Genomic DNA, 144179 nt, shown 5'->3' on the forward strand with positions numbered 1-144179 from the left:
ATTTACTAGAATGTTACCTGGGTTCCAGCACCTAAGTTACAGAGAAAGGTTGAACAAGTTAGGTCTTTATTCTTTGTGCAGAGGAGATTTACTAGAATGTTACCTGGGTTCCAGCAACTAAGTTAAAGAGAAAGGTTGAGCAAGTTAGGTCTTTATTCTTTGAACAGAGGAGATTTACTAGAAAGTTACCTGGGTTCCAGCACCTAAGTTACAGAGAAAGGTTGAACAAGTTAGGTCTTTATTCTTTGTGCAGAGGAGATTTACCACAATGTTATCTGGGTTACACAACTTGAGTTACAGAGAAAGGTTGAACAAGTTTGGTCTTTATTCTTTGGACAGAGGAGATTTACTAGAATGTTACCTGGGTTCCAGCACCTAAGTTACAGAGAAAGGTTGAACAAGTTTGGTCTTTATTCTTTGGACAGAGGAGATTTACTAGAATGTTACCGGGGTTTCAGCACCTAAGTTACAGAGAAAGGTTGAACATGTTAGGTCTTTATTCTTTGTACAGAGGAGATTTACTAGAATTTTACCTGGGTTCCAGCACCTAAGTTACAGAGAAAGGTTGAACAAGTTAGGTCTTTATTCTTTGTGCAGAGATTTACTAGAATGTTACCTGGGTTCCAGCAACTAAGTTAAAGAGAAAGGTTGAGCACGTTAGGTCTTTATTCTTTGAACAGAGGAGATTTACTAGAAAGTTACCTGGGTTTCAGCACCCAAGTTACAGGCAAAGGTTGAAAAAGTTAGGGCTTTATTCTTTGTATAGAGGAGATTTACTACAATGTTACCTGGGTTTCAGCACGTGAGTTACAGAGAAAGGTTGAACAAGTTTGGACTTTATTCTTTGGACAGAGGAGATTTACTAGAATGTTACCTGGGTTTCAGCACCTAAGTTACAGAGAAAGGTTGAGCAAGTTCGGTCTTTATTCTTTGTACAGAGGAGATTTACTAGAATGTTACCTGTGTTCCAGCACCTAAGTTACAGAGAAAGGTTGAACAAGTTAGGTCTTTATTCTTTGGACAGAGGAGATTTGCTAGAATGTTACCTGAATTCCAGCACCTAAGTTACAAGGAAATGTTGAACAAGTTAGGTCTTTATTCTTTGTAGAGATGGGATATACTAGAATGTTACCTGTGTTTCAGCACCCAAGTTACAGGCAAAGGTTGAACAAGTTAGGTCTTTATTCTTTGTACAGATGATATTTACTAGAATGTTACCTGGGTTTCAACACCTAAGTTACAGGGATAGGTTGAACATATTAGGTCTTTATTCTTTGTACAGATGAGATTTACTAGAATGTTACCTGGGTTTCAGCACCTAAGTTACAGGGATGGGTTGAACATGTTAGGTCTTTATTCTTTGTACAGAGGAGATTTACTAGAATGTTTCCTGGGTTTCAGCACCTAGGTTACAGGGAAAGGATGAACAAGTTAGGTCTGTATTCTTTGTACAGATAAGATTTACCAGAATGTTACCTAGGTTTCAGCATCCAAGTTACAGGCAAAGGTTGAACAAGTTCGGTTTCTATTCCTTGTACAGAGGAGATTTACTAGAATGTTACCTGGGTTTCAGCACCTAAGTTAAAGAGAAAGGTTGAGCAAGTTAGGTCTTTATTCTTTGTACAGAGGAGATTTACTAGAAAGTTACCTGGGTTTCAGCACCCAAGTTACAGGCAAAGGTTGAAAAAGTTAGGGCTTTATTCTTTGTACAGAGGAGATTTACTACAATGTTACCTGGGTTTCAGCACGTGAGTTACAGAGAAAGGTTGAGCAAGTTAGGTCTTTATTCTTTGTACAAAGGAGATTTACTAGAATGTTACCTGGGTTCCAGCACCTAAGTTACAGAGAAAGGTTGAACAAGTTTGGTCTTTATTCTTTGGACAGAGGAGATTTACTAGAATGTTACCGGGGTTTCAGCACCTAAGTTACAGAGAAAGGTTGAGCAAGTTAGGTCTTTATTCTTTGTACAGAGGAGATTTACTAGAATGTTACCTGGGTTCCAGCACCTAAGTTACAGAGAAAGGTTGAACAAGTTAGGTCTTTATTCTTTGTACAGAGGAGATTTACTAGAATGTTACCTAGGTTTCAGCATCCAAGTTACAGGCAAAGGTTGAACAAGTTCGGTTTGTATTCTTTGTACAGAGGAGATTTACTAGAATGTTACCTGGGTTTCAGCACCTAAGTTACACGGAAAGGTTGAACAAGTTAGGTCTTTATTCTTTGGACAGAGGAGATTAACTAGATTGTTACCTGGGTTTCAGCACCCAAGTTACAGGCAAAGCTTGAAAAAGTTAGAGCTTTATTCTTTGAACAGTGGAGATTTACTTGAATGTTACCTGGGTTTCAGCACATAAGTTACAGGGATAGGTTGAACATGTTAGGTCTTTATTCTTTGTACAGAGGAGATTTACTAGAATGTTACCTGGGTTTCAGCACCTAAGTTAAAGAGAAAGGTTGAGCAAGTTAGGTCTTTATTCTTTGTACAGAGGAGATTTACAAGAAAGTTACCTGGGTTTCAGCACCCAAGTTACAGGCAAAGGTTGAAAAAGTTATGGCTTTATTCTTTGTACAGAGGAGATTTACTACAGTGTTATCTGGGTTACACAAAGTGAGTTACAGAGAAAGGTTGAACAAGTTAGGTCTTTATTCTTTGTACAGAGGAGATTTACTAGAATGTTACCTGGGTTCCAGCACCTAAGTTACAGAGGAAGGTTGAACAAGTTAGGTCTTTATTCTTTGTGCAGAGGAGATTTACTAGAATGTTACCTGGGTTCCAGCACCTAAGTTACAGGGAAAGGTTGAACAAGATAGGTCTTTATTCTTTGTACAGAGGAGATTTACTAGGATGTTACCTAGGTTTCAGCATCCAAGTTACAGGCAAAGGTTGAACAAGTTCGGTTTGTATTCTTTGTACAGAGGAGATTTACTAGAATGTTACCTGGGTTTCAGCAACTAAGTTAAAGAGAAAGGTTGAGCAAGTTAGGTCTTTATTCTTTGTACAGAGGAGATTTACTAGAAAGTTACCTGGGTTTCAGCACCCAAGTTACAGGGAAAGGTTGAAAAAGTTAGGGCTTTATTCTTAGTACAGATGAGATTTACTACAATGTTACCTGGGTTTCAGCACGTGAGTTACAGAGAAAGGTTGAACAAGTTTGGTCTTTATTCTTTGGACAGAGGAGATTTACTAGAATGTTACCTGGGTTTCAGCACCTAAGTTACAGAGAAAGGTTGAGCAAGTTAGGTCTGTATTCTTTGTACAGAGGAGATTTACTAGAATGTTACCTGGGTTCCAGCACCTAAGTTACAGAGAAAGGTTGAGCAAGTTAGGTCTTTATTCTTTGTACAGAGGAGATTTACTAGAATGTTACCTAGGTTTCAGCTCCCAAGTTACAGGCAAAGGTTGAACAAGTTAGGTTTGTATTCTTTGTACAGAGGAGATTTACTAGAATGTTACCTAGGTTTCAGCATCCAAGTTACAGGCAAAGGTTGAACAAGTTCGGTTTGTATTCTTTGTACAGAGGAGATTTACTAGAATGTTACCTGGGTTTCAGCACCTAAGTTACAGGGAAAGGTTGAGCAAGTTAGGTCTTTATTCTTTGTACAGAGGAGATTTACTAGAAAGTTACCTGGGTTTCAGCACCCAAGTTACAGGCAAAGCTTGAAAAAGTTAGGGCTTTATTCTTTGTACAGAAGGGATTTACTAGAATGTTACCTGGGTTTCAGCACCTAAGTTACACGGAAAGCTTGAACAAGTTAGGTCTTTATTCTTTGGACAGAGGAGATTAACTAGATTGTTACCTGGGTTTCAACACCCAAGTTACAGGCAAAGCTTGAAAAAGTTAGGGCTTTATTCTTTGAACAGTGGAGATTTACTTGAATGTTACCTGGGTTTCAGCACATAAGTTACAGGGATAGGTTGAACATGTTAGGTCTTTATTCTTTGTACAGAGGAGATTTACTAGAATGTTACCTGGGTTTCAGCACCTAGGTTACAGGGAAAGGTTCAACAAGTTAGGTCTGTATTCTTTGTACAGATGAGATTTACCAGAATGTTACCTAGGTTTCAGCTCCCAAGTTACAGGCAAAGGTTGAACAAGTTAGATTTGTATTCTTTGTACAGAGGAGATTTACTAGAATGTTACCTGGGTTTCAGCACCTAAGTTAAAGAGAAAGGTTGAGCAAGTTAGGTCTGTATTCTTTGTACAGAGGAGATTTACAAGAAAGTTACCTGGGTTTCAGGACCCAAGTTACAGGCAAAGGTTGAAAAAGTTATGACTTTATTCTTTGAACAGAGGAGATTTACTACAATGTTATCTGGGTTACACAACGTGAGTTACAGAGAAAGGTTGAACAAGTTTGGTCTTTATTCTTTGGACAGAGGAGATTTACTAGAATGTTACCTGGGTTCCAGCACCTAAGTTACAGAGAAAGGTTGAATAAGTTAGGACTTTATTCTTTGTACAGAGGAGATTTACTAGAATGTTGCCTGGGTTTCAGCACCTAAGTTACAGGGAAAGGTTGAACAAGTTAGGTCATTATTCTTTGGACAGAGGAGATTAACTAGATTGTTACCTGGGTTTCAGCACCCAAGTTACAGGCAAAGCTTGAAAAAGTTAGGGCTTTCTACTTTGAACAGTGGAGATTTACTAGAATGTTACCTGGGTTTCAGCACATAAGTTACAGGGAAAGGTTGAACAAATTAGGTCTTTATTCTTTGTACAGAGGAGAATTACAAGAATGTTACCTGGGTTTCAGCACCTAAGTTAAAGAGAAAGGTTGAGCAAGTTAGGTCTTTATTCTTTGTACAGAGGAGATTTACTAGAAAGTTACCTGGGTTTCAGCACCCAAGTTACAGGGAAAGGTTGAAAAAGTTAGGGCTTTATTCTTAGTACAGATGAGATTTACTACAATGTTACCTGGGTTTCAGCACGTGAGTTACAGAGAAAGGTTGAACAAGTTTGGTCTTTATTCTTTGGACAGAGGAGATTTACTAGAATGTTACCTGGATTTCAGCACCTAAGTTACAGAGAAAGGTTGAGCAAGTTAGGTCTGTATTCTTTGTACAGAGGAGATTTACTAGAATGTTACCTGGGTTCCAGCACCTAAGTTACAGAGAAAGGTTGAACAAGTTTGGTCTTTATTCTTTGGACAGAGGAGATTTACTAGAAAGTTACCGGGGTTTCAGCACCTAAGTTACAGAGAAAGGTTGAGCAAGTTAGGTCTTTATTCTTTGTACAGAGGAGATTTACTAGAATGTTACCTAGGTTTCAGCTCCCAAGTTACAGGCAAAGGTTGAACAAGTTAGGTTTGTATTCTTTGTACAGAGGAGATTTACTAGAATGTTACCTAGGTTTCAGCATCCAAGTTACAGGCAAAGGTTGAACAAGTTCGGTTTGTATTCTTTGTACAGAGGAGATTTACTAGAATGTTACCTGGGTTTCAGCACCTAAGTTACAGGGAAAGGTTGAGCAAGTTAGGTCTTTATTCTTTGTACAGAGGAGATTTACTAGAAAGTTACCTGGGTTTCAGCACCCAAGTTACAGGCAAAGCTTGAAAAAGTTAGGGCTTTATTCTTTGTACAGAAGGGATTTACTAGAATGTTACCTGGGTTTCAGCACCTAAGTTACACGGAAAGCTTGAACAAGTTAGGTCTTTATTCTTTGGACAGAGGAGATTAACTAGATTGTTACCTGGGTTTCAACACCCAAGTTACAGGCAAAGCTTGAAAAAGTTAGGGCTTTATTCTTTGAACAGTGGAGATTTACTTGAATGTTACCTGGGTTTCAGCACATAAGTTACAGGGATAGGTTGAACATGTTAGGTCTTTATTCTTTGTACAGAGGAGATTTACTAGAATGTTACCTGGGTTTCAGCACCTAGGTTACAGGGAAAGGTTCAACAAGTTAGGTCTGTATTCTTTGTACAGATGAGATTTACCAGAATGTTACCTAGGTTTCAGCTCCCAAGTTACAGGCAAAGGTTGAACAAGTTAGATTTGTATTCTTTGTACAGAGGAGATTTACTAGAATGTTACCTGGGTTTCAGCACCTAAGTTAAAGAGAAAGGTTGAGCAAGTTAGGTCTGTATTCTTTGTACAGAGGAGATTTACAAGAAAGTTACCTGGGTTTCAGGACCCAAGTTACAGGCAAAGGTTGAAAAAGTTATGACTTTATTCTTTGAACAGAGGAGATTTACTACAATGTTATCTGGGTTACACAACGTGAGTTACAGAGAAAGGTTGAACAAGTTTGGTCTTTATTCTTTGGACAGAGGAGATTTACTAGAATGTTACCTGGGTTCCAGCACCTAAGTTACAGAGAAAGGTTGAATAAGTTAGGACTTTATTCTTTGTACAGAGGAGATTTACTAGAATGTTGCCTGGGTTTCAGCACCTAAGTTACAGGGAAAGGTTGAACAAGTTAGGTCATTATTCTTTGGACAGAGGAGATTAACTAGATTGTTACCTGGGTTTCAGCACCCAAGTTACAGGCAAAGCTTGAAAAAGTTAGGGCTTTCTACTTTGAACAGTGGAGATTTACTAGAATGTTACCTGGGTTTCAGCACATAAGTTACAGGGAAAGGTTGAACAAATTAGGTCTTTATTCTTTGTACAGAGGAGAATTACAAGAATGTTACCTGGGTTTCAGCACCTAAGTTACAGGGAAAGGTTGAACAAGTTAGGTCTTTATTCCTTGTACAGAGGAGATTTACTAGAATGTTACCTGGGTTTCAGCACCCAATTACAGGCAAAGGTTGAACAAGTTAAGTATTTATTCTTCGTACAGATGAGATTTACTAGAATGTTACCAGGGTTTCAGCACCTAAGTTACAGGGAAAGCATGAACAAGTTAGGTCTTTATTCTTTGGACAGAGGAGATTCACTAGAATGTTACCTGGGTTTCAGCACCCAATTACAGGCAAAGGTTGAACAAGTTAAGTCTTTATTCTTTATACACATGAGATTTACTAGAATGTTACCTGGGTTTCAGCACCTAAGTTACAGGGAAAGGTTGAACAAGTTAGGTCTTTATTCTTTGGACAGAGGAGATTAACTAGATTGTTACCTGGGTTTCAGCACCCAAGTTACAGGCAAAGGTTGAAATAGTTATGGCTTTATTCTTTGAACAGTGGAGATTTACTAGAATGTTACCTGGGTTTCAGCACCTAAGTTAAAGAGAAAGGTTGAGCAAGTTAGGTCTTTATTCTTTGTACACAGGAGATTTACTAGTATGTTGCCTGGGTTTCAGCACCTAATTTACAGGGAAAGGTTGAACAAGTTATGTCTTTAATCTTTGGACAGAGGAGATTTACTAGAATGTTACCTGGATTCCAGCACCTAAGTTACAGGGAAAGGTTGAACAAGTTAGGTCTTTATTCTTTGTACACAGGAGATTTACTAGAATGTTACCTGGGTTTCAGCACCTAAGTTACAGGGAAAGGTTCAACATGTTAGGTCTTTATTCTTTGTACAGAGGAGATTTACTAGAATGTTACCTAGGTTTCAGCACCTAAGTTACAGAGAAAGGATGAACAAGTTAGGTTTTTATTGTTGTACAGAAGAGATTTACTAGAATGTTACCTGGGTTTCAAGACCTAAGTTACAGGGAAAGGTTGAACAAGTTAGGTCTTTATTCTTTGGACAGAGGAGATTTGCTAGAATGTTACCTGAATTCCAGCACCTAAGTTACAAGGAAATGTTGAACAAGTTAGGTCTTTATTCTTTGTAGAGAGGGGATATACTAGAATGTTACCTGGGTTTCAGCACCCAAGTTACAGGCAAAGGTTGAACAAGTTAGGTCTTTATTCTTTATACAGATGATATTTACTAGAATGTTACCTGGGTTTCAGCACCTAAGTTACAGGGATAGGTTGAACATATTAGGTCTTTATTCTTTGTACAGATGAGATTTACTAGAATGTAACCTGGGTTTCAGCACCTAGGTTACAGGGAAAGGATGAACAAGTTAGGTCTGTATTCTTTGTACAGATGAGATTTACCAGAATGTTACCTAGGTTTCAGCATCCAAGTTACAGGCAAAGGTTGAACAAGTTCGGTTTGTATTCTTTGTAGAGAGGAGATTTACTAGAATGTTACCTGGGTTTCAGCACCTAAGTTAAAGAGAAAGGTTCAGCAAGTTAGGTCTTTATTCTTTGTACAGAGCAGATTTACTAGAATGTTACCTGGGTTTCAGCACCTAAGTTAAAGAGAAAGGTTGAGCAAGTTAGGTCTTTATTCTTAGTACAGAGGAGATTTACTAGAAAGTTACCTGGGTTTCAGCACCCAAGTTAAAGGCAAAGGTTGAAAAAGTTAGGGCTTTATTCTTTGTACAGAGGAGATTTACTACAATGTTACCTGGGTTTCAGCACGTGAGTTACAGAGAAAGGTTGAGCAAGTTAGGTCTTTATTCTTTGTACAGAGGAGATTTACTAGAATGTTACCTGGGTTCCAGCACCTAAGTTACAGAGAAAGGTTGAACAAGTTTGGTCTTTATTCTTTGGACAGATGATATTTACTAGAATGTTACCTGGGTTTCAACACCTAAGTTACAGGGATGGGTTGAACATGTTAGGTCTTTATTCTTTGTACAGAGGAGATTTACTAGAATGTTTCCTGGGTTTCAGCACCTAGGTTACAGGGAAAGGATGAACAAGTTAGGTCTGTATTCTTTGTACAGATGAGATTTACCAGAATGATACCTAGGTTTCAGCATCCAAGTTACAGGCAAAGGTTGAACAAGTTCGGTTTCTATTCCTTGTACAGAGGAGATTTACTAGAATGTTACCTGGGTTTCAGCACCTAAGTTAAAGAGAAAGGTTCAGGAAGTTAGGTCTTTATTCTTTGTACAGAGGAGATTTACTAGAATGTTACCTGGGTTTCAGCACCTAAGTTAAAGAGAAAGGTTGAGCAAGTTAGGTCTTTATTCTTTGTACAGAGGAGATTTACTAGAAAGTTACCTGGGTTTCAGCACCCAAGTTACAGGCAAAGGTTGAAAAAGTTAGGGCTTTATTCTTTGTACAGAGGAGATTTACTACAATGTTACCTGGGTTTCAGCACGTGAGTTACAGAGAAAGGTTGAGCAAGTTAGGTCTTTATTCTTTGTACAAAGGAGATTTACTAGAATGTTACCTGGGTTCCAGCACCTAAGTTACAGAGAAAGGTTGAACAAGTTTGGTCTTTATTCTTTGGACAGAGGAGATTAACTAGATTGTTACCTGGGTTTCAGCACCCAAGTTACAGGCAAAGCTTGAAAAAGTTAGAGCTTTATTCTTTGAACAGTGGAGATTTACTTGAATGTTACCTGGGTTTCAGCACATAAGTTACAGGGATAGGTTGAACATGTTAGGTCTTTATTCTTTGTACAGAGGAGATTTACTAGAATGTTACCTGGGTTTCAGCACCTAAGTTAAAGAGAAAGGTTCAGCAAGTTAGGTCTTTATTCTTTGTACAGAGGAGATTTACAAGAAAGTTACCTGGGTTTCAGCACCCAAGTTACAGGCAAAGGTTGAAAAAGTTATGGCTTTATTCTTTGTACAGAGGAGATTTACTACAGTGTTATCTGGGTTACACAAAGTGAGTTACAGAGAAAGGTTGAACAAGTTAGGTCTTTATTCTTTGTACAGAGGAGATTTACTAGAATGTTACCTGGGTTCCAGCACCTAAGTTACAGAGAAAGGTTGAACAAGTTAGGTCTTTATTCTTTGTGCAGAGGAGATTTACTAGAATGTTACCTGGGTTCCAGCACCTAAGTTACAGGGAAAGGTTGAACAAGATAGGTCTTTATTCTTTGTACAGAGGAGATTTACTAGAATGTTACCTAGGTTTCAGCATCCAAGTTACAGGCAAAGGTTGAACAAGTTCGGTTTGTATTCTTTGTACAGAGGAGATTTACTAGAATGTTACCTGGGTTTCAGCAACTAAGTTAAAGAGAAAGGTTGAGCAAGTTAGGTCTTTATTCTTTGTACAGAGGAGATTTACTAGAAAGTTACCTGGGTTTCAGCACCCAAGTTACAGGGAAAGGTTGAAAAAGTTAGGTTTGTATTCTTTGTACAGAGGAGATTTACTAGAATGTTACCTAGGTTTCAGCATCCAAGTTACAGGCAAAGGTTGAACAAGTTCGGTTTGTATTCTTTGTACAGAGGAGATTTACTAGAATGTTACCTGGGTTTCAGCACCTAAGTTACAGGGAAAGGTTGAACAAGTTAGGTCTTTATTCTTTGTACAGAGGAGATTTACTAGAAAGTTACCTGGGTTTCAGCACCCAAGTTACAGGCAAAGCTTGAAAAAGTTAGGGCTTTATTCTTTGTACAGAAGGGATTTACTAGAATGTTACCTGGGTTTCAGCACCTAAGTTACACGGAAAGCTTGAACAAGTTAGGTCTTTATTCTTTGGACAGAGGAGATTAACTAGATTGTTACCTGGGTTTCAACACCCAAGTTACAGGCAAAGCTTGAAAAAGTTAGGGCTTTATTCTTTGAACAGTGGAGATTTACTTGAATGTTACCTGGGTTTCAGCACATAAGTTACAGGGATAGGTTGAACATGTTAGGTCTTTATTCTTTGTACAGAGGAGATTTACTAGAATGTTACCTGGGTTTCAGCACCTAGGTTACAGGGAAAGGTTCAACAAGTTAGGTCTGTATTCTTTGTACAGATGAGATTTACCAGAATGTTACCTAGGTTTCAGCTCCCAAGTTACAGGCAAAGGTTGAACAAGTTAGATTTGTATTCTTTGTACAGAGGAGATTTACTAGAATGTTACCTGGGTTTCAGCACCTAAGTTAAAGAGAAAGGTTGAGCAAGTTAGGTCTGTATTCTTTGTACAGAGGAGATTTACAAGAAAGTTACCTGGGTTTCAGGACCCAAGTTACAGGCAAAGGTTGAAAAAGTTATGACTTTATTCTTTGAACAGAGGAGATTTACTACAATGTTATCTGGGTTACACAACGTGAGTTACAGAGAAAGGTTGAACAAGTTTGGTCTTTATTCTTTGGACAGAGGAGATTTACTAGAATGTTACCTGGGTTCCAGCACCTAAGTTACAGAGAAAGGTTGAATAAGTTAGGACTTTATTCTTTGTACAGAGGAGATTTACTAGAATGTTGCCTGGGTTTCAGCACCTAAGTTACAGGGAAAGGTTGAACAAGTTAGGTCATTATTCTTTGGACAGAGGAGATTAACTAGATTGTTACCTGGGTTTCAGCACCCAAGTTACAGGCAAAGCTTGAAAAAGTTAGGGCTTTCTACTTTGAACAGTGGAGATTTACTAGAATGTTACCTGGGTTTCAGCACATAAGTTACAGGGAAAGGTTGAACAAATTAGGTCTTTATTCTTTGTACAGAGGAGAATTACAAGAATGTTACCTGGGTTTCAGCACCTAAGTTACAGCGAAAGGTTGAACAAGTTAGGTCTTTATTCCTTGTACAGAGGAGATTTACTAGAATGTTACCTGGGTTTCAGCACCCAATTACAGGCAAAGGTTGAACAAGTTAAGTATTTATTCTTCGTACAGATGAGATTTACTAGAATGTTACCAGGGTTTCAGCACCTAAGTTACAGGGAAAGCATGAACAAGTTAGGTCTTTATTCTTTGGACAGAGGAGATTCACTAGAATGTTACCTGGGTTTCAGCACCCAATTACAGGCAAAGGTTGAACAAGTTAAGTATTTATTCTTCGTACAGAGGAGATTTACTAGAATGTTACCTGGGTTTCAGCACCTAAGTTACAGGGAAAGGTTGAACAAGTTAGGTCTTTATTCTTTGGACAGAGGAGATTAACTAGATTGTTACCTGGGTTTCAGCACCCAAGTTACAGGCAAAGGTTGAAATAGTTATGGCTTTATTCTTTGAACAGTGGAGATTTACTAGAATGTTACCTGGGTTTCAGCACCTAAGTTAAAGAGAAAGGTTGAGCAAGTTAGGTCTTTATTCTTTGTACACAGGAGATTTACTAGTATGTTGCCTGGGTTTCAGCACCTAATTTACAGGGAAAGGTTGAACAAGTTATGTCTTTAATCTTTGGACAGAGGAGATTTACTAGAATGTTACCTGGATTCCAGCACCTAAGTTACAGGGAAAGGTTGAACAAGTTAGGTCTTTATTCTTTGTACACAGGAGATTTACTAGAATGTTACCTGGGTTTCAGCACCTAAGTTACAGGGAAAGGTTCAACATGTTAGGTCTTTATTCTTTGTACAGAGGAGATTTACTAGAATGTTACCTAGGTTTCAGCACCTAAGTTACAGAGAAAGGATGAACAAGTTAGGTTTTTATTGTTGTACAGAAGAGATTTACTAGAATGTTACCTGGGTTTCAAGACCTAAGTTACAGGGAAAGGTTGAACAAGTTAGGTCTTTATTCTTTGGACAGAGGAGATTTGCTAGAATGTTACCTGAATTCCAGCACCTAAGTTACAAGGAAATGTTGAACAAGTTAGGTCTTTATTCTTTGTAGAGAGGGGATATACTAGAATGTTACCTGGGTTTCAGCACCCAAGTTACAGGCAAAGGTTGAACAAGTTAGGTCTTTATTCTTTATACAGATGATATTTACTAGAATGTTACCTGGGTTTCAGCACCTAAGTTACAGGGATAGGTTGAACATATTAGGTCTTTATTCTTTGTACAGATGAGATTTACTAGAATGTAACCTGGGTTTCAGCACCTAGGTTACAGGGAAAGGATGAACAAGTTAGGTCTGTATTCTTTGTACAGATGAGATTTACCAGAATGTTACCTAGGTTTCAGCATCCAAGTTACAGGCAAAGGTTGAACAAGTTCGGTTTGTATTCTTTGTAGAGAGGAGATTTACTAGAATGTTACCTGGGTTTCAGCACCTAAGTTAAAGAGAAAGGTTCAGCAAGTTAGGTCTTTATTCTTTGTACAGAGCAGATTTACTAGAATGTTACCTGGGTTTCAGCACCTAAGTTAAAGAGAAAGGTTGAGCAAGTTAGGTCTTTATTCTTAGTACAGAGGAGATTTACTAGAAAGTTACCTGGGTTTCAGCACCCAAGTTAAAGGCAAAGGTTGAAAAAGTTAGGGCTTTATTCTTTGTACAGAGGAGATTTACTACAATGTTACCTGGGTTTCAGCACGTGAGTTACAGAGAAAGGTTGAGCAAGTTAGGTCTTTATTCTTTGTACAGAGGAGATTTACTAGAATGTTACCTGGGTTCCAGCACCTAAGTTACAGAGAAAGGTTGAACAAGTTTGGTCTTTATTCTTTGGACAGATGATATTTACTAGAATGTTACCTGGGTTTCAACACCTAAGTTACAGGGATAGGTTGAACATATTAGGTCTTTATTCTTTGTACAGATGAGATTTAGTAGAATGTTACCTGGGTTTCAGCACCTAAGTTACAGGGATGGGTTGAACATGTTAGGTCTTTATTCTTTGTACAGAGGAGATTTACTAGAATGTTTCCTGGGTTTCAGCACCTAGGTTACAGGGAAAGGATGAACAAGTTAGGTCTGTATTCTTTGTACAGATGAGATTTACCAGAATGTTACCTAGGTTTCAGCATCCAAGTTACAGGCAAAGGTTGAACAAGTTCGGTTTCTATTCCTTGTACAGAGGAGATTTACTAGAATGTTACCTGGGTTTCAGCACCTAAGTTAAAGAGAAAGGTTCAGGAAGTTAGGTCTTTATTCTTTGTACAGAGGAGATTTACTAGAATGTTACCTGGGTTTCAGCACCTAAGTTAAAGAGAAAGGTTGAGCAAGTTAGGTCTTTATTCTTTGTACAGAGGAGATTTACTAGAAAGTTACCTGGGTTTCAGCACCCAAGTTACAGGCAAAGGTTGAAAAAGTTAGGGCTTTATTCTTTGTACAGAGGAGATTTACTACAATGTTACCTGGGTTTCAGCACGTGAGTTACAGAGAAAGGTTGAGCAAGTTAGGTCTTTATTCTTTGTACAAAGGAGATTTACTAGAATGTTACCTGGGTTCCAGCACCTAAGTTACAGAGAAAGGTTGAACAAGTTTGGTCTTTATTCTTTGGACAGAGGAGATTTACTAGAATGTTACCGGGGTTTCAGCACCTAAGTTACAGAGAAAGGTTGAGCAAGTTAGGTCTTTATTCTTTGTACAGAGGAGATTTACTAGAATGTTACCTGGGTTCCAGCACCTAAGTTACAGAGAAAGGTTGAACAAGTTAGGTCTTTATTCTTTGTACAGAGGAGATTTACTAGAATGTTACCTAGGTTTCAGCATCCAAGTTACAGGCAAAGGTTGAACAAGTTCGGTTTCTATTCTTTGTACAGAGGAGATTTACTAGAATGTTACCTGGGTTTCAGCACCTAAGTTAAAGAGAAAGGTTCAGGAAGTTAGGTCTTTATTCTTTGGACAGAGGAGATTAACTAGATTGTTACCTGGGTTTCAGCACCCAAGTTACAGGCAAAGCTTGAAAAAGTTAGAGCTTTATTCTTTGAACAGTGGAGATTTACTTGAATGTTACCTGGGTTTCAGCACATAAGTTACAGGGATAGGTTGAACATGTTAGGTCTTTATTCTTTGTACAGAGGAGATTTACTAGAATGTTACCTGGGTTTCAGCACCTAAGTTAAAGAGAAAGGTTGAGCAAGTTAGGTCTTTATTCTTTGTACAGAGGAGATTTACAAGAAAGTTACCTGGGTTTCAGCACCCAAGTTACAGGCGAAGGTTGAAAAAGTTATGGCTTTATTCTTTGTACAGAGGAGATTTACTACAGTGTTATCTGGGTTACACAACGTGAGTTACAGAGAAAGGTTGAACAAGTTAGGTCTTTATTCTTTGTACAGAGGAGATTTACTAGAATGTTACCTGGGTTCCAGCACCTAAGTTACAGAGAAAGGTTGAATAAGTTAGGTCTTTATTCTTTGTGCAGAGGAGATTTACTAGAATGTTACCTGGGTTCCAGCACCTAAGTTACAGGGAAAGGTTGAACAAGATAGGTCTTTATTCTTTGTACAGAGGAGATTTACTAGAATGTTACCTAGGTTTCAGCATCCAAGTTACAGGCAAAGGTTGAACAAGTTCGGTTTGTATTCTTTGTACAGAGGAGATTTACTAGAATGTTACCTGGGTTTCAGCAACTAAGTTAAAGAGAAAGGTTGAGCAAGTTAGTTCTTTATTCTTTGTACAGAGGAGATTTACTAGAAAGTTACCTGGGTTTCAGCACCCAAGTTACAGGGAAAGGTTGAAAAAGTTAGGGCTTTATTCTTAGTACAGATGAGATTTACTACAATGTTACCTGGGTTTCAGCACGTGAGTTACAGAGAAAGGTTGAACAAGTTTGGTCTTTATTCTTTGGACAGAGGAGATTTACTAGAATGTTACCTGGGTTTCAGCACCTAAGTTACAGAGAAAGGTTGAGCAAGTTAGGTCTGTATTCTTTGTACAGAGGAGATTTACTAGAATGTTACCTGGGTTCCAGCACCTAAGTTACAGAGAAAGGTTGAACAAGTTTGGTCTTTATTCTTTGGACAGAGGAGATTTACTAGAAAGTTACCGGGGTTTCAGCACCTAAGTTACAGAGAAAGGTTGAGCAAGTTAGGTCTTTATTCTTTGTACAGAGGAGATTTACTAGAATGTTACCTAGGTTTCAGCTCCCAAGTTACAGGCAAAGGTTGAACAAGTTAGGTTTGTATTCTTTGTACAGAGGAGATTTACTAGAATGTTACCTGGGTTCCAGCACCTAAGTTACAGAGAAAGGTTGAACAAGTTTGGTCTTTATTCTTTGGACAGATGATATTTACTAGAATGTTACCTGGGTTTCAACACCTAAGTTACAGGGATAGGTTGAACATATTAGGTCTTTATTCTTTCTACAGATGAGATTTACTAGAATGTTACCTGGGTTTCAGCACCTAAGTTACAGGGATGGGTTGAACATGTTAGGTCTTTATTCTTTGTACAGAGGAGATTTACTAGAATGTTTCCTGGGTTTCAGCACCTAGGTTACAGGGAAAGGATGAACAAGTTAGGTCTGTATTCTTTGTACAGATGAGATTTACCAGAATGTTACCTAGGTTTCAGCATCCAACTTACAGGCAAAGGTTGAACAAGTTCGGTTTCTATTCCTTGTACAGAGGAGATTTACTAGAATGTTACCTGGGTTTCAGCACCTAAGTTAAAGAGAAAGGTTCAGGAAGTTAGGTCTTTATTCTTTGTACAGAGGAGATTTACTAGAATGTTACCTGGGTTTCAGCACCTAAGTTAAAGAGAAAGGTTGAGCAAGTTAGGTCTTTATTCTTTGTACAGAGGAGATTTACTAGAAAGTTACCTGGGTTTCAGCACCCAAGTTACAGGCAAAGGTTGAAAAAGTTAGGGCTTTATTCTTTGTACAGAGGAGATTTACTACAATGTTACCTGGGTTTCAGCACGTGAGTTACAGAGAAAGGTTGAGCAAGTTAGGTCTTTATTCTTTGTACAAAGGAGATTTACTAGAATGTTACCTGGGTTCCAGCACCTAAGTTACAGAGAAAGGTTGAACAAGTTTGGTCTTTATTCTTTGGACAGAGGAGATTTACTAGAATGTTACCGGGGTTTCAGCACCTAAGTTACAGAGAAAGGTTGAGCAAGTTAGGTCTTTATTCTTTGTACAGAGGAGATTTACTAGAATGTTACCTGGGTTCCAGCACCTAAGTTACAGAGAAAGGTTGAACAAGTTAGGTCTTTATTCTTTGTACAGAGGAGATTTACTAGAATGTTACCTAGGTTTCAGCATCCAAGTTACAGGCAAAGGTTGAACAAGTTCGGTTTCTATTCTTTGTACAGAGGAGATTTACTAGAATGTTACCTGGGTTTCAGCACCTAAGTTAAAGAGAAAGGTTCAGGAAGTTAGGTCTTTATTCTTTGGACAGAGGAGATTAACTAGATTGTTACCTGGGTTTCAGCACCCAAGTTACAGGCAAAGCTTGAAAAAGTTAGAGCTTTATTCTTTGAACAGTGGAGATTTACTTGAATGTTACCTGGGTTTCAGCACATAAGTTACAGGGATAGGTTGAACATGTTAGGTCTTTATTCTTTGTACAGAGGAGATTTACTAGAATGTTACCTGGGTTTCAGCACCTAAGTTAAAGAGAAAGGTTGAGCAAGTTAGGTCTTTATTCTTTGTACAGAGGAGATTTACAAGAAAGTTACCTGGGTTTCAGCACCCAAGTTACAGGCAAAGGTTGAAAAAGTTATGGCTTTATTCTTTGTACAGAGGAGATTTACTACAGTGTTATCTGGGTTACACAACGTGAGTTACAGAGAAAGGTTGAACAAGTTAGGTCTTTATTCTTTGTACAGAGGAGATTTACTAGAATGTTACCTGGGTTCCAGCACCTAAGTTACAGAGAAAGGTTGAACAAGTTAGGTCTTTATTCTTTGTGCAGAGGAGATTTACTAGAATGTTACCTGGGTTCCAGCACCTAAGTTACAGGGAAAGGTTGAACAAGATAGGTCTTTATTCTTTGTACAGAGGAGATTTACTAGAATGTTACCTGGGTTTCAGCAACTAAGTTAAAGAGAAAGGTTGAGCAAGTTAGTTCTTTATTCTTTGTACAGAGGAGATTTACTAGAAAGTTACCTGGGTTTCAGCACCCAAGTTACAGGGAAAGGTTGAAAAAGTTAGGGCTTTATTCTTAGTACAGATGAGATTTACTACAATGTTACCTGGGTTTCAGCACGTGAGTTACAGAGAAAGGTTGAACAAGTTTGGTCTTTATTCTTTGGACAGAGGAGATTTACTAGAATGTTACCTGGGTTTCAGCACCTAAGTTACAGAGAAAGGTTGAGCAAGTTAGGTCTGTATTCTTTGTAGAGAGGAGATTTACTAGAATGTTACCTGGGTTCCAGCACCTAAGTTACAGAGAAAGGTTGAACAAGTTTGGTCTTTATTCTTTGGACAGAGGAGATTTACTAGAAAGTTACCGGGGTTTCAGCACCTAAGTTACAGAGAAAGGTTGAGCAAGTTAGGTCTTTATTCTTTGTACAGAGGAGATTTACTAGAATGTTACCTAGGTTTCAGCTCCCAAGTTACAGGCAAAGGTTGAACAAGTTAGGTTTGTATTCTTTGTACAGAGGAGATTTACTAGAATGTTACCTGGGTTTCAGCATCCAAGTTACAGGCAAAGGTTGAACAAGTTCGGTTTGTATTCTTTGTACAGAGGAGATTTACTAGAATGTTACCTGGGTTTCAGCACCTAAGTTACAGGGAAAGGTTGAGCAAGTTAGGTCTTTATTCTTTGTACAGAGGAGATTTACTAGAAAGTTACCTGGGTTTCAGCACCCAAGTTACAGGCAAAGCTTGAAAAAGTTAGGGCTTTATTCTTTGTACAGAAGGGATTTACTAGAATGTTACCTGGGTTTCAGCACCTAAGTTACACGGAAAGCTTGAACAAGTTAGGTCTTTATTCTTTGCACAGAGGAGATTAACTAGATTGTTACCTGGGTTTCAACACCCAAGTTACAGGCAAAGCTTGAAAAAGTTAGGGCTTTATTCTTTGAACAGTGGAGATTTACTTGAATGTTACCTGGGTTTCAGCACATAAGTTACAGGGATAGGTTGAACATGTTAGGTCTTTATTCTTTGTACAGAGGAGATTTACTAGAATGTTACCTGGGTTTCAGCACCTAGGTTACAGGGAAAGGTTCAACAAGTTAGGTCTGTATTCTTTGTACAGGTGAGATTTACCAGAATGTTACCTAGGTTTCAGCTCCCAAGTTACAGGCAAAGGTTGAACAAGTTAGATTTGTATTCTTTGTACAGAGGAGATTTACTAGAATGTTACCTGGGTTTCAGCACCTAAGTTAAAGAGAAAGGTTGAGCAAGTTAGGTCTGTATTCTTTGTACAGAGGAGATTTACAAGAAAGTTACCTGGGTTTCAGGACCCAAGTTACAGGCAAAGGTTGAAAAAGTTATGACTTTATTCTTTGAACAGAGGAGATTTACTAGAATGTTACCTGGGTTTCAGCACCCAAGTTACAGGGAAAGGTTGAACAAGTTAGGTCTTTATTCCTTGTACAGAGGAGATTTACTAGAATGTTACCTGGGTTTCAGCACCCAATTACAGGCAAAGGTTGAACAAGTTAAGTATTTATTCTTCGTACAGATGAGATTTACTAGAATGTTACCAGGGTTTCAGCACCTAAGTTACAGGGAAAGCATGAACAAGTTAGGTCTTTATTCTTTGGACAGAGGAGATTCACTAGAATGTTACCTGGGTTTCAGCACCTAAGTTACAGGGAAAGGTTGAACAAGTTAGGTCTTTATTCTTTGGACAGAGGAGATTAACTAGATTGTTACCTGGGTTTCAGCACCCAAGTTACAGGCAAAGGTTGAAATAGTTATGGCTTTATTCTTTGAACAGTGGAGATTTACTAGAATGTTACCTGGGTTTCAGCACCTAAGTTAAAGAGAAAGGTTGAGCAAGTTAGGTCTTTATTCTTTGTACACAGGAGATTTACTAGTATGTTGCCTGGGTTTCAGCACCTAATTTACAGGGAAAGGTTGAACAAGTTATGTCTTTAATCTTTGGACAGAGGAGATTTACTAGAATGTTACCTGGATTCCAGCACCTAAGTTACAGGGAAAGGTTGAACAAGTTAGGTCTTTATTCTTTGTACACAGGAGATTTACTAGAATGTTACCTGGGTTTCAGCACCTAAGTTACAGGGAAAGGTTCAACATGTTAGGTCTTTATTCTTTGTACAGAGGAGATTTACTAGAATGTTACCTAGGTTTCAGCACCTAAGTTACAGAGAAAGGATGAACAAGTTAGGTTTTTATTGTTGTACAGAAGAGATTTACTAGAATGTTACCTGGGTTTCAAGACTTAAGTTACAGGGAAAGGTTGAACAAGTTAGGTCTTTATTCTTTGGACAGAGGAGATTTGCTAGAATGTTACCTGAATTCCAGCACCTAAGTTACAAGGAAATGTTGAACAAGTTAGGTCTTTATTCTTTGTAGAGAGGGGATATACTAGAATGTTACCTGGGTTTCAGCACCCAAGTTACAGGCAAAGGTTGAACAAGTTAGGTCTTTATTCTTTATACAGATGATATTTACTAGAATGTTACCTGGGTTTCAGCACCTAAGTTACAGGGATAGGTTGAACATATTAGGTCTTTATTCTTTGTACAGATGAGATTTACTAGAATGTAACCTGGGTTTCAGCACCTAGGTTACAGGGAAAGGATGAACAAGTTAGGTCTGTATTCTTTGTACAGATGAGATTTACCAGAATGTTACCTAGGTTTCAGCATCCAAGTTACAGGCAAAGGTTGAACAAGTTCGGTTTGTATTCTTTGTAGAGAGGAGATTTACTAGAATGTTACCTGGGTTTCAGCACCTAAGTTAAAGAGAAAGGTTCAGCAAGTTAGGTCTTTATTCTTTGTACAGAGCAGATTTACTAGAATGTTACCTGGGTTTCAGCACCTAAGTTAAAGAGAAAGGTTGAGCAAGTTAGGTCTTTATTCTTAGTACAGAGGAGATTTACTAGAAAGTTACCTGGGTTTCAGCACCCAAGTTAAAGGCAAAGGTTGAAAAAGTTAGGGCTTTATTCTTTGTACAGAGGAGATTTACTACAATGTTACCTGGGTTTCAGCACGTGAGTTACAGAGAAAGGTTGAGCAAGTTAGGTCTTTATTCTTTGTACAGAGGAGATTTACTAGAATGTTACCTGGGTTCCAGCACCTAAGTTACAGAGAAAGGTTGAACAAGTTTGGTCTTTATTCTTTGGACAGATGATATTTACTAGAATGTTACCTGGGTTTCAACACCTAAGTTACAGGGATAGGTTGAACATATTAGGTCTTTATTCTTTGTACAGATGAGATTTAGTAGAATGTTACCTGGGTTTCAGCACCTAAGTTACAGGGATGGGTTGAACATGTTAGGTCTTTATTCTTTGTACAGAGGAGATTTACTAGAATGTTACCTGGGTTTCAGCACCTAAGTTACAGGGATGGGTTGAACATGTTAGGTCTTTATTCTTTGTACAGAGGAGATTTACTAGAATGTTTCCTGGGTTTCAGCACCTAGGTTACAGGGAAAGGATGAACAAGTTAGGTCTGTATTCTTTGTACAGATGAGATTTACCAGAATGTTACCTAGGTTTCAGCATCCAAGTTACAGGCAAAGGTTGAACAAGTTCGGTTTCTATTCCTTGTACAGAGGAGATTTACTAGAATGTTACCTGGGTTTCAGCACCTAAGTTAAAGAGAAAGGTTCAGGAAGTTAGGTCTTTATTCTTTGTACAGAGGAGATTTACTAGAATGTTACCTGGGTTTCAGCACCTAAGTTAAAGAGAAAGGTTGAGCAAGTTAGGTCTTTATTCTTTGTACAGAGGAGATTTACTAGAAAGTTACCTGGGTTTCAGCACCCAAGTTACAGGCAAAGGTTGAAAAAGTTAGGGCTTTATTCTTTGTACAGAGGAGATTTACTACAATGTTACCTGGGTTTCAGCACGTGAGTTACAGAGAAAGGTTGAGCAAGTTAGGTCTTTATTCTTTGTACAAAGGAGATTTACTAGAATGTTACCTGGGTTCCAGCACCTAAGTTACAGAGAAAGGTTGAACAAGTTTGGTCTTTATTCTTTGGACAGAGGAGATTTACTAGAATGTTACCGGGGTTTCAGCACCTAAGTTACAGAGAAAGGTTGAGCAAGTTAGGTCTTTATTCTTTGTACAGAGGAGATTTACTAGAATGTTACCTGGGTTCCAGCACCTAAGTTACAGAGAAAGGTTGAACAAGTTAGGTCTTTATTCTTTGTACAGAGGAGATTTACTAGAATGTTACCTAGGTTTCAGCATCCAAGTTACAGGCAAAGGTTGAACAAGTTCGGTTTCTATTCTTTGTACAGAGGAGATTTACTAGAATGTTACCTGGGTTTCAGCACCTAAGTTAAAGAGAAAGGTTCAGGAAGTTAGGTCTTTATTCTTTGGACAGAGGAGATTAACTAGATTGTTACCTGGGTTTCAGCACCCAAGTTACAGGCAAAGCTTGAAAAAGTTAGAGCTTTATTCTTTGAACAGTGGAGATTTACTTGAATGTTACCTGGGTTTCAGCACATAAGTTACAGGGATAGGTTGAACATGTTAGGTCTTTATTCTTTGTACAGAGGAGATTTACTAGAATGTTACCTGGGTTTCAGCACCTAAGTTAAAGAGAAAGGTTGAGCAAGTTAGGTCTTTATTCTTTGTACAGAGGAGATTTACAAGAAAGTTACCTGGGTTTCAGCACCCAAGTTACAGGCAAAGGTTGAAAAAGTTATGGCTTTATTCTTTGTACAGAGGAGATTTACTACAGTGTTATCTGGGTTACACAACGTGAGTTACAGAGAAAGGTTGAACAAGTTAGGTCTTTATTCTTTGTACAGAGGAGATTTACTAGAATGTTACCTGGGTTCCAGCACCTAAGTTACAGAGAAAGGTTGAATAAGTTAGGTCTTTATTCTTTGTGCAGAGGAGATTTACTAGAATGTTACCTGGGTTCCAGCACCTAAGTTACAGGGAAAGGTTGAACAAGATAGGTCTTTATTCTTTGTACAGAGGAGATTTACTAGAATGTTACCTAGGTTTCAGCATCCAAGTTACAGGCAAAGGTTGAACAAGTTCGGTTTGTATTCTTTGTACAGAGGAGATTTACTAGAATGTTACCTGGGTTTCAGCAACTAAGTTAAAGAGAAAGGTTGAGCAAGTTAGTTCTTTATTCTTTGTACAGAGGAGATTTACTAGAAAGTTACCTGGGTTTCAGCACCCAAGTTACAGGGAAAGGTTGAAAAAGTTAGGGCTTTATTCTTAGTACAGATGAGATTTACTACAATGTTACCTGGGTTTCAGCACGTGAGTTACAGAGAAAGGTTGAACAAGTTTGGTCTTTATTCTTTGGACAGAGGAGATTTACTAGAATGTTACCTGGGTTTCAGCACCTAAGTTACAGAGAAAGGTTGAGCAAGTTAGGTCTGTATTCTTTGTACAGAGGAGATTTACTAGAATGTTACCTGGGTTCCAGCACCTAAGTTACAGAGAAAGGTTGAACAAGTTTGGTCTTTATTCTTTGGACAGAGGAGATTTACTAGAAAGTTACCGGGGTTTCAGCACCTAAGTTACAGAGAAAGGTTGAGCAAGTTAGGTCTTTATTCTTTGTACAGAGGAGATTTACTAGAATGTTACCTCGGTTTCAGCTCCCAAGTTACAGGCAAAGGTTGAACAAGTTAGGTTTGTATTCTTTGTACAGAGGAGATTTACTAGAATGTTACCTGGGTTCCAGCACCTAAGTTACAGAGAAAGGTTGAACAAGTTTGGTCTTTATTCTTTGGACAGATGATATTTACTAGAATGTTACCTGGGTTTCAACACCTAAGTTACAGGGATAGGTTGAACATATTAGGTCTTTATTCTTTGTACAGATGAGATTTACTAGAATGTTACCTGGGTTTCAGCACCTAAGTTACAGGGATGGGTTGAACATGTTAGGTCTTTATTCTTTGTACAGAGGAGATTTACTAGAATGTTTCCTGGGTTTCAGCACCTAGGTTACAGGGAAAGGATGAACAAGTTAGGTCTGTATTCTTTGTACAGATGAGATTTACCAGAATGTTACCTAGGTTTCAGCATCCAAGTTACAGGCAAAGGTTGAACAAGTTCGGTTTCTATTCCTTGTACAGAGGAGATTTACTAGAATGTTACCTGGGTTTCAGCACCTAAGTTAAAGAGAAAGGTTCAGGAAGTTAGGTCTTTATTCTTTGTACAGAGGAGATTTACTAGAATGTTACCTGGGTTTCAGCACCTAAGTTAAAGAGAAAGGTTGAGCAAGTTAGGTCTTTATTCTTTGTACAGAGGAGATTTACTAGAAAGTTACCTGGGTTTCAGCACCCAAGTTACAGGCAAAGGTTGAAAAAGTTAGGGCTTTATTCTTTGTACAGAGGAGATTTACTACAATGTTACCTGGGTTTCAGCACGTGAGTTACAGAGAAAGGTTGAGCAAGTTAGGTCTTTATTCTTTGTACAAAGGAGATTTACTAGAATGTTACCTGGGTTCCAGCACCTAAGTTACAGAGAAAGGTTGAACAAGTTTGGTCTTTATTCTTTGGACAGAGGAGATTTACTAGAATGTTACCGGGGTTTCAGCACCTAAGTTACAGAGAAAGGTTGAGCAAGTTAGGTCTTTATTCTTTGTACAGAGGAGATTTACTAGAATGTTACCTGGGTTCCAGCACCTAAGTTACAGAGAAAGGTTGAACAAGTTAGGTCTTTATTCTTTGTACAGAGGAGATTTACTAGAATGTTACCTAGGTTTCTGCATCCAAGTTACAGGCAAAGGTTGAACAAGTTCGGTTTCTATACTTTGTACAGAGGAGATTTACTAGAATGTTACCTGGGTTTCAGCACCTAAGTTAAAGAGAAAGGTTCAGGAAGTTAGGTCTTTATTCTTTGGACAGAGGAGATTAACTAGATTGTTACCTGGGTTTCAGCACCCAAGTTACAGGCAAAGCTTGAAAAAGTTAGAGCTTTATTCTTTGAACAGTGGAGATTTACTTGAATGTTACCTGGGTTTCAGCACATAAGTTACAGGGATAGGTTGAACATGTTAGGTCTTTATTCTTTGTACAGAGGAGATTTACTAGAATGTTACCTGGGTTTCAGCACCTAAGTTAAAGAGAAAGGTTGAGCAAGTTAGGTCTTTATTCTTTGTACAGAGGAGATTTACAAGAAAGTTACCTGGGTTTCAGCACCCAAGTTACAGGCAAAGGTTGAAAAAGTTATGGCTTTATTCTTTGTACAGAGGAGATTTACTACAGTGTTATCTGGGTTACACAACGTGAGTTACAGAGAAAGGTTGAACAAGTTAGGTCTTTATTCTTTGTACAGAGGAGATTTACTAGAATGTTACCTGGGTTCCAGCACCTAAGTTACAGAGAAAGGTTGAACAAGTTAGGTCTTTATTCTTTGTGCAGAGGAGATTTACTAGAATGTTACCTGGGTTCCAGCACCTAAGTTACAGGGAAAGGTTGAACAAGATAGGTCTTTATTCTTTGGACAGAGGAGATTTACTAGAATGTTACCGGGGTTTCAGCAACTAAGTTAAAGAGAAAGGTTGAGCAAGTTAGTTCTTTATTCTTTGTACAGAGGAGATTTACTAGAAAGTTACCTGGGTTTCAGCACCCAAGTTACAGGGAAAGGTTGAAAAAGTTAGGGCTTTATTCTTAGTACAGATGAGATTTACTACAATGTTACCTGGGTTTCAGCACGTGAGTTACAGAGAAAGGTTGAACAAGTTTGGTCTTTATTCTTTGGACAGAGGAGATTTACTAGAATGTTACCTGGGTTTCAGCACCTAAGTTACAGAGAAAGGTTGAGCAAGTTAGGTCTGTATTCTTTGTACAGAGGAGATTTACTAGAATGTTACCTGGGTTCCAGCACCTAAGTTACAGAGAAAGGTTGAACAAGTTTGGTCTTTATTCTTTGGACAGAGGAGATTTACTAGAAAGTTACCGGGGTTTCAGCACCTAAGTTACAGAGAAAGGTTGAGCAAGTTAGGTCTTTATTCTTTGTACAGAGGAGATTTACTAGAATGTTACCTAGGTTTCAGCTCCCAAGTTACAGGCAAAGGTTGAACAAGTTAGGTTTGTATTCTTTGTACAGAGGAGATTTACTAGAATGTTACCTAGGTTTCAGCATCCAAGTTACAGGCAAAGGTTGAACAAGTTCGGTTTGTATTCTTTGTACAGAGGAGATTTACTAGAATGTTACCTGGGTTTCAGCACCTAAGTTACAGGGAAAGGTTGAGCAAGTTAGGTCTTTATTCTTTGTACAGAGGAGATTTACTAGAAAGTTACCTGGGTTTCAGCACCCAAGTTACAGGCAAAGCTTGAAAAAGTTAGGGCTTTATTCTTTGTACAGAAGGGATTTACTAGAATGTTACCTGGGTTTCAGCACCTAAGTTACACGGAAAGCTTGAACAAGTTAGGTCTTTATTCTTTGCACAGAGGAGATTAACTAGATTGTTACCTGGGTTTCAACACCCAAGTTACAGGCAAAGCTTGAAAAAGTTAGGGCTTTATTCTTTGAACAGTGGAGATTTACTTGAATGTTACCTGGGTTTCAGCACATAAGTTACAGGGATAGGTTGAACATGTTAGGTCTTTATTCTTTGTACAGAGGAGATTTACTAGAATGTTACCTGGGTTTCAGCACCTAGGTTACAGGGAAAGGTTCAACAAGTTAGGTCTGTATTCTTTGTACAGGTGAGATTTACCAGAATGTTACCTAGGTTTCAGCTCCCAAGTTACAGGCAAAGGTTGAACAAGTTAGATTTGTATTCTTTGTACAGAGGAGATTTACTAGAATGTTACCTGGGTTTCAGCACCTAAGTTAAAGAGAAAGGTTGAGCAAGTTAGGTCTGTATTCTTTGTACAGAGGAGATTTACAAGAAAGTTACCTGGGTTTCAGGACCCAAGTTACAGGCAAAGGTTGAAAAAGTTATGACTTTATTCTTTGAACAGAGGAGATTTACTACAATGTTATCTGGGTTACACAACGTGAGTTACAGAGAAAGGTTGAACAAGTTTGGTCTTTATTCTTTGGACAGAGGAGATTTACTAGAATGTTACCTGGGTTCCAGCACCTAAGTTACAGAGAAAGGTTGAATAAGTTAGGACTTTATACTTTGTACAGAGGAGATTTACTAGAATGTTGCCTGGGTTTCAGCACCTAAGTTACAGGGAAAGGTTGAACAAGTTAGGTCATTATTCTTTGGACAGAGGAGATTAACTAGATTGTTACCTGGGTTTCAGCACCCAAGTTACAGGCAAAGCTTGAAAAAGTTAGGGCTTTCTACTTTGAACAGTGGAGATTTACTAGAATGTTACCTGGGTTTCAGCACATAAGTTACAGGGAAAGGTTGAACAAATTAGGTCTTTATTCTTTGTACAGAGGAGAATTACAAGAATGTTACCTGGGTTTCAGCACCTAAGTTACAGGGAAAGGTTGAACAAGTTAGGTCTTTATTCCTTGTACAGAGGAGATTTACTAGAATGTTACCTGGGTTTCAGCACCCAATTACAGGCAAAGGTTGAACAAGTTAAGTATTTATTCTTCGTACAGATGAGATTTACTAGAATGTTACCAGGGTTTCAGCACCTAAGTTACAGGGAAAGCATGAACAAGTTAGGTCATTATTCTTTGGACAGAGGAGATTCACTAGAATGTTACCTGGGTTTCAGCACCCAATTACAGGCAAAGGTTGAACAAGTTAAGTCTTTATTCTTTATACACATGAGATTTACTAGAATGTTACCTGGGTTTCAGCACCTAAGTTACAGGGAAAGGTTGAACAAGTTAGGTCTTTATTCTTTGTACAGAGGAGATTAACTAGATTGTTACCTGGGTTTCAGCACCCAAGTTACAGGCAAAGGTTGAAATAGTTATGGCTTTATTCTTTGAACAGTGGAGATTTACTAGAATGTTACCTGGGTTTCAGCACCTAAGTTAAAGAGAAAGGTTGAGCAAGTTAGGTCTTTATTCTTTGTACACAGGAGATTTACTAGTATGTTGCCTGGGTTTCAGCACCTAATTTACAGGGAAAGGTTGAACAAGTTATGTCTTTAATCTTTGGACAGAGGAGATTTACTAGAATGTTACCTGGATTCCAGCACCTAAGTTACAGGGAAAGGTTGAACAAGTTAGGTCTTTATTCTTTGTACACAGGAGATTTACTAGAATGTTACCTGGGTTTCAGCACCTAAGTTACAGGGAAAGGTTCAACATGTTAGGTCTTTATTCTTTGTACAGAGGAGATTTACTAGAATGTTACCTAGGTTTCAGCACCTAAGTTACAGAGAAAGGATGAACAAGTTAGGTTTTTATTGTTGTACAGAAGAGATTTACTAGAATGTTACCTGGGTTTCAAGACCTAAGTTACAGGGAAAGGTTGAACAAGTTAGGTCTTTATTCTTTGGACAGAGGAGATTTGCTAGAATGTTACCTGAATTCCAGCACCTAAGTTACAAGGAAATGTTGAACAAGTTAGGTCTTTATTCTTTGTAGAGAGGGGATATACTAGAATGTTACCTGGGTTTCAGCACCCAAGTTACAGGCAAAGGTTGAACAAGTTAGGTCTTTATTCTTTATACAGATGATATTTACTAGAATGTTACCTGGGTTTCAGCACCTAAGTTACAGGGATAGGTTGAACATATTAGGTCTTTATTCTTTGTACAGATGAGATTTACTAGAATGTAACCTGGGTTTCAGCACCTAGGTTACAGGGAAAGGATGAACAAGTTAGGTCTGTATTCTTTGTACAGATGAGATTTACCAGAATGTTACCTAGGTTTCAGCATCCAAGTTACAGGCAAAGGTTGAACAAGTTCGGTTTGTATTCTTTGTAGAGAGGAGATTTACTAGAATGTTACCTGGGTTTCAGCACCTAAGTTAAAGAGAAAGGTTCAGCAAGTTAGGTCTTTATTCTTTGTACAGAGCAGATTTACTAGAATGTTACCTGGGTTTCAGCACCTAAGTTAAAGAGAAAGGTTGAGCAAGTTAGGTCTTTATTCTTAGTACAGAGGAGATTTACTAGAAAGTTACCTGGGTTTCAGCACCCAAGTTACAGGCAAAGGTTGAAAAAGTTAGGGCTTTATTCTTTGTACAGAGGAGATTTACTACAATGTTACCTGGGTTTCAGCACGTGAGTTACAGAGAAAGGTTGAGCAAGTTAGGTCTTTATTCTTTGTACAGAGGAGATTTACTAGAATGTTACCTGGGTTCCAGCACCTAAGTTACAGAGAAAGGTTGAACAAGTTTGGTCTTTATTCTTTGGACAGAGGAGATTTACTAGAATGTTACCGGGGTTTCAGCACCTAAGTTACAGAGAAAGGTTGAGCAAGTTAGGTCTTTATTCTTTGTACAGAGGAGATTTACTAGAATGTTACCTGGGTTCCAGCACCTAAGTTACAGAGAAAAGTTGAACAAGTTAGGTCTTTATTCTTTGTGCAGAGGAGATTTACTAGAATGTTACCTGGGTTCCAGCACCTAAGTTACAGGGAAAGGTTGAACAAGATAGGTCTTTATTCTTTGTACAGAGGAGATTTACTAGAATGTTACCTAGGTTTCAGCATCCAAGTTACAGGCAAAGGTTGAACAAGTTCGGTTTGTATTCTTTGTACAGAGGAGATTTACTAGAATGTTACCTGGGTTTCAGCAACTACGTTAAAGAGAAAGGTTGAGCAAGTTAGGTCTTTATTCTTTGTACAGAGGAGATTTACTGGAAAGTTACCTGGGTTTCAGCACCCAAGTTACAGGCAAAGGTTGAAAAAGTTAGGGCTTTATTCTTTATACAGAGGAGATTTACTACGAAGTTACCTGGGATTCAGCACCCAAGTTACAGGCAGAGGTTGAAAAAGATAGGGCTTTATTCTTTGTACAGAGGAGATTTACTACAATGTTACCTGGGTTTCAGCACGTGAGTTACAGAGAAAGGTTGAACAAGTTTGGTCTTTATTCTTTGGACAGAGGATATTTACTAGAATGTTACCTGGGTTTCAGCACCTAAGTTACAGAGAAAGGTTGAGCAAGTTAGGTCTGTATTCTTTGTACAGAGGAGATTTACTAGAATGTTACCTGGGTTCCAGCACCTAAGTTACAGAGAAAAGTTGAACAAGTTAGGTCTTTATTCTTTGTGCAGAGGAGATTTACTAGAATGTTACCTGGGTTCCAGCACCTAAGTTACAGGGAAAGGTTGAACAAGATAGGTCTTTATTCTTTGTACAGAGGAGATTTACTAGAATGTTACCTAGGTTTCAGCATCCAAGTTACAGGCAAAGGTTGAACAAGTTCGGTTTGTATTCTTTGTACAGAGGAGATTTACTAGAATGTTACCTGGGTTTCAGCAACTAAGTTAAAGAGAAAGGTTGAGCAAGTTAGGTCTTTATTCTTTGTACAGAGGAGATTTACTAGAAAGTTACCTGGGTTTCAGCACCCAAGTTACAGGCAAAGGTTGAAAAAGTTAGGGCTTTATTCTTTGTACAGAGGAGATTTACTACGAAGTTACCTGGGATTCAGCACCCAAGTTACAGGCAAAGGTTGAAAAAGTTAGGGCTTTATTCTTTGTACAAAGGAGATTTACTACAATGTTACCTGGGTTTCAGCACGTGAGTTACAGAGAAAGGTTGAACAAGTTTGGTCTTTATTCTTTGGACAGAGGAGATTTACTAGAATGTTACCTGGGTTTCAGCACCTAAGTTACAGAGAAAGGTTGAGCAAGTTAGGTCTGTATTCTTTGTACAGAGGAGATTTACTAGAATGTTACCTGGGTTTCAGCACCTAAGTTAAAGAGAAAGGTTGAGCAAGTTAGGTCTTTATTCTTTGTACAGAGGAGATTTACTAGAAAGTTACCTGGGTTTCAGCACCCAAGTTACAGGCAAAGGTTGAAAAAGTTAGGGCTTTATTCTTTGTACAGAGGAGATTTACTACAATGTTACCTGGGTTTCAGCACGTGAGTTACAGAGAAAGGTTGAGCAAGTTAGGTCTTTATTCTTTGTACAAAGGAGATTTACTAGAATGTTACCTGGGTTCCAGCACCTAAGTTACAGAGAAAGGTTGAACAAGTTTGGTCTTTATTCGTTGGACAGAGGAGATTTACTAGAATGTTACCGGGGTTTCAGCACCTAAGGTACAGAGAAAGGTTGAGCAAGTTAGGTCTTTATTCTTTGTACAGAGGAGATTTACTAGAATGTTACCTGGGTTCCAGCACCTAAGTTACAGAGAAAGGTTGAACAAGTTAGGTCTTTATTCTTTGTACAGAGGAGATTTACTAGAATGTTACCTAGGTTTCAGCATCCAAGTTACAGGCAAAGGTTGAACAAGTTCGGTTTGTATTCTTTGTACAGAGGAGATTTACTGGAATGTTACCTGGGTTTCAGCACCTAAGTTACAAGGAAAGGTTGAACAAGTTAGGTCTTTATTCTTTGGACAGAGGAGATTAACTAGATTGTTACCTGGGTTTCAGCACCCAAGTTACAGGCAAAGCTTGAAAAAGTTAGAGCTTTATTCTTTGAACAGTGGAGATTTACTTGAATGTTACCTGGGTTTCAGCACATAAGTTACAGCGATAGGTTGAACATGTTAGGTCTTTATTCTTTGTACATAGGAGATTTACTAGAATGTTACCTGGGTTTCAGCACCTAAGTTAAAGAGAAAGGTTGAGCAAGTTAGGTCTTTATTCTTTGTACAGAGGAGATTTACAAGAAAGTTACCTGGGTTTCAGCACCCAAGTTACAGGCAAAGGTTGAAAAAGTTATGGCTTTATTCTTTGTACAGAGGAGATTTACTACAGTGTTATCTGGGTTACACAACGTGAGTTACAGAGAAAGGTTGAACAAGTTAGGTCTTTATTCTTTGTACAGAGGAGATTTACTAGAATGTTACCTGGGTTCCAGCACCTAAGTTACAGAGAAAGGTTGAACAAGTTAGGTCTTTATTCTTTGTGCAGAGGAGATTTACTAGAATGTTACCTGGGTTCCAGCACCTAAGTTACAGGGAAAGGTTGAACAAGATAGGTCTTTATTCTTTGTACAGAGGAGATTTACTAGAACGTTACCTAGGTTTCAGCATCCAAGTTACAGGCAAAGGTTGAACAAGTTCGGTTTGTATTCTTTGTACAGAGGAGATTTACTAGAATGTTACCTGGGTTTCAGCAACTAAGTTAAAGAGAAAGGTTGAGCAAGTTAGTTCTTTATTCTTTGTACAGAGGAGATTTACTAGAAAGTTACCTGGGTTTCAGCACCCAAGTTACAGAGAAAGGTTGAGCAAGTTAGGTCTGTATTCTTTGTACAGAGGAGATTTACTAGAATGTTACCTGGGTTCCAGCACCTAAGTTACAGAGAAAGGTTGAACAAGTTTGGTCTTTATTCTTTGGACAGAGGAGATTTACTAGAAAGTTACCGGGGTTTCAGCACCTAAGTTACAGAGAAAGGTTGAGCAAGTTAGGTCTTTATTCTTTGTACAGAGGAGATTTACTAGAATGTTACCTAGGTTTCAGCTCCCAAGTTACAGGCAAAGGTTGAACAAGTTAGGTTTGTATTCTTTGTACAGAGGAGATTTACTAGAATGTTACCTAGGTTTCAGCATCCAAGTTACAGGCAAAGGTTGAACAAGTTCGGTTTGTATTCTTTGTACAGAGGAGATTTACTAGAATGTTACCTGGGTTTCAGCACCTAAGTTACAGGGAAAGGTTGAGCAAGTTAGGTCTTTATTCTTTGTACAGAGGAGATTTACTAGAAACTTACCTGGGTTTCAGCACCCAAGTTACAGGCAAAGCTTGAAAAAGTTAGGGCTTTATTCTTTGTACAGAAGGGATTTACTAGAATGTTACCTGGGTTTCAGCACCTAAGTTACACGGAAAGCTTGAACAAGTTAGGTCTTTATTCTTTGGACAGAGGAGATTAACTAGATTGTTACCTGGGTTTCAACACCCAAGTTACAGGCAAAGCTTGAAAAAGTTAGGGCTTTATTCTTTGAACAGTGGAGATTTACTTGAATGTTACCTGGGTTTCAGCACCTAAACTACAGGGATAGGTTGAACATGTTAGGACTTTATTCGTTGTACACAGGAGATATACTAGAATCTTACCTGGGTTTCAGCACCTAAACTACAGGGATAGGTTGAACATGTTAGGACTTTATTCGTTGTACACAGGAGATATACTAGAATGTTACCTAGGTTTCAGCGGCTAAGTTACAGAGAAAGGATGAACAAGTTAGGTTTTTATTGTTGTACAGAAGAGATTTACTAGAATGTTACCTGGGTTTCAACACCTAAGTTACAGGGAAAGCTTGAACAAGTTAGGTCTTTATTCTTTGTACAGATGAGATTTACTAGAATGTTACCTGGGTTTCAGCACCTAAGTTACAGGGAAAGCTTGAACAAGTTAGGTCTTTATTCTTTGGACAGAGGAGATTTACTAGAATGTTACCTGGGTTTCAGCACCTAAGTTACAGGGATAGGTTGAACATATTAGGTCTTTATTCTTTGTACAGATGAGATTTACTAGAATGTTACCTGGGTTTCAGCACCTAAGTTACAGGGGTAGGTTGAACATGTTAGGTCTTTATTCTTTGTAGAGAGGGGATATACTAGAATGTTACCTGGGTTTCAGCACCCAAGTTACAGGCAAAGGTTGAACAAGTTAGGTCTTTATTCTTTGTACAGAGGAGATTTACTAGAATGTTACCTGGGTTTCAGCACCTAAGTTACAGGAAAAGGTTGAACAAATTAGGTCTTTATTCTTTGTACAGAGGAGATTTACAAGAATGTTACCTGGGTTTCAGCACCTAAACTACAGGGATAGGTTGAACATGTTAGGACTTTATTCGTTGTACACAGGAGATATACTAGAATCTTACCTGGGTTTCAGCACCTAAACTACAGGGATAGGTTGAACATGTTAGGACTTTATTCGTTGTACACAGGAGATATACTAGAATGTTACCTAGGTTTCAGCGGCTAAGTTACAGAGAAAGGATGAACAAGTTAGGTTTTTATTGTTGTACAGAAGAGATTTACTAGAATGTTACCTGGGTTTCAACACCTAAGTTACAGGGAAAGCTTGAACAAGTTAGGTCTTTATTCTTTGTACAGATGAGATTTACTAGAATGTTACCTGGGTTTCAGCACCTAAGTTACAGGGAAAGCTTGAACAAGTTAGGTCTTTATTCTTTGGACAGAGGAGATTTACTAGAATGTTACCTGGGTTCCAGCACCTAAGTTACAGAGAAAAGTTGAACAAGTTAGGTCTTTATTCTTTGTGCAGAGGAGATTTACTAGAATGTTACCTGGGTTCCAGCACCTAAGTTACAGGGAAAGGTTGAACAAGATAGGTCTTTATTCTTTGTACAGAGGAGATTTACTAGAATGTTACCTAGGTTTCAGCATCCAAGTTACAGGCAAAGGTTGAACAAGTTCGGTTTGTATTCTTTGTACAGAGGAGATTTACTAGAATGTTACCTGGGTTTCAGCAACTAAGTTAAAGAGAAAGGTTGAGCAAGTTAGGTCTTTATTCTTTGTACAGAGGAGATTTACTGGAAAGTTACCTGGGTTTCAGCACCCAAGTTACAGGCAAAGGTTGAAAAAGTTAGGGCTTTATTCTTTATACAGAGGAGATTTACTACGAAGTTACCTGGGATTCAGCACCCAAGTTACAGGCAGAGGTTGAAAAAGATAGGGCTTTATTCTTTGTACAGAGGAGATTTACTACAATGTTACCTGGGTTTCAGCACGTGAGTTACAGAGAAAGGTTGAACAAGTTTGGTCTTTATTCTTTGGACAGAGGATATTTACTAGAATGTTACCTGGGTTTCAGCACCTAAGTTACAGAGAAAGGTTGAGCAAGTTAGGTCTGTATTCTTTGTACAGAGGAGATTTACTAGAATGTTACCTGGGTTCCAGCACCTAAGTTACAGAGAAAAGTTGAACAAGTTAGGTCTTTATTCTTTGTGCAGAGGAGATTTACTAGAATGTTACCTGGGTTCCAGCACCTAAGTTACAGGGAAAGGTTGAACAAGATAGGTCTTTATTCTTTGTACAGAGGAGATTTACTAGAATGTTACCTAGGTTTCAGCATCCAAGTTACAGGCAAAGGTTGAACAAGTTCGGTTTGTATTCTTTGTACAGAGGAGATTTACTAGAATGTTACCTGGGTTTCAGCAACTAAGTTAAAGAGAAAGGTTGAGCAAGTTAGGTCTTTATTCTTTGTACAGAGGAGATTTACTAGAAAGTTACCTGGGTTTCAGCACCCAAGTTACAGGCAAAGGTTGAAAAAGTTAGGGCTTTATTCTTTGTACAGAGGAGATTTACTACGAAGTTACCTGGGATTCAGCACCCAAGTTACAGGCAAAGGTTGAAAAAGTTAGGGCTTTATTCTTTGTACAAAGGAGATTTACTACAATGTTACCTGGGTTTCAGCACGTGAGTTACAGAGAAAGGTTGAACAAGTTTGGTCTTTATTCTTTGGACAGAGGAGATTTACTAGAATGTTACCTGGGTTTCAGCACCTAAGTTACAGAGAAAGGTTGAGCAAGTTAGGTCTGTATTCTTTGTACAGAGGAGATTTACTAGAATGTTACCTGGGTTTCAGCACCTAAGTTAAAGAGAAAGGTTGAGCAAGTTAGGTCTTTATTCCTTGTACAGAGGAGATTTACTAGAAAGTTACCTGGGTTTCAGCACCCAAGTTACAGGCAAAGGTTGAAAAAGTTAGGGCTTTATTCTTTGTACAGAGGAGATTTACTACAATGTTACCTGGGTTTCAGCACGTGAGTTACAGAGAAAGGTTGAGCAAGTTAGGTCTTTATTCTTTGTACAAAGGAGATTTACTAGAATGTTACCTGGGTTCCAGCACCTAAGTTACAGAGAAAGGTTGAACAAGTTTGGTCTTTATTCTTTGGACAGAGGAGATTTACTAGAATGTTACCGGGGTTTCAGCACCTAAGTTACAGAGAAAGGTTGAGCAAGTTAGGTCTTTATTCTTTGTACAGAGGAGATTTACTAGAATGTTACCTGGGTTCCAGCACCTAAGTTACAGAGAAAGGTTGAACAAGTTAGGTCTTTATTCTTTGTACAGAGGAGATTTACTAGAATGTTACCTAGGTTTCAGCATCCAAGTTACAGGCAAAGGTTGAACAAGTTCGGTTTGTATTCTTTGTACAGAGGAGATTTACTGGAATGTTACCTGGGTTTCAGCACCTAAGTTACACGGAAAGGTTGAACAAGTTAGGTCTTTATTCTTTGGACAGAGGAGATTAACTAGATTGTTACCTGGGTTTAAGCACCCAAGTTACAGGCAAAGCTTGAAAAAGTTAGAGCTTTATTCTTTGAACAGTGGAGATTTACTTGAATGTTACCTGGGTTTCAGCACATAAGTTACAGGGATAGGTTGAACATGTTAGGTCTTTATTCTTTGTACAGAGGAGATTTACTAGAATGTTACCTGGGTTTCAGCACCTAAGTTAAAGAGAAAGGTTGAGCAAGTTAGGTCTTTATTCTTTGTACAGAGGAGATTTACAAGAAAGTTACCTGGGTTTCAGCACCCAAGTTACAGGCAAAGGTTGAAAAAGTTATGGCTTTATTCTTTGTACAGAGGAGATTTACTACAGTGTTATCTGGGTTACACAACGTGAGTTACAGAGAAAGGTTGAACAAGTTAGGTCTTTATTCTTTGTACAGAGGAGATTTACTAGAATGTTACCTGGGTTCCAGCACCTAAGTTACAGAGAAAGGTTGAACAAGTTAGGTCTTTATTCTTTGTGCAGAGGAGATTTACTAGAATGTTACCTGGGTTCCAGCACCTAAGTTACAGGGAAAGGTTGAACAAGATAGGTCTTTATTCTTTGTACAGAGGAGATTTACTAGAATGTTACCTAGGTTTCAGCATCCAAGTTACAGGCAAAGGTTGAACAAGTTCGGTTTGTATTCTTTGTACAGAGGAGATTTACTAGAATGTTACCTGGGTTTCAGCAACTAAGTTAAAGAGAAAGGTTGAGCAAGTTAGTTCTTTATTCTTTGTACAGAGGAGATTTACTAGAAAGTTACCTGGGTTTCAGCACCCAAGTTACAGGGAAAGGTTGAAAAAGTTAGGGCTTTATTCTTAGTACAGATGAGATTTACTACAATGTTACCTGGGTTTCAGCACGTGAGTTACAGAGAAAGGTTGAACAAGTTTGGTCTTTATTCTTTGGACAGAGGAGATTTACTAGAATGTTACCTGGGTTTCAGCACCTAAGTTACAGAGAAAGGTTGAGCAAGTTAGGTCTGTATTCTTTGTACAGAGGAGATTTACTAGAATGTTACCTGGGTTGCAGCACCTAAGTTACAGAGAAAGGTTGAACAAGTTTGGTCTTTATTCTTTGGACAGAGGAGATTTACTAGAAAGTTACCGGGGTTTCAGCACCTAAGTTACAGAGAAAGGTTGAGCAAGTTAGGTCTTTATTCTTTGTACAGAGGAGATTTACTAGAATGTTACCTAGGTTTCAGCTCCCAAGTTACAGGCAAAGGTTGAACAAGTTAGGTTTGTATTCTTTGTACAGAGGAGATTTACTAGAATGTTACCTAGGTTTCAGCATCCAAGTTACAGGCAAAGGTTGAACAAGTTCGGTTTGTATTCTTTGTACAGAGGAGATTTACTAGAATGTTACCTGGGTTTCAGCACCTAAGTTACAGGGAAAGGTTGAGCAAGTTAGGTCTTTATTCTTTGTACAGAGGAGATTTACTAGAAACTTACCTGGGTTTCAGCACCCAAGTTACAGGCAAAGCTTGAAAAAGTTAGGGCTTTATTCTTTGTACAGAAGGGATTTACTAGAATGTTACCTGGGTTTCAGCACCTAAGTTACACGGAAAGCTTGAACAAGTTAGGTCTTTATTCTTTGGACAGAGGAGATTAACTAGATTGTTACCTGGGTTTCAACACCCAAGTTACAGGCAAAGCTTGAAAAAGTTAGGGCTTTATTCTTTGAACAGTGGAGATTTACTTGAATGTTACCTGGGTTTCAGCACATAAGTTACAGGGATAGGTTGAACATGTTAGGTCTTTATTCTTTGTACAGAGGAGATTTACTAGAATGTTACCTGGGTTTCAGCACCTAGGTTACAGGGAAAGGTTCAACAAGTTAGGTCTGTATTCTTTGTACAGATGAGATTTACCAGAATGTTACCTAGGTTTCAGCTCCCAAGTTACAGGCAAAGGTTGAACAAGTTAGATTTGTATTCTTTGTACAGAGGAGATTTACTAGAATGTTACCTGGGTTTCAGCACCTAAGTTAAAGAGAAAGGTTGAGCAAGTTAGGTCTGTATTCTTTGTACAGCGGAGATTTACAAGAAAGTTACCTGGGTTTCAGGACCCAAGTTACAGGCAAAGGTTGAAAAAGTTATGACTTTATTCTTTGAACAAAGGAGATTTACTACAATGTTATCTGGGTTACACAACGTGAGTTACAGAGAAAGGTTGAACAAGTTTGGTCTTTATTCTTTGGACAGAGGAGATTTACTAGAATGTTACCTGGGTTCCAGCACCTAAGTTACAGAGATAGGTTGAATAAGTTAGGACTTTATACTTTGTACAGAGGAGATTTACTAGAATGTTGCCTGGGTTTCAGCACCTAAGTTACAGGGAAAGGTTGAACAAGTTAGGTCATTATTCTTTGGACAGAGGAGATTTACTAGAAAGTTACCTGGGTTTCAGCACCCAAGTTACAGGGAAAGGTTGAAAAAGTTAGGGCTTTATTCTTAGTACAGATGAGATTTACTACAATGTTACCTGGGTTTCAGCACGTGAGTTACAGAGAAAGGTTGAACAAGTTTGGTCTTTATTCTTTGGACAGAGGAGATTTACTAGAATGTTACCTGGGTTTCAGCACCTAAGTTACAGAGAAAGGTTGAGCAAGTTAGGTCTGTATTCTTTGTACAGAGGAGATTTACTAGAATGTTACCTGGGTTCCAGCACCTAAGTTACAGAGAAAGGTTGAACAAGTTTGGTCTTTATTCTTTGGACAGAGGAGATTTACTAGAAAGTTACCGGGGTTTCAGCACCTAAGTTACAGAGAAAGGTTGAGCAAGTTAGGTCTTTATTCTTTGTACAGAGGAGATTTACTAGAATGTTACCTAGGTTTCAGCTCCCAAGTTACAGGCAAAGGTTGAACAAGTTAGGTTTGTATTCTTTGTACAGAGGAGATTTACTAGAATGTTACCTAGGTTTCAGCATCCAAGTTACAGGCAAAGGTTGAACAAGTTCGGTTTGTATTCTTTGTACAGAGGAGATTTACTAGAATGTTACCTGGGTTTCAGCACCTAAGTTACAGGGAAAGGTTGAGCAAGTTAGGTCTTTATTCTTTGTACAGAGGAGATTTACTAGAAAGTTACCTGGGTTTCAGCACCCAAGTTACAGGCAAAGCTTGAAAAAGTTAGGGCTTTATTCTTTGTACAGAAGGGATTTACTAGAATGTTACCTGGGTTTCAGCACCTAAGTTACACGGAAAGCTTGAACAAGTTAGGTCTTTATTCTTTGGACAGAGGAGATTAACTAGATTGTTACCTGGGTTTCAACACCCAAGTTACAGGCAAAGCTTGAAAAAGTTAGGGCTTTATTCTTTGAACAGTGGAGATTTACTTGAATGTTACCTGGGTTTCAGCACATAAGTTACAGGGATAGGTTGAACATGTTAGGTCTTTATTCTTTGTACAGAGGAGATTTACTAGAATGTTACCTGGGTTTCAGCACCTAGGTTACAGGGAAAGGTTCAACAAGTTAGGTCTGTATTCTTTGTACAGATGAGATTTACCAGAATGTTACCTAGGTTTCAGCTCCCAAGTTACAGGCAAAGGTTGAACAAGTTAGATTTGTATTCTTTGTACAGAGGAGATTTACTAGAATGTTACCTGGGTTTCAGCACCTAAGTTAAAGAGAAAGGTTGAGCAAGTTAGGTCTGTATTCTTTGTACAGCGGAGATTTACAAGAAAGTTACCTGGGTTTCAGGACCCAAGTTACAGGCAAAGGTTGAAAAAGTTATGACTTTATTCTTTGAACAGAGGAGATTTACTACAATGTTATCTGGGTTACACAACGTGAGTTACAGAGAAAGGTTGAACAAGTTTGGTCTTTATTCTTTGGACAGAGGAGATTTACTAGAATGTTACCTGGGTTCCAGCACCTAAGTTACAGAGATAGGTTGAATAAGTTAGGACTTTATACTTTGTACAGAGGAGATTTACTAGAATGTTGCCTGGGTTTCAGCACCTAAGTTACAGGGAAAGGTTGAACAAGTTAGGTCATTATTCTTTGGACAGAGGAGATTTACTAGAAAGTTACCTGGGTTTCAGCACCCAAGTTACAGGGAAAGGTTGAAAAAGTTAGGGCTTTATTCTTAGTACAGATGAGATTTACTACAATGTTACCTGGGTTTCAGCACGTGAGTTACAGAGAAAGGTTGAACAAGTTTGGTCTTTATTCTTTGGACAGAGGAGATTTACTAGAATGTTACCTGGGTTTCAGCACCTAAGTTACAGAGAAAGGTTGAGCAAGTTAGGTCTGTATTCTTTGTACAGAGGAGATTTACTAGAATGTTACCTGGGTTCCAGCACCTAAGTTACAGAGAAAGGTTGAACAAGTTTGGTCTTTATTCTTTGGACAGAGGAGATTTACTAGAAAGTTACCGGGGTTTCAGCACCTAAGTTACAGAGAAAGGTTGAGCAAGTTAGGTCTTTATTCTTTGTACAGAGGAGATTTACTAGAATGTTACCTAGGTTTCAGCTCCCAAGTTACAGGCAAAGGTTGAACAAGTTAGGTTTGTATTCTTTGTACAGAGGAGATTTACTAGAATGTTACCTAGGTTTCAACATCCAAGTTACAGGCAAAGGTTGAACAAGTTCGGTTTGTATTCTTTGTACAGAGGAGATTTACTAGAATGTTACCTGGGTTTCAGCACCTAAGTTACAGGGAAAGGTTGAGCAAGTTAGGTCTTTATTCTTTGTACAGAGGAGATTTACTAGAAAGTTACCTGGGTTTCAGCACCCAAGTTACAGGCAAAGCTTGAAAAAGTTAGGGCTTTATTCTTTGTACAGAAGGGATTTACTAGAATGTTACCTGGGTTTCAGCACCTAAGTTACACGGAAAGCTTGAACAAGTTAGGTCTTTATTCTTTGGACAGAGGAGATTAACTAGATTGTTACCTGGGTTTCAACACCCAAGTTACAGGCAAAGCTTGAAAAAGTTAGGGCTTTATTCTTTGAACAGTGGAGATTTACTTGAATGTTACCTGGGTTTCAGCACATAAGTTACAGGGATAGGTTGAACATGTTAGGTCTTTATTCTTTGTACAGAGGAGATTTACTAGAATGTTACCTGGGTTTCAGCACCTAGGTTACAGGGAAAGGTTCAACAAGTTAGGTCTGTATTCTTTGTACAGATGAGATTTACCAGAATGTTACCTAGGTTTCAGCTCCCAAGTTACAGGCAAAGGTTGAACAAGTTAGATTTGTATTCTTTGTACAGAGGAGATTTACTAGAATGTTACCTGGGTTTCAGCACCTAAGTTAAAGAGAAAGGTTGAGCAAGTTAGGTCTGTATTCTTTGTACAGCGGAGATTTACAAGAAAGTTACCTGGGTTTCAGGACCCAAGTTACAGGCAAAGGTTGAAAAAGTTATGACTTTATTCTTTGAACAGAGGAGATTTACTACAATGTTATCTGGGTTACACAACGTGAGTTACAGAGAAAGGTTGAACAAGTTTGGTCTTTATTCTTTGGACAGAGGAGATTTACTAGAATGTTACCTGGGTTCCAGCACCTAAGTTACAGAGATAGGTTGAATAAGTTAGGACTTTATACTTTGTACAGAGGAGATTTACTAGAATGTTGCCTGGGTTTCAGCACCTAAGTTACAGGGAAAGGTTGAACAAGTTAGGTCATTATTCTTTGGACAGAGGAGATTAACTAGATTGTTACCTGGGTTTCAGCACCCAAGTTACAGGCAAAGCTTGAAAAAGTTAGGGCTTTCTACTTTGAACAGTGGAGATTTACTAGAATGTTACCTGGGTTTCAGCACATAAGTTACAGGGAAAGGTTGAACATATTAGGTCTTTATTCTTTGTACAGATGAGATTTACTAGAATGTTACCTGGGTTTCAGCACCTAAGTTACAGGGGTAGGTTGAACATGTTAGGTCTTTATTCTTTGTAGAGAGGGGATATACTAGAATGTTACCTGGGTTTCAGCACCCAAGTTACAGGCAAAGGTTGAACAAGTTAGGTCTTTATTCTTTGTACAGAGGAGATTTACTAGAATGTTACCTGGGTTTCAGCACCTAAGTTACAGGGAAAGGTTGAACAAATTAGGTCTTTATTCTTTGTACAGAGGAGATTTACAAGAATGTTACCTGGGTTTCAGCACCTAAACTACAGGGATAGGTTGAACATGTTAGGACTTTATTCGTTGTACACAGGAGATATACTAGAATCTTACCTGGGTTTCAGCACCTAAACTACAGGGATAGGTTGAACATGTTAGGACTTTATTCGTTGTACACAGGAGATATACTAGAATGTTACCTAGGTTTCAGCGGCTAAGTTACAGAGAAAGGATGAACAAGTTAGGTTTTTATTGTTGTACAGAAGAGATTTACTAGAATGTTACCTGGGTTTCAACACCTAAGTTACAGGGAAAGCTTGAACAAGTTAGGTCTTTATTCTTTGTACAGATGAGATTTACTAGAATGTTACCTGGGTTTCAGCACCTAAGTTACAGGGAAAGCTTGAACAAGTTAGGTCTTTATTCTTTGGACAGAGGAGATTAACTAGATTGTTACCTAGGTTTCAGCACCTAAGTAACAGAGAAAGGATGAACAAGTTAGGTTTTTATTGTTGTACAGAAGAGATTTTCTAGAATGTTACCTGGGTTTCAACACCGAAGTTACAGGGAAAGGCTGAACAAGTTAGGACTTTATTCCTTGTACAGAGGAGATTTACTAGAATGTTACCTGGGTATCAGCACCCAATTACAGGCAAAGGTTGAACAAGTTAAGTCTTTATTCTTTGTACACATGATATTTACTAGAATGTTACCTGGGTTTCAGCACCTAAGTTACAGGGAAACGTTGAACAAGTTAGGTCTTTATTCTTTGGACAGAGGAGATTAGCTAGATTGTTACGTGGGTTTCAGCACCCAAGTTACAGGCAAAGGTTGAAATAGTTAGGGCTTTATTCTTTGAACAGTGGAGATTTACTAGAATGTTACCTGGGTTTCAGCACCTAAGTTACAGGGATAGGTTGAACATGTTAGGTCTTTATTCTTTGCACAGAGGAGATTTACTAGAATGTTACCTCGGTTTCAGCACCCAAGTTACACGCAAAGGTTGAACAAGTTAGGTCTTTATTCTTTGTACAGATGAGATTTACTAGAATGTTACCTGGGTTTCAGCACCTAAGTTACAGGGATAGGTTGCACATTTTAGGTCTTTATTCTTTGTACAGATGAGATTTACTACAATGTTACCTGGGTTTCAGCACCTGAGTTACAGAGAAAGGTTGAACAAGTTTGGTCTTTATTCTTTGTACAGAGGAGATTTACTAGAATGTTGCCTGGGTTTCAGCACCTAAGTTACAGGGAAAGGTTGAACAAGTTAGGTCTTTATTCTTTGTACAGAGGAGATTTACTAGAATGTTACCTGGGTTTCAGCACCTAAGTTACATGGAAAGGTTGAACAAATTAGGTCTTTATTCTTTGTACAGAGGAGATTTACTAGAATGTTACCTGGGTTTCAGCACCTAAGTTACAGGGAAAGGTTGAACAAATTAGGTCTATATTCTTTGTACAGAGGAGATTTACAAGAATGTTACCTGGGTTTCAGCACCTAAGTTACAGGGATAGGTTGAACAAGTTAGGGCTTTATTCTTTGTAGAGAGGGGATATACTAGAATGTTACCTGGGTTTCAGCACCCAAGTTACAGGCAAAGGTTGAACAAGTTAGGTCTTTATTCTTTGTGCAGATGAGATATACTAGAAAGTTACCTGGGTTTCAGCACCCAAGTTACAGGCAAAGGTTGAAAAAGTTAGGGCTTTATTCTATGTACAGAGGAGATTTACTACAATGTTACCTGGGTTCCAGCACCTAAGTTACAGAGAAAGGTTGAACAAGTTAGGTCTTTATTCTTTGTACAGAGGAGATTTACTAGAATGTTTCCTGGGTTTCAGCACCTAAGTTACAGGGAAAGGTTGAACAAATTAGGTCTTTATTCTTTGTACTAGGAGATTTACAACAATGTTACCTGGGTTTCGGCACCTAAGTTACAGTGATAGGTTGAACATGTTAGGACTTTGTTCTTTGTACAGAGGAGATTTACTAGAAAGTTACCTGGGTTTCAGCACCCAAGTCACAGGCAAAGGTTGAAAAAGTTAGGGCTTTATTCTTTGTACAGAGGAGATTTACTACAATGTTACCTGGGTTTCTGCACGTGAGTGACAGAGAAAGGTTGAACAAGTTTGGTCTTTATTCCTTGTACAGAGGAGATTTACTAGAATGTTACCTGGGTTTCAGCACCCAATTACAGGCAAAGCTTGAAAAAGTTAGGGCTTTATTCTTTGAACAGTGGAGATTTACTAGAATGTTACCTGGGTTTCAGCACCTAAGTTACACGGATAGGTTGAACATATTAGGTCTTTATTCTTTGTACAGATGAGATTTACTAGAATGTTACCTGGGTTTCAGCACCTAAGTTACAGGGAAAGGTTGAACAAATTAGGTCTTTATTCTTTGTACAGAGGAGATTTACAAGAATGTTACCTGGGTTTCAGCACCTAAGTTACAGGGATAGGCTGAACATGTTAGGTCTTTATTCTTTGTACAGAGGAGATTTACTAGAATGTTACCTGGGTTTCAGCACCTAAGTTACAGGGAAAGGTTGAACAAATTAGGTCTTTATTCTTTGTACAGAGGAGATTTACTAGAATGTTACCTGGGTTTCAGGACCGACGTTACAGGGATAGGTTGAACATGTTAGGTCTTTATTCTTTGTACAGAGGAGATTTACTAGAATGTTACCTGGGTTTCAGCACCTAAGTTACAGGGAAAGGTTGAACAAATTAGGTCTATATTCTTTGTACAGAGGAGATTTACAAGAATGTTACCTGGGTTTCAGCACCTAAGTTACAGGGATAGGTTGAACATATTAGGTCTTTATTCTTTGTACAGATGAGATTTACTAGAATGTTACCTGGGTTTCAGCACCTAAGTTACAGGGTTAGGTTGAACATGTTAGGTCTTTATTCTTTGGAGAGAGGGGATATACTAGAATGTTACCTGGGTTTCAGCACCCAAGTTACAGGCAAAGGTTGAACAAGTTAGGTCGTTATTCTTTGTACAGAGGAGATTTACTAGAATGTTACCTGGGTTTCAGCACCTAAGTTACAGGGAAAGGTTGAACAAATTAGGTCTTTATTCTTTGTACAGAGGAGATTTACAAGAATGTTACCTGGGTTTCAGCACCTAAACTACAGGGATAGGTTGAACATGTTAGGACTTTATTCGTTGTACACAGGAGATATACTAGAATGTTACCTGGGTTTCAGCACCTAAACTACAGGGATAGGTTGAACATGTTAGGACTTTATTCGTTGTACACAGGAGATATACTAGAATGTTACCTAGGTTTCAGCGGCTAAGTTACAGAGAAAGGATGAACAAGTTAGGTTTTTATTGTTGTACAGAAGAGATTTACTAGAATGTTACCTGGGTTTCAGGACCGACGTTACAGGGATAGGTTGAACATGTTAGGTCTTTATTCTTTGTACAGAGGAGATTTACTAGAATGTTACCTGGGTTTCAGCACCTACGTTACAGGGAAAGGTTGAACAAATTAGGTCTATATTCTTTGTACAGAGGAGATTTACAAGAATGTTACCTGGGTTTCAGCACCTAAGTTACAGGGATAGGTTGAACATATTAGGTCTTTATTCTTTGTACAGATGAGATTTACTAGAATGTTACCTGGGTTTCAGCACCTAAGTTACAGGGTTAGGTTGAACATGTTAGGTCTTTATTCTTTGGAGAGAGGGGATATACTAGAATGTTACCTGGGTTTCAGCACCCAAGTTACAGGCAAAGGTTGAACAAGTTTGGTCGTTATTCTTTGTACAGAGGAGATTTACTAGAATGTTACCTGGGTTTCAGCACCTAAGTTACAGGGAAAGGTTGAACAAATTAGGTCTTTATTCTTTGTACAGAGGAGATTTACAAGAATGTTACCTGGGTTTCAGCACCTAAACTACAGGGATAGGTTGAACATGTTAGGACTTTATTCGTTGTACACAGGAGATATACTAGAATCTTACCTGGGTTTCAGCACCTAAACTACAGGGATAGGTTGAACATGTTAGGACTTTATTCGTTGTACACAGGAGATATACTAGAATGTTACCTAGGTTTCAGCGGCTAAGTTACAGAGAAAGGATGAACAAGTTAGGTTTTTATTGTTGTACAGAAGAGATTTACTAGAATGTTACCTGGGTTTCAACACCTAAGTTACAGGGAAAGCTTGAACAAGTTAGGTCTTTATTCTTTGTACAGATGAGATTTACTAGAATGCTACCTGGGTTTCAGCACCTATGTTACAGGGAAAGCTTGAACAAGTTAGGTCTTTATTCTTTGGACAGAGGAGATTAACTAGATTGTTACCTAGGTTTCAGCACCTAAGTAACAGAGAAAGGATGAACAAGTTAGGTTTTTATTGTTGTACAGAAGAGATTTTCTAGAATGTTACCTGGGTTTCAACACCTAAGTTACAGGGAAAGGCTGAACAAGTTAGGACTTTATTCCTTGTACAGAGGAGATTTACTAGAATGTTACCCGAGTATCAGCACCCAATCACAGGCAAAGGTTGAACAAGTTAAGTCTTTATTCTTTGTACACAAGATATTTACTAGAATGTTACCTGGGTTTCAGCACCTAAGTTACAGGGAAACGTTGAACAAGTTAGGTCTTTATTCTTTGGACAGAGGAGATTAGCTAGATTGTTACCTGGGTTTCAGCACCCAAGTTACAGGCAAAGGTTGAAATAGTTAGGGCTTTATTCTTTGAACAGTGGAGATTTACTAGAATGTTACCTGGGTTTCAGCACCTACGTTACAGGGATAGGTTGAACATGTTAGGTCTTTATTCTTTGCACAGAGGAGATTTACTAGAATGTTACCTCGGTTTCAGCAGCCAAGTTACACGCAAAGGTTGAACAAGTTAGGTCTATATTCTTTGTACAGATGAGATTTACTAGAATGTTACCTGGGTTTCAGCACCTAAGTTACAGGGATAGGTTGCACATTTTAGGTCTTTATTCTTTGTACAGATGAGATTTACTACAATGTTACCTGGGTTTCAGCACCTGAGTTAAAGAGAAAGGTTGAACAAGTTTGGTCTTTATTCTTTGGACAGAGGAGATTTACTAGAATGTTACCTGGATTTCAGCACGTACGTTACAGGGAAAGGTTGAACAAATTAGGTCTTTATTCTTTGTACAGAGGAGATTTACAAGAATGTTACCTGGGTTTCAGCACCTAAGTTACAGGGATAGGTTGAACATGTTAGGTCTTTATTCTTTGTACAGAGGAGATTTACTAGAATGTTACCTGGGTTTCAGCACCTAAGTTACATGGAAAGGTTGAACAAATTAGGTCTTTATTCTTTGTACAGAGGAGATTTACTAGAATGTTACCTGGGTTTCAGCACCTAAGTTACAGGGATAGGTTGAACAAGTTAGGGCTTTATTCTTTGTAGAGAGGGGATATACTAGAATGTTACCTGGGTTTCAGCACCCAAGTTACAGGCAAAGGTTGAAAAAGTTAGGGCTTTATTCTATGTACAGAGGAGATTTACTACAATGTTACCTGGGTTTCAGCACGTGAGTTACAGAGAAAGGTTGAACAAGTTTGGTCTTTATTCTTTGGACAGAGGAGATTTACGAGAATGTTACCTGGGTTCCAGCACCTAAGTTACAGAGAAAGGTTGAACAAGTTAGGTCTTTATTCTTTGTACAGAGGAGATTTACTAGAATGTTTCCTGGGTTTCAGCACCTAAGTTACAGGGAAAGGTTGAACAAATTAGGTCTTTATTCTTTGTACTAGGAGATTTACAACAATGTTACCTGGGTTTCGGCACCTAAGTTACAGTGATAGGTTGAACATGTTAGGACTTTGTTCTTTGTACAGAGGAGATTTACTAGAAAGTTACCTGGGTTTCAGCACCCAAGTTACAGGCAAAGGTTGAAAAAGTTAGGGCATTATTCTTTGTACAGAGGAGATTTACTACAATGTTACCTGGGTTTCAGCACGTGAGTGACAGAGAAAGGTTGAACAAGTTTGGTCTTTATTCCTTGTACAGAGGAGATTTACTAGAATGTTACCTGGGTTTCAGCACCCAATTACAGGCAAAGCTTGAAAAAGTTAGGGCTTTATTCTTTGAACAGTGGAGATTTACTAGAATGTTACCTGGGTTTCAGCACCTAAGTTACACGGATAGGTTGAACATATTAGGTCTTTATTCTTTGTACAGATGAGATTTACTAGAATGTTACCTGGGTTTCAGCACCAAAGTTACAGGGAAAGGTTGAACAAATTAGGTCTTTATTCTTTGTACAGAGGAGATTTACAAGAATGTTACCTGGGTTTCAGCACCTAAGTTACAGGGATAGGCTGAACATGTTAGGTCTTTATTCTTTATACAGAGGAGATTTACTAGAATGTTACCTGGGTTTCAGCACCTAAGTTACAGGGAAAGGTTGAACAAATTAGGTCTTTATTCTTTGTACAGAGGAGATTTACTAGAATGTTACCTGGGTTTCAGGACCGACGTTACAGGGATAGGTTGAACATGTTAGGTCTTTATTCTTTGTACAGAGGAGATTTACTAGAATGTTACCTGGGTTTCAGCACCTAAGTTACAGGGAAAGGTTGAACAAATTAGGTCTATATTCTTTGTACAGAGGAGATTTACAAGAATGTTACCTGGGTTTCAGCACCTAAGTTACAGGGATAGGTTGAACATATTAGGTCTTTATTCTTTGTACAGATGAGATTTACTAGAATGTTACCTGGGTTTCAGCACCTAAGTTACAGGGTTAGGTTGAACATGTTAGGTCTTTATTCTTTGGAGAGAGGGGATATACTAGAATGTTACCTGGGTTTCAGCACCCAAGTTACAGGCAAAGGTTGAACAAGTTAGGTCGTTATTCTTTGTACAGAGGAGATTTACTAGAATGTTACCTGGGTTTCAGCACCTAAGTTACAGGGAAAGGTTGAACAAATTAGGTCTTTATTCTTTGTACAGAGGAGATTTACAAGAATGTTACCTGGGTTTCAGCACCTAAACTACAGGGATAGGTTGAACATGTTAGGACTTTATTCGTTGTACACAGGAGATATACTAGAATGTTACCTAGGTTTCAGCGGCTAAGTTACAGAGAAAGGATGAACAAGTTAGGTTTTTATTGTTGTACAGAAGAGATTTACTAAAATGTTACCTGGGTTTCAGGACCGACGTTACAGGGATAGGTTGAACATGTTAGGTCTTTATTCTTTGTACAGAGGAGATTTACTAGAATGTTACCTGGGTTTCAGCACCTAAGTTACAGGGAAAGGTTGAACAAATTAGGTCTATATTCTTTGTACAGAGGAGATTTACAAGAATGTTACCTGGGTTTCAGCACCTAAGTTACAGGGATAGGTTGAACATATTAGGTCTTTATTCTTTGTACAGATGAGATTTACTAGAATGTTACCTGGGTTTCAGCACCTAAGTTACAGGGTTAGGTTGAACATGTTAGGTCTTTATTCTTTGGAGAGAGGGGATATACTAGAATGTTACCTGGGTTTCAGCACCCAAGTTACAGGCAAAGGTTGAACAAGTTAGGTCATTATTCTTTGTACAGAGGAGATTTACTAGAATGTTACCTGGGTTTCAGCACCTAAGTTACAGGGAAAGGTTGAACAAATTAGGTCTTTATTCTTTGTACAGAGGAGATTTACAAGAATGTTACCTGGGTTTCAGCACCTAAACTACAGGGATAGGTTGAACATGTTAGGACTTTATTCGTTGTACACAGGAGATATACTAGAATGTTACCTGGGTTTCAGCACCTAAGTTACAGGGATAGGTTGAACATATTAGGTCTTTATTCTTTGTACAGATGAGATTTACTAGAATGTTACCTGGGTTTCAGCACCTAAGTTACAGGGTTAGGTTGAACATGTTAGGTCTTTATTCTTTGGAGAGAGGGGATATACTAGAATGTTACCTGGGTTTCAGCACCCAAGTTACAGGCAAAGGTTGAACAAGTTAGGTCGTTATTCTTTGTACAGAGGAGATTTACTAGAATGTTACCTGGGTTTCAGCACCTAAGTTACAGGGAAAGGTTGAACAAATTAGGTCTTTATTCTTTGTACAGAGGAGATTTACAAGAATGTTACCTGGGTTTCAGCACCTAAACTACAGGGATAGGTTGAACATGTTAGGACTTTATTCGTTGTACACAGGAGATATACTAGAATGTTACCTGGGTTTCAGCACCTAAACTACAGGGATAGGTTGAACATGTTAGGACTTTATTCGTTGTACACAGGAGATATACTAGAATGTTACCTAGGTTTCAGCGGCTAAGTTACAGAGAAAGGATGAACAAGTTAGGTTTTTATTGTTGTACAGAAGAGATTTACTAGAATGTTACCTGGGTTTCAGGACCGACGTTACAGGGATAGGTTGAACATGTTAGGTCTTTATTCTTTGTACAGAGGAGATTTACTAGAATGTTACCTGGGTTTCAGCACCTAAGTTACAGGGAAAGGTTGAACAAATTAGGTCTATATTCTTTGTACAGAGGAGATTTACAAGAATGTTACCTGGGTTTCAGCACCTAAGTTACAGGGATAGGTTGAACATATTAGGTCTTTATTCTTTGTACAGATGAGATTTACTAGAATGTTACCTGGGTTTCAGCACCTAAGTTACAGGGTTAGGTTGAACATGTTAGGTCTTTATTCTTTGGAGAGAGGGGATATACTAGAATGTTACCTGGGTTTCAGCACCCAAGTTACAGGCAAAGGTTGAACAAGTTAGGTCGTTATTCTTTGTACAGAGGAGATTTACTAGAATGTTACCTGGGTTTCAGCACCTAAGTTACAGGGAAAGGTTGAACAAATTAGGTCTTTATTCTTTGTACAGAGGAGATTTACAAGAATGTTACCTGGGTTTCAGCACCTAAACTACAGGGATAGGTTGAACATGTTAGGACTTTATTCGTTGTACACAGGAGATATACTAGAATGTTACCTGGGTTTCAGCACCTAAACTACAGGGATAGGTTGAACATGTTAGGACTTTATTCGTTGTACACAGGAGATATACTAGAATGTTACCTAGGTTTCAGCGGCTAAGTTACAGAGAAAGGATGAACAAGTTAGGTTTTTATTGTTGTACAGAAGAGATTTACTAGAATGTTACCTGGGTTTCAACACCTAAGTTACAGGGAAAGCTTGAACAAGTTAGGTCTTTATTCTTTGTACAGATGAGATTTACTAGAATGTTACCTGGGTTTCAGCACCTAAGTTACAGGGAAAGCTTGAACAAGTTAGGTCTTTATTCTTTGGACAGAGGAGATTAACTAGATTGTTACCTAGGTTTCAGCACCTAAGTAACAGAGAAAGGATGAACAAGTTAGGTTTTTATTGTTGTACAGAAGAGATTTTCTAGAATGTTACCTGGGTTTCAACACCTAAGTTACAGGGAAAGGCTGAACAAGTTAGGACTTTATTCCTTGTACAGAGGAGATTTACTAGAATGTTACCCGAGTATCAGCACCCAATTACAGGAAAAGGTTGAACAAGTTAAGTCTTTATTCTTTGTACACATGATATTTACTAGAATGTTACCTGGGTTTCAGCACCTAAGTTACAGGGAAACGTTGAACAAGTTAGGTCTTTATTCTTTGGACAGAGGAGATTAGCTAGATTGTTACCTGGGTTTCAGCACCCAAGTTACAGGCAAAGGTTGAAATAGTTAGGGCTTTATTCTTTGAACAGTGGAGATTTACTAGAATGTTACCTGGGTTTCAGCACCTAAGTTACAGGGATAGGTTGAACATGTTAGGTCTTTATTCTTTGCACAGAGGAGATTTACTAGAATGTTACCTCGGTTTCAGCACCCAAGTTACACGCAAAGGTTGAACAAGTTAGGTCTTTATTCTTTGTACACAGGAGTTTTACTAGTATGTTCCCTAGGTTTCAACACCTAACGTACAGGGATAGGTTGAACATGTTAGGTTTGAACAGTGGAGATTTACTAGAATGTTACCTGGGTTTCAGCATCTAAGTTACAGGGATAGGTTGAACATGTTAGGTCTTTATTCTTTGTACAGAGGAGATTTACTAGAATGTTACCTAGGTTTCAGCACCTAAGTAACAGAGAAAGGATGAACAAGTTTGGTTTTTATTGTTGTACAGAAGAGATTTACTAGAATGTTACCTGAATTCCAGCACCTAAGTTACAGGGAAAGGTTGAATAAGTTAGGTCTTTATTCTTTGGACAGAGGAGATTTGCTAGAATGTTACCTGAATTCCAGCACCTAAGTTACAGGGAATGGTTGAACAAGTTAGGTCTTTATTCTTTGTACACAGGAGATTTACTAGTATGTTGCCTGTGCTTCAGCACCTATGTTACAGGGAAAGGTTGAACAAGTTAGGTCTTTATTCTTTGTACACAGGAGATTTAGTAGTATGTTGCCTGTGTTTCAGCACCTAAGTTACAGGGAAATGTTGAACAAGTTAGGTCTTTATTCTTTGTAGAGAGGGGATTTTCTACAATGTTACCTGGGTTTCAGCACCCAAGTTACAGGGAAAGGTTGAACAAGTTAGGTCTTTATTCTTTGTAGAGAGTGGATATACTAGAATGTTACCTGGGTTTCAGCACCCAAGTTACAGGCAAAGGTTGAACAAGTTAGGTCTTTATTCTTTGTACAGATGAGATTTACTAGAATGTTACCTGGGTTTCAGCACATAAGTTACAGGGATAGGTTGAACATATTAGGTCTTTATTCTTTGTACAGATGAGATTTACTAGAATGTTACCTGGGTTTCAGCACCTAAGTTACAGGGATAGGTTGAACATGTTAAGTCTTTATTCTTTGTACAGAGGAGATTTACTAGAGTGTTACCTGGGTTTCAGCACCTAGGTTACAAGGAAAGGATGAACAAGTTAGGTCTGTATTCTTTGTACAGATGAAATTTACCAGAATGTTACCTAGGTTTCAGCATCCAAGTTACAGGCAAAGGTTGAACAAGTTCAGTTTGTATTCTTTGTATAGAGGAGATTTATTAGAATGTTACCTGGGTTTCAGCACCTAAGTTAAAGAGAAAGGTTGAGCAAGTTAGGTCTTTATTCTTTGTACAGAGGAGATTTACTAGAAAGTTACCTGGGTTTCAGCACCCAAGTTACAAGCATAGGTTGAAAAAGTTAGGGCTTTATTCTTTGTACAGAGGAGATTTACTACAATGTTACCTGGGTTTCAGCATGTGAGTTACAGAGAAAGGTTGAACAAGTTTGGTCTTTATTCTTTGGACAGAGGAGATTTACTAGAATGTTACCTGGGTTTCGGCACCTAAGTTACAGGCATAGGTTGAAAAAGTTAGGGCTTTATTCTTTGTACAGAGGAGATTTACTACAATGTTACCTGGGTTTCAGCATGTGAGTTACAGAGAAAGGTTGAACAAGTTTGGTCTTTATTCTTTGGACAGAGGAGATTTACTAGAATGTTACCTGGGTTTCGGCACCTAAGTTACAGTGATAAGTTGAACATGTTAGGACTTTGTTCTTTGTACAGAGGAGATTTACTAGAAAGTTACCTGGGTTTCAGCACCCAAGTTACAGGCAAAGGTTGAAAAAGTTAGGGCTTTATTCTTTGTACAGAGGAGATTTACTACAATGTTACCTGGGTTTCAGCACGTGAGTGACAGAGAAAGGTTGAACAAGTTTGGTCTTTATTCCTTGTACAGAGGAGATTTACTAGAATGTTACCTGGGTTTCAGCACCCAATTACAGGCAAAGCTTGAAAAAGTTAGGGCTTTATTCTTTGAACAGTGGAGATTTACTAGAATGTTACCTGGGTTTCAGCACCTAAGTTACAGGGATAGGTTGAACATGTTAGGTCTTTATTCTTTGCACAGAGGAGATTTACTAGAATGTTACCTGGGTTTCAGCACCTAGGTTACAGGGAAAGGTTGAAAAAGTTAGGTCTGTATTCTTTGTACAGATGAGATTTACCAGAATGTTACCTGGGTTTCAGCACCCAAGTTACAGGCAAAGCTTGAAAAAGTTAGGGCTTTATTCTTTGAACAGTGGAGATTTACTAGAATGTTACCTGGGTTTCAGCTCCCAAGTTACAGGCAAAGGTTGAACAAGTTAGGTTTGTATTCTTTGTACAGAGGAGATTTACTAGAATGTTACCTGGGTTTCAGCACCTAGGTTACAGGGATAGGTTGAACAAGTTAGGTCTTTATTCTTTTGTACAGATGAGATTTACTAGAATGTTACCTGGGTTTCAGCACCTAAGTTACAGGGATAGGTTGAACATGTTAGTTCTTTATTCTTTGTACAGATGAGATTTACTAGAATGTTACCTGGGTTTCAGCACCTAAGTTACAGGGATAGGTTAAACAAGTTAGGTCTTTATTCTTTGTACAGATGAGATTTACCAGAATGTTACCTAGGTTTCAGCAACCAAGTTACAGGCAAAGGTTGAACAAGTTAGCTTTGTATTCTTTGTACAGAGGAGATTTACTAGAAGGTTACCTGGGTTTCAGCACCTCAGTTACAGAGAAAGGTTGAGCAAGTTAGGTCTTTATTCTTTGTACAGAGGAGATTTACTAGAAAGTTACCTGGGTTTCAGCACCCAAGTTACAGGCAAAGGTTGAAAAAGTTAGGGCTTTATTCTATGTACAGAGGAGATTTACTACAATGTTACCTGGGTTTCAGCACGTGAGTTACAGAGAAAGGTTGAACAAGTTTGGTCTTTATTCTTTGGACAGAGGAGATTTACGAGAATGTTACCTGGGTTCCAGCACCTAAGTTACAGAGAAAGGTTGAACAAGTTAGGTCTTTATTCTTTGTACAGAGGAGATTTACTAGAATGTTTCCTGGGTTTCAGCACCTAAGTTACAGGGAAAGGTTGAACAAATTAGGTCTTTATTCTTTGTACTAGGAGATTTACAACAATGTTACCTGGGTTTCGGCACCTAAGTTACAGTGATAGGTTGAACATGTTAGGACTTTGTTCTTTGTACAGAGGAGATTTACTAGAAAGTTACCTGGGTTTCAGCACCCAAGTTAAAGGCAAAGGTTGAAAAAGTTAGGGCTTTATTCTTTGTACAGAGGAGATTTACTACAATGTTACCTGGGTTTCAGCACGTGAGTGACAGAGAAAGGTTGAACAAGTTTGGTCTTTATTCCTTGTACAGAGGAGATTTACTAGAATGTTACCTGGGTTTCAGCACCCAATTACAGGCAAAGCTTGAAAAAGTTAGGGCTTTATTCTTTGAACAGTGGAGATTTACTAGAATGTTACCTGGGTTTCAGCACCTAAGTTACAGGGATAGGTTGAACATGTTAGATCTTTATTCTTTGCACAGAGGAGATTTTCTAGAATGTTACCTGGGTTTCAGCACCTAGGTTACAGGGAAAGGTTGAAAAAGTTAGGTCTGTATTCTTTGTACAGATGAGATTTACCAGAATGTTACCTAGGTTTCAGCTCCCAAGTTACAGGCAAAGGTTGAACAAGTTAGGTTTGTATTCTTTGTACAGAGTAGATTTACTAGAATGTTACCTGGGTTTCAGCACCTAGGTTACAGGGATAGGTTGAACAAGTTAGGTCTTTATTCTTTTGTACAGATGAGATTTACTAGAATGTTACCTGGGTTTCAGCACCTAAACTACAGGGATAGGTTGAACATGTTAGGACTTTATTCGTTGTACACAGGAGATATACTAGAATGTTACCTAGGTTTCAGCGGCTAAGTTACAGAGAAAGGATGAACAAGTTAGGTTTTTATTGTTGTACAGAAGAGATTTACTAGAATGTTACCTGGGTTTCAACACCTAAGTTACAGGGAAAGCTTGAACAAGTTAGGTCTTTATTCTTTGTACAGATGAGATTTACTAGAATGTTACCTGGGTTTCAGCACCTAAGTTACAGGGAAAGCTTGAACAAGTTAGGTCTTTATTCTTTGGACAGAGTAGATTAACTAGATTGTTACCTAGGTTTCAGCACCTAAGTAACAGAGAAAGGATGAACAAGTTAGGTTTTTATTGTTGTACAGAAGAGATTTTCTAGAATGTTACCTGGGTTTCAACACCTAAGTTACAGGGAAAGGCTGAACAAGTTAGGACTTTATTCCTTGTACAGAGGAGATTTACTAGAATGTTACCCGAGTATCAGCACCCAATTACAGGCAAAGGTTGAACAAGTTAAGTCTTTATTCTTTGTACACATGATATTTACTAGAATGTTACCTGGGTTTCAGCACCTAAGTTACAGGGAAACGTTGAACAAGTTAGGTCTTTATTCTTTGGACAGAGGAGATTAGCTAGATTGTTACCTGGGTTTCAGCACCCAAGTTACAGGCAATGGTTGAAATAGTTAGGGCTTTATTCTTTGAACAGTGGAGATTTACTAGAATGTTACCTGGGTTTCAGCACCTAAGTTACAGGGATAGGTTGAACATGTTAGGTCTTTATTCTTTGCACAGAGGAGATTTACTAGAATGTTACCTCGGTTTCAGCACCCAAGTTACACGCAAAGGTTGAACAAGTTAGGTCTTTATTCTTTGTACAGATGAGATTTACTAGAATGTTACCTGGGTTTCAGCACCTAAGTTACAGGGATAGGTTGCACATTTTAGGTCTTTATTCTTTGTACAGATGAGATTTACTACAATGTTACCTGGGTTTCAGCACCTGAGTTACAGAGAAAGGTTGAACAAGTTTGGTCTTTATTCTTTGGACAGAGGAGATTTACTAGAATGTTAACTGGATTCCAGCACCTGAGTTACAGGGAAAGGATGAACAAGTTAGGTCTTTATTCTTTGTACACAGGAGATTTACTAGTATGTTCCCTAGGTTTCAACACCTAAAGTACAGGGATAGGTTGAACATGTTAGGTTTGAACAGTGGAGATTTACTAGAATGTTACCTGGGTTTCAGCATCTAAGTTACAGGGATAGGTTGAACATGTTAGGTCTTTATTCTTTGTACAGAGGAGATTTACTAGAATGTTACCTAGGTTTCAGCACGTAAGTTACAGAGAAAGGATGAACAAGTTTGGTTTTTATTGTTGTACAGAAGAGATTTACTAGAATGTTACCTGAATTCCAGCACCTAAGTTACAGGGAAAGGTTGAACAAGTTAGGTCTTTATTCTTTGGACAGAGGAGATTTGCTAGAATGTTACCTGAATTCCAGTACCTAAGTTACAGGGAAAGGTTGAACAAGTTAGGTCTTTATTCTTTGGACAGAGGAGATTTGCTAGAATGTTACCTGAATTCCAGCACCTAAGTTACAGGGAATGGTTGAACAAGTTAGGTCTTTATTCTTTGTACACAGGAGATTTAATAGTATGTTGCCTGTGTTTCAGCACCTAAGTTACAGGGAAATGTTGAACAAGTTAGGTCTTTATTCTTTGTAGAGAGGGGATTTTCTACAATGTTACCTGGGTTTCAGCACCCAAGTTACAGGGAAAGGTTGAACAAGTTAGGTCTTTATTCTTTGTACAGATGAGATTTACTAGAATGTTACCTGGGTTTCAGCACATAAGTTACAGGGATAGGTTGAACATATTAGGTCTTTATTCTTTGTACAGATGAGATTTACTAGAATGTTACCTGGGTTTCAGCACCTAAGTTACAGGGATAGGTTGAACATGTTAAGTCTTTATTCTTTGTACAGAGGAGATTTACTAGAGTGTTACCTGGGTTTCAGCACCTAGGTTACAAGGAAAGGATGAACAAGTTAGGTCTGTATTCTTTGTACAGATGAAATTTACCAGAATGTTACCTAGGTTTCAGCATCCAAGTTACAGGCAAAGGTTGAACAAGTTCAGTTTGTATTCTTTGTATAGAGGAGATTTATTAGAATGTTACCTGGGTTTCAGCACCTAAGTTAAAGAGAAAGGTTGAGCAAGTTAGGTCTTTATTCTTTGTACAGAGGAGATTTACTAGAAAGTTACCTGGGTTTCAGCACCCAAGTTACAGGCAAAGGTTGAAAAAGTTAGGGCTTTATTCTTTGTACAGAGGAGATTTACTACAATGTTACCTGGGTTTCAGCATGTGAGTTACAGAGAAAGGTTGAACAAGTTTGGTCTTTATTCTTTCGACAGAGGAGATTTACTAGAATGTTACCTGGGTTCCAGCACCTAAGTTACAGAGAAAGGTTGAGCAAGTTAGGTCTTTATTCTTTGTACAGAGGAGATTTACTAGAAAGTTACCTGGGTTTCAGCACCCAAGTTACAGGCAAAGGTTGAAAAAGTTAGGGCTTTATTCTTTGTACAGAGGAGATTTACTACAATGTTACCTGGGTTTCAGCATGTGAGTTACAGAGAAAGGTTGAACAAGTTTGGTCTTTATTCTTTGGACAGAGGAGATTTACTAGAATGTTACCTGGGTTCCAGCACCTAAGTTACAGAGAAAGTTTAAACAAGTTAGGTCTTTATTCTTTGTACAGAGGAGATTTACTAGAATGTTTCCTGGGTTTCAGCACCTAAGTTACAGGGAAAGGTTCAACAAATTAGGTCTTTATTCTTTGTACAGAGGAGATTTACAAGAATGTTACCTGGGTTTCGGCACCTAAGTTACAGTGATAAGTTGAACATGTTAGGACTTTGTTCTTTGTACAGAGGAGATTTACTAGAAAGTTACCTGGGTTTCAGCACCCAAGTTACAGGCAAAGGTTGAAAAAGTTAGGGCTTTATTCTTTGTACAGAGGAGATTTACTACAATGTTACCTGGGTTTCAGCACGTGAGTGACAGAGAAATGTTGAACAAGTTTGGTCTTTATTCCTTGTACAGAGGAGATTTACTAGACTGTTACCTGGGTTTCAGCACCCAATTACAGGCAAAGCTTGAAAAAGTTAGGGCTTTATTCTTTGAACAGTGGAGATTTACTAGAATGTTACCTGGGTTTCAGCACCTAAGTTACAGGGATAGGTTGAACATGTTAGGTCTTTATTCTTTGCACAGAGGAGATTTACTAGAATGTTACCTGGGTTTCAGCACCTAGGTTACAGGGAAAGGTTGAAAAAGTTAGGTCTGTATTCTTTGTACAGATGAGATTTACCAGAATGTTACCTGGGTTTCAGCACCCAAGTTACAGGCAAAGCTTGAAAAAGTTAGGGATTTATTCTTTGAACAGTGGAGATTTACTAGAATGTTACCTGGGTTTCAGCTCCCAAGTTACAGGCAAAGGTTGAACAAGTTAGGTTTGTATTCTTTGTACAGAGGAGATTTACTAGAATGTTACCTGGGTTTCAGCACCTAGGTTACAGGGATAGGTTGAACAAGTTAGGTCTTTATTCTTTTGTACAGATGAGATTTACTAGAATGTTACCTGGGTTTCAGCACCTAAGTTACAGGGATAGGTTGAACATGTTAGTTCTTTATTCTTTGTACAGATGAGATTTACTAGAATGTTACCTGGGTTTCAGCACCTAAGTTACAGGGATAGATTAAACAAGTTAGGTCTTTATTCTTTGTACAGATGAGATTTACCAGAATGTTACCTAGGTTTCAGCACCCAAGTTACAGGCAAAGGTTGAACAAGTTAGCTTTGTATTCTTTGTACAGAGGAGATTTACTAGAAGGTTACCTGGGTTTCAGCACCTCAGTTACAGAGAAAGGTTGAGCAAGTTAGGTCTTTATTCTTTGTACAGAGGAGATTTACTAGAAAGTTACCTGGGTTTCAGCACCCAAGTTACAGGCAAAGGTTGAAAAAGTTAGGGCTTTATTCTATGTACAGAGGAGATTTACTACAATGTTACCTGGGTTTCAGCACGTGAGTTACAGAGAAAGGTTGAACAAGTTTGGTCTTTATTCTTTGGACAGAGGAGATTTACGAGAATGTTACCTGGGTTTCGGCACCTAAGTTACAGTGATAAGTTGAACATGTTAGGACTTTGTTCTTTGTACAGAGGAGATTTACTAGAAAGTTACCTGGGTTTCAGCACCCAAGTTACAGGCAAAGGTTGAAAAAGTTAGGGCTTTATTCTTTGTACAGAGGAGATTTACTACAATGTTACCTGGGTTTCAGCACGTGAGTGACAGAGAAAGGTTGAACAAGTTTGGTCTTTATTCCCTGTACAGAGGAGATTTACTAGACTGTTACCTGGGTTTCAGCACCCAATTACAGGCAAAGCTTGAAAAAGTTAGGGCTTTATTCTTTGAACAGTGGAGATTTACTAGAATGTTACCTGGGTTTCAGCACCTAAGTTACAGGGATAGGTTGAACATGTTAGGTCTTTATTCTTTGCACAGAGGAGATTTACTAGAATGTTACCTGGGTTTCAGCACCTAGGTTACAGGGAAAGGTTGAAAAAGTTAGGTCTGTATTCTTTGTACAGATGAGATTTACCAGAATGTTACCTGGGTTTCAGCACCCAAGTTACAGGCAAAGCTTGAAAAAGTTAGGGCTTTATTCTTTGAACAGTGGAGATTTACTAGAATGTTACCTGGGTTTCAGCTCCCAAGTTACAGGCAAAGGTTGAACAAGTTAGGTTTGTATTCTTTGTACAGAGGAGATTTACTAGAATGTTACCTGGGTTTCAGCACCTAGGTTACAGGGATAGGTTGAACAAGTTAGGTCTTTATTCTTTTGTACAGATGAGATTTACTAGAATGTTACCTGGGTTTCAGCACCTAAGTTACAGGGATAGGTTGAACATGTTAGTTCTTTATTCTTTGTACAGATGAGATTTACTAGAATGTTACCTGGGTTTCAGCACCCAAGTTACAGGGATAGGTTAAACAAGTTAGGTCTTTATTCTTTGTACAGATGAGATTTACCAGAATGTTACCTAGGTTTCAGCACCCAAGTTACAGGCAAAGGTTGAACAAGTTAGCTTTGTATTCTTTGTACAGAGGAGATTTACTAGAAGGTTACCTGGGTTTCAGCACCTCAGTTACAGAGAAAGGTTGAGCAAGTTAGGTCTTTATTCTTTGTACAGAGGAGATTTACTAGAAAGTTACCTGGGTTTCAGCACCCAAGTTACAGGCAAAGGTTGAAAAAGTTAGGGCTTTATTCTATGTACAGAGGAGATTTACTACAATGTTACCTGGGTTTCAGCACGTGAGTTACAGAGAAAGGTTGAACAAGTTTGGTCTTTATTCTTTGGACAGAGGAGATTTACGAGAATGTTACCTGGGTTCCAGCACCTAAGTTACAGAGAAAGGTTGAACAAGTTAGGTCTTTATTCTTTGTACAGAGGAGATTTACTAGAATGTTTCCTGGGTTTCAGCACCTAAGTTACAGGGAAAGGTTGAACAAATTAGGTCTTTATTCTTTGTACTAGGAGATTTACAACAATGTTACCTGGGTTTCGGCACCTAAGTTACAGTGATAGGTTGAACATGTTAGGACTTTGTTCTTTGTACAGAGGAGATTTACTAGAAAGTTACCTGGGTTTCAGCACCCAAGTTACAGGCAAAGGTTGAAAAAGTTAGGGCTTTATTCTTTGTACAGAGGAGATTTACTTCAATGTTACCTGGGTTTCAGCACGTGAGTGACAGAGAAAGGTTGAACAAGTTTGGTCTTTATTCCTTGTACAGAGGAGATTTACTAGAATGTTACCTGGGTTTCAGCACCCAATTACAGGCAAAGCTTGAAAAAGTTAGGGCTTTATTCTTTGAACAGTGGAGATTTACTAGAATGTTACCTGGGTTTCAGCACCTAAGTTACAGGGATAGGTTGAACATGTTAGATCTTTATTCTTTGCACAGAGGAGATTTACTAGAATGTTACCTGGGTTTCAGCACCTAGGTTACAGGGAAAGGTTGAAAAAGTTAGGTCTGTATTCTTTGTACAGATGAGATTTACCAGAATGTTACCTAGGTTTCAGCTCCCAAGTTACAGGCAAAGGTTGAACAAGTTAGGTTTGTATTCTTGTACAGAGGAGATTTACTAGAATGTTACCTGGGTTTCAGCACCTAGGTTACAGGGATAGGTTGAACAAGTTAGGTCTTTATTCTTTTGTACAGATGAGATTTACTAGAATGTTACCTGGGTTTCAGCACCTAAGTTACAGGGATAGGTTGAACATGTTAGTTCTTTATTCTTTGTACAGATGAGATTTACTAGAATGTTACCTGGGTTTCAGCACCTAAGTTACAGGGATAGGTTAAACAAGCTAGGTCTTTATTCTTTGTACAGATGAGATTTACCAGAATGTTACCTAGGTTTCAGCACCCAAGTTACAGGCAAAGGTTGAACAAGTTAGCTTTGTATTCTTTGTACAGAGGAGATTTACTAGAAGGTTACCTGGGTTTCAGCACCTCAGTTACAGAGAAAGGTTGAGCAAGTTAGGTCTTTATTCTTTGTACAGACGAGATTTACTAGAAAGTTACCTGGGTTTCAGCACCCAAGTTACAGGCAAAGGTTGAAAAAGTTAGGGCTTTATTCTATGTACAGAGGAGATTTACTACAATGTTACCTGGGTTTCAGCACTTGAGTTACAGAGAAAGGTTGAACAAGTTTGGTCTTTATTCTTTGGACAGAGGAGATTTACGAGAATGTTACCTGGGTTCCAGCACCTAAGTTACAGAGAAAGGTTGAACAAGTTAGGTCTTTATTCTTTGTACAGAGGAGATTTACTAGAATGTTGCCTGGGTTTCAGCACCTGAGTTACAGAGAAAGGTTGAACAAGTTAGGTCTTTATTCTTTGTACACAGGAGATTTACTAGAATGTTGCCTGGGTTTCAGCACCGAAGTTACAGGGAAAGGTTGAACAAGTTACGTCTTTATTCTTTGTACAGAGGAGATTTACTAGAATGTTGCCTGGGTTTCAGCACCTGAGTTACAGAGAAAGGTTGAACAAGTTTTGTCTTTATTCTTTCTACACAGGAGATTTACTAGTATGTTGCCTGGGTTTCAGCACCTAAGTTACAGGGAAAGGTTGAACAAGTTAGGTCTTTATTCTTTGTATAGAGGGGATATACTAGAATGTTACCTGGGTTTCAGCACCCAAGTTACAGGCAAAGGTTGAACAAGTTAGGTCTTTATTCTTTGTTCAGAGGAGATTTACTAGAATGTTACCTGGGTTTCAGAACGTGAGTTACAGAGATAGGTTGAACATGTTAGGTCTTTATTCTTTGTAGAGAGGGGATTTACTAGAATGTTACCTGGGTTTCAGCACCCGACGGAAGATTGGTGAACGAGATACAGGACTGGAGAAGGGGGAGTCTGATAGGAGAGGACAGAAGTCTGATAGGAGAGCTGGGAAATGATTGGTGAACGAGAGATAGGACTGGAGAAGAGTGAGTCTGATAGGAGAGGACAGAAGTTTGACAGGAGAGCTGGGAAGTGATTGTTGAATTAGATACAGGAATGGAGAAAGGAGAGGACAGAAGTCTGACAGGAGAGCGGGGAAGTTGGTTGGTGAATGAGATACAGGATCTGAGAAGAGGGAGTCTGATAGGAGAGGACAGAAGTCCGATAGGAGAGCTGGGAAGTGATTTGATTGAGTTACTGGGCTGGAGAAGGGGAGTCTGATTGGAGAGGACAGAGGTATGATGGGAGAGCTGGGAAGTGATTGGCGAACGAGATACAGGGCTGGAGAAGGGGGAGTCTGATAGGAGAGCTGGGAAGTGATTGGTGAATGAGATACAGGGCTGGAGTAGGGGGGAGTCTGACAGGAGAGGAGAGAAGTCTGATCGGAGAGCTGGGAAGTTGGCTGGTGAATGAGCTACAGCGCCGGAGATGGGGGAGTTTAATAGGAGAGGACAGAAGTATGATAGGAGCACTGCGAAGTGATCGGAGAACGAGATACCGAGCTGGAGAAGCGGGAGTCTGATAGGAGAGGACAGAAGTCTGATAGAGCTGGGAAATGATTGGTGAACGAGATACAGGACTGGAGAAGGGGGAGTCTGATAGGAGAGGACAGAAGTCTGATAGAGCTGGGAAGTGATTGTTGAATGAGATACAGGGCTGGAGAAGGGGGAGTCTGATAGGAGAGGACAGAAGTCTGATAGGGGAGCTGGGAAGTGGTTGGTGAACGAGAGACAGGGCTGCAGAAGGGGGAGTCTGATAGGACAGGACAGTAGTATGATAGGAGAGCTGGGAAGAGATTGGTGAACGAGATACAGGACTGGAGAAGGGGGAGTCTGATAGGAGAGCTGGGAAGTGATTGGTGAACGTGATACAGGGCTGGAGAAGGGGGTGTCTGATATGAGAGGACAGAAGACTGATAGGAGGGCTGGGAAGTGATTAGTGAACGAGATACAGGGCTGGAGTTGGGGGAGACTGACAGGAGAGGACAGAAGTTTGATAGGAGAGCTGGGAATTGATTGGTGAATGAGACACAGGACCAGAGAAGGGGGAGTCTGATAGGGTGGACAGAAGTCTGATAAAAGAGCTGGGAAGTTGGTTGGTGAATGAGATATAGGGATGGAGAGGGGAGGTCTGATTGGAGAGGACAGATGACCGATAGGAGAGCTGGGAAGTGATATGAACGAGATACAGGGCTGATGAAGGGGGAGTCTGATAGGAGAGGACAGAAGTCCGATAGGAGAGCTGGGAAGTGATTGGTGAACGAGATACAGGGCTGGAGAAGGGGAGTCTGATAGGAGATTACCGAAGTCCGATAGGAGAGCTGGGAAGTGATATGAACGAGATACAGTGCTGATGAAGGGTGAGTCTGATAGGAGAGGACAGAAGTATGATCGGAGAGCTGGGAAGTTGGTTGGTGATTGAGCGACAGCGCTGGAGAAGGGGGAGTCTGATAGGAGAGGAGAGAAGACTGATAGGAGAGCTGGGATGTTATTTGGGGAACGAGATTCAGGGCTGGAGAAGGGGGAGTTTAATAGGAGAGGTCAGAAGTCTGATAGAAGTACTGGGAAGTGATTGGTGAACGAGATACCGGGCTAGAGAAGGGGGAGTCTGATAGGAGAGCTGGGAAGTTGGTTGGTGAATGAGAGACAGGACTGGAGAAGGGGTAGTCTGATAGGAGAGCTGGGAAGTGACTGGTGAACGAGATACAGGGCTGGAGAAGGGGGAGTCTGGTAGGTCAGGACAGTAGTCTGATAGGAGAGCTGGGAAGTGATTGGTGAACGAGATACAGGGCTGGATAAGGGGGAGTCTTATACGAGAGCACAGGTCTGATAGGAGAGCTGGGAAGAGATTGGTGAACTACATACAGGGCTGGAGAAGGGGGAGTCTTATAGGAGAGGACAGAAGTCTGATAAGAGAGCTGGGAAGTGATTTGTGAACGAGATACAGGACTGGAGAAGGGGGAGTCTGATAGGAGAGGACAGAAGTCTAAAAGGAGAGCTGGGAAGCTGGTTGGTGAATGAGATATAGGACTGCAGAAAGGGGAAAATGTTAAGAGATGACAGAAGTCTGATAGGAGATCTCGGAAGTTGATTGATGAACGAGATACAGGGCTGGAGAAGAGGGAGTCTGATAGGAGAGGACAGAAGTCCGATAGGAGAGCTGGGAAGTGATTTGAATGAGATACAGGGCTGGAGAAGGGGGAGTCTGATAGGAGAGGACAGAAGTCTGATCGGAGAGCTGGGATGTTGGTTGGTGAATGAGCTGCAGCGCTGGAGATGGGGGAGTTTAATACGAGAGGGCAGAAGTCTGATAGGAGCACTGGGAAGTGATTGGAGAACGAGATACTGGACTGGAGAAGTGGGAGTCTGATAGGAGAGCTGGGAAGTTGACTGGTGAATGAGAGACAGGGCTGGGGAAGGGTGAGTCTGACAGGAGAGGACAGCTGTCTGATAGGAGAGCTGGGAAGTTGGTTAGTGAACGAGATACAGGACTGGAGAAGGGGGAGTCTGATAGGAGAGGGCAGAAGTCAGACAGGAGAGCTGGGAAGTGATTGGTGAATGAGATACAGGACAGGAGAAGAGGGAGTCTGACAGGAGTGGACAGAAGTCTGATAGAGCTGGGAAGTGATTGGTGAACGAGATACAGGACCGGAGAAGAGGGAGTCTGATAGGAGAGGATGGAAGTCGGATAGGAGAGCTGGGAACTGATTGGTGAATGAGATACAGGGTTGGAGAAGGGGGAGTCTAATAGGAGAGGACAGAAGGCTGATAGGAGTGCAGGGAAGTTGGTTCTTGAATGAGATACAGGACTGGAGAAGGGGGAGTCTGATAGGAGAGATGGGAAGTGATTGGTGAACGAGATACAGGGCTGGAGAAGGGGGAGTCTGATAGGAGAGGACAGAAGTCTGACAGCAGAGCTGGGAAGTAATTGGTGACCGAGATGCAGAGCTGGAGAAGGGGGAGTCTGATAGGAGAGGACAGAAGTCCGATAGGAGAGATGGGAACTGATTTGAATGAGATACAGGGCTAGAGAAGGGGGAGTCTGATACGAGAGGACAGAAGTCTGATAGGAGCGCTGGGAAGTGATTGGTGAACGACATACAGGACTGGAGTAGGGGGAGTCAGATAGGAGAGGACAGAAGTCTGATAGGAGTGCTGGGAAGTGATTGGTGAACGAGAGATAGGACTGGAGAAGTGGGAGTCTGATAGGAGAGGACAGAAGTTTGACAGGAGAGCTGGGAAGTGATTGGTGAATTAGATACAGGACTGGAGAAAGGAGAGGACAGAAGTCTGACAGGAGAGCGGGGAAGTTGTTTGGTGAAAGAGATACAGGACCTGAGAAGAGGGAGTCTGATAGGAGAGGACAGATGTCCGATAGGCGAGCTGGGAAGTGATTTGAATGATATACGCGGCTGGAGAAGAGGGAGTCTGATAGTAGAGGACAGAAGTCTGATCAGAGAGCTGGGAAGTTGGTTGGTAAATGAGCTGCAGCGCTGGAGATGGGTGGAGTTTAATAGGAGAGGACAGAAGTATGATAGGAGCACTGGGAAGTGATTGGAGAACGAGATACCGGGCTGGAGAAGGGGGAGTCAGATAGCAGAGCTGGGAAGTGATTGGTGAATGAGATACAGGACTGGAGAAGGGGGAGTCTGACTGGAGAGGACAGAAGTCTGATAGAGCTGGGAAGTGATTGGTGAACGAGATACAGGACTGGAGAAGGGGGAGTCTGATAGGAGAGCTGGGAAGTGATTGGTGAACATGATACAGTGCTGGTGAAGGGGGAGTCTGATATGAGAGGACAGAAGTCTGATCGGAGAGCTGGGAAGTTGGTTGGTGAATGAGCTGCAGCGCTGGAGATGGGGGAGTTTAATACGAGAGGGCAGAAGTCTGATAGGAGCACTGGGAAGTGATTGGAGATCGAGATACCGGGCTGGAGAAGTGGGAGTCTGATAGGAGAGCTGGGAAGTTGACTGGTGAATGAGAGACAGGGCTGGGGAAGGGTGAGTCTGACAGGAGAGGACAGATGTCTGATAGGAGAGCTGGGAAGTTGGTTGGTGAACGAGATACAGGACTGGAGAAGGGGGAGTCTGATAGGAGAGGGCAGAAGTCAGACAGGAGAACTGGGAAGTGATTGGTGATTGAGATACAGGACTGGAGAAGGGTTAATCTGATAGGAGAGGACAAAAGTCTGTTCGGAGAGCTGGGAAGTTGGTTGGTGAACGAGATACAGGGCTGGATAAGGGGGAGTCTGATAGGAGAGCTGGGAAGTGATTGGTGAATGAGATACAGTGCTGGAGTAGGGGGAGTCTGACAGTAGAGGACAGAAGTCTGATCGGAGAGCTGGGAAGTTGGTTGGTGAATGAGCTACAGCGCTGGAGATGGGGGAGTTTAAAAGTGAAGGACAAAAGTATGATAGGAGCACAGGGAAGTGATTGGAGAACGAGATACCGGGATCAAGAAGGGGGAGTCTGATAGGAGAGCTGGGAAGTTGTCTGATGAACGAGATACAGGGCTTTGGAAGAGTGAGTCTGAAAGGAGAGGACAGAAGTCTGATAGGAGAGCTGGGAAGTGATTGGTAAACGAGATACAGGGCTGGAGAAGGGGGAGTCTGATAGGAGAGGACAGAAGTCTGATAGCAGAGCTGGAAAGTGATTGGTGAACGAGATACAGGGCTGGAGAAGGGGGAGTCTGATAGGAGAGGACAGAAGTATGATCGGAGAGCTGGGAAGTTGCTTGGTGAATGAGCGACAGCGCTGGAGAAGGGGGAGTCTGATAGGAGAGGACAGAAGTCTAAAAGGAGAGCTGGGAAGCTGGTTGGTGAACGAGATATAGGACTGCAGAAAGGGGAAAATGTTAGGAGATGACAGAACTCTGATAGCAGAGCTCGAAAGTTGTCTGATGAACGAGATACAGGGCTGGAGAAGAGTGAGTCTGAAAGGAGAGGACAGAAGTCCGATAGGAGAGCTGGGAAATGACTTGAATGAGATACAGGGCTGGAGAAGGGGGAGTCTGATAGGAGAGGACAGAAGTCTGATAGGAGAGCTCGGAAGTGATTGGTGAATAGATACAGGGATGGAGAAGGGGGAGTCTGATAGGAGAGGACAGAAGTCTGATAGGGGAGCTGGGAAGACATTGGTGAACGAGATACAGGACTGGAGAAGGGGGAGTCTGATAGGATCGCTGTGAAGTTGGTTGGTGAATGAGCTACAGCGCAGGAGTTGGGGGAGTTTAATACGAGAGGGCAGAAGTCTGATAGGAGCACTGGGAAGTGATTGGAGAACGAGATACCGGGCTGGAGAAGGGGGAGTCTGATAGGAGAGGACAGATATCTGATAGTAGAGCTGGGAAGTTGGTTGGTGAACGAGATACAGGACTGGAGAAGGGGGAGTCTGATAGGAGAGGACAGAAGTCTGATAAAAGAGCTGGGAAGTGATTGGTGAATGAGATACATGCTGGAGATGGGGGAGTTTAATAGGAGAGGACAGAAGTCTGATAAGAGAACTGGGAAGTGATTGGTGAATTAGATACAGGACTGGAGAAAGGAGAGGACAGAAGTCTGACAGGAGAGCGGGGAAGTTGGTTGGTGAAAGAGATACAGGACCTGAGAAGAGGGAGTCTGATAGGAGAGGACAGAAGTCCGATAGCAGAGCTGGGAAGTGATTTGAATGATATACACGGCTGGAGAAGGGGGAGTCTGATAGTAGAGGACAGAAGTCTGATCGGAGAGCTGGGAAGTTGGTTGGTGAATGAGCTACAGCGCTGGAAATGGGTGGAGTTTAATAGGAGAGGACAGAAGTATGATAGGAGCACTGGGAAGTGATTGGAGAACGAGATACCGGGCTGGAGAAGGGGGACTCAGATAGGAGAGCTGGGAAGTGATTGGTGAATGAGATTCAGGACTGGAGAAGGGGGAGTCTGACAGGAGAGGACAGAAGTCTGATAGAGCTGGGAAGTGATTGGTGAACGAGATACAGGACTGGAGAAGGGGGAGACTGATAGGAGAGCTGGGAAGTGATTGGTGAACGTGATACAGGGCTGGTGAAGGGGGAGTCTGATATGAGAGGACAGAAGACTGATAGGAGAGCTAGGAAGTGATTGGTGAATGAGATACAGGGCTGGAGATGGGGGAGTTTAATAGGAGAGGACAGAAGTCTGATAGGAGAGCTGGGAAGTGATATGAACGAGATACAGGGCTGATGAAGGGTGAGTCTGATAGGAGAGTACACAAGTATGATTGGAGAGCTGGGAAGTTGGTTGGTGAATGAGCGACAGCGCTGGAGAAGGGGGAGTCTGATAGGAGAGGAGAGAAGACTGATAGGAGAGCTGGGATGTTATTTGGGGAACGAGATTCAGGGCTGTAGAAGGGGGAGTTTAATAGGAGAGGACAGAAGTCTGATAGGAGTACTGGGAAGTGATTGGTGAACGAGATACCGGGCTGGAGAAGTGGGAGTCTGATAGGATAGCTGGGAAGTTGGTTGGTGAATGAGAGACAGGACTGAAGAAGGGGGAGTCTGATAGGAGAGCTGGGAAGTGACTGGTGAACGAGATACAGGGCTGGAGAAGGGGGAGTCTGATAGGAGAGGACAGAAGTCTGATAGGAGAGCTGGGAAGTGATTGGTGAACGAGATAAAGCGCTGGATAAGGGGGAGTCTGATGAGAGAGCAGAGAAGTCTTATAGGAGAGCTGGGAAGAGATTGGTGAACGACATACAGGGCTGGAGAAGGGGGAGTCTGATAGGAGAGGACAGAAGTCTGATAGGACAGCTGGGAAGTGAATGGTGAATGAGACACAGGACTGGAGAATGGGGAGTTTAATAGGAGAGGACAGAAGTATGATAGGAGCACTGGGAAGTGATTGGAGAACGAGATACCGGGCTGGAGAAGGGGGAGTCAGATAGGAGAGCTGGGAAGTGATTGGTGAACGAGATACAGGACTGGAGAAGGGGGAGTCTGATAGGAGAGCTGGGAAGTGATTGGTGAACGTGATACAGGGCTGGTGAAGGGGGAGTCCGATATGAGAGGACAGAAGACTGATAGGAGAGCTAGGAAGTGATTGGTGAAAGAGATACAGGACTGGAGAAGGGGGAGTCTGATACGAGAGGGCAGAAGTCAGATAGGAGAGCTGGGAAGTGATTTGAATGAGATACAGGGCTGAAGAAGGGGGAGTCTGATAGGAGAGGACAGAAGTCTGATCGGAGAGCTGGGAAGTTGTTTGGTGAATGAGCTACAGCGCTGGAGATGGGGGAGTTTAATACGGGAGGGCAGAAGTCTGATAGGAGCACTGGGAAGTGATTGGAGAACGACATACAGGGCTGGAGAAGGGGGAGTCTGATAGGAGAGCTGGGAAGTGATTGGTGAATGAGATTCAGGACTGGAGAAGGGTTAATCTGATAGGAGAGGACAAAAGTCTGTTCGGAGAGCTGGGAAGTTGGTTGGTGAACGAGATACAGGGCTGGATAAGGGGGAGTCTGATAGGAGAGCTGGGAAGTGATTGGTGAATGAGATACAGGGCTAGAGTAGGGGGGAGTCTGACAGGAGAGGACAGAAGTCTGATCGGAGAGCTGGGAAGTTGGTTGTTGAATGAGCTACAGCGCAGGAGATGGGTGGAGTTTAATAGGAGATGACAGAAGTATGATAGGAGCACTGGGAAGTGATTGGAGAACGAGATACCGGGCTGGAGAAGGGGGAGTCAGATAGGAGAGCTGGGAAGTGATTGGTGAATGAGATACAGGGCTGGAGTAGGGGGGAGACTGACAGGAGAGGACAGAAGTCTGATCGGAGAGCTGGGAAGTGATTGGTGAACGAGATACAGGACTGGAGAAGTGGGAGTCTGATAGGAGAGGACAGAAGTCCGATAGGAGAGCTGGGAAGTGATTTGAATGAGATACAGGGCTGTAGAAGGGGGTGTCAAATAGGAGAGGACAGAAGTCTGATAAAAGAGCTGGGAAGTGATTGGTGAATGAGATACATGCTGGAGATGGGGGAGTTTAATAGGAGAGGACAGAAGTCTGATAAGAGAACTGGGAAGTGATTGGTGAATTAGATACAGGACTGGAGAAAGGAGAGGACAGAAGTCTGACAGGAGAGCGGGGAAGTTGGTTGGTGAAAGAGATACAGGACCTGAGAAGAGGGAGTCTGATAGGAGAGGACAGAAGTCCGATAGCAGAGCTGGGAAGTGATTTGAATGATATACACGGCTGGAGAAGGGGGAGTCTGATAGTAGAGGACAGAAGTCTGATCGGAGAGCTGGGAAGTTGGTTGGTGAATGAGCTACAGCGCTGGAGATGGGTGGAGTTTAATAGGAGAGGACAGAAGTATGATAGGAGCACTGGGAAGTGATTGGAGAACGAGATACCGGGCTGGAGAAGGGGGACTCAGATAGGAGAGCTGGGAAGTGATTGGTGAATGAGATTCAGGACTGGAGAAGGGGGAGTCTGACAGGAGAGGACAGAAGTCTGATAGAGCTGGGAAGTGATTGGTGAACGAGATACAGGACTGGAGAAGGGGGAGACTGATAGGAGAGCTGGGAAGTGATTGGTGAACGTGATACAGGGCTGGTGAAGGGGGAGTCTGATATGAGAGGACAGAAGACTGATAGGAGAGCTAGGAAGTGATTGGTGAATGAGATACAGGGCTGGAGATGGGGGAGTTTAATAGGAGAGGACAGAAGTCTGATAGGAGAGCTGGGAAGTGATATGAACGAGATACAGGGCTGATGAAGGGTGAGTCTGATAGGAGAGTACACAAGTATGATTGGAGAGCTGGGAAGTTGGTTGGTGAATGAGCTACAGCGCTGGAGATGGGTGGAGTTTAATAGGAGAGGACAGAAGTATGATAGGAGCACTGGGAAGTGATTGGAGAACGAGATACCGGGCTGGAGAAGGGGGACTCAGATAGGAGAGCTGGGAAGTGATTGGTGAATGAGATTCAGGACTGGAGAAGGGGGAGTCTGACAGGAGAGGACAGAAGTCTGATAGAGCTGGGAAGTGATTGGTGAACGAGATACAGGACTGGAGAAGGGGGAGACTGATAGGAGAGCTGGGAAGTGATTGGTGAACGTGATACAGGGCTGGTGAAGGGGGAGTCTGATATGAGAGGACAGAAGACTGATAGGAGAGCTAGGAAGTGATTGGTGAATGAGATACAGGGCTGGAGATGGGGGAGTTTAATAGGAGAGGACAGAAGTCTGATAGGAGAGCTGGGAAGTGATATGAACGAGATACAGGGCTGATGAAGGGTGAGTCTGATAGGAGAGTACACAAGTATGATTGGAGAGCTGGGAAGTTGGTTGGTGAATGAGCGACAGCGCTGGAGAAGGGGGAGTCTGATAGGAGAGGAGAGAAGACTGATAGGAGAGCTGGGATGTTATTTGGGGAACGAGATTCAGGGCTGTAGAAGGGGGAGTTTAATAGGAGAGGACAGAAGTCTGATAGGAGTACTGGGAAGTGATTGGTGAACGAGATACCGGGCTGGAGAAGGGGGAGTCTGATAGGATAGCTGGGAAGTTGGTTGGTGAATGAGAGACAGGACTGAAGAAGGGGGAGTCTGATAGGAGAGCTGGGAAGTGACTGGTGAACGAGATACAGGGCTGGAGAAGGGGGAGTCTGATAGGAGAGGACAGAAGTCTGATAGGAGAGCTGGGAAGTGATTGGTGAACGAGATAAAGCGCTGGATAAGGGGGAGTCTGATGAGAGAGCAGAGAAGTCTTATAGGAGAGCTGGGAAGAGATTGGTGAACGACATACAGGGCTGGAGAAGGGGGAGTCTGATAGGAGAGGACAGAAGTCTGATAGGACAGCTGGGAAGTGAATGGAGAACGAGATACCGGGCTGGAGAAGGGGTAGTCAGATAGGAGAGCTGGGAAGTGATTGCTGAACGAGATACAGGACTGGAGAAGGGGGAGTCTGATAGGAGAGCTGGGAAGTGATTGGTGAACGTGATACAGGGCTGGTGAAGGGGGAGTCCGATATGAGAGGACAGAAGACTGATAGGAGAGCTAGGAAGTGATTGGTGAACGAGATACAGGACTGGAGAAGGGGGAGTCTGATACGAGAGGGCAGAAGTCAGATAGGAGAGCTGGGAAGTGATTTGAATGAGATACAGGGCTGAAGAAGGGGGAGTCTGATAGGAGAGGACAGAAGTCTGATCGGAGAGCTGGGAAGTTGTTTGGTGAATGAGCTACAGCGCTGGAGATGGGGGAGTTTAATACGGGAGGGCAGAAGTCTGATAGGAGCACTGGGAAGTGATTGGAGAACGACATACAGGGCTGGAGAAGGGGGAGTCTGATAGGAGAGCTGGGAAGTGATTGGTGAATGAGATTCAGGACTGGAGAAGGGTTAATCTGATAGGAGAGGACAAAAGTCTGTTCGGAGAGCTGGGAAGTTGGTTGGTGAACGAGATACAGGGCTGGATAAGGGGGAGTCTGATAGGAGAGCTGGGAAGTGATTGGTGAATGAGATACAGGGCTAGAGTAGGGGGGAGTCTGACAGGAGAGGACAGAAGTCTGATCGGAGAGCTGGGAAGTTGGTTGTTGAATGAGCTACAGCGCAGGAGATGGGTGGAGTTTAATAGGAGATGACAGAAGTATGATAGGAGCACTGGGAAGTGATTGGAGAACGAGATACCGGGCTGGAGAAGGGGGAGTCAGATAGGAGAGCTGGGAAGTGATTGGTGAATGAGATACAGGGCTGGAGTAGGGGGGAGACTGACAGGAGAGGACAGAAGTCTGATCGGAGAGCTGGGAAGTGATTGGTGAACGAGATACAGGACTGGAGAAGTGGGAGTCTGATAGGAGAGGACAGAAGTCCGATAGGAGAGCTGGGAAGTGATTTGAATGAGATACAGGGCTGTAGAAGGGGGTGTCAAATAGGAGAGGACAGAAGTCTGATAAAAGAGCTGGGAAGTGATTGGTGAATGAGATACATGCTGGAGATGGGGGAGTTTAATAGGAGAGGACAGAAGTCTGATAAGAGAACTGGGAAGTGATTGGTGAATTAGATACAGGACTGGAGAAAGGAGAGGACAGAAGTCTGACAGGAGAGCGGGGAAGTTGGTTGGTGAAAGAGATACAGGACCTGAGAAGAGGGAGTCTGATAGGAGAGGACAGAAGTCCGATAGCAGAGCTGGGAAGTGATTGGTGAACGAGATACAGGGCTGGAGAAGGGGGAGACTGATAGGAGAGCTGGGAAGTGATTGGTGAACGTGATACAGGGCTGGTGAAGGGGGAGTCTGATATGAGAGGACAGAAGACTGATAGGAGAGCTAGGAAGTGATTGGTGAATGAGATACAGGGCTGGAGATGGGGGAGTTTAATAGGAGAGGACAGAAGTCTGATAGGAGAGCTGGGAAGTGATATGAACGAGATACAGGGCTGATGAAGGGTGAGTCTGATAGGAGAGTACACAAGTATGATTGGAGAGCTGGGAAGTTGGTTGGTGAATGAGCGACAGCGCTGGAGAAGGGGGAGTCTGATAGGAGAGGAGAGAAGACTGATAGGAGAGCTGGGATGTTATTTGGGGAACGAGATTCAGGGCTGTAGAAAGGGGAGTTTAATAGGAGAGGACAGAAGTCTGATAGGAGTACTGGGAAGTGATTGGTGAACGAGATACCGGGCTGGAGAAGGGGGAGTCTGATAGGATAGCTGGGAAGTTGGTTGGTGAATGAGAGACAGGACTGAAGAAGGGGGAGTCTGATAGGAGAGCTGGGAAGTGACTGGTGAACGAGATACAGGACTGGAGAAGGGCGAGTCTGATAGGAGAGCTGGGAAGTGAATGGTGAACGTGATACAGGGCTGGAGAAGGGGGAGTCTGATATGAGAGGACAGCAGTCTGATCGGAGGGCTGGGAAGTGATTAGTGAACGAGAGACAGGGCTGGAGTAGGGGGAGTCTGATAGGAGAGGACAGAAGTCCGATAGGAGAGCTGGGAAGTGATTTGAATGAGTTACAGGGCTGGAGAAGGGGGAGTCTGATAGGAGAGGACAGAAGTCTGATCGGAGAGCTGGGAAGTTGTTTGGTGAATGAGCTACAGCGCAGGAGATGGGTGGAGTTTAATAGGAGATGACAGAAGTATGATAGGAGCACTGTGAAGTGATTGGAGAACGAGATACCGGGCTGGAGAAGGGGGAGTCAGATAGGAGAGCTGGGAAGTGATTGGTGAATGAGATACAGGACTGGAGAAGGGGGAGTCTGACAGGAGAGGACAGAAGTCTGATAGAGCTGGGAAGTGATTGGTGAACGAGATACAGGACTGGAGAAGGTTGAGTCTGATAGGAGAGCTGGGAAGTGTTTGGTGCACGTGATACAGGGCAGGAGAAGGGGGAGTCTGATATGAGAGGACAGAAGTCTGATAGGAGAGCTAGGAAGTGATTGGTGACGAGACATAGGACTGGAGAAGGGGGAGTCTGATAGGAGAGGACAGAAGTCTGTTAGGAGAGCTGGGAAGTGATTGGTGACCAAGATGCAGAGCTGGAGAAGGGGGAGTCTGATAGGAGAGTACAGAAGTCCGATAGGAGAGCTGCGAACTGATTTGAATGAGATACAGGGCTGGAGAAGGGGGAGTCTGATAGGAGAGCTGGGAAGTTGACTGGTGAATGAGAGACAGGGCTGGAGAAGGGTGAGTCTGACAGGAGAGGACAGATGTCTGATAGGAGAGCTGGGAAGTTGGTTGGTGAACGAGATACAGGACTGGAGAAGGGGGAGTCTGATACGAGAGGGCAGAAGTCAGATAGGAGAGCTGGGAAGTGATTTGAATGAGATACAGGGCTGGAGAAGGGGGAGTCTGATAGGAGAGGACAGAAGTCTGATCCGAGAGCTGGGAAGTTGTTTGGTGAATGAGCTACAGCGCTGGAGATGGGGGAGTTTAATACGAGAGGGCAGAAGTCTGATAGGAGCACTGGGAAGTGATTGGAGAACGAGATACAGGGCTGGAGAAGGGGGAGTCTGATAGGAGAGCTGGGAAGTGATTGGTGAATGAGATTCAGGACTGGAGAAGGGTTAATCTGATAGGAGAGGACAAAAGTCTGTTCGGAGAACTGGGAAGTTGGTTGGTGAACGAGATACAGGGCTGGATAAGGGGGAGTCTGATAGGAGAGCTGGGAAGTGATTGGTGAATGAGATACAGGGCTGGAGTAGGGGGGAGTCTGACAGGAGAGGACAGAAGTCTGATCGGAGAGCTGGGAAGTTGGTTGTTGAATGAGCTACAGCGCTGGAGATGGGGGAGTTTAATACACAAGGGCAGAAGTATGATAGGAGCACTGTGAAGTGATTGGAGAACGAGATAGCGGGCTGGAGAAGGGGGAGTCAGATAGGAGAGCTGGGAAGTGATTGGTGAATGAGACACAGGACAGGAGAAGGGGGAGTCTGATAGGAGAGGACAGAAGTCCGATAGGAGAGCTGCGAACTGATTTGAATGAGATACAGGGCTGGAGAAGGGGGAGTCTGATAGGAGAGCTGGGAAGTTGACTGGTGAATGAGAGACAGGGCTGGAGAAGGGTGAGTCTGACAGGAGAGGACAGATGTCTGATAGGAGAGCTGGGAAGTTGGTTGGTGAACGAGATACAGGACTGGAGAAGGGGGAGTCTGTTACGAGAGGGCAGAAGTCAGATAAGAGAGCTGGGAAGTGATTTGAATGAGATACAGGGCTGGAGAAGGGGGAGTCTGATAGGAGAGGACAGAAGTCTGATCGGAGAGCTGGGAAGTTGTTTGGTGAATGAGCTACAGCGCTGGAGATGGGGGAGATTAATACGAGAGGACATAAGTCTGATAGGAGCACTGGGAAGTTATTGGAGAACGAGATACAGGGCTGGAGAAGGGGGAGTCTGATAGCTGGGAAGTGATTGGTGAATGAGATTCAGGACTGGAGAAGGGTTAATCTGATAGGAGAGGACAAAAGTCTGTTCGGAGAGCTGGGAAGTTGGTTGGTGAACGAGATACAGGGCTGGATAAGGGGGAGTCTGATAGGAGAGCTGGGAAGTGATTGGTGAATGAGATACAGGGCTGGAGTAGGGGGGAGTCTGACAGGAGAGGACAGAAGTCTGATCGGAGAGCTAGGAAGTGATTGGTGAATGAGACACAGGACAGGAGAAGGGGGAGTCTGATAGGAGAGGACAGAAGTCTGATAAGAGAACTGGGAAGTGATTGGTGAATTAGATACAGGACTGGAGAAAGGAGAGGACAGAAGTCTGACAGGAGAGCGGGGAAGTTGGTTGGTGAAAGAGATACAGGACCTGAGAAGAGGGAGTCTGATAGGAGAGGACAGAAGTCCGATAGCAGAGCTGGGAAGTGATTTGAATGATATACACGGCTGGAGAAGGGGGAGTCTGATAGTAGAGGACAGAAGTCTGATCGGAGAGCTGGGAAGTTGGTTGGTGAATGAGCTACAGCGCTGGAGATGGGTGGAGTTTAATAGGAGAGGACAGAAGTATGATAGGAGCACTGGGAAGTGATTGGAGAACGAGATACCGGGCTGGAGAAGGGGGACTCAGATAGGAGAGCTGGGAAGTGATTGGTGAATGAGATTCAGGACTGGAGAAGGGGGAGTCTGACAGGAGAGGACAGAAGTCTGATAGAGCTGGAAAGTGATTGGTGAATGAGATTCAGGACTGGAGAAGGGTTAATCTGATAGGAGAGGACAAAAGTCTGTTCGGAGAGCTGGGAAGTGATTGGTGAATGAGATACAGGGCTGGAGAAGGGGGAATCTGATAGGAGAGGACAGAAGTCTGATAGGAGAGCTGGGAAGTGATTGGTGAATGAGATTCAGGACTGGAGAAGGGGGAGTCTGACAGGAGAGGACAGAAGTCTGATAGAGCTGGGAAGTGATTGGTGAACGAGATACAGGACTGGAGAAGGGGGAGACTGATAGGAGAGCTGGGAAGTGATTGGTGAACGTGATACAGGGCTGGTGAAGGGGGAGTCTGATATGAGAGGACAGAAGACTGATAGGAGAGCTAGGAAGTGATTGGTGAATGAGATACAGGGCTGGAGATGGGGGAGTTTAATAGGAGAGGACAGAAGTCTGATAGGAGAGCTGGGAAGTGATATGAACGAGATACAGGGCTGATGAAGTGTGAGTCTGATAGGAGAGTACACAAGTATGATTGGAGAGCTGGGAAGTTGGTTGGTGAATGAGCGACAGCGCTGGAGAAGGGGGAGTCTGATAGGAGAGGAGAGAAGACTGATAGGAGAGCTGGGATGTTATTTGGGGAACGAGATTCAGGGCTGTAGAAGGGGGAGTTTAATAGGAGAGGACAGAAGTCTGATAGGAGTACTGGGAAGTGATTGGTGAACGAGATACCGGGCTGGAGAAGGGGGAGTCTGATAGGATAGCTGGGAAGTTGGTTGGTGAATGAGAGACAGGACTGAAGAAGGGGGAGTCTGATAGGAGAGCTGGGAAGTGACTGGTGAACGAGATACAGGGCTGGAGAAGGGGGAGTCTGATAGGAGAGGACAGAAGTCTGATAGGAGAGCTGGGAAGTGATTGGTGAACGAGATAAAGCGCTGGATAAGGGGGAGTCTGATGAGAGAGCAGAGAAGTCTTATAGGAGAGCTGGGAAGAGATTGGTGAACGACATACAGGGCTGGAGAAGGGGGAGTCTGATAGGAGAGGACAGAAGTCTGATAGGACAGCTGGGAAGTGAATGGTGAATGAGACACAGGACTGGAGAATGGGGAGTTTAATAGGAGAGGACAGAAGTATGATAGGAGCACTGGGAAGTGATTGGAGAACGAGATACCGGGCTGGAGAAGGGGGAGTCAGATAGGAGAGCTGGGAAGTGATTGGTGAACGAGATACAGGACTGGAGAAGGGGGAGTCTGATAGGAGAGCTAGGAAGTGATTGGTGAACGAGATACAGGACTGGAGAAGGGGGAGTCTGATACGAGAGGGCAGAAGTCAGATAGGAGAGCTGGGAAGTGATTTGAATGAGATACAGGGCTGAAGAAGGGGGAGTCTGATAGGAGAGGACAGAAGTCTGATCGGAGAGCTGGGAAGTTGTTTGGTGAATGAGCTACAGCGCTGGAGATGGGGGAGTTTAATACGGGAGGGCAGAAGTCTGATAGGAGCACTGGGAAGTGATTGGAGAACGACATACAGGGCTGGAGAAGGGGGAGTCTGATAGGAGAGCTGGGAAGTGATTGGTGAATGAGATTCAGGACTGGAGAAGGGTTAATCTGATAGGAGAGGACAAAAGTCTGTTCGGAGAGCTGGGAAGTTGGTTGGTGAACGAGATACAGGGCTGGATAAGGGGGAGTCTGATAGGAGAGCTGGGAAGTGATTGGTGAATGAGATACAGGGCTAGAGTAGGGGGGAGTCTGACAGGAGAGGACAGAAGTCTGATCGGAGAGCTGGGAAGTTGGTTGTTGAATGAGCTACAGCGCAGGAGATGGGTGGAGTTTAATAGGAGATGACAGAAGTATGATAGGAGCACTGGGAAGTGATTGGAGAACGAGATACCGGGCTGGAGAAGGGGGAGTCAGATAGGAGAGCTGGGAAGTGATTGGTGAATGAGATACAGGGCTGGAGTAGGGGGGAGACTGACAGGAGAGGACAGAAGTCTGATCGGAGAGCTGGGAAGTGATTGGTGAACGAGATACAGGACTGGAGAAGTGGGAGTCTGATAGGAGAGGACAGAAGTCCGATAGGAGAGCTGGGAAGTGATTTGAATGAGATACAGGGCTGTAGAAGGGGGTGTCAAATAGGAGAGGACAGAAGTCTGATAAAAGAGCTGGGAAGTGATTGGTGAATGAGATACATGCTGGAGATGGGGGAGTTTAATAGGAGAGGACAGAAGTCTGATAAGAGAACTGGGAAGTGATTGGTGAATTCGATACAGGACTGGAGAAAGGAGAGGACAGAAGTCTGACAGGAGAGCGGGGAAGTTGGTTGGTGAAAGAGATACAGGACCTGAGAAGAGGGAGTCTGATAGGAGAGGACAGAAGTCCGATAGCAGAGCTGGGAAGTGATTTGAATGATATACACGGCTGGAGAAGGGGGAGTCTGATAGTAGAGGACAGAAGTCTGATCGGAGAGCTGGGAAGTTGGTTGGTGAATGAGCTACAGCGCTGGAGATGGGTGGAGTTTAATAGGAGAGGACAGAAGTATGATAGGAGCACTGGGAAGTGATTGGAGAACGAGATACCGGGCTGGAGAAGGGGGACTCAGATAGGAGAGCTGGGAAGTGATTGGTGAATGAGATTCAGGACTGGAGAAGGGGGAGTCTGACAGGAGAGGACAGAAGTCTGATAGAGCTGGGAAGTGATTGGTGAACGAGATACAGGACTGGAGAAGGGGGAGACTGATAGGAGAGCTGGGAAGTGATTGGTGAACGTGATACAGGGCTGGTGAAGGGGGAGTCTGATATGAGAGGACAGAAGACTGATAGGAGAGCTAGGAAGTGATTGGTGAATGAGATACAGGGCTGGAGATGGGGGAGTTTAATAGGAGAGGACAGAAGTCTGATAGGAGAGCTGGGAAGTGATATGAACGAGATACAGGGCTGATGAAGGGTGAGTCTGATAGGAGAGTACACAAGTATGATTGGAGAGCTGGGAAGTTGGTTGGTGAATGAGCGACAGCGCTGGAGAAGGGGGAGTCTGATAGGAGAGGAGAGAAGACTGATAGGAGAGCTGGGATGTTATTTGGGGAACGAGATTCAGGGCTGTAGAAGGGGGAGTTTAATAGGAGAGGACAGAAGTCTGATAGGAGTACTGGGAAGTGATTGGTGAACGAGATACCGGGCTGGAGAAGGGGGAGTCTGATAGGATAGCTGGGAAGTTGGTTGGTGAATGAGAGACAGGACTGAAGAAGGGGGAGTCTGATAGGAGAGCTGGGAAGTGACTGGTGAACGAGATACAGGGCTGGAGAAGGGGGAGTCTGTTAGGAGAGGATAGAAGTCTGATAGGAGAGCTGGGAAGTGATTGGTGAACGAGATAAAGCGCTGGATAAGGGGGAGTCTGATGAGAGAGCAGAGAAGTCTTATAGGAGAGCTGGGAAGAGATTGGTGAACGACGTACAGGGCTGGAGAAGGGGGAGTCTGATAGGAGAGGACAGAAGTCTGATAGGACAGCTGGGAAGTGAATGGTGAATGAGACACAGGACTGGAGAATGGGGAGTTTAATAGGAGAGGACAGAAGTATGATAGGAGCACTGGGAAGTGATTGGAGAACGAGATACCGGGCTGGAGAAGGGGGAGTCAGATAGGAGAGCTGGGAAGTGATTGGTGAACGAGATACAGGACTGGAGAAGGGGGAGTCTGATAGGAGAGCTAGGAAGTGATTGGTGAACGAGATACAGGACTGGAGAAGGGGGAGTCTGATACGAGAGGACAGAAGTCAGATAGGAGAGCTGGGAAGTGATTTGAATGAGATACAGGGCTGAAGAAGGGGGAGTCTGATAGGAGAGGACAGAAGTCTGATCGGAGAGCTGGGAAGTTGTTTGGTGAATGAGGTACAGTGCTGGAGATGGGGGAGTTTAATACGGGAGGGCAGAAGTCTGATAGGAGCACTGGGAAGTGATTGGAGAACGAGATACCGGGCTGGAGAAGGGGGAGTCAGATAGGAGAGCTGGGAAGTGATTGGTGAACGAGATACAGGACTGGAGAAGGGGGAGTCTGATAGGAGAGCTAGGAAGTGATTGGTGAACGAGATACAGGACTGGAGAAGGGGGAGTCTGATACGAGAGGGCAGAAGTCAGATAGGAGAGCTGGGAAGTGATTTGAATGAGATACAGGGCTGAAGAAGGGGGAGTCTGATAGGAGAGGACAGAAGTCTGATCGGAGAGCTGGGAAGTTGTTTGGTGAATGAGCTACAGCGCTGGAGATGGGGGAGTTTAATACGGGAGGGCAGAAGTCTGATAGGAGCACTGGGAAGTGATTGGAGAACGACATACAGGGCTGGAGAAGGGGGAGTCTGATTGGAGAGCTGGGAAGTGATTGGTGAATGAGATTCAGGACTGGAGAAGGGTTAATCTAATAGGAGAGGACAAAAGTCTGTTCGGAGAGCTGGGAAGTTGGTTGGTGAACGAGATACAGGGCTGGATAAGGGGGAGTCTGATAGGAGAGCTGGGAAGTGATTGGTGAATGAGATACAGGGCTAGAGTAGGGGGGAGTCTGACAGGAGAGGACAGAAGTCTGATCGGAGAGCTGGGAAGTTGGTTGTTGAATGAGCTACAGCGCAGGAGATGGGTGGAGTTTAATAGGAGATGACAGAAGTATGATAGGAGCACTGGGAAGTGATTGGAGAACGAGATACCGGGCTGGAGAAGGGGGAGTCAGATAGGAGAGCTGGGAAGTGATTGGTGAATGAGATACAGGGCTGGAGTAGGGGGGAGACTGACAGGAGAGGACAGAAGTCTGATCGGAGAGCTGGGAAGTGATTGGTGAACGAGATACAGGACTGGAGAAGTGGGAGTCTGATAGGAGAGGACAGAAGTCCGATAGGAGAGCTGGGAAGTGATTTGAATGAGATACAGGGCTGTAGAAGGGGGTGTCAAATAGGAGAGGACAGAAGTCTGATAAAAGAGCTGGGAAGTGATTGGTGAATGAGATACATGCTGGAGATGGGGGAGTTTAATAGGAGAGGACAGAAGTCTGATAAGAGAACTGGGAAGTGATTGGTGAATTAGATACAGGACTGGAGAAAGGAGAGGACAGAAGTCTGACAGGAGAGCGGGGAAGTTGGTTGGTGAAAGAGATACAGGACCTGAGAAGAGGGAGTCTGATAGGAGAGGACAGAAGTCCGATAGCAGAGCTGGGAAGTGATTTGAATGATATACACGGCTGGAGAAGGGGGAGTCTGATAGTAGAGGACAGAAGTCTGATCGGAGAGCTGGGAAGTTGGTTGGTGAATGAGCTACAGCGCTGGAGATGGGTGGAGTTTAATAGGAGAGGACAGAAGTATGATAGGAGCACTGGGAAGTGATTGGAGAACGAGATACCGGGCTGGAGAAGGGGGACTCAGATAGGAGAGCTGGGAAGTGATTGGTGAATGAGATTCAGGACTGGAGAAGGGGGAGTCTGACAGGAGAGGACAGAAGTCTGATAGAGCTGGGAAGTGATTGGTGAACGAGATACAGGACTGGAGAAGGGGGAGACTGATAGGAGAGCTGGGAAGTGATTGGTGAACGTGATACAGGGCTGGTGAAGGGGGAGTCTGATATGAGAGGACAGAAGACTGATAGGAGAGCTAGGAAGTGATTGGTGAATGAGATACAGGGCTGGAGATGGGGGAGTTTAATAGGAGAGGACAGAAGTCTGATAGGAGAGCTGGGAAGTGATATGAACGAGATACAGGGCTGATGAAGGGTGAGTCTGATAGGAGAGTACACAAGTATGATTGGAGAGCTGGGAAGTTGGTTGGTGAATGAGCGACAGCGCTGGAGAAGGGGGAGTCTGATAGGAGAGGAGAGAAGACTGATAGGAGAGCTGGGATGTTATTTGGGGAACGAGATTCAGGGCTGTAGAAGGGGGAGTTTAATAGGAGAGGACAGAAGTCTGATAGGAGTACTGGGAAGTGATTGGTGAACGAGATACCGGGCTGGAGAAGGGGGAGTCTGATAGGATAGCTGGGAAGTTGGTTGGTGAATGAGAGACAGGACTGAAGAAGGGGGAGTCTGATAGGAGAGCTGGGAAGTGACTGGTGAACGAGATACAGGGCTGGAGAAGGGGGAGTCTGATAGGAGAGGATAGAAGTCTGATAGGAGAGCTGGGAAGTGATTGGTGAACGAGATAAAGCGCTGGATAAGGGGGAGTCTGATGAGAGAGCAGAGAAGTCTTATAGGAGAGCTGGGAAGAGATTGGTGAACGACGTACAGGGCTGGAGAAGGGGGAGTCTGATAGGAGAGGACAGAAGTCTGATAGGACAGCTGGGAAGTGAATGGTGAATGAGACACAGGACTGGAGAATGGGGAGTTTAATAGGAGAGGACAGAAGTATGATAGGAGCACTGGGAAGTGATTGGAGAACGAGATACCGGGCTGGAGAAGGGGGAGTCAGATAGGAGAGCTGGGAAGTGATTGGTGAACGAGATACAGGACTGGAGAAGGGGGAGTCTGATAGGAGAGCTAGGAAGTGATTGGTGAACGAGATACAGGACTGGAGAAGGGGGAGTCTGATACGAGAGGGCAGAAGTCAGATAGGAGAGCTGGGAAGTGATTTGAATGAGACACAGGACTGGAGAAGGGTTAATCTGATAGGAGAGGACAAAAGTCTGTTCGGAGAGCTGGGAAGTTGGTTGGTGAACGAGATACAGGGCTGGATAAGGGGGAGTCTGATAGGAGAGCTGGGAAGTGATTGGTGAATGAGATACAGGGCTAGAGTAGGGGGGAGTCTGACAGGAGAGGACAGAAGTCTGATCGGAGAGCTGGGAAGTTGGTTGTTGAATGAGCTACAGCGCAGGAGATGGGTGGAGTTTAATAGGAGATGACAGAAGTATGATAGGAGCACTGGGAAGTGATTGGAGAACGAGATACCGGGCTGGAGAAGGGGGAGTCAGATAGGAGAGCTGGGAAGTGATTGGTGAATGAGATACAGGGCTGGAGTAGGGGGGAGACTGACAGGAGAGGACAGAAGTCTGATCGGAGAGCTGGGAAGTGATTGGTGAACGAGATACAGGACTGGAGAAGTGGGAGTCTGATAGGAGAGGACAGAAGTCCGATAGGAGAGCTGGGAAGTGATTTGAATGAGATACAGGGCTGTAGAAGGGGGTGTCAAATAGGAGAGGACAGAAGTCTGATAAAAGAGCTGGGAAGTGATTGGTGAATGAGATACATGCTGGAGATGGGGGAGTTTAATAGGAGAGGACAGAAGTCTGATAAGAGAACTGGGAAGTGATTGGTGAATTAGATACAGGACTGGAGAAAGGAGAGGACAGAAGTCTGACAGGAGAGCGGGGAAGTTGGTTGGTGAAAGAGATACAGGACCTGAGAAGAGGGAGTCTGATAGGAGAGGACAGAAGTCCGATAGCAGAGCTGGGAAGTGATTTGAATGATATACACGGCTGGAGAAGGGGGAGTCTGATAGTAGAGGACAGAAGTCTGATCGGAGAGCTGGGAAGTTGGTTGGTGAATGAGCTACAGCGCTGGAGATGGGTGGAGTTTAATAGGAGAGGACAGAAGTATGATAGGAGCACTGGGAAGTGATTGGAGAACGAGATACCGGGCTGGAGAAGGGGGACTCAGATAGGAGAGCTGGGAAGTGATTGGTGAATGAGATTCAGGACTGGAGAAGGGGGAGTCTGACAGGAGAGGACAGAAGTCTGATAGAGCTGGGAAGTGATTGGTGAACGAGATACAGGACTGGAGAAGGGGGAGACTGATAGGAGAGCTGGGAAGTGATTGGTGAACGTGATACAGGGCTGGTGAAGGGGGAGTCTGATATGAGAGGACAGAAGACTGATAGGAGAGCTAGGAAGTGATTGGTGAATGAGATACAGGGCTGGAGATGGGGGAGTTTAATAGGAGAGGACAGAAGTCTGATAGGAGAGCTGGGAAGTGATATGAACGAGATACAGGGCTGATGAAGGGTGAGTCTGATAGGAGAGTACACAAGTATGATTGGAGAGCTGGGAAGTTGGTTGGTGAATGAGCGACAGCGCTGGAGAAGGGGGAGTCTGATAGGAGAGGAGAGAAGACTGATAGGAGAGCTGGGATGTTATTTGGGGAACGAGATTCAGGGCTGTAGAAGGGGGAGTTTAATAGGAGAGGACAGAAGTCTGATAGGAGTACTGGGAAGTGATTGGTGAACGAGATACCGGGCTGGAGAAGGGGGAGTCTGATAGGATAGCTGGGAAGTTGGTTGGTGAATGAGAGACAGGACTGAAGAAGGGGGAGTCTGATAGGAGAGCTGGGAAGTGACTGGTGAACGAGATACAGGGCTGGAGAAGGGGGAGTCTGATAGGAGAGGATAGAAGTCTGATAGGAGAGCTGGGAAGTGATTGGTGAACGAGATAAGGCGCTGGATAAGGGGGAGTCTGATGAGAGAGCAGAGAAATCTTATAGGAGAGCTGGGAAGAGATTGGTGAACGACGTACAGGGCTGGAGAAGGGGGAGTCTGATAGGAGAGGACAGAAGTCTGATAGGACAGCTGGGAAGTGAATGGTGAATGAGACACAGGACTGGAGAATGGGGAGTTTAATAGGAGAGGACAGAAGTATGATAGGAGCACTGGGAAGTGATTGGAGAACGAGATACCGGGCTGGAGAAGGGGGAGTCAGATAGGAGAGCTGGGAAGTGATTGGTGAACGAGATACAGGACTGGAGAAGGGGGAGTCTGATAGGAGAGCTAGGAAGTGATTGGTGAACGAGATACAGGACTGGAGAAGGGGGAGTCTGATACGAGAGGGCAGAAGTCAGATAGGAGAGCTGGGAAGTGATTTGAATGAGATACAGGGCTGAAGAAGGGGGAGTCTGATAGGAGAGGACAGAAGTCTGATCGGAGAGCTGGGAAGTTGTTTGGTGAATGAGCTACAGCGCTGGAGATGGGGGAGTTTAATACGGGAGGGCAGAAGTCTGATAGGAGCACTGGGAAGTGATTGGAGAACGACATACAGGGCTGGAGAAGGGGGAGTCTGATTGGAGAGCTGGGAAGTGATTGGTGAATGAGATTCAGGACTGGAGAAGGGTTAATCTGATAGGAGAGGACAAAAGTCTGTTCGGAGAGCTGGGAAGTTGGTTGGTGAACGAGATACAGGGCTGGATAAGGGGGAGTCTGATAGGAGAGCTGGGAAGTGATTGGTGAATGAGATACAGGGCTAGAGTAGGGGGGAGTCTGACAGGAGAGGACAGAAGTCTGATCGGAGAGCTGGGAAGTTGGTTGTTGAATGAGCTACAGCGCAGGAGATGGGTGGAGTTTAATAGGAGATGACAGAAGTATGATAGGAGCACTGGGAAGTGATTGGAGAACGAGATACCGGGCTGGAGAAGGGGGAGTCAGATAGGAGAGCTGGGAAGTGATTGGTGAATGAGATACAGGGCTGGAGTAGGGGGGAGACTGACAGGAGAGGACAGAAGTCTGATCGGAGAGCTGGGAAGTGATTGGTGAACGAGATACAGGACTGGAGAAGTGGGAGTCTGATAGGAGAGGACAGAAGTCCGATAGGAGAGCTGGGAAGTGATTTGAATGAGATACAGGGCTGTAGAAGGGGGTGTCAAATAGGAGAGGACAGAAGTCTGATAAAAGAGCTGGGAAGTGATTGGTGAATGAGATACATGCTGGAGATGGGGGAGTTTAATAGGAGAGGACAGAAGTCTGATAAGAGAACTGGGAAGTGATTGGTGAATTAGATACAGGACTGGAGAAAGGAGAGGACAGAAGTCTGACAGGAGAGCGGGGAAGTTGGTTGGTGAAAGAGATACAGGACCTGAGAAGAGGGAGTCTGATAGGAGAGGACAGAAGTCCGATAGCAGAGCTGGGAAGTGATTTGAATGATATACACGGCTGGAGAAGGGGGAGTCTGATAGTAGAGGACAGAAGTCTGATCGGAGAGCTGGGAAGTTGGTTGGTGAATGAGCTACAGCGCTGGAGATGGGTGGAGTTTAATAGGAGAGGACAGAAGTATGATAGGAGCACTGGGAAGTGATTGGAGAACGAGATACCGGGCTGGAGAAGGGGGAGTCAGATAGGAGAGCTGGGAAGTGAATGGTGAACGTGATACAGGGCTGGAGAAGGGGGAGTCTGATATGAGAGGACAGCAGTCTGATCGGAGGGCTGGGAAGTGATTAGTGAACGAGAGACAGGGCTGGAGTAGGGGGAGTCTGATAGGAGAGGACAGAAGTCCGATAGGAGAGCTGGGAAGTGATTTGAATGAGTTACAGGGCTGGAGAAGGGGGAGTCTGATAGGAGAGGACAGAAGTCTGATCGGAGAGCTGGGAAGTTGTTTGGTGAATGAGCTACAGCGCAGGAGATGGGTGGAGTTTAATAGGAGATGACAGAAGTATGATAGGAGCACTGTGAAGTGATTGGAGAACGAGATACCGGGCTGGAGAAGGGGGAGTCAGATAGGAGAGCTGGGAAGTGATTGGTGAATGAGATACAGGACTGGAGAAGGGGGAGTCTGACAGGAGAGGACAGAAGTCTGATAGAGCTGGGAAGTGATTGGTGAACGAGATACAGGACTGGAGAAGGTTGAGTCTGATAGGAGAGCTGGGAAGTGATTGGTGCACGTGATACAGGGCAGGAGAAGGGGGAGTCTGATATGAGAGGACAGAAGTCTGATAGGAGAGCTAGGAAGTGATTGGTGACGAGACATAGGACTGGAGAAGGGGGAGTCTGATAGGAGAGGACAGAAGTCTGTTAGGAGAGCTGGGAAGTGATTGGTGACCAAGATGCAGAGCTGGAGAAGGGGGAGTCTGATAGGAGAGTACAGAAGTCCGATAGGAGAGCTGCGAACTGATTTGAATGAGATACAGGGCTGGAGAAGGGGGAGTCTGATAGGAGAGCTGGGAAGTTGACTGGTGAATGAGAGACAGGGCTGGAGAAGGGTGAGTCTGACAGGAGAGGACAGATGTCTGATAGGAGAGCTGGGAAGTTGGTTGGTGAACGAGATACAGGACTGGAGAAGGGGGAGTCTGATACGAGAGGGCAGAAGTCAGATAGGAGAGCTGGGAAGTGATTTGAATGAGATACAGGGCTGGAGAAGGGGGAGTCTGATAGGAGAGGACAGAAGTCTGATCCGAGAGCTGGGAAGTTGTTTGGTGAATGAGCTACAGCGCTGGAGATGGGGGAGTTTAATACGAGAGGGCAGAAGTCTGATAGGAGCACTGGGAAGTGATTGGAGAACGAGATACAGGGCTGGAGAAGGGGGAGTCTGATAGGAGAGCTGGGAAGTGATTGGTGAATGAGATTCAGGACTGGAGAAGGGTTAATCTGATAGGAGAGGACAAAAGTCTGTTCGGAGAACTGGGAAGTTGGTTGGTGAACGAGATACAGGGCTGGATAAGGGGGAGTCTGATAGGAGAGCTGGGAAGTGATTGGTGAATGAGATACAGGGCTGGAGTAGGGGGGAGTCTGACAGGAGAGGACAGAAGTCTGATCGGAGAGCTGGGAAGTTGGTTGTTGAATGAGCTACAGCGCTGGTGATGGGGGAGTTTAATACGAGAGGGCAGAAGTATGATAGGAGCACTGTGAAGTGATTGGAGAACGAGATAGTGGGCTGGAGAAGGGGGAGTCAGATAGGAGAGCTGGGAAGTGATTGGTGAATGAGAGACAGGACAGGAGAAGGGGGAGTCTGATAGGAGAGGACAGAAGTCCGATAGGAGAGCTGCGAACTGATTTGAATGAGATACAGGGCTGGAGAAGGGGGAGTCTGATAGGAGAGCTGGGAAGTTGACTGGTGAATGAGAGACAGGGCTGGAGAAGGGTGAGTCTGACAGGAGAGGACAGATGTCTGATAGGAGAGCTGGGAAGTTGGTTGGTGAACGAGATACAGGACTGGAGAAGGGGGAGTCTGTTACGAGAGGGCAGAAGTCAGATAAGAGAGCTGGGAAGTGATTTGAATGAGATACAGGGCTGGAGAAGGGGGAGTCTGATAGGAGAGGACAGAAGTCTGATCGGAGAGCTGGGAAGTTGTTTGGTGAATGAGCTACAGCGCTGGAGATGGGGGAGTTTAATACGAGAGGACATAAGTCTGATAGGAGCACTGGGAAGTTATTGGAGAACGAGATACAGGGCTGGAGAAGGGGGAGTCTGATAGCTGGGAAGTGATTGGTGAATGAGATTCAGGACTGGAGAAGGGTTAATCTGATAGGAGAGGACAAAAGTCTGTTCGGAGAGCTGGGAAGTTGGTTGGTGAACGAGATACAGGGCTGGATAAGGGGGAGTCTGATAGGAGAGCTGGGAAGTGATTGGTGAATGAGATACAGGGCTGGAGTAGGGGGGAGTCTGACAGGAGAGGACAGAAGTCTGATCGGAGAGCTAGGAAGTGATTGGTGAATGAGACACAGGACAGGAGAAGGGGGAGTCTGATAGGAGAGGACAGAAGTCTGATCGGAGAGCTGGGAAGTTGGTTGGTGAAAGAGATACAGGACCTGAGAAGAGGGAGTCTGATAGGAGAGGACAGAAGTCCGATAGCAGAGCTGGGAAGTGATTTGAATGATATACACGGCTGGAGAAGGGGGAGTCTGATAGTAGAGGACAGAAGTCTGATCGGAGAGCTGGGAAGTTGGTTGGTGAATGAGCTACAGCGCTGGAGATGGGTGGAGTTTAATAGGAGAGGACAGAAGTATGATAGGAGCACTGGGAAGTGATTGGAGAACGAGATACCGGGCTGGAGAAGGGGGAGTCAGATAGAAGAGCTGGGAAGTGATTGGTGAACGAGATACAGGACTGGAGAAGGGGGAGTCTGATAGGAGAGTCGGGACGTGATTGGTGAACGAGATACAGGACTGGAGAAGGGGGAGTCTGATACGAGAGGGCAGAAGTCAGATAGGAGAGCTGGGAAGTGATTTGAATGAGATACAGGGCTGAAGAAGGGGGAGTCTGATAGGAGAGGACAGAAGTCTGATCGGAGAGCTGGGAAGTTGTTTGGTGAATGAGGTACAGCGCTGGAGATGGGGGAGTTTAATACGGGAGGGCAGAAGTCTGATAGGAGCACTGGGAAGTGATTGGAGAACGAGATACAGGGCTGGAGAAGGGGAAGTCTGATAGGAGAGCTGGGAAGTGATTGGTGAATGAGATTCAGGACTGGAGAAGGGTTAATCTGATAGGAGAGGACAAAAGTCTGTTCGGAGAGCTGGGAAGTTGGTTGGTGAACGAGATACAGGGCTGGATAAGGGGGAGTCTGATAGGAGAGCTGGGAAGTGATTGGTGAATGAGATACAGGGCTGGAGTAGGGGGAGTCTGACAGGAGAGGACAGAAGTCTGATCGGAGAGCTGGGAAGTTGGTTGTTGAATGAGCTACAGCGCAGGAGATGGGTGGAGTTTAATAGGAGATGACAGATGTATGATAGGAGCACTGGGAAGTGATTGGAGAACGAGATACCGGGCTGGAGAAGGGGGAGTCAGATAGGAGAGCTGGGAAGTGATTGGTGAATGAGATACAGGACTGGAGAAGGGGGAGTCTGATAGGAGAGGACAGAAGTCTGATAAAAGAGCTGGGAAGTGATTGGTGAATGAGATACAGGGCTGGAGATGGGTGAGTTTAATAGGAGAGGACAGAAGTTTGATAGGAGAGCTGGAAAGTGATATGAACGAGATACAGGGTTGATGAAGGGTGAGTCTGATAGGAGAGGACACAAGTATGATCGGAGAGCTGGGAAGTTGGTTGGTGAATGAGCGACAGCGCTGGAGAAGGGGGAGTCTGATAGGAGAGGAGAGAAGACTGATAGGAGAGCTGGGATGTTATTTGGGGAACGAGATTCAGGGCTGGAGAAGGGGGAGTTTAATAGGAGAGGACAGAAGTCTGATAGGAGTACTGGGAAGTGATTGGAGAACGAGATACAGGGCTGGAGAACGGGGACTCTGATAGGAGAGCTGGGAAGTGTTGGTGAAAGAGATTCAGGACTGGAGAAGGGTTAATCTGATAGGAGAGGACAAAAGTCTGTTCGGAGAGCTGGGAAGTTGGATGGTGAACGAGATACAGGGCTGGATAAGGGGGAGTCTGATAGGAGAGCTGGGAAGTGATTGGTGAATGAGATACAGGGCTGTAGTAGGGGGGAGTCTGACAGGAGAGGACAGAAGTCTGATAGGAGAGCTGGGAAGTGATTGGTGAACGAGATACAGGACTGGAGAAGGGCGAGTCTGATAGGAGAGCTGGGAAGTGAATGGTGAACGTGATACAGGGCTGGAGAAGGGGGAGTCTGATATGAGAGGACAGCAGTCTGATCGGAGGGCTGGGAAGTGATTAGTGAACGAGAGACAGGGCTGGAGTAGGGGGAGTCTGATAGGAGAGGACAGAAGTCCGATAGGAGAGCTGGGAAGTGATTTGAATGAGTTACAGGGCTGGAGAAGGGGGAGTCTGATAGGAGAGGACAGAAGTCTGATCGGAGAGCTGGGAAGTTGTTTGGTGAATGAGCTACAGCGCAGGAGATGGGTGGAGTTTAATAGGAGATGACAGAAGTATGATAGGAGCACTGTGAAGTGATTGGAGAACGAGATACCGGGCTGGAGAAGGGGGAGTCAGATAGGAGAGCTGGGAAGTGATTGGTGAATGAGATACAGGACTGGAGAAGGGGGAGTCTGACAGGAGAGGACAGAAGTCTGATAGAGCTGGGAAGTGATTGGTGAACGAGATACAGGACTGGAGAAGGTTGAGTCTGATAGGAGAGCTGGGAAGTGATTGGTGCACGTGATACAGGGCAGGAGAAGGGGGAGTCTGATATGAGAGGACAGAAGTCTGATAGGAGAGCTAGGAAGTGATTGGTGACGAGACATAGGACTGGAGAAGGGGGAGTCTGATAGGAGAGGACAGAAGTCTGTTAGGAGAGCTGGGAAGTGATTGGTGACCAAGATGCAGAGCTGGAGAAGGGGGAGTCTGATAGGAGAGTACAGAAGTCCGATAGGAGATCTGCGAACTGATTTGAATGAGATACAGGGCTGGAGAAGGGGGAGTCTGATAGGAGAGCTGGGAAGTTGACTGGTGAATGAGAGACAGGGCTGGAGAAGGGTGAGTCTGACAGGAGAGGACAGATGTCTGATAGGAGAGCTGGGAAGTTGGTTGGTGAACGAGATACAGGACTGGAGAAGGGGGAGTCTGATACGAGAGGGCAGAAGTCAGATAGGAGAGCTGGGAAGTGATTTGAATGAGATACAGGGCTGGAGAAGGGGGAGTCTGATAGGAGAGGACAGAAGTCTGATCGGAGAGCTGGGAAGTTGTTTGGTGAATGAGCTACAGCGCTGGAGATGGGGGAGTTTAATACGAGAGGGCAGAAGTCTGATAGGAGCACTGGGAAGTGATTGGAGAACGAGATACATGGCTGGAGAAGGGGGAGTCTGATAGGAGAGCTGGGAAGTGATTGGTGAATGAGATTCAGGACTGGAGAAGGGTTAATCTGATAGGAGAGGACAAAAGTCTGTTCGGAGAACTGGGAAGTTGGTTGGTGAACGAGATACAGGGCTGGATAAGGGGGAGTCTGATAGGAGAGCTGGGAAGTGATTGGTGAATGAGATACAGGGCTGGAGTAGGGGGGAGTCTGACAGGAGAGGACAGAAGTCTGATCGGAGAGCTGGGAAGTTGGTTGTTGAATGAGCTACAGCGCTGGAGATGGGGGAGTTTAATACGAGAGGGCAGAAGTATGATAGGAGCACTGTGAAGTGATTGGAGAACGAGATAGCGGGCTGGAGAAGGGGGAGTCAGATAGGAGAGCTGGGAAGTGATTGGTGAATGAGACACAGGACAGGAGAAGGGGGAGTCTGATAGGAGAGGACAGAAGTCCGATAGGAGAGCTGCGAACTGATTTGAATGAGATACAGGGCTGGAGAAGGGGGAGTCTGATAGGAGAGCTGGGAAGTTGACTGGTGAATGAGAGACAGGGCTGGAGAAGGGTGAGTCTGACAGGAGAGGACAGATGTCTGATAGGAGAGCTGGGAAGTTGGTTGGTGAACGAGATACAGGACTGGAGAAGGGGGAGTCTGTTACGAGAGGGCAGAAGTCAGATAAGAGAGCTGGGAAGTGATTTGAATGAGATACAGGGCTGGAGAAGGGGGAGTCTGATAGGAGAGGACAGAAGTCTGATCGGAGAGCTGGGAAGTTGTTTGGTGAATGAGCTACAGCGCTGGAGATGGGGGAGTTTAATACGAGAGGACATAAGTCTGATAGGAGCACTGGGAAGTTATTGGAGAACGAGATACAGGGCTGGAGAAGGGGGAGTCTGATAGCTGGGAAGTGATTGGTGAATGAGATTCAGGACTGGAGAAGGGTTAATCTGATAGGAGAGGACAAAAGTCTGTTCGGAGAGCTGGGAAGTTGGTTGGTGAACGAGATACAGGGCTGGATAAGGGGGAGTCTGATAGGAGAGCTGGGAAGTGATTGGTGAATGAGATACAGGGCTGGAGTAGGGGGGAGTCTGACAGGAGAGGACAGAAGTCTGATCGGAGAGCTAGGAAGTGATTGGTGAATGAGACACAGGACAGGAGAAGGGGGAGTCTGATAGGAGAGGACAGAAGTCTGATAGGAGAGCTGGGAAGTGATTGTTGAACGAGATACAGGACTGGAGTAGGGGGAGTCTGATAGGAGAGGACAGAAGTCTGATAGGAGTGCTGGGAAGTGATTGGTGAACGAGAGATAGGACTGGAGAAGTGGGAGTCTGATAGGAGAGGACAGAAGTCCGATAGGAGAGCTGGGAAGTGATTTGAATGAGATACAGGGCTGTAGAAGGGTGTGTCAAATAGGAGAGGACAGAAGACTGATAAAAGAGCTGGGAAGTGATTGGTGAATGAGATACAGGGCTGGAGATGGGGGAGTTTAATAGGAGAGGACAGAAGTCTGATAAGAGAACTGGGAAGTGATTGGTGAATTAGATACAGGACTGGAGAAAGGAGAGGACAGAAGTCTGACAGGAGAGCGGGGAAGTTGGTTGGTGAAAGAGATACAGGACCTGAGAAAAGGGAGTCTGATAGGAGAGGACAGAAGTCCGATAGCAGAGCTGGGAAGTGATTTGAATGATATACACGGCTGGAGAAGGGGGAGTCTGATAGTAGAGGACAGAAGTCTGATCGGAGAGCTGGGAAGTTGGTTGGTGAATGAGCTACAGCGCTGGAGATGGGTGGAGTTTAATAGGAGAGGACAGAAGTATGATAGGAGCACTGGGAAGTGATTGGAGAACGAGATACCGGGCTGGAGAAGGGGGACTCAGATAGGAGAGCTGGGAAGTGATTGGTGAATGAGATTCAGGACTGGAGAAGGGGGAGTCTGACAGGAGAGGACAGAAGTCTGATAGAGCTGGAAAGTGATTGGTGAACGAGATACAGGACTGGAGAAGGGGGAGTCTGATAGGAGAGCTGGGAAGTGATTGGTGAACGTGATACAGGGCTGGTGAAGGGGGAGTCTGATATGAGAGGACAGAAGACTGATAGGAGAGCTAGGAAGTGATTGGTGAATGAGATACAGGGCTGGAGATGGGGGAGTTTAATAGGAGAGGACAGAAGTCTGATAGGAGTACTGGGAAGTGATTGGTGAACGAGATACCGGGCTGGAGAAGGGGGAGTCTGATAGGATAGCTGGGAAGTTGGTTGGTGAATGAGAGACAGGACTGAAGAAGGGGGAGTCTGATAGGAGAGCTGGGAAGTGACTGGTGAACGAGATACAGGGCTGGAGAAGGGGGAGTCTTATAGGAGAGGACAGAAGTCTGATAGGAGAGCTGGGAAGTGATTGGTGAACGAGATAAAGCGCTGGATAAGGGGGAGTCTGATGAGAGAGCAGAGAAGTCTTATAGGAGAGCTGGGAAGAGATTGGTGAACGACATACAGGGCTGGAGAAGGGGGAGTCTGATAGGATAGCTGGGAAGTTGGTTGGTGAATGAGAGACAGGACTGAAGAAGGGGGAGACTGATAGGAGAGGACAAAAGTCTGATAGGAGAGCTGGGAAGTGATTGGTGACGAGACATAGGACTGGAGAAGGGGGAGTCTGATAGGAGAGGACAAAAGTCTGTTCGGAGAGCTGGGAAGTTGGATGGTGAACGAGATACCGGGCTGGATAAGGGGGAGTCTGATAGGAGAGCTGGGAAGTGATTGGTGAATGAGATACAGGGCTGGAGTAGGGGGGAGTCTGATAGGAGAGGACAGAAGTCTGATCGGAGAGCTGAGAAGTTGGTTGGTGAAAGAGATACAGGACCTGAGAAGAGGGAGTCTGATAGGAGAGGACAGAAGTCCGATAGCAGAGCTGGGAAGTGATTTGAATGATATACACGGCTGGAGAAGGGGGAGTCTGATAGTAGAGGACAGAAGTCTGATCGGAGAGCTGGGAAGTTGGTTGGTGAATGAGCTACAGCGCTGGAGATGGGTGGAGTTTAATAGGAGAGGACAGAAGTATGATAGGAGCACTGGGAAGTGATTGGAGAACGAGATACCGGGCTGGAGAAGGGGGAGTCAGATAGAAGAGCTGGGAAGTGATTGGTGAACGAGATACAGGACTGGAGAAGGGGGAGTCTGATAGGAGAGCTGGGAAGTGATTGGTGAACGTGATACAGGGCTGGTGAAGGGGGAGTCTGATATGAGAGGACAGAAGACTGATAGGAGAGCTAGGAAGTGATTGGTGAACGAGATACAGGACTGGAGAAGGGGGAGTCTGATACGAGAGGGCAGAAGTCAGATAGGAGAGCTGGGAAGTGATTTGAATGAGATACAGGGCTGAAGAAGGGGGAGTCTGATAGGAGAGGACAGAAGTCTGATCGGAGAGCTGGGAAGTTGTTTGGTGAATGAGGTACAGTGCTGGAGATGGGGGAGTTTAATACGGGAGGGCAGAAGTCTGATAGGAGCACTGGGAAGTGATTGGAGAACGAGATACCGGGCTGGAGAAGGGGGAGTCAGATAGGAGAGCTGGGAAGTGATTGGTGAACGAGATACAGGACTGGAGAAGGGGGAGTCTGATAGGAGAGCTAGGAAGTGATTGGTGAACGAGATACAGGACTGGAGAAGGGGGAGTCTGATACGAGAGGGCAGAAGTCAGATAGGAGAGCTGGGAAGTGATTTGAATGAGATACAGGGCTGAAGAAGGGGGAGTCTGATAGGAGAGGACAGAAGTCTGATCGGAGAGCTGGGAAGTTGTTTGGTGAATGAGCTACAGCGCTGGAGATGGGGGAGTTTAATACGGGAGGGCAGAAGTCTGATAGGAGCACTGGGAAGTGATTGGAGAACGACATACAGGGCTGGAGAAGGGGGAGTCTGATTGGAGAGCTGGGAAGTGATTGGTGAATGAGATTCAGGACTGGAGAAGGGTTAATCTAATAGGAGAGGACAAAAGTCTGTTCGGAGAGCTGGGAAGTTGGTTGGTGAACGAGATACAGGGCTGGATAAGGGGGAGTCTGATAGGAGAGCTGGGAAGTGATTGGTGAATGAGATACAGGGCTAGAGTAGGGGGGAGTCTGACAGGAGAGGACAGAAGTCTGATCGGAGAGCTGGGAAGTTGGTTGTTGAATGAGCTACAGCGCAGGAGATGGGTGGAGTTTAATAGGAGATGACAGAAGTATGATAGGAGCACTGGGAAGTGATTGGAGAACGAGATACCGGGCTGGAGAAGGGGGAGTCAGATAGGAGAGCTGGGAAGTGATTGGTGAATGAGATACAGGGCTGGAGTAGGGGGGAGACTGACAGGAGAGGACAGAAGTCTGATCGGAGAGCTGGGAAGTGATTGGTGAACGAGATACAGGACTGGAGAAGTGGGAGTCTGATAGGAGAGGACAGAAGTCCGATAGGAGAGCTGGGAAGTGATTTGAATGAGATACAGGGCTGTAGAAGGGGGTGTCAAATAGGAGAGGACAGAAGTCTGATAAAAGAGCTGGGAAGTGATTGGTGAATGAGATACATGCTGGAGATGGGGGAGTTTAATAGGAGAGGACAGAAGTCTGATAAGAGAACTGGGAAGTGATTGGTGAATTAGATACAGGACTGGAGAAAGGAGAGGACAGAAGTCTGACAGGAGAGCGGGGAAGTTGGTTGGTGAAAGAGATACAGGACCTGAGAAGAGGGAGTCTGATAGGAGAGGACAGAAGTCCGATAGCAGAGCTGGGAAGTGATTTGAATGATATACACGGCTGGAGAAGGGGGAGTCTGATAGTAGAGGACAGAAGTCTGATCGGAGAGCTGGGAAGTTGGTTGGTGAATGAGCTACAGCGCTGGAGATGGGTGGAGTTTAATAGGAGAGGACAGAAGTATGATAGGAGCACTGGGAAGTGATTGGAGAACGAGATACCGGGCTGGAGAAGGGGGAGTCAGATAGGAGAGCTGGGAAGTGAATGGTGAACATGATACAGGGCTGGAGAAGGGGGAGTCTGATATGAGAGGACAGCAGTCTGATCGGAGGGCTGGGAAGTGATTAGTGAACGAGAGACAGGGCTGGAGTAGGGGGAGTCTGATAGGAGAGGACAGAAGTCCGATAGGAGAGCTGGGAAGTGATTTGAATGAGTTACAGGGCTGGAGAAGGGGGAGTCTGATAGGAGAGGACAGAAGTCTGATCGGAGAGCTGGGAAGTTGTTTGGTGAATGAGCTACAGCGCAGGAGATGGGTGGAGTTTAATAGGAGATGACAGAAGTATGATAGGAGCACTGTGAAGTGATTGGAGAACGAGATACCGGGCTGGAGAAGGGGGAGTCAGATAGGAGAGCTGGGAAGTGATTGGTGAATGAGATACAGGACTGGAGAAGGGGGAGTCTGACAGGAGAGGACAGAAGTCTGATAGAGCTGGGAAGTGATTGGTGAACGAGATACAGGACTGGAGAAGGTTGAGTCTGATAGGAGAGCTGGGAAGTGATTGGTGCACGTGATACAGGGCAGGAGAAGGGGGAGTCTGATATGAGAGGACAGAAGTCTGATAGGAGAGCTAGGAAGTGATTGGTGACGAGACATAGGACTGGAGAAGGGGGAGTCTGATAGGAGAGGACAGAAGTCTGTTAGGAGAGCTGGGAAGTGATTGGTGACCAAGATGCAGAGCTGGAGAAGGGGGAGTCTGATAGGAGAGTACAGAAGTCCGATAGGAGAGCTGCGAACTGATTTGAATGAGATACAGGGCTGGAGAAGGGGGAGTCTGATAGGAGAGCTGGGAAGTTGACTGGTGAATGAGAGACAGGGCTGGAGAAGGGTGAGTCTGACAGGAGAGGACAGATGTCTGATAGGAGAGCTGGGAAGTTGGTTGGTGAACGAGATACAGGACTGGAGAAGGGGGAGTCTGATACGAGAGGGCAGAAGTCAGATAGGAGAGCTGGGAAGTGATTTGAATGAGATACAGGGCTGGAGAAGGGGGAGTCTGATAGGAGAGGACAGAAGTCTGATCCGAGAGCTGGGAAGTTGTTTGGTGAATGAGCTACAGCGCTGGAGATGGGGGAGTTTAATACGAGAGGGCAGAAGTCTGATAGGAGCACTGGGAAGTGATTGGAGAACGAGATACAGGGCTGGAGAAGGGGGAGTCTGATAGGAGAGCTGGGAAGTGATTGGTGAATGAGATTCAGGACTGGAGAAGGGTTAATCTGATAGGAGAGGACAAAAGTCTGTTCGGAGAACTGGGAAGTTGGTTGGTGAACGAGATACAGGGCTGGATAAGGGGGAGTCTGATAGGAGAGCTGGGAAGTGATTGGTGAATGAGATACAGGGCTGGTGTAGGGGGGAGTCTGACAGGAGAGGACAGAAGTCTGATCGGAGAGCTGGGAAGTTGGTTGTTGAATGAGCTACAGCGCTGGTGATGGGGGAGTTTAATACGAGAGGGCAGAAGTATGATAGGAGCACTGTGAAGTGATTGGAGAACGAGATAGTGGGCTGGAGAAGGGGGAGTCAGATAGGAGAGCTGGGAAGTGATTGGTGAATGAGACACAGGACAGGAGAAGGGGGAGTCTGATAGGAGAGGACAGAAGTCCGATAGGAGAGCTGCGAACTGATTTGAATGAGATACAGGGCTGGAGAAGGGGGAGTCTGATAGGAGAGCTGGGAAGTTGACTGGTGAATGAGAGACAGGGCTGGAGAAGGGTGAGTCTGACAGGAGAGGACAGATGTCTGATAGGAGAGCTGGGAAGTTGGTTGGTGAACGAGATACAGGACTGGAGAAGGGGGAGTCTGTTACGAGAGGGCAGAAGTCAGATAAGAGAGCTGGGAAGTGATTTGAATGAGATACAGGGCTGGAGAAGGGGGAGTCTGATAGGAGAGGACAGAAGTCTGATCGGAGAGCTGGGAAGTTGTTTGGTGAATGAGCTACAGCGCTGGAGATGGGGGAGTTTAATACGAGAGGACATAAGTCTGATAGGAGCACTGGGAAGTTATTGGAGAACGAGATACAGGGCTGGAGAAGGGGGAGTCTGATAGCTGGGAAGTGATTGGTGAATGAGATTCAGGACTGGAGAAGGGTTAATCTGATAGGAGAGGACAAAAGTCTGTTCGGAGAGCTGGGAAGTTGGTTGGTGAACGAGATACAGGGCTGGATAAGGGGGAGTCTGATAGGAGAGCTGGGAAGTGATTGGTGAATGAGATACAGGGCTGGAGTAGGGGGGAGTCTGACAGGAGAGGACAGAAGTCTGATCGGAGAGCTAGGAAGTGATTGGTGAATGAGACACAGGACAGGAGAAGGGGGAGTCTGATAGGAGAGGACAGAAGTCTGATCGGAGAGCTGGGAAGTTGGTTGGTGAAAGAGATACAGGACCTGAGAAGAGGGAGTCTGATAGGAGAGGACAGAAGTCCGATAGCAGAGCTGGGAAGTGATTTGAATGATATACACGGCTGGAGAAGGGGGAGTCTGATAGTAGAGGACAGAAGTCTGATCGGAGAGCTGGGAAGTTAGTTGGTGAATGAGCTACAGCGCTGGAGATGGGTGGAGTTTAATAGGAGAGGACAGAAGTATGATAGGAGCACTGGGAAGTGATTGGAGAACGAGATACCGGGCTGGAGAAGGGGGAGTCAGATAGAAGAGCTGGGAAGTGATTGGTGAACGAGATACAGGACTGGAGAAGGGGGAGTCTGATAGGAGAGTCGGGACGTGATTGGTGAACGAGATACAGGACTGGAGAAGGGGGAGTCTGATACGAGAGGGCAGAAGTCAGATAGGAGAGCTGGGAAGTGATTTGAATGAGATACAGGGCTGAAGAAGGGGGAGTCTGATAGGAGAGGACAGAAGTCTGATCGGAGAGCTGGGAAGTTGTTTGGTGAATGAGGTACAGTGCTGGAGATGGGGGAGTTTAATACGGGAGGGCAGAAGTCTGATAGGAGCACTGGGAAGTGATTGGAGAACGAGATACAGGGCTGGAGAAGGGGAAGTCTGATAGGAGAGCTGGGAAGTGATTGGTGAATGAGATTCAGGACTGGAGAAGGGTTAATCTGATAGGAGAGGACAAAAGTCTGTTCGGAGAGCTGGGAAGTTGGTTGGTGAACGAGATACAGGGCTGGATAAGGGGGAGTCTGATAGGAGAGCTGGGAAGTGATTGGTGAATGAGATACAGGGCTGGAGTAGGGGGAGTCTGACAGGAGAGGACAGAAGTCTGATCGGAGAGCTGGGAAGTTGGTTGTTGAATGAGCTACAGCGCAGGAGATGGGTGGAGTTTAATAGGAGATGACAGATGTATGATAGGAGCACTGGGAAGTGATTGGAGAACGAGATACCGGGCTGGAGAAGGGGGAGTCAGATAGGAGAGCTGGGAAGTGATTGGTGAATGAGATACAGGACTGGAGAAGGGGGAGTCTGATAGGAGAGGACAGAAGTCTGATAAAAGAGCTGGGAAGTGATTGGTGAATGAGATACAGGGCTGGAGATGGGTGAGTTTAATAGGAGAGGACAGAAGTTTGATAGGAGAGCTGGAAAGTGATATGAACGAGATACAGGGTTGATGAAGGGTGAGTCTGATAGGAGAGGACACAAGTATGATCGGAGAGCTGGGAAGTTGGTTGGTGAATGAGCGACAGCGCTGGAGAAGGGGGAGTCTGATAGGAGAGGAGAGAAGACTGATAGGAGAGCTGGGATGTTATTTGGGGAACGAGATTCAGGGCTGGAGAAGGGGGAGTTTAATAGGAGAGGACAGAAGTCTGATAGGAGTACTGGGAAGTGATTGGAGAACGAGATACAGGGCTGGAGAACGGGGACTCTGATAGGAGAGCTGGGAAGTGTTGGTGAATGAGATTCAGGACTGGAGAAGGGTTAATCTGATAGGAGAGGACAAAAGTCTGTTCGGAGAGCTGGGAAGTTGGATGGTGAACGAGATACAGGGCTGGATAAGGGGGAGTCTGATAGGAGAGCTGGGAAGTGATTGGTGAATGAGATACAGGGCTGTAGTAGGGGGGAGTCTGACAGGAGAGGACAGAAGTCTGATAGGAGAGCTGGGAAGTGAATGGTGAACGTGATACAGGGCTGGAGAAGGGGGAGTCTGATATGAGAGGACAGCAGTCTGATCGGAGGGCTGGGAAGTGATTAGTGAACGAGAGACAGGGCTGGAGTAGGGGGAGTCTGATAGGAGAGGACAGAAGTCCGATAGGAGAGCTGGGAAGTGATTTGAATGAGTTACAGGGCTGGAGAAGGGGGAGTCTGATAGGAGAGGACAGAAGTCTGATCGGAGAGCTGGGAAGTTGTTTGGTGAATGAGCTACAGCGCAGGAGATGGGTGGAGTTTAATAGGAGATGACAGAAGTATGATAGGAGCACTGTGAAGTGATTGGAGAACGAGATACCGGGCTGGAGAAGGGGGAGTCAGATAGGAGAGCTGGGAAGTGATTGGTGAATGAGATACAGGACTGGAGAAGGGGGAGTCTGACAGGAGAGGACAGAAGTCTGATAGAGCTGGGAAGTGATTGGTGAACGAGATACAGGACTGGAGAAGGTTGAGTCTGATAGGAGAGCTGGGAAGTGATTGGTGCACGTGATACAGGGCAGGAGAAGGGGGAGTCTGATATGAGAGGACAGAAGTCTGATAGGAGAGCTAGGAAGTGATTGGTGACGAGACATAGGACTGGAGAAGGGGGAGTCTGATAGGAGAGGACAGAAGTCTGTTAGGAGAGCTGGGAAGTGATTGGTGACCAAGATGCAGAGCTGGAGAAGGGGGAGTCTGATAGGAGAGTACAGAAGTCCGATAGGAGATCTGCGAACTGATTTGAATGAGATACAGGGCTGGAGAAGGGGGAGTCTGATAGGAGAGCTGGGAAGTTGACTGGTGAATGAGAGACAGGGCTGGAGAAGGGTGAGTCTGACAGGAGAGGACAGATGTCTGATAGGAGAGCTGGGAAGTTGGTTGGTGAACGAGATACAGGACTGGAGAAGGGGGAGTCTGATACGAGAGGGCAGAAGTCAGATAGGAGAGCTGGGAAGTGATTTGAATGAGATACAGGGCTGGAGAAGGGGGAGTCTGATAGGAGAGGACAGAAGTCTGATCGGAGAGCTGGGAAGTTGTTTGGTGAATGAGCTACAGCGCTGGAGATGGGGGAGTTTAATACGAGAGGGCAGAAGTCTGATAGGAGCACTGGGAAGTGATTGGAGAACGAGATACAGGGCTGGAGAAGGGGGAGTCTGATAGGAGAGCTGGGAAGTGATTGGTGAATGAGATTCAGGACTGGAGAAGGGTTAATCTGATAGGAGAGGACAAAAGTCTGTTCGGAGAACTGGGAAGTTGGTTGGTGAACGAGATACAGGGCTGGATAAGGGGGAGTCTGATAGGAGAGCTGGGAAGTGATTGGTGAATGAGATACAGGGCTGGAGTAGGGGGGAGTCTGACAGGAGAGGACAGAAGTCTGATCGGAGAGCTGGGAAGTTGGTTGTTGAATGAGCTACAGCGCTGGAGATGGGGGAGTTTAATACGAGAGGGCAGAAGTATGATAGGAGCACTGTGAAGTGATTGGAGAACGAGATAGCGGGCTGGAGAAGGGGGAGTCAGATAGGAGAGCTGGGAAGTGATTGGTGAATGAGACACAGGACAGGAGAAGGGGGAGTCTGATAGGAGAGGACAGAAGTCCGATAGGAGAGCTGCGAACTGATTTGAATGAGATACAGGGCTGGAGAAGGGGGAGTCTGATAGGAGAGCTGGGAAGTTGACTGGTGAATGAGAGACAGGGCTGGAGAAGGGTGAGTCTGACAGGAGAGGACAGATGTCTGATAGGAGAGCTGGGAAGTTGGTTGGTGAACGAGATACAGGACTGGAGAAGGGGGAGTCTGTTACGAGAGGGCAGAAGTCAGATAAGAGAGCTGGGAAGTGATTTGAATGAGATACAGGGCTGGAGAAGGGGGAGTCTGATAGGAGAGGACAGAAGTCTGATCGGAGAGCTGGGAAGTTGTTTGGTGAATGAGCTACAGCGCTGGAGATGGGGGAGTTTAATACGAGAGGACATAAGTCTGATAGGAGCACTGGGAAGTTATTGGAGAACGAGATACAGGGCTGGAGAAGGGGGAGTCTGATAGCTGGGAAGTGATTGGTGAATGAGATTCAGGACTGGAGAAGGGTTAATCTGATAGGAGAGGACAAAAGTCTGTTCGGAGAGCTGGGAAGTTGGTTGGTGAACGAGATACAGGGCTGGATAAGGGGGAGTCTGATAGGAGAGCTGGGAAGTGATTGGTGAATGAGATACAGGGCTGGAGTAGGGGGGAGTCTGACAGGAGAGGACAGAAGTCTGATCGGAGAGCTAGGAAGTGATTGGTGAATGAGACACAGGACAGGAGAAGGGGGAGTCTGATAGGAGAGGACAGAAGTCTGATAGGAGAGCTGGGAAGTGATTGTTGAACGAGATACAGGACTGGAGTAGGGGGAGTCTGATAGGAGAGGACAGAAGTCTGATAGGAGTGCTGGGAAGTGATTGGTGAACGAGAGATAGGACTGGAGAAGTGGGAGTCTGATAGGAGAGGACAGAAGTCCGATAGGAGAGCTGGGAAGTGATTTGAATGAGATACAGGGCTGTAGAAGGGTGTGTCAAATAGGAGAGGACAGAAGACTGATAAAAGAGCTGGGAAGTGATTGGTGAATGAGATACAGGGCTGGAGATGGGGGAGTTTAATAGGAGAGGACAGAAGTCTGATAAGAGAACTGGGAAGTGATTGGTGAATTAGATACAGGACTGGAGAAAGGAGAGGACAGAAGTCTGACAGGAGAGCGGGGAAGTTGGTTGGTGAAAGAGATACAGGACCTGAGAAAAGGGAGTCTGATAGGAGAGGACAGAAGTCCGATAGCAGAGCTGGGAAGTGATTTGAATGATATACACGGCTGGAGAAGGGGGAGTCTGATAGTAGAGGACAGAAGTCTGATCGGAGAGCTGGGAAGTTGGTTGGTGAATGAGCTACAGCGCTGGAGATGGGTGGAGTTTAATAGGAGAGGACAGAAGTATGATAGGAGCACTGGGAAGTGATTGGAGAACGAGATACCGGGCTGGAGAAGGGGGACTCAGATAGGAGAGCTGGGAAGTGATTGGTGAATGAGATTCAGGACTGGAGAAGGGGGAGTCTGACAGGAGAGGACAGAAGTCTGATAGAGCTGGAAAGTGATTGGTGAACGAGATACAGGACTGGAGAAGGGGGAGTCTGATAGGAGAGCTGGGAAGTGATTGGTGAACGTGATACAGGGCTGGTGAAGGGGGAGTCTGATATGAGAGGACAGAAGACTGATAGGAGAGCTAGGAAGTGATTGGTGAATGAGATACAGGGCTGGAGATGGGGGAGTTTAATAGGAGAGGACAGAAGTCTGATAGGAGTACTGGGAAGTGATTGGTGAACGAGATACCGGGCTGGAGAAGGGGGAGTCTGATAGGATAGCTGGGAAGTTGGTTGGTGAATGAGAGACAGGACTGAAGAAGGGGGAGTCTGATAGGAGAGCTGGGAAGTGACTGGTGAACGAGATACAGGGCTGGAGAAGGGGGAGTCTTATAGGAGAGGACAGAAGTCTGATAGGAGAGCTGGGAAGTGATTGGTGAACGAGATAAAGCGCTGGATAAGGGGGAGTCTGATGAGAGAGCAGAGAAGTCTTATAGGAGAGCTGGGAAGAGATTGGTGAACGACATACAGGGCTGGAGAAGGGGGAGTCTGATAGGATAGCTGGGAAGTTGGTTGGTGAATGAGAGACAGGACTGAAGAAGGGGGAGACTGATAGGAGAGGACAAAAGTCTGATAGGAGAGCTGGGAAGTGATTGGTGACGAGACATAGGACTGGAGAAGGGGGAGTCTGATAGGAGAGGACAAAAGTCTGTTCAGAGAGCTGGGAAGTTGGATGGTGAACGAGATACCGGGCTGGATAAGGGGGAGTCTGATAGGAGAGCTGGGAAGTGATTGGTGAATGAGATACAGGGCTGGAGTAGGGGGGAGTCTGATAGGAGAGGACAGAAGTCTGATCGGAGAGCTGAGAAGTTGGTTGGTGAAAGAGATACAGGACCTGAGAAGAGGGAGTCTGATAGGAGAGGACAGAAGTCCGATAGCAGAGCTGGGAAGTGATTTGAATGATATACACGGCTGGAGAAGGGGGAGTCTGATAGTAGAGGACAGAAGTCTGATCGGAGAGCTGGGAAGTTGATTGGTGAATGAGCTACAGCGCTGGAGATGGGTGGAGTTTAATAGGAGAGGACAGAAGTATGATAGGAGCACTGGGAAGTGATTGGAGAACGAGATACCGGGCTGGAGAAGGGGGAGTCAGATAGAAGAGCTGGGAAGTGATTGGTGAACGAGATACAGGACTGGAGAAGGGGGAGTCTGATAGGAGAGCTGGGAAGTGATTGGTGAACGTGATACAGGGCTGGTGAAGGGGGAGTCTGATATGAGAGGACAGAAGACTGATAGGAGAGCTAGGAAGTGATTGGTGAACGAGATACAGGACTGGAGAAGGGGGAGTCTGATACGAGAGGGCAGAAGTCAGATAGGAGAGCTGGGAAGTGATTTGAATGAGATACAGGGCTGAAGAAGGGGGAGTCTGATAGGAGAGGACAGAAGTCTGATCGGAGAGCTGGGAAGTTGTTTGGTGAATGAGGTACAGTGCTGGAGATGGGGGAGTTTAATAGGGGAGGGCAGAAGTCTGATAGGAGCACTGGGAAGTGATTGGAGAACGAGATACAGGGCTGGAGAAGGGGAAGTCTGATAGGAGAGCTGGGAAGTGATTGGTGAATGAGATTCAGGACTGGAGAAGGGTTAATCTGATAGGAGAGGACAAAAGTCTGTTCGGAGAGCTGGGAAGTTGGTTGGTGAACGAGATACAGGGCTGGATAAGGGGGAGTCTGATAGGAGAGCTGGGAAGTGATTGGTGAATGAGATACAGGGCTGGAGTAGGGGTAGTCTGACAGGAGAGGACAGAAGTCTGATCGGAGAGCTGGGAAGTTGGTTGTTGAATGAGCTACAGCGCAGGAGATGGGTGGAGTTTAATAGGAGATGACAGATGTATGATAGGAGCACTGGGAAGTGATTGGAGAACGAGATACCGGGCTGGAGAAGGGGGAGTCAGATAGGAGAGCTGGGAAGTGATTGGTGAATGAGATACAGGACTGGAGAAGGGGGAGTCTGATAGGAGAGGACAGAAGTCTGATAAAAGAGCTGGGAAGTGATTGGTGAATGAGATACAGGGCTGGATATGGGTGAGTTTAATAGGAGAGGACAGAAGTTTGATAGGAGAGCTGGGAAGTGATATGAACGAGATACAGGGTTGATGAAGGGTGAGTCTGATAGGAGAGGACACAAGTATGATCGGAGAGCTGGGAAGTTGGTTGGTGAATGAGCGACAGCGCTGGAGAAGGGGGAGTCTGATAGGAGAGGAGAGAAGACTGATAGGAGAGCTGGGATGTTATTTGGGGAACGAGATTCAGGGCTGGAGAAGGGGGAGTTTAATAGGAGAGGACAGAAGTCTGATAGGAGTACTGGGAAGTGATTGGAGAACGAGATACAGGGCTGGAGAACGGGGACTCTGATAGGAGAGCTGGGAAGTGTTGGTGAATGAGATTCAGGACTGGAGAAGGGTTAATCTGATAGGAGAGGACAAAAGTCTGTTCGGAGAGCTGGGAAGTTGGATGGTGAACGAGATACAGGGCTGGATAAGGGGGAGTCTGATAGGAGAGCTGGGAAGTGATTGGTGAATGAGATACAGGGCTGTAGTAGGGGGGAGTCTGACAGGAGAGGACAGAAGTCTGATAGGAGAGCTGGGAAGTGATTGGTGAACGAGATACAGGACTGGAGAAGGGCGAGTCTGATAGGAGAGCTGGGAAGTGAATGGTGAACGTGATACAGGGCTGGAGAAGGGGGAGTCTGATATGAGAGGACAGCAGTCTGATCGGAGGGCTGGGAAGTGATTAGTGAACGAGAGACAGGGCTGGAGTAGGGGGAGTCTGATAGGAGAGGACAGAAGTCCGATAGGAGAGCTGGGAAGTGATTTGAATGACTTACAGGGCTGGAGAAGGGGGAGTCTGATAGGAGAGGACAGAAGTCTGATCGGAGAGCTGGGAAGTTGTTTGGTGAATGAGCTACAGCGCAGGAGATGGGTGGAGTTTAATAGGAGATGACAGAAGTATGATAGGAGCACTGTGAAGTGATTGGAGAACGAGATAGCGGGCTGGAGAAGGGGGAGTCAGATAGGAGAGCTGGGAAGTGATTGGTGAATGAGACACAGGACAGGAGAAGGGGGAGTCTGATAGGAGAGGACAGAAGTCCGATAGGAGAGCTGCGAACTGATTTGAATGAGATACAGGGCTGGAGAAGGGGGAGTCTGATAGGAGAGCTGGGAAGTTGACTGGTGAATGAGAGACAGGGCTGGAGAAGGGTGAGTCTGACAGGAGAGGACAGATGTCTGATAGGAGAGCTGGGAAGTTGGTTGGTGAACGAGATACAGGACTGGAAAAGGGGGAGTCTGTTACGAGAGGGCAGAAGTCAGATAAGAGAGCTGGGAAGTGATTTGAATGAGATACAGGGCTGGAGAAGGGGGAGTCTGATAGGAGAGGACAGAAGTCTGATCGGAGAGCTGGGAAGTTGTTTGGTGAATGAGCTACAGCGCTGGAGATGGGGGAGTTTAATACGAGAGGACATAAGTCTGATAGGAGCACTGGGAAGTTATTGGAGAACGAGATACAGGGCTGGAGAAGGGGGAGTCTGATAGCTGGGAAGTGATTGGTGAATGAGATTCAGGACTGGAGAAGGGTTAATCTGATAGGAGAGGACAAAAGTCTGTTCGGAGAGCTGGGAAGTTGGTTGGTGAACGAGATACAGGGCTGGATAAGGGGGAGTCTGATAGGAGAGCTGGGAAGTGATTGGTGAATGAGATACAGGGCTGGAGTAGGGGGGAGTCTGACAGGAGAGGACAGAAGTCTGATCGGAGAGCTAGGAAGTGATTGGTGAATGAGACACAGGACAGGAGAAGGGGGAGTCTGATAGGAGAGGACAGAAGTCTGATAGGAGATCTGGGAAGTGATTGTTGAACGAGATACAGGACTGGAGTAGGGGGAGTCTGATAGGAGAGGACAGAAGTCTGATAGGAGTGCTGGGAAGTGATTGGTGAACGAGAGATAGGACTGGAGAAGTGGGAGTCTGATAGGAGAGGACAGAAGTCCGATAGGAGAGCTGGGAAGTGATTTGAATGAGATACAGGGCTGTAGAAGGGGGTGTCAAATAGGAGAGGACAGAAGACTGATAAAAGAGCTGGGAAGTGATTGGTGAATGAGATACAGGGCTGGAGATGGGGGAGTTTAATAGGAGAGGACAGAAGTCTGATAAGAGAACTGGGAAGTGATTGGTGAATTAGATACAGGACTGGAGAAAGGAGAGGACAGAAGTCTGACAGGAGAGCGGGGAAGTTGGTTGGTGAAAGAGATACAGGACCTGAGAAAAGGGAGTCTGATAGGAGAGGACAGAAGTCCGATAGCAGAGCTGGGAAGTGATTTGAATGATATACACGGCTGGAGAAGGGGGAGTCTGATAGTAGAGGACAGAAGTCTGATCGGAGAGCTGGGAAGTTGGTTGGTGAATGAGCTACAGCGCTGGAGATGGGTGGAGTTTAATAGGAGAGGACAGAAGTATGATAGGAGCACTGGGAAGTGATTGGAGAACGAGATACCGGGCTGGAGAAGGGGGACTCAGATAGGAGAGCTGGGAAGTGATTGGTGAATGAGATTCAGGACTGGAGAAGGGGGAGTCTGACAGGAGAGGACAGAAGTCTGATAGAGCTGGAAAGTGATTGGTGAACGAGATACAGGACTGGAGAAGGGGGAGTCTGATAGGAGAGCTGGGAAGTGATTGGTGAACGTGATACAGGGCTGGTGAAGGGGGAGTCTGATATGAGAGGACAGAAGACTGATAGGAGAGCTAGGAAGTGATTGGTGAATGAGATACAGGGCTGGAGATGGGGGAGTTTAATAGGAGAGGACAGAAGTCTGATAGGAGTACTGGGAAGTGATTGGTGAACGAGATACCGGGCTGGAGAAGGGGGAGTCTGATAGGATAGCTGGGAAGTTGGTTGGTGAATGAGAGACAGGACTGAAGAAGGGGGAGTCTGATAGGAGAGCTGGGAAGTGACTGGTGAACGAGATACAGGGCTGGAGAAGGGGGAGTCTTATAGGAGAGGACAGAAGTCTGATAGGAGAGCTGGGAAGTGATTGGTGAACGAGATAAAGCGCTGGATAAGGGGGAGTCTGATGAGAGAGCAGAGAAGTCTTATAGGAGAGCTGGGAAGAGATTGGTGAACGACATACAGGGCTGGAGAAGGGGGAGTCTGATAGGATAGCTGGGAAGTTGGTTGGTGAATGAGAGACAGGACTGAAGAAGGGGGAGACTGATAGGAGAGGACAAAAGTCTGATAGGAGAGCTGGGAAGTGATTGGTGACGAGACATAGGACTGGAGAAGGGGGAGTCTGATAGGAGAGGACAAAAGTCTGTTCGGAGAGCTGGGAAGTTGGATGGTGAACGAGATACCGGGCTGGATAAGGGGGAGTCTGATAGGAGAGCTGGGAAGTGATTGGTGAATGAGATACAGGGCTGGAGTAGGGGGGAGTCTGATAGGAGAGGACAGAAGTCTGATCGGAGAGCTGAGAAGTTGGTTGGTGAAAGAGATACAGGACCTGAGAAGAGGGAGTCTGATAGGAGAGGACAGAAGTCCGATAGCAGAGCTGGGAAGTGATTTGAATGATATACACGGCTGGAGAAGGGGGAGTCTGATAGTAGAGGACAGAAGTCTGATCGGAGAGCTGGGAAGTTGGTTGGTGAATGAGCTACAGCGCTGGAGATGGGTGGAGTTTAATAGGAGAGGACAGAAGTATGATAGGAGCACTGGGAAGTGATTGGAGAACGAGATACCGGGCTGGAGAAGGGGGAGTCTGATAGGAGAGCTGGGAAGTGATTGGTGAACGTGATACAGGGCTGGTGAAGGGGGAGTCTGATATGAGAGGACAGAAGACTGATAGGAGAGCTAGGAAGTGATTGGTGAACGAGATACAGGACTGGAGAAGGGGGAGTCTGATACGAGAGGGCAGAAGTCAGATAGGAGAGCTGGGAAGTGATTTGAATGAGATACAGGGCTGAAGAAGGGGGAGTCTGATAGGAGAGGACAGAAGTCTGATCGGAGAGCTGGGAAGTTGTTTGGTGAATGAGGTACAGTGCTGGAGATGGGGGAGTTTAATACGGGAGGGCAGAAGTCTGATAGGAGCACTGGGAAGTGATTGGAGAACGAGATACAGGGCTGGAGAAGGGGAAGTCTGATAGGAGAGCTGGGAAGTGATTGGTGAATGAGATTCAGGACTGGAGAAGGGTTAATCTGATAGGAGAGGACAAAAGTCTGTTCGGAGAGCTGGGAAGTTGGTTGGTGAACGAGATACAGGGCTGGATAAGGGGGAGTCTGATAGGAGAGCTGGGAAGTGATTGGTGAATGAGATACAGGGCTGGAGTAGGGGTAGTCTGACAGGAGAGGACAGAAGTCTGATCGGAGAGCTGGGAAGTTGGTTGTTGAATGAGCTACAGCGCAGGAGATGGGTGGAGTTTAATAGGAGATGACAGATGTATGATAGGAGCACTGGGAAGTGATTGGTGAATGAGATACAGGGCTGGAGATGGGTGAGTTTAATAGGAGAGGACAGAAGTTTGATAGGAGAGCTGGGAAGTGATATGAACGAGATACAGGGTTGATGAAGGGTGAGTCTGATAGGAGAGGACACAAGTATGATCGGAGAGCTGGGAAGTTGGTTGGTGAATGAGCGACAGCGCTGGAGAAGGGGGAGTCTGATAGGAGAGGAGAGAAGACTGATAGGAGAGCTGGGATGTTATTTGGGGAACGAGATTCAGGGCTGGAGAAGGGGGAGTTTAATAGGAGAGGACAGAAGTCTGATAGGAGTACTGGGAAGTGATTGGAGAACGAGATACAGGGCTGGAGAACGGGGACTCTGATAGGAGAGCTGGGAAGTGTTGGTGAATGAGATTCAGGACTGGAGAAGGGTTAATCTGATAGGAGAGGACAAAAGTCTGTTCGGAGAGCTGGGAAGTTGGATGGTGAACGAGATACAGGGCTGGATAAAGGGGAGTCTGATAGGAGAGCTGGGAAGTGATTGGTGAATGAGATACAGGGCTGTAGTAGGGGGGAGTCTGACAGGAGAGGACAGAAGTCTGATAGGAGAGCTGGGAAGTGATTGGTGAACGAGCTACAGGACTGGAGAAGGGCGAGTCTGATAGGAGAGCTGGGAAGTGAATGGTGAACGTGATACAGGGCTGGAGAAGGGGGAGTCTGATATGAGAGGACAGCAGTCTGATCGGAGGGCTGGGAAGTGATTAGTGAACGAGAGACAGGGCTGGAGTAGGGGGAGTCTGATAGGAGAGGACAGAAGTCCGATAGGAGAGCTGGGAAGTGATTTGAATGAGTTACAGGGCTGGAGAAGGGGGAGTCTGATAGGAGAGGACAGAAGTCTGATCGGAGAGCTGGGAAGTTGTTTGGTGAATGAGCTACAGCACAGGAGATGGGTGGAGTTTAATAGGAGATGACAGAAGTATGATAGGAGCACTGTGAAGTGATTGGAGAACGAGATACCGGGCTGGAGAAGGGGGAGTCAGATAGGAGAGCTGGGAAGTGATTGGTGAATAAGATACAGGACTGGAGAAGGGGGAGTCTGACAGGAGAGGACAGAAGTCTGATAGAGCTGGGAAGTGATTGGTGAACGAGATACAGGACTGGAGAAGGTTGAGTCTGATAGGAGAGCTGGGAAGTGATTGGTGCACGTGATACAGGGCAGGAGAAGGGGGAGTCTGATATGAGAGGACAGAAGTCTGATAGGAGAGCTAGGAAGTGATTGGTGACGAGACATAGGACTGGAGAAGGGGGAGTCTGATAGGAGAGGACAGAAGTCTGTTAGGAGAGCTGGGAAGTGATTGGTGACCAAGATGCAGAGCTGGAGGAGGGGGAGTCTGATAGGAGAGTACAGAAGTCCGATAGGAGAGCTGCGAACTGATTTGAATGAGATACAGGGCTGGAGAAGGGGGAGTCTGATAGGAGAGCTGGGAAGTTGACTGGTGAATGAGAGACAGGGCTGGAGAAGGGTGAGTCTGACAGGAGAGGACAGATGTCTGATAGGAGAGCTGGGAAGTTGTTTGGTGAATGAGCTACAGCGCTGGAGATGGGGGAGTTTAATACGAGAGGGCAGAAGTCTGATAGGAGCACTGGGAAGTGATTGGAGAACGAGATACAGGGCTGGAGAAGGGGGAGTCTGATAGGAGAGCTGGGAAGTGATTGGTGAATGAGATTCAGGACTGGAGAAGGGTTAATCTGATAGGAGAGGACAAAAGTCTGTTCGGAGAACTGGGAAGTTGGTTGGTGAACGAGATACAGGGCTGGATAAGGGGGAGTCTGATAGGAGAGCTGGGAAGTGATTGGTGAATGAGATACAGGGCTGGAGTAGGGGGGAGTCTGACAGGAGAGGACAGAAGTCTGATCGGAGAGCTGGGAAGTTGGTTGTTGAATGAGCTACAGCGCTGGAGATGGGGGAGTTTAATACGAGAGGGCAGAAGTATGATAGGAGCACTGTGAAGTGATTGGAGAACGAGATAGCGGGCTGGAGAAGGGGGAGTCAGATAGGAGAGCTGGGAAGTGATTGGTGAATGAGACACAGGACAGGAGAAGGGGGAGTCTGATAGGAGAGGACAGAAGTCCGATAGGAGAGCTGCGAACTGATTTGAATGAGATACAGGGCTGGAGAAGGGGGAGTCTGATAGGAGAGCTGGGAAGTTGACTGGTGAATGAGAGACAGGGCTGGAGAAGGGTGAGTCTGACAGGAGAGGACAGATGTCTGATAGGAGAGCTGGGAAGTTGGTTGGTGAACGAGATACAGGACTGGAGAAGGGGGAGTCTGTTACGAGAGGGCAGAAGTCAGATAAGAGAGCTGGGAAGTGATTTGAATGAGATACAGGGCTGGAGAAGGGGGAGTCTGATAGGAGAGGACAGAAGTCTGATCGGAGAGCTGGGAAGTTGTTTGGTGAATGAGCTACAGCGCTGGAGATGGGGGAGTTTAATACGAGAGGACATAAGTCTGATAGGAGCACTGGGAAGTTATTGGAGAACGAGATACAGGGCTGGAGAAGGGGGAGTCTGATAGCTGGGAAGTGATTGGTGAATGAGATTCAGGACTGGAGAAGGGTTAATCTGATAGGAGAGGACAAAAGTCTGTTCGGAGAGCTGGGAAGTTGGTTGGTGAACGAGATACAGGGCTGGATAAGGGGGAGTCTGATAGGAGAGCTGGGAAGTGATTGGTGAATGAGATACAGGGCTGGAGTAGGGGGGAGTCTGACAGGAGAGGACAGAAGTCTGATAGGAGAGCTGGGAAGTGATTGTTGAACGAGATACAGGACTGGAGTAGGGGGAGTCTGATAGGAGAGGACAGAAGTCTGATAGGAGTGCTGGGAAGTGATTGGTGAACGAGAGATAGGACTGGAGAAGTGGGAGTCTGATAGGAGAGGACAGAAGTCCGATAGGAGAGCTGGGAAGTGATTTGAATGAGATACAGGGCTGTAGAAGGGGGTGTCAAATAGGAGAGGACAGAAGACTGATAAAAGAGCTGGGAAGTGATTGGTGAATGAGATACAGGGCTGGAGATGGGGGAGTTTAATAGGAGAGGACAGAATTCTGATAAGAGAACTGGGAAGTGATTGGTGAATTAGATACAGGACTGGAGAAAGGAGAGGACAGAAGTCTGACAGGAGCGCGGGGAAGTTGGTTGGTGAAAGAGATACAGGACCTGAGAAAAGGGAGTCTGATAGGAGAGGACAGAATTCCGATAGCAGAGCTGGGAAGTGATTTGAATGATATACACGGCTGGAGAAGGGGGAGTCTGATAGTAGAGGACAGAAGTCTGATCGGAGAGCTGGGAAGTTGGTTGGTGAATGAGCTACAGCGCTGGAGATGGGTGGAGTTTAATAGGAGAGGACAGAAGTATGATAGGAGCACTGGGAAGTGATTGGAGAACGAGATACCGGGCTGGACAAGGGGGACTCAGATAGGAGAGCTGGGAAGTGATTGGTGAATGAGATTCAGGACTGGAGAAGGGGGAGTCTGACAGGAGAGGACAGAAGTCTGATAGAGCTGGAAAGTGATTGGTGAATGAGATTCAGGACTGGAGAAGGGTTAATCTGATAGGAGAGGACAAAAGTCTGTTCGGAGAGCTGGGAAGTGATTGGTGAATGAGATACAGGACTGGAGAAGGGGGAGTCTGATAGGAGAGGACAGAAGTCTGATAAAAGAGCTGGGAAGTGATTGCTGAATGAGATACAGGGCTGGAGATGGGTGAGTTTGACAGGAGAGGACAGAAGTCTGATCGGAGAGCTAGGAAGTGATTGGTGAATGAGACACAGGACAGGAGAAGGGGGAGTCTGATAGGAGAGGACAGAAGTCTGATAGGAGAGCTGGGAAGTGATTGGTGAACGAGATACAGGACTGGAGTAGGGGGAGTCTGATAGGAGAGGACAGAAGTCTGATAGGAGTGCTGGGAAGTGATTGGTGAACGAGAGATAGGACTGGAGAAGTGGGAGTCTGATAGGAGAGGACAGAAGTCCGATAGGAGAGCTGGGAAGTGATTTGAATGAGATACAGGGCTGCAGAAGGGGGTGTCAAATAGGAGAGGACAGAAGTCTGATAAAAGACCTGGGAAGTGATTGGTGAATGAGATACAGGGCTGGAGATTGGGGAGTTTAATAGGAGAGGACAGAAGTCTGATAAGAGAACTGGGAAGTGATTGGTGAATTAGATACAGGACTGGAGAAAGGAGAGGACAGAAGTCTGACAGGAGAGCGGGGAAGTTGGTTGGTGAAAGAGATACAGGACCTGAGAAGAGGGAGTCTGATAGGAGAGGACAGAAGTCCGATAGCAGAGCTGGGAAGTGATTTGAATGATATACACGGCTGGAGAAGGGGGAGTCTGATAGTAGAGGACAGAAGTCTGATCGGAGAGCTGGGAAGTTGGTTGGTGAATGAGCTACAGCGCTGGAGATGGGTGGAGTTTAATAGGAGAGGACAGAAGTATGATAGGAGCACTGGGAAGTGATTGGAGAACAAGATACCGGGCTGGAGAAGGGGGTGTCAGATAGGAGAGCTGGGAAGTGATTGGTGAATGAGATACAGGACTGGAGAAGGGGGAGTCTGACAGGAGACGACAGAAGTCTGATAGAGCTGGGAAGTGATTGGTGAACGAGATACAGGACTGGAGAAGGGGGAGTCTGATAGGAGAGGACAGAAGTCTGTTAGGAGAGCTGGGAAGTGATTGGTGACCAAGATGCAGAGCTGGAGAAGGGGGAGTCTGATAGGAGAGGACAGAAGTCCGATAGGAGAGCTGGGAAGTTGGTTGGTGAATGAGAGACAGGGCTGGAGAAGGGTGAGTCTGACAGGAGAGGACAGATGTCTGATTGGAGAGCTGGGAAGTTGGTTGGTGAACGAGATACAGGACTGGAGAAGGGGGAGTCTGATACGAGAGGGCAGAAGTCAGATAAGAGAGCTGGGAAGTGATTTGAATGAGATACAGGGCTGGAGAAGGGGGAGTCTGATAGGAGAGGACAGAAGTCTGATCGGAGAGCTGGGAAGTTATTTGGTGAATGAGCTACAGCGCTGGAGATGGGGGAGTTTAATACGAGAGGGCATAAGTCTGACAGGAGCAAAGAAAAGTGATTGGAGAACGAGATACAGGGCTGGAGAAGGGGCAGTCTGATAGCTGGGAAGTGTTGGTGAATGAGATTCAGGACTGGAGAAGGGTTAATCTGATAGGAGAGGACAAAAGTCTGTTCGGAGAGCTGGGAAGTTGGATGGTGAACGAGATACAGGGCTGGATAAGGGGGAGTCTGATAGGAGAGCTGGGAAGTGATTGGTGAATGAGATACAGGGCTCTAGTAGGGGGGAGTCTGATAGGAGAGCTAGGAAGTGATTGGTGAACGTGATACAGGGCTGGTGAAGGGGGAGTCTGATATGAGAGGACAGAAGACTGATAGGAGAGCTAGGAAGTGATTGGTGAATGAGATACAGGGCTGGAGATGGGGGAGTTTAATAGGAGAGGACAGAAGTCTGATAGGAGAGCTGGGAAGTGATATGAACGAGATACGGGGCTGATGAAGGGTGAGTCTGATTGGAGAGTACACAAGTATGATAGGAGAGCTGGGATGTTATTTGGGGAACGAGATTCAGGGCTGGAGAAGGGGGAGTCTGATAGGATAGCTGGGAAGTTGGTTGGTGAATGAGAGACAGGACTGAAGAAGGGGGAGACTGATAGGAGAGGACAGAAGTCTGATAGGAGAGCTGGGAAGTGATTGGTGAACTAGATACAGGACTGGAGAAAGGAGAGGACAGAAGTCTGACAGGAGAGCGGGGAAGTTGGTTGGTGAAAGAGATACAGGACCTGAGAAGAGGGAGTCTGATAGGAGAGGACAGAAGTCCGATAGCAGAGCTGGGAAGTGATTTGAATGATATACACGGCTGGAGAAGGGGGAGTCTGATAGTAGAGGACAGAAGTCTGATCGGAGAGCTGGGAAGTTGGTTGGTGAATGAGCTACAGCGCTGGAGATGGGTGGAGTTTAATAGGAGAGGACAGAAGTATGATAGGAGCACTGGGAAGTGATTGGAGAACGAGATACCGGGCTGGAGAAGGGGGAGTCAGATAGGAGAGCTGGGAAGTGATTGGTGAACGAGATACAGGACTGGAGAAGGGGGAGTCTGATAGGAGAGCTGGGAAGTGATTGGTGAACGAGATACAGGGCTGGAGAAGGGGGAGTCTGATAGGAGAGGACAGAAATCTGATAGGAGAGCTGGGAAGTGATTGGTGAACGACATACAGGGCTGGAGAAGGGGGAGTCTGATAGGAGAGGACAGAAGTCTGATAGGACAGCTGGGAAGTGAATGGTGAATGAGACACAGGACTGGAGAAGGGGGAGTCTGATAGGAGAGGACAGAAGTCTGATAGGAGAGCTGGGAAGTGAATGGTGATCGTGATACAGGGCTGGAGAAGGGGGAGTCTGATATGAGAGGACAGCAGTCTGATCGGAGGGCTGGGAAGTGATTAGTGAACGAGAGACAGGGCTAGAGTAGGGGGAGTCTGATAGGAGAGGACAGAAGTCTGATCGGAGAGCTGGGAAGTTGTTTGGTGAATGAGCTACAGCGCTGGAGATGGGGGAGTTTAATACGAGAGGGCAGAAGTCTGATAGGAGCACTGGGAAGTGATTGGAGAACGAGATACCGGGCTGGAGAAGGGGGAGTCAGATAGGAGAGCTGGGAAGTGATTGATGAATGAGATACAGGACTGGAGAAGGGGGAGTCTGATAGGAGAGGACAGAAGTCTGATAAAAGAGCTGGGAAGTGATTGGTGAATGAGATACAGGGCTGGAGATGGGTGAGTTTAATAGGAGAGGACAGAAGTTTGATAGGAGAGCTGGGAAGTGATATGAACGAGATACAGGGCTGATGAAGGGTGAGTCTGATAGGAGAGGACACAAGTATGATCGGAGAGCTGGGAAGTTGGTTGGTGAATGAGCGACAGCGCTGGAGAAGGGGGAGTCTGACAGGAGAGGAGAGAAGACTGATAGGAGAGCTGGGATGTTATTTGGGGAATGAGATTCAGGGCTGGAGAAGGGGGAGTTTAATAGGAGAGGACAGAAGTCTGATAGGAGTACTGGGAAGTGATTGGAGAACGAAATACAGGGCTGGAGAACAGGGAGTCTGATAGGAGAGCTGGGAAGTGATTGGTGAATGAGATTCAGGACTGGAGAAGGGTTAATCTGATATGAGAGGACAAAAGTCTGTTCGGAGAGCTGGGAAGTTGGTTGGTGAACGACATACAGGGCTGGATAAGGGGGAGTCTGATAGGAGAGCTGGGAAGTGATTGGTGAATGAGATACAGGGCTGGAGTAGGGGGGAGTCTGACAGGAGAGGACAGAAGTCTGATCAGAGAGCTAGGAAGTGATTGGTGAATGAGACACAGGACAGGAGAAGGGGGAGTCTGATAGGAGAGCTGGGAAGTGATTGGTGAACGAGATACAGCGCTGGAGATGGGTGGAGTTTAATAGGACAGGACAGAAGTATGATAGGAGCACTGGGAAGTGATTGGAGAACAAGATACCGGGCTGGAGAAGGGGGTGTCAGATAGGAGAGCTGGGAAGTGATTGGTGAATGAGATACAGGACTGGAGAAGGGGGAGTCTGACAGGAGACGACAGAAGTCTGATAGAGCTGGGAAGTGATTGGTGAACGAGATACAGGACTGGAGAAGGGGGAGTCTGATAGGAGAGGACAGAAGTCTGTTAGGAGAGCTGGGAAGTGATTGGTGACCAAGATGCAGAGCTGGAGAAGGGGGAGTCTGATAGGAGAGGACAGAAGTCCGATAGGAGAGCTGGGAAGTTGGTTGGTGAATGAGAGACAGGGCTGGAGAAGGGGGAGTCTGATATGAGAGGACAGAAGACTGATAGGAGAGCTAGGAAGTGATTGGTGAACGAGATACAGGACTGGAGAAGGGGGAGTCTGATACGAGAGGGCAGAAGTCAGATAGGAGAGCTGGGAAGTGATTTGAATGAGATACAGGGCTGAAGAAGGGGGAGTCTGATAGGAGAGGACAGAAGTCTGATCGGAGAGCTGGGAAGTTGTTTGGTGAATGAGGTACAGTGCTGGAGATGGGGGAGTTTAATACGGGAGGGCAGAAGTCTGATAGGAGCACTGGGAAGTGATTGGAGAACGAGATACAGGGCTGGAGAAGGGGAAGTCTGATAGGAGAGCTGGGAAGTGATTGGTGAATGAGATTCAGGACTGGAGAAGGGTTAATCTGATAGGAGAGGACAAAAGTCTGTTCGGAGAGCTGGGAAGTTGGTTGGTGAACGAGATACAGGGCTGGATAAGGGGGAGTCTGATAGGAGAGCTGGGAAGTGATTGGTGAATGAGATACAGGGCTGGAGTAGGGGTAGTCTGACAGGAGAGGACAGAAGTCTGATCGGAGAGCTGGGAAGTTGGTTGTTGAATGAGCTACAGCGCAGGAGATGGGTGGAGTTTAATAGGAGATGACAGATGTATGATAGGAGCACTGGGAAGTGATTGGTGAATGAGATACAGGGCTGGAGATGGGTGAGTTTAATAGGAGAGGACAGAAGTTTGATAGGAGAGCTGGGAAGTGATATGAACGAGATACAGGGTTGATGAAGGGTGAGTCTGATAGGAGAGGACAGAAGTCTGATCGGAGAGCTGGGAAGTTGTTTGGTGAATGAGCTACAGCACAGGAGATGGGTGGAGTTTAATAGGAGATGACAGAAGTATGATAGGAGCACTGTGAAGTAATTGGAGAACGAGATACCGGGCTGGAGAAGGGGGAGTCAGATAGGAGAGCTGGGAAGTGATTGGTGAATAAGATACAGGACTGGAGAAGGGGGAGTCTGACAGGAGAGGACAGAAGTCTGATAGAGCTGGGAAGTGATTGGTGAACGAGATACAGGACTGGAGAAGGTTGAGTCTGATAGGAGAGCTGGGAAGTGATTGGTGCACGTGATACAGGGCAGGAGAAGGGGGAGTCTGATATGAGAGGACAGAAGTCTGATAGGAGAGCTAGGAAGTGATTGGTGACGAGACATAGGACTGGAGAAGGGGGAGTCTGATAGGAGAGGACAGAAGTCTGTTAGGAGAGCTGGGAAGTGATTGGTGACCAAGATGCAGAGCTGGAGGAGGGGGAGTCTGATAGGAGAGTACAGAAGTCCGATAGGAGAGCTGCGAACTGATTTGAATGAGATACAGGGCTGGAGAAGGGGGAGTCTGATAGGAGAGCTGGGAAGTTGACTGGTGAATGAGAGACAGGGCTGGAGAAGGGTGAGTCTGACAGGAGAGGACAGATGTCTGATAGGAGAGCTGGGAAGTTGTTTGGTGAATGAGCTACAGCGCTGGAGATGGGGGAGTTTAATACGAGAGGGCAGAAGTCTGATAGGAGCACTGGGAAGTGATTGGAGAACGAGATACAGGGCTGGAGAAGGGGGAGTCTGATAGGAGAGCTGGGAAGTGATTGGTGAATGAGATTCAGGACTGGAGAAGGGTTAATCTGATAGGAGAGGACAAAAGTCTGTTCGGAGAACTGGGAAGTTGGTTGGTGAACGAGATACAGGGCTGGATAAGGGGGAGTCTGATAGGAGAGCTGGGAAGTGATTGGTGAATGAGATACAGGGCTGGAGTAGGGGGGAGTCTGACAGGAGAGGACAGAAGTCTGATCGGAGAGCTGGGAAGTTGGTTGTTGAATGAGCTACAGCGCTGGAGATGGGGGAGTTTAATACGAGAGGGCAGAAGTATGATAGGAGCACTGTGAAGTGATTGGAGAACGAGATAGCGGGCTGGAGAAGGGGGAGTCAGATAGGAGAGCTGGGAAGTGATTGGTGAATGAGACACAGGACAGGAGAAGGGGGAGTCTGATAGGAGAGGACAGAAGTCCGATAGGAGAGCTGCGAACTGATTTGAATGAGATACAGGGCTGGAGAAGGGGGAGTCTGATAGGAGAGCTGGGAAGTTGACTGGTGAATGAGAGACAGGGCTGGAGAAGGGTGAGTCTGACAGGAGAGGACAGATGTCTGATAGGAGAGCTGGGAAGTTGGTTGGTGAACGAGATACAGGACTGGAGAAGGGGGAGTCTGTTACGAGAGGGCAGAAGTCAGATAAGAGAGCTGGGAAGTGATTTGAATGAGATACAGGGCTGGAGAAGGGGGAGTCTGATAGGAGAGGACAGAAGTCTGATCGGAGAGCTGGGAAGTTGTTTGGTGAATGAGCTACAGCGCTGGAGATGGGGGAGTTTAATACGAGAGGACATAAGTCTGATAGGAGCACTGGGAAGTTATTGGAGAACGAGATACAGGGCTGGAGAAGGGGGAGTCTGATAGCTGGGAAGTGATTGGTGAATGAGATTCAGGACTGGAGAAGGGTTAATCTGATAGGAGAGGACAAAAGTCTGTTCGGAGAGCTGGGAAGTTGGTTGGTGAACGAGATACAGGGCTGGATAAGGGGGAGTCTGATAGGAGAGCTGGGAAGTGATTGGTGAATGAGATACAGGGCTGGAGTAGGGGGGAGTCTGACAGGAGAGGACAGAAGTCTGATAGGAGAGCTGGGAAGTGATTGTTGAACGAGATACAGGACTGGAGTAGGGGGAGTCTGATAGGAGAGGACAGAAGTCTGATAGGAGTGCTGGGAAGTGATTGGTGAACGAGAGATAGGACTGGAGAAGTGGGAGTCTGATAGGAGAGGACAGAAGTCCGATAGGAGAGCTGGGAAGTGATTTGAATGAGATACAGGGCTGTAGAAGGGGGTGTCAAATAGGAGAGGACAGAAGACTGATAAAAGAGCTGGGAAGTGATTGGTGAATGAGATACAGGGCTGGAGATGGGGGAGTTTAATAGGAGAGGACAGAATTCTGATAAGAGAACTGGGAAGTGATTGGTGAATTAGATACAGGACTGGAGAAAGGAGAGGACAGAAGTCTGACAGGAGCGCGGGGAAGTTGGTTGGTGAAAGAGATACAGGACCTGAGAAAAGGGAGTCTGATAGGAGAGGACAGAATTCCGATAGCAGAGCTGGGAAGTGATTTGAATGATATACACGGCTGGAGAAGGGGGAGTCTGATAGTAGAGGACAGAAGTCTGATCGGAGAGCTGGGAAGTTGGTTGGTGAATGAGCTACAGCGCTGGAGATGGGTGGAGTTTAATAGGAGAGGACAGAAGTATGATAGGAGCACTGGGAAGTGATTGGAGAACGAGATACCGGGCTGGACAAGGGGGACTCAGATAGGAGAGCTGGGAAGTGATTGGTGAATGAGATTCAGGACTGGAGAAGGGGGAGTCTGACAGGAGAGGACAGAAGTCTGATAGAGCTGGAAAGTGATTGGTGAATGAGATTCAGGACTGGAGAAGGGTTAATCTGATAGGAGAGGACAAAAGTCTGTTCGGAGAGCTGGGAAGTGATTGGTGAATGAGATACAGGACTGGAGAAGGGGGAGTCTGATAGGAGAGGACAGAAGTCTGATAAAAGAGCTGGGAAGTGATTGCTGAATGAGATACAGGGCTGGAGATGGGTGAGTTTGACAGGAGAGGACAGAAGTCTGATCGGAGAGCTAGGAAGTGATTGGTGAATGAGACACAGGACAGGAGAAGGGGGAGTCTGATAGGAGAGGACAGAAGTCTGATAGGAGAGCTGGGAAGTGATTGGTGAACGAGATACAGGACTGGAGTAGGGGGAGTCTGATAGGAGAGGACAGAAGTCTGATAGGAGTGCTGGGAAGTGATTGGTGAACGAGAGATAGGACTGGAGAAGTGGGAGTCTGATAGGAGAGGACAGAAGTCCGATAGGAGAGCTGGGAAGTGATTTGAATGAGATACAGGGCTGCAGAAGGGGGTGTCAAATAGGAGAGGACAGAAGTCTGATAAAAGACCTGGGAAGTGATTGGTGAATGAGATACAGGGCTGGAGATTGGGGAGTTTAATAGGAGAGGACAGAAGTCTGATAAGAGAACTGGGAAGTGATTGGTGAATTAGATACAGGACTGGAGAAAGGAGAGGACAGAAGTCTGACAGGAGAGCGGGGAAGTTGGTTGGTGAAAGAGATACAGGACCTGAGAAGAGGGAGTCTGATAGGAGAGGACAGAAGTCCGATAGCAGAGCTGGGAAGTGATTTGAATGATATACACGGCTGGAGAAGGGGGAGTCTGATAGTAGAGGACAGAAGTCTGATCGGAGAGCTGGGAAGTTGGTTGGTGAATGAGCTACAGCGCTGGAGATGGGTGGAGTTTAATAGGAGAGGACAGAAGTATGATAGGAGCACTGGGAAGTGATTGGAGAACAAGATACCGGGCTGGAGAAGGGGGTGTCAGATAGGAGAGCTGGGAAGTGATTGGTGAATGAGATACAGGACTGGAGAAGGGGGAGTCTGACAGGAGACGACAGAAGTCTGATAGAGCTGGGAAGTGATTGGTGAACGAGATACAGGACTGGAGAAGGGGGAGTCTGATAGGAGAGGACAGAAGTCTGTTAGGAGAGCTGGGAAGTGATTGGTGACCAAGATGCAGAGCTGGAGAAGGGGGAGTCTGATAGGAGAGGACAGAAGTCCGATAGGAGAGCTGGGAAGTTGGTTGGTGAATGAGAGACAGGGCTGGAGAAGGGTGAGTCTGACAGGAGAGGACAGATGTCTGATTGGAGAGCTGGGAAGTTGGTTGGTGAACGAGATACAGGACTGGAGAAGGGGGAGTCTGATACGAGAGGGCAGAAGTCAGATAAGAGAGCTGGGAAGTGATTTGAATGAGATACAGGGCTGGAGAAGGGGGAGTCTGATAGGAGAGGACAGAAGTCTGATCGGAGAGCTGGGAAGTTATTTGGTGAATGAGCTACAGCGCTGGAGATGGGGGAGTTTAATACGAGAGGGCATAAGTCTGACAGGAGCAAAGAAAAGTGATTGGAGAACGAGATACAGGGCTGGAGAAGGGGCAGTCTGATAGCTGGGAAGTGTTGGTGAATGAGATTCAGGACTGGAGAAGGGTTAATCTGATAGGAGAGGACAAAAGTCTGTTCGGAGAGCTGGGAAGTTGGATGGTGAACGAGATACAGGGCTGGATAAGGGGGAGTCTGATAGGAGAGCTGGGAAGTGATTGGTGAATGAGATACAGGGCTCTAGTAGGGGGGAGTCTGATAGGAGAGCTAGGAAGTGATTGGTGAACGTGATACAGGGCTGGTGAAGGGGGAGTCTGATATGAGAGGACAGAAGACTGATAGGAGAGCTAGGAAGTGATTGGTGAATGAGATACAGGGCTGGAGATGGGGGAGTTTAATAGGAGAGGACAGAAGTCTGATAGGAGAGCTGGGAAGTGATATGAACGAGATACGGGGCTGATGAAGGGTGAGTCTGATTGGAGAGTACACAAGTATGATAGGAGAGCTGGGATGTTATTTGGGGAACGAGATTCAGGGCTGGAGAAGGGGGAGTCTGATAGGATAGCTGGGAAGTTGGTTGGTGAATGAGAGACAGGACTGAAGAAGGGGGAGACTGATAGGAGAGGACAGAAGTCTGATAGGAGAGCTGGGAAGTGATTGGTGAACTAGATACAGGACTGGAGAAAGGAGAGGACAGAAGTCTGACAGGAGAGCGGGGAAGTTGGTTGGTGAAAGAGATACAGGACCTGAGAAGAGGGAGTCTGATAGGAGAGGACAGAAGTCCGATAGCAGAGCTGGGAAGTGATTTGAATGATATACACGGCTGGAGAAGGGGGAGTCTGATAGTAGAGGACAGAAGTCTGATCGGAGAGCTGGGAAGTTGGTTGGTGAATGAGCTACAGCGCTGGAGATGGGTGGAGTTTAATAGGAGAGGACAGAAGTATGATAGGAGCACTGGGAAGTGATTGGAGAACGAGATACCGGGCTGGAGAAGGGGGAGTCAGATAGGAGAGCTGGGAAGTGATTGGTGAACGAGATACAGGACTGGAGAAGGGGGAGTCTGATAGGAGAGCTGGGAAGTGATTGGTGAACGAGATACAGGGCTGGAGAAGGGGGAGTCTGATAGGAGAGGACAGAAATCTGATAGGAGAGCTGGGAAGTGATTGGTGAACGACATACAGGGCTGGAGAAGGGGGAGTCTGATAGGAGAGGACAGAAGTCTGATAGGACAGCTGGGAAGTGAATGGTGAATGAGACACAGGACTGGAGAAGGGGGAGTCTGATAGGAGAGGACAGAAGTCTGATAGGAGAGCTGGGAAGTGAATGGTGATCGTGATACAGGGCTGGAGAAGGGGGAGTCTGATATGAGAGGACAGCAGTCTGATCGGAGGGCTGGGAAGTGATTAGTGAACGAGAGACAGGGCTAGAGTAGGGGGAGTCTGATAGGAGAGGACAGAAGTCTGATCGGAGAGCTGGGAAGTTGTTTGGTGAATGAGCTACAGCGCTGGAGATGGGGGAGTTTAATACGAGAGGGCAGAAGTCTGATAGGAGCACTGGGAAGTGATTGGAGAACGAGATACCGGGCTGGAGAAGGGGGAGTCAGATAGGAGAGCTGGGAAGTGATTGATGAATGAGATACAGGACTGGAGAAGGGGGAGTCTGATAGGAGAGGACAGAAGTCTGATAAAAGAGCTGGGAAGTGATTGGTGAATGAGATACAGGGCTGGAGATGGGTGAGTTTAATAGGAGAGGACAGAAGTTTGATAGGAGAGCTGGGAAGTGATATGAACGAGATACAGGGCTGATGAAGGGTGAGTCTGATAGGAGAGGACACAAGTATGATCGGAGAGCTGGGAAGTTGGTTGGTGAATGAGCGACAGCGCTGGAGAAGGGGGAGTCTGACAGGAGAGGAGAGAAGACTGATAGGAGAGCTGGGATGTTATTTGGGGAATGAGATTCAGGGCTGGAGAAGGGGGAGTTTAATAGGAGAGGACAGAAGTCTGATAGGAGTACTGGGAAGTGATTGGAGAACGAAATACAGGGCTGGAGAACAGGGAGTCTGATAGGAGAGCTGGGAAGTGATTGGTGAATGAGATTCAGGACTGGAGAAGGGTTAATCTGATATGAGAGGACAAAAGTCTGTTCGGAGAGCTGGGAAGTTGGTTGGTGAACGACATACAGGGCTGGATAAGGGGGAGTCTGATAGGAGAGCTGGGAAGTGATTGGTGAATGAGATACAGGGCTGGAGTAGGGGGGAGTCTGACAGGAGAGGACAGAAGTCTGATCAGAGAGCTAGGAAGTGATTGGTGAATGAGACACAGGACAGGAGAAGGGGGAGTCTGATAGGAGAGCTGGGAAGTGATTGGTGAACGAGATACAGCGCTGGAGATGGGTGGAGTTTAATAGGACAGGACAGAAGTATGATAGGAGCACTGGGAAGTGATTGGAGAACAAGATACCGGGCTGGAGAAGGGGGTGTCAGATAGGAGAGCTGGGAAGTGATTGGTGAATGAGATACAGGACTGGAGAAGGGGGAGTCTGACAGGAGACGACAGAAGTCTGATAGAGCTGGGAAGTGATTGGTGAACGAGATACAGGACTGGAGAAGGGGGAGTCTGATAGGAGAGGACAGAAGTCTGTTAGGAGAGCTGGGAAGTGATTGGTGACCAAGATGCAGAGCTGGAGAAGGGGGAGTCTGATAGGAGAGGACAGAAGTCCGATAGGAGAGCTGGGAAGTTGGTTGGTGAATGAGAGACAGGGCTGGAGAAGGGTGAGTCTGACAGGAGAGGACAGATGTCTGATTGGAGAGCTGGGAAGTTGGTTGGTGAACGAGATACAGGACTGGAGAAGGGGGAGTCTGATACGAGAGAGCAGAAGTCAGATAAGAGAGCTGGGAAGTGATTTGAATGAGATACAGGGCTGGAGAAGGGGGAGTCTGATAGGAGAGGACAGAAGTCTGATCGGAGAGCTGGGAAGTTATTTGGTGAATGAGCTACAGCGCTGGAGATGGGGGAGTTTAATACGAGAGGGCATAAGTCTGACAGGAGCAAAGAAAAGTGATTGGAGAACGAGATACAGGGCTGGAGAAGGGGCAGTCTGATAGCTGGGAAGTGTTGGTGAATGAGATTCAGGACTGGAGAAGGGTTAATCTGATAGGAGAGGACAAAAGTCTGTTCGGAGAGCTGGGAAGTTGGATGGTGAACGAGATACAGGGCTGGATAAGGGGGAGTCTGATAGGAGAGCTGGGAAGTGATTGGTGAATGAGATACAGGGCTCTAGTAGGGGGGAGTCTGATAGGAGAGCTAGGAAGTGATTGGTGAACGTGATACAGGGCTGGTGAAGGGGGAGTCTGATATGAGAGGACAGAAGACTGATAGGAGAGCTAGGAAGTGATTGGTGAATGAGATACAGGGCTGGAGATGGGGGAGTTTAATAGGAGAGGACAGAAGTCTGATAGGAGAGCTGGGAAGTGATATGAACGAGATACGGGGCTGATGAAGGGTGAGTCTGATTGGAGAGTACACAAGTATGATTGGAGAGCTGGGAAGTTGGTTGGTGAAAGAGCGACAGCGCTGGAGAAGGGGGAGTCTGATAGGAGAGGAGAGAAGACTGATAGGAGAGCTGGGATGTTATTTGGGGAACGAGATTCAGGGCTGGAGAAGGGGGAGTCTGATAGGATAGCTGGGAAGTTGGTTGGTGAATGAGAGACAGGACTGAAGAAGGGGGAGACTGATAGGAGAGGACAGAAGTCTGATAGGAGAGCTGGGAAGTGATTGGTGAACTAGATACAGGACTGGAGAAAGGAGAGGACAGAAGTCTGACAGGAGAGCGGGGAAGTTGGTTGGTGAAAGAGATACAGGACCTGAGAAGAGGGAGTCTGATAGGAGAGGACAGAAGTCCGATAGCAGAGCTGGGAAGTGATTTGAATGATATACACGGCTGGAGAAGGGGGAGTCTGATAGTAGAGGACAGAAGTCTGATCGGAGAGCTGGGAAGTTGGTTGGTGAATGAGCTACAGCGCTGGAGATGGGTGGAGTTTAATAGGAGAGGACAGAAGTATGATAGGAGCACTGGGAAGTGATTGGAGAACGAGATACCGGGCTGGAGAAGGGGGAGTCAGATAGGAGAGCTGGGAAGTGATTGGTGAACGAGATACAGGACTGGAGAAGGGGGAGTCTGATAGGAGAGCTGGGAAGTGATTGGTGAACGACATACAGGGCTGGAGAAGGGGGAGTCTGATATGAGAGGACAGAAATCTGATAGGAGAGCTGGGAAGTGATTGGTGAACGACATACAGGGCTGGAGAAGGGGGAGTCTGATATGAGAGGACAGAAGTCTGATAGGACAGCTGGGAAGTGAATGGTGAATGAGACACAGGACTGGAGAAGGGGGAGTCTGATAGGAGAGGACAGAAGTCTGATAGGAGAGCTGGGAAGTGAATGGTGATCGTGATACAGGGCTGGAGAAGGGGGAGTCTGATATGAGAGGACAGCAGTCTGATCGGAGGGCTGGGAAGTGATTAGTGAACGAGAGACAGGGCTAGAGTAGGGGGAGTCTGATAGGAGAGGACAGAAGTCTGATCGGAGAGCTGGGAAGTTGTTTGGTGAATGAGCTACAGCGCTGGAGATGGGGGAGTTTAATACGAGAGGGCAGAAGTCTGATAGGAGCACTGGGAAGTGATTGGAGAACGAGATACCGGGCTGGAGAAGGGGGAGTCAGATAGGAGAGCTGGGAAGTGATTGATGAATGAGATACAGGACTGGAGAAGGGGGAGTCTGATAGGAGAGGACAGAAGTCTGATAAAAGAGCTGGGAAGTGATTGGTGAATGAGATACAGGGCTGGAGATGGGTGAGTTTAATAGGAGAGGACAGAAGTTTGATAGGAGAGCTGGGAAGTGATATGAACGAGATACAGGGCTGATGAAGGGTGAGTCTGATAGGAGAGGACACAAGTATGATCGGAGAGCTGGGAAGTTGGTTGGTGAATGAGCGACAGCGCTGGAGAAGGGGGAGTCTGACAGGAGAGGAGAGAAGACTGATAGGAGAGCTGGGATGTTATTTGGGGAATGAGATTCAGGGCTGGAGAAGGGGGAGTTTAATAGGAGAGGACAGAAGTCTGATAGGAGTACTGGGAAGTGATTGGAGAACGAAATACAGGGCTGGAGAACAGGGAGTCTGATAGGAGAGCTGGGAAGTGATTGGTGAATGAGATTCAGGACTGGAGAAGGGTTAATCTGATATGAGAGGACAAAAGTCTGTTCGGAGAGCTGGGAAGTTGGTTGGTGAACGACATACAGGGCTGGATAAGGGGGAGTCTGATAGGAGAGCTGGGAAGTGATTGGTGAATGAGATACAGGGCTGGAGTAGGGGGGAGTCTGACAGGAGAGGACAGAAGTCTGATCAGAGAGCTAGGAAGTGATTGGTGAATGAGACACAGGACAGGAGAAGGGGGAGTCTGATAGGAGAGCTGGGAAGTGATTGGTGAACGAGATACAGGGCTGGAGAAGGGGGAGTCTGACAGGAGAGGACAGAAGTCTGATAGGAGAGCTGGGAAGTGATTGGTGAACGAGATACAGGACTGGAGTAGGGGGAGTCTGATAGGAGAGGACAGAAGTTGACGGGAGTGCTGGGAAGTGATTGGTGAACGAGAGATAGGACTGGAGAAGTGGGAGTCTGATAGGAGAGGACAGAAGTCCGATAGGAGAGCTGGGAAGTGATTTGAATGAGATACAGGGCTGTAGAAGGGGGTGTCAAATAGGAGAGGACAGAAGTCTGATAAAAGAGCTGGGAAGAGATTGGTGAATGAGATACAGGGCTGGAGATGGGGGAGTTTAATAGGAGAGGACAGAAATCTGATAAGAGAACTGGGAAGTGATTGGTGAATTAGATACTGGACTGGAGAAAGGAGAGGACAGAAGTCTGACAGGAGAGCGGGGAAGTTGGTTGGTGAAAGAGATACAGGACCTGAGAAGAGGGAGTCTGATAGGAGAGGACAGAAGTCTGATCGGAGAGCTGGGAAGTTGGTTGGTGAATGAGCTACAGCGCTGGAGATGGGTGGAGTTTAATAGGAGAGGACAGAAGTATGATAGGAGCACTGGGAAGTGATTGGAGAACGAGATACCGGGCTGGAGAAGGGGGAGTCAGATAGGAGAGCTGGGAAGTGATTGGTGAATGAGATTCAGGACTGGAGAAGGGGGAGTCTGACAGGAGAGGACAGAAGTCTGATAGAGCTGGGAAGTGATTGGTGAACGAGATACAGGACTGGAGTCTGATAGGAGAGCTGGGAAGTGATTGGTGAACGTGATACAGGGCTGGTGAAGGGGGAGTCTGATATGAGAGGACAGAAGACTGATAGGAGAGCTAGGAAGAGATTGGTGAATGAGATACAGTGCTGGAGATGGGGGAGTTTAATAGGAGAGGACAGAAGTCTGGTAGGAGAGCTGGGAAGTGATATGAACGAGATACAGGGCTGATAAAGGGTGAGTCTGATAGGAGAGTACACAAGTATGATTGGAGAGCTGGGAAGTTGGTTGGTGAATGAGCGACAGCGCTGGAGAAGGGGGAGTCTGATAGGAGAGGAGAGAAGACTGATAGGAGAGCTGGGATGTTATTTGGGGAACGAGATTCAGGGCTGGAGAAGGGGGAGTTTAATAGGAGAGGACAGAAGTCTGATAGGAGTACTGGGAAGTGATTGGTGAACGAGATACCGGGCTGGAGAAGGGGGAGTCTGATAGGATAGCTGGGTAGTTGGTTGGTGAATGAGAGATAGGACTGAAGAAGGGGGAGACTGATAGGAGAGCTGGGAAGTGACTGGTGAACGAGATACAGGGCTGGAGAAGGGGGAGTCTGATAGGAGAGGACAGAAGTCTGATAGGAGAGCTGGGAAGTGATTGGTGAACGAGATAAAGCGCTGGATAAGGGGGAGTCTGATGAGAGAGCAGAGAAGTCTTATAGGAGAGCTGGGAAGAGATTGGTGAACGACATACAGGGCTGGAGAAGGGGGAGTCTGATAGGAGAGGACAGAAGTCTGATAGGACAGCTGGGAAGTGAATGGTGAATGAGACACAGGACTGGAGAAAGGAGAGGACAGAAGTCTGACAGGAGAGCGGGGAAGTTGGTTGGTGAAAGAGATACAGGACCTGAGAAGAGGGAGTCTGATAGGAGAGGACAGAAGTCCGATAGCAGAGCTGGGAAGTGATTTGAATGATATACACGGCTAGAGAAGGGGGAGTCTGATAGTAGAGGACAGAAGTCTGATCGGAGAGCTGGGAAGTTGGTTGGTGAATGAGCTACAGCGCTGGAGATGGGTGGAGTTTAATAGGAGAGGACAGAAGTATGATAGGAGCACTGGGAAGTGATTGGAGAACGAGATACCGGGCTGGAGAAGGGGGAGTCAGATAGGAGAGCTGGGAAGTGATTGGTGAATGAGATACAGGGCTGGAGTAGGGGGGAGTCTGACAGGAGAGGACAGAAGTCTGATCGGAGAGCTGGGAAGTTGGTTGGTGAACGAGCTACAGCGCTGGAGATGGGTGGAGTTTAATAGGCGAGGACAGAAGTATGATAGGAGCACTGGGAAGTGATTGGAGAACGAGATACCGGGCTAGAGAAGGGGGAGTCAGATAGGAGAGCTGGGAAGTGATTGGTGAACGAGATACAGGACTGGAGAAGGGGGAGTCTGATAGGAGAGCTGGGAAGTGATTGGTGAACGTGATACAGGGCTGGTGAAGGGGGAGTCTGATAGGAGAGGACAGAAGACTGATAGGAGAGCTAGGAAGTGATTGGTGAATGAGATACAGGGCTGGAGATGGGGGAGTTTAATAGGAGAGGACAGAAGTCTGATAGGAGAGCTGGGAAGTGATATGAACGAGATACAGGGCTGATGAAGGGTGAGTCTGATAGGAGAGTACACAAGTATGATTGGAGAGCTGGGAAGTTGGTTGGTGAATGAGCGACAGCGCTGGAGAAGGGGGAGTCTGATAGGAGAGGAGAGAAGACTGATAGGAGAGCTGGGATGTTATTTGGGGAACGAGATTCAGGGCTGGAGAAGGGGGAGTCTGATAGGATAGCTGGGAAGTTGGTTGGTGAATGAGAGACAGGACTGAAGAAGGGGGAGACTGATAGGAGAGGACAGAAGTCTGATAGGAGAGCTGGGAAGTGATTGGTGAACGAGATACAGGACTGGAGAAGGGGGAGTCTGATAGGAGAGCTGGGAAGTGATTGGTGAATGAGATACAGGGCTGGAGAAGGGGGAGTCTGATAGGAGAGGACAGAAATCTGATAGGAGAGCTGGGAAGTGATTGGTGAACGACATACAGGGCTGGAGAAGGGGGAGTCTGATAGGAGAGGACAGAAGTCTGATAGGACAGCTGGGAAGTGAATGGTGAATGAGACACAGGACTGGAGAAGGGGGAGTCTGATAGGAGAGGACAGAAGTCTGATAGGAGAGCTGGGAAGTGAATGGTGATCGTGATACAGGGCTGGAGAAGGGGGTGTCTGATATGAGAGGACAGCAGTCTGATCGGAGGGCTGGGAAGTGATTAGTGAACGAGAGACAGGGCTAGAGTAGGGGGAGTCTGATAGGAGAGGACAGAAGTCTGATCGGAGAGCTGGGAAGTTGTTTGGTGAATGAGCTACAGCGCTGGAGATGGGGGAGTTTAATACGAGAGGGCAGAAGTCTGATAGGAGCACTGGGAAGTGATTGGAGAACGAGATACCGGGCTGGAGAAGGGGGAGTCAGATAGGAGAGCTGGGTAGTGATTGGTGAATGAGATACAGGACTGGAGAAGTGGGAGTCTGATAGGAGAGGACAGAAGTCTGATAAAAGAGCTGGGAAGTGATTGGTGAATGAGATACAGGGCTGGAGATGGGTGAGTTTAATAGGAGAGGACAGAAGTTTGATAGGAGAGCTGGGAAGTGATATGAACGAGATACAGGGCTGATGAAGGGTGAGTCTGATAGGAGAGGACACAAGTATGATCGGAGAGCTGGGAAGTTGGTTGGTGAATGAGCGACAGCGCTGGAGAAGGGGGAGTCTGACAGGAGAGGAGAGAAGACTGATAGGAGAGCTGGGATGTTATTTGGGGAACGAGATTCAGGGCTGGAGAAGGGGGAGTTTAATAGGAGAGGACAGAAGTCTGATAGGAGTACTGGGAAGTGATTGGAGAACGAGATACAGGGCTGGAGAACAGGGAGTCTGATAGGAGAGCTGGGAAGTGATTGGTGAATGAGATTCAGGACTGGAGAAGGGTTAATCTGATAGGAGAGGACAAAAGTCTGTTCGGAGAGCTGGGAAGTTGGTTGGTGAACGACATACAGGGCTGGATAAGGGGGAGTCTGATAGGAGAGCTGGGAAGTGATTGGTGAATGAGATACAGGGCTGGAGTAGGGGGGAGTCTGACAGGAGAGGACAGAAGTCTGATCGGAGAGCTAGGAAGTGATTGGTGAATGAGACACAGGACAGGAGAAGGGGGAGTCTGATAGGAGAGGACAGAAGTCTGATAGGAGAGCTGGGAAGTGATTGGTGAACGAGATACAGGACTGGAGTAGGGGGAGTCTGATAGGAGAGGACAGAAGTTGACGGGAGTGCTGGGAAGTGATTGGTGAACGAGAGATAGGACTGGAGAAGTGGGAGTCTGATAGGAGAGGACAGAAATCCGATAGGAGAGCTGGGAAGTGATTTGAATGAGATACAGGGCTGTAGAAGGGGGTGTCAAATAGGAGAGGACAGAAGTCTGATAAAAGAGCTGGGAAGAGATTGGTGAATGAGATACAGGGCTGGAGATGGGGGAGGTTAATAGGAGAGGACAGAAGTCTGATAAGAGAACTGGGAAGTGATTGGTGAATTAGATACAGGACTGGAGAAAGGAGAGGACAGAAGTCTGACAGGAGAGCGGGGAAGTTGGTTGGTGAAAGAGATACAGGACCTGAGAAGAGGGAGTCTGATAGGAGAGGACAGAAGTCTGATCGGAGAGCTGGGAAGTTGGTTGGTGAATGAGCTACAGCGCTGGAGATGGGTGGAGTTTAATAGGAGAGGACAGAAGTATGATAGGAGCACTGGGAAGTGATTGGAGAACGAGATACCGGGCTGGAGAAGGGGGAGTCAGATAGGAGAGCTGGGAAGTGATTGGTGAATGAGATTCAGGACTGGAGAAGGGGGAGTCTGACAGGAGAGGACAGAAGTCTGATAGAGCTGGGAAGTGATTGGTGAACGAGATACAGGACTGGAGAAGGGGGAGTCTGATAGGAGAGCTGGGAACTGATTGGTGAACGTGATACAGGGCTGGTGAAGGGGGAGTCTGATATGAGAGGACAGAAGACTGATAGGAGAGCTAGGAAGAGATTGGTGAATGAGATACAGTGCTGGAGATGGGGGAGTTTAATAGGAGAGGACAGAAGTCTGGTAGGAGAGCTGGGAAGTGATATGAACGAGATACAGGGCTGATAAAGGGTGAGTCTGATAGAGAGTACACAAGTATGATTGGAGAGCTGGGAAGTTGGTTGGTGAATGAGCGACAGCGCTGGAGAAGGGGGAGTCTGATAGGAGAGGAGAGAAGACTGATAGGAGAGCTGGGATGTTATTTGGGGAACGAGATTCAGGGCTGGAGAAGGGGGAGTTTAATAGGAGAGGACAGAAGTCTGATAGGAGTACTGGGAAGTGATTGGTGAACGAGATACCGGGCTGGAGAAGGGGGAGTCTGATAGGATAGCTGGGTAGTTGGTTGGTGAATGAGAGACAGGACTGAAGAAGGGGGAGACTGATAGGAGAGCTGGGAAGTGACTGGTGAACGAGATACAGGGCTGGAGAAGGGGGAGTCTGATAGGAGAGGACAGAAGTCTGATAGGAGAGCTGGGAAGTGATTGGTGAACGAGATAAAGCGCTGGATAAGGGGGAGTCTGATGAGAGAGCAGAGAAGTCTTATAGGAGAGCTGGGAAGAGATTGGTGAACGACATACAGGGCTGGAGAAGGGGGAGTCTGATAGGAGAGGACAGAAGTCTGATAGGACAGCTGGGAAGTGAATGGTGAATGAGACACAGGACTGGAGAAGGGGGATTCTGATAGGAGAGGACAGAAGTCTGATAGGAGAGCTGGGAAGTTGGTTGGTGAACGAGATACAGGACTGGAGAAGGGGGAGTCTGATACGAGAGGGCAGAAGTCAGATAAGAGAGCTGGGAAGTGATTTGAATGAGATACAGGGCTGGAGAAGGGGGAGTCTGATAGGAGAGGACAGAAGTCTGATCGGAGAGCTGGGAAGTTATTTGGTGAATGAGCTACAGCGCTGGAGATGGGGGAGTTTAATACGAGAGGGCATAAGTCTGATAGGAGCACTGGGAAGTGATTGGAGAACGAGATACAGGGCTGGAGAAGGGGGAGTCTGATAGCTGGGAAGTGTTGGTGAATGAGATTCAGGACTGGAGAAGGGTTAATCTGATAGGAGAGGACAAAAGTCTGTTCGGAGAGCTGGGAAGTTGGATGGTGAACGAGATACAGGGCTGGATAAGGGGGAGTCTGATAGGAGAGCTGGGAAGTGATTGGTGAATGAGATACAGGGCTGGAGTAGGGGGGAGTCTGACAGGAGAGGACAGAAGTCTGATCGGAGAGCTGGAAAGTTGGTTGGTGAATGAGCTACAGCGCTGGAGATGGGTGGAGTTTAATAGGAGAAGACAGAAGTATGATAGGAGCACTGGGAAGTGATTGGAGAACGAGATACCGGGCTGGAGAAGGGGGAGTCAGATAGGAGAGCTGGGAAGTGATTGGTGAACGAGATACAGGACTGGAGAAGGGGGAGTCTGATAGGAGAGCTGGGAAGTGATTGGTGAACGTGATACAGGGCTGGTGAAGCGGGAGTCTGATATGAGAGGACAGAAGACTGATAGGAGAGCTAGGAAGTGATTGGTGAATGAGATACAGGGCTGGAGATGGGGGAGTTTAATAGGAGAGGACAGAAGTCTGATAGGAGAGCTGGGAAGTGATATGAACGAGATACAGGGCTGATGAAGGGTGAGTCTGATAGGAGAGTACACAAGTATGATTGGAGAGCTGGGAAGTTGGTTGGTGAATGAGCGACAGCGCTGGAGAAGGGGGAGTCTGATAGGAGAGGAGAGAAGACTGATAGGAGAGCTGGGAAGTGATTGGTGAACGAGATACAGGACTGGAGTAGGGGGAGTCTGATAGGAGAGGACAGAAGTTGACGGGAGTGCTGGGAAGTGATTGGTGAACGAGAGATAGGACTGGAGAAGTGGGAGTCTGATAGGAGAGGACAGAAGTCCGATAGGAGAGCTGGGAAGTGATTTGAATGAGATACAGGGCTGTAGAAGGGGGTGTCAAATAGGAGAGGACAGAAGTCTGATAAAAGAGCTGGGAAGAGATTGGTGAATGAGATACAGGGCTGGAGATGGGGGAGGTTAATAGGAGAGGACAGAAGTCTGATAAGAGAACTGGGAAGTGATTGGTGAACTAGATACAGGACTGGAGAAAGGAGAGGACAGAAGTCTGACAGGAGAGCGGGGAAGTTGGTTGGTGAAAGAGATACAGGACCTGAGAAGAGGGAGTCTGATAGGAGAGGACAGAAGTCTGATCGGAGAGCTGGGAAGTTGGTTGGTGAATGAGCTACAGCGCTGGAGATGGGTGGAGTTTAATAGGAGAGGACAGAAGTATGATAGGAGCACTGGGAAGTGATTGGAGAACGAGATACCGGGCTGGAGAAGGGGGAGTCAGATAGGAGAGCTGGGAAGTGATTGGTGAATGAGATTCAGGACTGGAGAAGGGGGAGTCTGACAGGAGAGGACAGAAGTCTGATAGAGCTGGGAAGTGATTGGTGAACAAGATACAGGACTGGAGAAGGGGGAGTCTGATAGGAGAGCTGGGAAGTGATTGGTGAACGTGATACAGGGCTGGTGAATGGGGAGTCTGATATGAGAGGACAGAAGACTGATAGGAGAGCTAGGAAGAGATTGGTGAATGAGATACAGTGCTGGAGATGGGGGAGTTTAATAGGAGAGGACAGAAGTCTGGTAGGAGAGCTGGGAAGTGATATGAACGAGATACAGGGCTGATAAAGGGTGAGTCTGATAGGAGAGTACACAAGTATGATTGGAGAGCTGGGAAGTTGGTTGGTGAATGAGCGACAGCGCTGGAGAAGGGGGAGTCTGATAGGAGAGGAGAGAAGACTGATAGGAGAGCTGGGATGTTATTTGGGGAACGAGATTCAGGGCTGGAGAAGGGGGAGTTTAATAGGAGAGGACAGAAGTCTGATAGGAGTACTGGGAAGTGATTGGTGAACGAGATACCGGGCTGGAGAAGGGGGAGTCTGATAGGATAGCTGGGTAGTTGGTTGGTGAATGAGAGACAGGACTGAAGAAGGGGGAGACTGATAGGAGAGCTGGGAAGTGACTGGTGAACGAGATACAGGGCTGGAGAAGGGGGAGTCTGATAGGAGAGGACAGAAGTCTGATAGGAGAGCTGGGAAGTGATTGGTGAACGAGATAAAGCGCTGGATAAGGGGGAGTCTGATGAGAGAGCAGAGAAGTCTTATAGGAGAGCTGGGAAGAGATTGGTGAACGACATACAGGGCTGGAGAAGGGGGAGTCTGATAGGAGAGGACAGAAGTCTGATAGGACAGCTGGGAAGTGAATGGTGAATGAGACACAGGACTGGAGAAGGGGGAGTCTGATAGGAGAGGACAGAAGTCTGATAGGAGAGCTGGGAAGTGATTGGTGAACGAGATACAGGACTGGAGAAGGGCGAGTCTGATAGGAGAGCTGGGAAGTGAATGGTGAACGTGATACAGGGCTGGAGAAGGGGGAGTCTGATATGAGTGGACAGCAGTCTGATCGGAGGGCTGGGAAGTGATTAGTGAACGAGAGACAGGGCTGGAGTAGGGGGAGTCTGATAGGAGAGGACAGAAGTCCGATAGGTGAGCTGGGAAGTGATTTGAATGAGATACAGGGCCAAAGAAGGGGGAGTCTGATAGGAGAGGACAGAAGTCTGATCGGAGAGCTGGGAAGTTGTTTGGTGAATGAGCTACAGCGCTGGAGATGGGGGAGTTTAATACGAGAGGGCAGAAGTCTGATAGGAGCACTGGGAAGTGATTGGAGAACGAGATACAGGGCTGGAGAAGGGGGAGTCTGATAGGAGAGCTGGGAAGTTGACTGGTGAATGAGAGACAGGGCTGGAGAAGGGTGAGTCTGACAGGAGAGGACAGAAGTCTGATAGGAGAGCTGGGAAGTTGGTTGGTGAACGAGATACAGGACTGGAGAAGGGGGAGTCTGATACGAGAGGGCAGAAGTCAGATAGGAGAGCTGGGAAGTGATTTGAATGAGATACAGGGCTGAAGAAGGGGGAGTCTGATAGGAGAGGACAGAAGTCTGATCGGAGAGCTGGGAAGTTGTTTGGTGAATGAGCTGCAGCGCTGGAGATGGGGGAGTTTAATACGAGAGGGCAGGTCTGATAGGAGCACTGGGAAGACATTGGAGAACGAGATACAGGGCTGGAGATGGGGGAGTCTGATAGGAGAGCTGGGAAGTTATTGGTGAATGAGATTCAGGACTGGAGAAGGGTTAATCTGATAGGAGAGGACAAAAGTCTGTTCGGAGAGCTGGGAAGTTGGTTGGTGAACGAGATACAGGGCTGGATAAGGGGGAGTCTGATAGGAGAGCTGGGAAGTGATTGGTGAATGAGATTCAGGGCTGGAGTAGGGGGGAGTCTGACACGAGAGGACAGAAGTCTGATCGGAGAGCTGGGAAGTTGGTTGTTGAATGAGCTACAGCGCAGGAGATGGGTGGAGTTTAATAGGAGATGACAGAAGAATGATAGGAGCACCGGGAAGTGATTGGAGAACGAGATACCGGGCTGGAGAAGGGGGAGTCAGATAGGAGAGCTGGGAAGTGATTGGTGAATGAGATACAGGACTGGAGAAGGGGGAGTCTGATAGGAGAGGACAGAAGTCTGATAAAAGAGCTGGGAAGTGATTGGTGAATGAGATACAGGGCTGGAGATGGGTGAGTTTAATAGGAGAGGACAGAAGTTTGATAGGAGAGCTGGGAAGTGATATGAACGAGATACAGGGCTGATGAAGGGAGAGTCTGATAGGAGAGGACACAAGTATGATCGGAGAGCTGGGAAGTTGGTTGTTGAATGATCTACAGCGCAGGAGATGGGTGGAGTTTATTAGGAGATGACAGAATTATGAAAGGAGCACTGGGAAGTGATTGGACAACGAGATACCGGGCTGGAGAAGGGGGAGTCAGATAGGAGAGCTGGGAAGTGATTGGTGAATGAGATACAGGACTGGAGAAGGGGGAGTCTGACAGGAGAGGACAGAAGTCTGATAGAGCTGGGAAGTGATTGGTGAACGAGATACAGGACTGGAGAAGGGGGAGTCTGATAGGAGAGGACAGAAGTCCGATAGGAGAGCTGCGAACTGATTTGAATGAGATACAGGGCTGGAGAAGGGGGAGTCTGATAGGAGAGATGGGAAGTGATTGGTGAACGAGATACAGTGCTGGAGAAGGGGGAGTCTGATAGGAGAGGACAGAAGTCTGATAGGAGAGCTGGGAAGTGATTGGTGAATTAGATACAGGACTGGAGAAAGGAGAGGACAGAAGTCTGACAGGAGAGCGGTGAAGTGATTTGAATGAGATACAGGGCTGGAGAAGGGGGAGTCTGATAGGAGAGGACAGAAGTCCGATTGGAGAGCTGGGAAGTGATTTGAATGAGATACAGGACTGGAGAAGAGGGAGTCTGATAGGAGAGGACAGGTCTGATAGGAGAGCTGGGAAGTGATTGGAGAACGAGATACAGGACTGGAGAATGGGGAGTCTGATAGGAGAGATGGGAAGTGATTGGTGAATGAGATACAGGACTGGAGAACGGGGAGTCTGATAGGAGAGGACAGAAGTCCGGTAGGAGAGCTGCGAACTGATTTGAATGAGATACAGGGCTGGAGTACGGGGGAGTCTGACAGGAGAGGACAGAAGTCTGATCGGAGAGCTGGGAAGTTGGTTGTTGAATGAGCTACAGCGCAGGAGATGGGTGGAGTTTATTAGGAGATGACAGAAGTATGATAGGAGCACTGGGAAGTGATTGGAGAACGAGATACCGGGCTGGAGAAGGGGGAGTCAGATAGGAGAGCTGGGAAGTGATTGGTGAATGAGATACAGGACTGGAGAAGGGGGAGTCTGACAGGAGAGGACAGAAGTCTGATAGAGCTGGGAAGTGATTGGTGAACGAGATACAGGACTGGAGAAGGGGGAGTCTGATAGGAGAGCTAGGAAGTGATTGGTAAATGAGACACAGGACAGGAGAAGGGGGAGTCTGATAGGAGAGGACAGAAGTCTGTTAGGAGAGCTGGGATGTGATTGGTGACCGAGATGCAGAGCTGGAGAAGGGGGAGTCTGATAGGAGAGGACAGAAGTCCGATAGGAGAGCTGCGAACTGATTTGAATGAGATACAGGGCTGGAGAAGGGGGAGTCTGATAGGAGAGATGGGAAGTGATTGGTGAACGAGATACAGTGCTGGAGAAGGGGGAGTCTGATAGGAGAGCTGGTCAAGTTCACTGGTGAATGAGAGACAGGGCTGGAGAAGGGGCAGTCTGCTAGGAGAGTACAGAAGACTGATAGGAGAGCTGGGAAGTGATTGGTGAACGAGATACAGGGCTGGAGAAGGGGGAGTTTAATTGGAGAGGACAGAAGTCTGATAAGAGCACTGGGAATTTGGTTGGAGAACGAGATACAGGACTTGAGAAGGGGGAGTCTGATAGGAGAGGACAGAAGTATGATCGGAGAGCTGGGAAGTGATTGGTGAACGAGATACAGGGCTAGATAAGGGGGAGTTTGATAGGAGAGCTGGGATGTTATTTGTGGAACGAGGTACAGGGCTGGAGAAGGGAGAGTTTAATAGGAGAGGACAGAAGTGTGATCGGAGCACTGGGAAGTGATTGGTGAACGAGATACAGGGCTGGAGAAGGGGGAGTCTGAAAGGAGAGGACAGAAGTATGATCGGAGAGCTGGGAAGTTGGTTGGTGAATGAGTGACAGCGCTGGAGAAGGGGGAGACTGATAGGAGAGGACAGAAGTGAGATGGGAGAGCTGGGAAATGTTTGGTGAACGAGATACAGGACAGGAGAAGGGGGAGTCTGATAGGAGAGGACAGAAGTCTAAAACGAGAGCTGGGAAGCTGGTTGGTGAACGAGATATAGGACTGCAGAAAGGGGAAAATGTTAGGAGATGACAGAACTCTGATAGGAGAACTCGGAAGTTGTCTTATGAACGAGATACAGGGCTGGAGAAGAGTGAGTCTGATAGGAGAGGACAGAAGTCTGATCGGAGAGCTGTGAAGTTGGTTGGTGAATGAGCTACAGCGCAGGAGATGGGGGAGTTTAATACGAGAGGGCAGAAGTCTGATAGGAGCAATGGGAAGTTGGTTGGTGAACGAGATACAGGACTGGTGAAGGGGGAGTCTGATAGGAGAGGATAGAAGTCTGATAGGAGAGCTGGGAAGTTGTCTGATGAATGAGATACAGGGCTGAAGAAGAGGGAGTCTGATAGGAGAGGACAGAAGTCCGATAGGAGAGCTGGGAAGTGATTTGAATGAGATACAGGGCTGGAGAAGGGTGAGTTTAAAAGGGGAGGACAAAACTATGATAGGAGCACTGGGAAGTGATTGGAGAACGAGATACCGGGATCGAGAAGGGGGAGTCTGATAGGAGAGCTGGGAAGTGATTTGTGAATGAGATACAGGACTGGAGAAGCGGGAGTCTGACAGGAGAGGACAGAAGTCTGATAGAGCTCGGAAGTGATTGGTCAACGTGATACAGGACCGGAGATGAGGGAGTCTGATAGGAGAGGATGGAAGTCGGATAGGAGAGCTGGGAACTGATTGGTGAATGAGATACAGGGTTGGAGAAGGGGGAGTCTGATAGGAGAGGACAGAAGGCTGATAGGAGAGCAGGGAAGTTGGTTGGTGAATGAGATACAGGACTGGAGAAGGGGGAGTCTGATAGGAGAGGACAGAAGGCTGATAGGAGAGCAGGGAAGTTGGTTGGTGAATGAGACACAGGACTGGAGAAGGGGGAGTCTGATCGGAGAGCTGGGAAGTGATTGGTGAATGAGATACAGTGCTGGAGAAGGGGGAGTCTGATAGGAGAGGACAGAAGTCTGATAGGAGAGCTGGGAAGTGATTGGTGAACGAGATACAGGACTGGTGAAGGGGGAGTCTGATAGGAAAGATGGGAAGTGATTGGTGAACCAGATACAGGACTGGAGTAGGGGGAGTCTGATAGGAGAGGACAGAAGTCTGATACGAGTGCTGGGAAGTGATTGGTGAACGAGAGATAGGACTGGAGAAGTGGGAGTCTGATAGGAGAGGACAGAAGTTTGACAGGAGAGCTGGGAAGTGATTGGTGAATTAGATACAGGACTGGAGAAAGGAGAGGACAGAAGTCTGACAGGAGAGCGGGGAAGTTGGTTAGTGAATGAGATACAGGACGTGAGAAGAGGGAGTCTGATCGGAGAGGACAGAAGTCCGATAGGAGAGCTGGGAAGTGATTTGAATGAGATACACGGCTGGAGAAGGGGGAGTCTGATAGTAGAGGATAGAAGTCTGATCGGAGAGCTGGGAAGTTGGTTGGTGAATGAGCCACAGCGCTGGAGATGGGTGGTTTAATAGGAGAGGACAGAAGTATGATAGGAGCACTGGGAAGTGATTGGAGAACGAGATACCGGGCTGGAGAAGGGGGAGTCAGATAGGAGAGCTGGGAAGTGATTGGTGAATGAGATACAGGACTGGAGAAGGGGGAGTCTGATAGGAGAGGACAGAAGTCCGATAGGAGAGCTGGGAAGTGATTTGAATGAGATACAGGACTGTAGAAGGGGGTGACAAATAGGAGAGGACAGAAGTCTGATAAAAGAGCTGGGAAGTGATTGGTGAATGAGATCCAGGGCTGGAGATGGGGGAGTTTAATAGGAGAGGACAGAAGTCTGATAGGAGAGCTGGGAAGTGATATGAACGAGATACAGGGCTGATGAAGGGTGAGTCTGATAGGAGAGGACACAAGTATGATCGGAGAGCTGGGAAGTTGGTTGGTGAATGAGCGACAGCGCTGGAGAAGGGGGAGTCTGATAGGAGAGGAGAGAAGACTGATAGGAGAGCTGGGATGTTATTGGGGAACGAGATTCAGGGCTGGAGAAGGGGGAGTTTAATAGGAGAGGACAGAAGTCTGATAGGAGTACTGGGAAGTGATTGGTGAACGAGATACCAGGCTGGAGAAGGGGGAGTCTGATAGGATAGCTGGGAAGTTGGTTGGTGAATGAGCTACAGCGCTGGAGATGGGGGAGTTTAATACGAGAGGGCAGAAGTCTGATAGGAGCACTGGGAAGTGATTGGAGAACTAGATACAGGGCTGGAGAAGGGGGGAGTCTGATAGGAGAGCTGGGAAGTGATTGGTGAATGAGATTCAGGACTGGAGAAGGGTTAATCTGATAGGAGAGGACAAAAGTCTGTTCGGAGAGCTGGGAAGTTGGTTGGTGAACGAGATACAGGGCTGGATAAGGGGGGAGTCTGATAGGAGAGCTGGGAAGTGATTGGTGAATGAGTTACAGGGCTGTAGTAGGGGGGGAGTCTGACAGGAGAGGACAGAAGTCTGATCGGAGAGCTGGGAAGTTGGTTGTTGAATGAGCTACAGCGCAGGAGATGGGTGGAGTTTAATAGGAGATGACAGAAGTAT

Source organism: Hypanus sabinus, unplaced genomic scaffold, assembly GCF_030144855.1.
Source record: "Hypanus sabinus isolate sHypSab1 unplaced genomic scaffold, sHypSab1.hap1 scaffold_198, whole genome shotgun sequence".
In the NCBI taxonomy this organism is placed as follows: Eukaryota; Metazoa; Chordata; class Chondrichthyes; order Myliobatiformes; family Dasyatidae; genus Hypanus; species Hypanus sabinus.